Source organism: Megascapheus bottae, chromosome 15 (assembly GCF_031878675.1).
Source record: "Megascapheus bottae isolate mThoBot1 chromosome 15, mThoBot2.hap1, whole genome shotgun sequence".
Taxonomy (NCBI): domain Eukaryota; kingdom Metazoa; phylum Chordata; class Mammalia; order Rodentia; family Geomyidae; genus Megascapheus; species Megascapheus bottae.
The window spans coordinates 57,261,085-57,404,328 of NC_143523.1; the positions used below are offsets into that span (position 1 = coordinate 57,261,085).

The following is a 143,244-nucleotide window of genomic DNA, read 5'->3' on the forward strand; positions in this document are numbered from 1 at the left end:
TTCAGACAAATGGCATATACTGTCTCTCATGTGGAAGTTAAATCTAAATTATAAACATATACAAAAACATCTACAGGGTTATATGTATATATACACAAACTGACTAAAGAATGATATGCTTAGGGGAGGAGTCTTAGGGTATAACTATTTTGAATAAACCATTGAACAAATGAATACCAGGATGTTGAAACATGGCCTTGCTGGGGAGCCCACAGGAGGGGAGAGCACACAATTGGAGGGAGGAGGGGCCAAGAAATATAGTCATTACATTATGTAAAAATTGAACCAGAGGGTAGGGATTGGATGGATAATGATGGAGGAAAAAGATTGAAGGGGTAATGTTAATTGAAATGCCTTGTACTCATAATCTGACTTTTGGAATTGAAACCCCTTTGTACAACTACTTAATAAAAGTAGTTTAAAAAATAGATCACATCATGCTCATTGTTTGAAAGGGATATCTTAGCATGCAAAACATTCTTCTGTGCATTTACATCTATTGTCCTGCTATTCTGAAGCTCCACACCAAGCCTGTAAATTACTTTTTTTTTTTTTTTGCCAATCCTGGGCTTGGGCTCAGGGCCTAAGCACTGTCCTTGGGTTTTCTCAAGTCTAGAGCTCTAGCATTTGAGCCAAGCACCATTTCTGGCTTTTTTCTATGTATGTGGTACTGAGGAATTGAACCCTGGTCTTCGTGCATGCTAGGCAAGCACTCTACCGCTAGGCCAAACTCCCAGCCCATGTAAATTACTTTTTATAGAAATTTGCATTTCAAAAAATGCCAGTGAGTCTTCTTCAACCTTGTCATGAATTAACCCTCCATTAAAAAGTTTAATAGGGGGGCCGGAAGTTTGACCTAGTGGTAGTTTGCTTGCCTAGCATGCACGACGACCCAGGTTTGATTCTTCTGTAACACATACATAGAAAGCAGGAAATGGTGCTGTGGCTCACATGGTAGAATGCTATCCTTGAGAAAGCCCAAGGACAGTGCTCAGGCCCTGAGTTCAAGCCGCAGGACTTGCAAAAAATAGTTTAAAGACGGGCGTGGTGGCTCACACCTGTAATCCTAGTTTTTCAGGAGGCTGAGATCTGAGGATCAAGGTTCAAAGCTAGCCTGGGCCCAAAAGGATCTGAGACTCTTATCTCTAATTAACCTTTAGAAAAGAAAATGGGACTAGGCCCAAGGGTAGGGCAGTAGCCTTGAGTGAAGAGCTCAGGGTCAGCACCCAGGCCTAGTTCAAGCCCTATGAGCCACAAAAAAGGAAGGAAGGAAGGAAGGAAGGAAGAAAGGAAGGGAGGGAGGAAGGGAGGAAGGGAGGAAGGGAGGAAGGGAGGAAGGGAGGAAGGAAGGAAGGAAAAAAAAGAAAAGTTTAATTGACCTAGCAGGAGAATACTTGCCTACTGTGCCTGAAGCCCTGGGTTCAATTCCTCAATACCACATACACAGGAAAGGCTGGAATTGACACTGTTGCTCAAGTGGTAGCTATGGCACTAGCCTTGAAAAAAGCCCAAGGACAATGCCCAGGCCTTGAGTTCTAGCCCCAGGAATGGGGGACAAATAATAGACATTACAGGGCTGCCGGGGCCAGCCGGCAGCAAACCAGGGTTCCCGGATTGGGATTCCTGAAATAGGGGTAAGGACTAGGAAAAAATAGAAGAGAGACAAACAGATGGAGTTCGGGAGGACTACAGCCCAAGTCAGCAGTCCAAGAAGACTGTGAGCTCCAGACTGCCGCCTAAGAGACTCTCTCGTTTATTTTAAGTTCCGACCTTAAATACTCTTCTTAAAACTTGGAGTTGCCAGAGGCTACATTCATACAAAATAGTAAACAAATCACATATAGGATAAATGAGAAAGGATTAACATTGCTTAAAGTCATCCTGATCAGAGTTACTTCCTTGTGTATACAGTTGTGTAGGTCCAAGGTCAGGTCCAAGGTCATTGACCCCACAGTCGGTCCCCAACATCTCCCCCGTCTGTCTTTTAAAAGATGCAGTCTTGCTTGTCTTGGGTTGGGTGGATCGCTGACTCTGCCTTACCCGTCATGGGGAACTTCTTCAGATCAAGCTGAAGGCCCTGTCTTAGGTTGGTCAGAGAGCGTCCCCTCTTATCCCATCCTTGACTGCGATTCCTCTCGGGGGGGAATTCATCCATCTGGGGCTTAGATCTGCGGAGTTGTTCGATTGGTGACTGTTGCAGATGTGACCATTGGACGGCTACTGGCCATAGGTGTTGATTTGTTCCCAACCATAGCTTCAGTTGTCACTTTACTTGGAGTAGAAACAACAGCAGTTGGCTTGATATTGGCTGTTGGTGGATCTGAAGTGCTGGCAATTCCTCATTCTTCAGAAGCTGCAGTCGTTTTCAACGCAATTCCTCATTCTTCAGAAGCTGCAGTCGTTTTCAACGTGATCAGTCTCTGCTGTTCTGGGACCTTACTAGTAGGTTCTTGAGGCTCTTTTCTCTGCTCCAAGTGCCTCCCTTTATGATCTCGGAGTTCTCTCTCCAATCTACTGATTCGACCTTCTTAATGGGACTTAAGAGCTGTCATACAATCATCAAGTACATTTTTTTTTGATCTAACATTCCATTCTCCCCCCTCTTTAAAACAATGCAATAATTCAAACATAAATGATTTTCTTGATTAAACCTTGAACATGTTCACTCACTCATTCACACACATTCATACTCAAAGATTTTAAAGTGCACAAAATTAATATTGGCCATTCATTTTCCGGAAGTTTGTGTCAAGAGAGCTTTGCCAATTTTACTCTTGCAGGTGAGAACCAGGTTCAAAACAAAACTTTAGAAAAAACATAAGGATCCATATTTAAAACTGGTACCAATTTCAAAGACAAAACTGGACAAGAAAAAATATGTAACATGAACAAGACAAAGAAACAGAGACTTTTACACTTAACACAAAAACATGAATTCAGGTCTTTTCTGCATTACTGGATGCATTACTGGAGGGTTGGGGGTGAAGGTCCAGTGGGTCGCTGCTTGGATGACCACTGTCACTCTCCACAATCCGAACATAGCATTCGGGCAGCCAGCGGGCATCATTTTCTTCCACAGGGGGGGTCCTTCACCTTGTCCCAGATTTTCAGGTCCCTGTTCGGGCGCCAGTTGCCGGGGCCAGCCGGCAGCAAACCAGGGTTCGCGGATTGGGATTCCTGAAATATAGGGGTAAGGACTAGGAAAAAATAGAAGAGAGACAAACAGATGGAGTTCGGGAGGACTACAGCCCAAGTCAGCAGTCCAAGAAGACTGTGAGCTCCAGACTGCCGCCTAAGAGACTCTCTCGTTTATTTTAAGTTCCGACCTTAAATACTCTTCTTAAAACTTGGAGTTGCCAGAGGCTACATTCATACAAAATAGTAAACAAATCACATATAGGATAAATGAGAAAGGATTAACATTGCTTAAAGTCATCATGATAAGAACTGATTGACATTGCTTAAAGTCATCATGATAAGAACTGATTGACTTTGCTTAAAGTCATCCTGATCAGAGTTACTTCCTTGTGTATACAGTTGTGTAGGTCCAAGGTCAGGTCCAAGGTCATTGACCCCACAGTCGGTCCCCAACACAGGGCTGGGAACATGGCATAGTGGTAGAGTGTTTGCTAGTATGCATGAAACCCTGGGTTCAATTCCTCCGTAAAACATAGAAAAGGCTGGAAGTGGTGTTGTGGCTAAAGTGGTACAGTTCCAGCCTTGACAAAGCCCAAGATAGTGCCCAGGCTCTGAGTTCAAGCCCTAGGACTGGCAGAAAAAGAAAATCAATCTGTCAGGTGGCTGATGGCTCATCCCTATAATCCTAGCTACTCAGGAGGCTGACATCTGAGGACTGAGGCCTCAAGGCCAGCTCAGGCAGGGAAGTGTGTGAGACTCTTAGCACAAATCAACAAACAAAAAGCTGGAAGTGGAGCTGTGGCTCAAGTGGTAGAGTGTCAGCTTTGACCAGAAAAGCTAAGGTGGTGGGGGGGGGGGTCCTAATCAGTTGCTATTGAGAACATTCAACACATCTAAATCTTTCATTACAAACCAACCCCAGGTAAGCTCCATTTCTATTGGTCTCCTTGTTGCTTTAATTGGAAATTAAAAGGGTTTGTGTGGCAAAGATTCCTTTGAGTACAGTTTGAAGCCAGCTCATGGCAAAGGAAAAATCTCTTTAAACTACATCTCCCAACTAACCAGTAAAGAGCCAGACTGGAAGCCGGGTTGAAGATCTCCAACCAGCCAAATACTGAAAGTGGCACTGTGATTCAAAGTGGTAGGGCCCTGAGCAGAAGTGCTCGAGAACAGTGCTCAGCCTTGAGTTCTAACCCCTGTAAGCGCCAACTGGGACAAACTGTCCCAGCAGTGACCACCTGAACCCCCAGACCAGCCCTGATGCTGAGGAACCATGGAGTGGAGGAAGAAGGTGATGTCACATTCTAAATGGAGTGACTTTACATCTGCCCTTTCAAACTAATCAGAACCGGGAGACCTAGAGAAATAGTTGCTAAGAACTTCAGTCCAAGTCCTAGCCTCTGACTGTTACTGCTAGCCAGTCCACTATAATCTTCCTATCCACTTGCCAAAACCCCAAGCACTTTGAAACACCTCTTCACTTACCTCCTTGGTAAAATCCTTCCCTCTTTCCCCACAAATTATGACCTGACAGATCCTCTTTTATCTCTTGTCTATGTAACTGACAGAGGAATTGCTCTCCTTTCAAAAACCTATTAGCCCAGCTCACCTCTTGGGCCTGGTACAAGAGTCTTGATAGACATCCTTAAAATTCACCTCTTCCTTCACCTTAACTCCCTTCACATACATCCTTTTGACTTAATTCTCACTCCACAGACTTCTCCAGTGAGATCAACACCGATATCTCTCTCCACCTTCTAAATCCTCCACCAAAACCAAGGCCTGCCATATAATGGGCTACTCAGTTCTCCTAACGCTACTTCTACAGCTGTGTAAGTCAATGACCATCCCTACTGGATTTACCCCGGCATGGCCTGACCCAGCCAACATTCTCCGCCTTCTGAAGTCTACCACACTGGACCCCCACCTTCACCAGCTTGGACCCTAACATCCTACCAGCCAGGCCCATCTGCCTCAAATAAGACATCCAATTCATTCCTCCTTGGCTGAGCTTGGGAACAGTAGCCCCACCAGATTAGCCCTTACCTCATCAAATATTGGTAACTTAAATTTACCATACCCTTAATACCTCCTCTTTTACTTCTTGCATTTCCAGCTAGGCAACTCCTTACAATGGCTGTAAAATTTCTACTATCCTAGGCTACAGTTTTCTGCTTACCTTCTCTAAACAACTGTGCTATACAATACAGTTCCTCCTCGTCCTCATCTTTGTCCTTGTTCTCCCCCCCCTCCTCTCCCTCCTCCTCCTCTTCTTCCTCCTTCCTCTTCTCAGAGTCCATTCAGGATCTCATGCAATATAACATCTAGCTTCACCTGGGCATAAGTAACTAATGCCTCTAACTTTCCCCGGAAGCAGGAACTGCAGCCGGCACACATGCTCTGATCCTGCCTGTGTCTGCTGTGCAAGCCTGTGGCAGGGCCCTGCAGAGCATCCACCCACCGACCTGTCAACCAAATGCTCCTAGGATGGCACCCAGTCTGTATCCGCCGCTGACTACTTTTCCATCTTAGCAGAAAGCAGCTCCAGAAGAGATGACCTTCGCCCATACTCCAGATTTGGTGCCCCCATTCCATGTAAAACCAGATTTCTCTGGGGCAGCTGGCCTTCAGGCCTGGGCAGCTGCAGACATTCCTTGTCTACCATTTGGGCAGCAGCCATAAATCCTAGTCCATCATGATAAAGCCCCTAGTTCTCACATCCACCCCAGAGTCTCCACCTCTTATCTCCTAAACCCTACAGATTAGATAGGTCACCCCAGACAATAGTGAGAAGCGGTCTGCTGGTCCCCTTTCCCCCAGAAATAAACTTCCTTAGTTGCCTATACCTGGACATGTGTGTGTTTCTTGGCAAAGTCTGCATATTATGTATAGGGGGTGGGGGAGGGGGTGTCCAGGCCCTGTCCAGGCGCCCTTAGCACCTGAACAATAAGAAAGAAGAAGAAGAAAGAGGAGGAGGAGGAGGAGGAGGAGGAGGAGGAGGAGGAGGAGGAGGAGGAGAAGAAGAAGAAGAAGAAGAAGAAGAAGAAGAAGAAGAAGAAGAAGAAGAAGAAGAAGAAGAAGAAGAAATATGAGAGAGCTAGGGGGCTTCTCTTTCAGGAGAAGAGGCAGGTGGATTTCTGGTTCCAGATGAAACACAGATACTGGGTATTGCTATCTTGTCCTTACTGCCATCTTGGCATCTTAACAGATGATGGGGACTTTTTGAGAATTCTAAAGGTGATACAGGACATTCTTTGAACTGCAGATGTGCCATGAGCCCCTATTATGAGTTGTTAAAACTTCAGGAAAGTTTTGCTCTAGAGAATACTTGCCCTTGGTTGTCCCTGTAGATAGCTTGCCTTGCTTCTGTCAAACATGTTCTGCTAGTCCCCATGCCATAGGTAATCTGCCTTGCTGTGGTTTTTGCCTTGATAAACTTTGAGCTAGCTACATTCCGGGCTGCAAGTTTGCTGGGACCTGGGTCCACTTGTAGTCAGCTGCTCTCTAATGAAGACTCCTGATTTAACCTCTCAAAGTGTGGCTTTGGGCAGGAAAGTGTGGCCTAGTGGTGGAGTGCCCAACGCCCTGCGTTTGATTCTCCCATATCACATACACAAAGCCAGAAGTGCTGGCCAGCCGAGGCTCCATGTTCAAGGCCAGCCTGGAGCACATGCGAAGACTGGAGGACAAAGAAAGTTTTGAAGTGAGATTTTGGTAACTGTTATATTAAATATTCTGTAAGGATAAATATAATGAAATTAATTTTTTCTTTGGAAAAAAACTGACGAGAGACATTTCTCAAATAATTCTAAGTTCTTTATCTCTTCAAAATTAATTTTTTTTTGCCAGTCCTGGGCTTGAGCTCAGGGCCTGAGCACTGTCCTTGAGCTCTCTCAAGGGTAGAGTTCTACCACTTGAGCCTCTGCACCACTTCTGGCTTTTTCTGGGTGTGTGTGTGTGTGTGGTATGGGGAATCGAACCCCGGTCTTCGTGCATGCTAGGCGAGCTCTCTACCACTAGGCCACACTCCCGGTCCTTTTTGTGTTTTAATGCCCGTGGCTGGGCTTGAACCCAGGGCCCGGGGGCTGTCTCTGAGCTTTTTTCTGCTTCTGGCTTTTTGCCGGTGAACTGGAATTAAGAGTCACCGACGTTCCTGCCCAGGCTGACAGGCCTCGGGTTCCCAGGGGCAAGGCGGGCGGGAGTCCCGCGCCTGCGCGTCCAGAGCGCTCCCACGTTCTCCATGCCAGCCAAATCCGGTCTCCGCGGGGCCTTCTGGGAAGCGCGCTCAGAGCCCGGCTGGGGACGCTCTGCGCACGCGCGGCGCCCTCAGCTTTTTTGTCTCGGTTGGAGCCGCTGGTGGTGGACTCCAGGCGGGCCTTGAGCCGTCCGCCAGGGCGCCCGGGCGGGGACGGCGCTCGCGGAGCAGGTGGCCGGCCGGCGGCGACCCCGAGCAGAGGCCGTGACCCCGAAGGTGCGTCCGAAGCGGGGCTCGGTGACCAGGACGCGGTCACGGCCCGGAGGCCGCCGCCCCCCCCCCCAGCCCGAGCGCCCCAGGCTCTGGTTCAGGTAGCGGGGAATCCGGGCGACTCCGGGAATGCTGGGAATGGCGAGCTGCGGACAATAGGGCAGTGGAAGGCTAGGGCGATGCGGTGCAGCGCGTACAGTTGGGGCTCAGGACACGACGTGCAATCGGGGCAGAAGCATGGGTTCTACTAATTAACCCCTTCTTAGCAGCAAGTACGGCGCGCTGAGTTGTTGCACTTTGCAGTGCCGGCCCTGGAGTGCCTTTCCTACCCTCACTTCCAGGCCGCGGCCTGCGCACCCCCAGGTCACAGTGGTCACAGTGGTGTACTGTCCCCGGCCTTACCACGCGGTGTTACTCCAGTGCCAGTCATTCCTGGGGCTAGCTGGGAGCCCGAGAGCCATGTCCAGGGTTACCCAAGAGCTGGGAATTTGATCCAGGCGGAAGGCTAGTTTCTACAGAAGGGAAATGGCTTTTCCGGGGCTTGACCTATGAGCCGCCTTCGCTAGACGAATGCTCTGACAATCGATCCACTTCCCCAGCCTGAAGAGCCTTTTATTTTTGCCAGTATTGGGACTTGCAGCGAAGGTCTTACATTTTTGCTTGGCCTTTTCTGGAGCTACACCTCTACTCCCAGCTCTTTGCTAGGTGATTGGCGGTAAGAGTCCACCCATGTTTCATATTATAAGAGCAATAGAATGCCTCTAATTGGGTAGTATATGGGCTTAAATGAGCATTTTTTTTTTTTTTTTGCCAGTCCTGGGCTTGTGCTAGGCAAGCACTCTACCACTAGGCCAAATTCCCGGCCCCTTAAATGAGCATTTTGTAAGCACCTGTGTTTTGTGGATGTGATTTCTGCTGCTTTTGAGAACGATTTTAGGCTTATTGCATCTGGCTGTCTTTTGCTGTGAACATGAACAGTCTGTTTGCAGATTATGGTGCCAAACTGCTCTTTTAGAAGCTACAGTTGTGTCAATATCAGCAGACTTGAGGCTTATTTTACTGTATCCTCAATCCAAAAGTTGTTGGAGGGCAAAATTCATTCTAGGCACTCCCTGAATTTGTGGTCCTGGATAAGTAAATAGGACTTGAAGGATTATTCAATGTTATCTAATTTTTCCTTATTTTCAAGGTATTAACATTGAAACCAAGGCAATGACTATGTTAATAACAGGGCCTATAGTAGAACAATCATTTATGTGAAGACTTTCTTGGGTTTTATGAGAAAAACTTGGGTTTTATGAGGAAAAACTTGGGTTTTATGAGAAAACTCTTGGGTTTTATGAGAAAATGAAATTAACTTTTGAGCATTTTAATTGACTTTTTGCCTATGAGGAATTTATAATGTTAAAAGTAAAAATTGTTATGCCATTTAACATCATTTACGTATCAAAAACATTTAATTCAACATCATCTATAATAGCAGGCATTGGGAGGGTTCCATACTTGGACATGTTATACACATTTAACTGATCTTCCATTATTCATTATTTAAGTTTTCATTCCTTTGTGTTATCCAGTGAACAGATACATAATTCTCAAAACCACCAATAGAAAAGAAATGTTTAGATTCAGTCAAAAATGTCTCATGTTCATCAGGATTATTGTCAGAGTCATCAGTGACAGGTGGGTACCATTTCATGGTCCTTCTATTCCTTCTCATGGGTCAAAGGGATATATCCTAGAGGCTTAGAGTGTACTTAAATGTGGTATGGAAATTTCTCACAGGTAATCCCTGGAGCTACAAGATAGGATCTGTTACTGCTTCTCCCTTCCGATTTTTCCAACTCTGGCTTCATTTCTACTCTTCCCTGAGAGAAGCATAAAAAATGACAAAGTCCAAGGTGAGTCATTTGTTTAGCTTTCATGTGCATATGTGTGTGTGTGTGTGTGTGTGTGTGTGTGTGTGTGTGTGTGTGATACAGCCCATGTATTAAACTAGAAAAGTGTAACTTTTCTAGTTTATAATTAATTTCAGGGAAAAAATCATTTGAATGAAACAGTAGCTTACAAAGTATGGTCTGCCAAGCTCTATGAGCCTGAAGAGGGGTCGGTAAAATTATCTCAAAATACTGCTATTGCCTGATTACCATGAATTAAGACATTGAGGATAGCAGGAGGGACAAGTAAAGACTCAGCAAACTTAGTAGCAATAAATCATGTTTACATAGAGGATTTATAGCTGTGCAGAGAAAAGTTTTATTGTATGTCCTTATTTGAGTTTTATATCAGATACTCTGGTCTACAAAGAATTTGTAAGTGGGAAACATTCTGCTCTTAACTGAAATTGATTCTTTAGAAGCATAACATGCTTGTCAGTGCCTGTCTGTGATTCATATTTGACTATCAATAAAGCATGAACAGGAACAACTTGGGAAAGAAATAAAGACTGTGACAGTAAATACATAACCATTGTATTTTTCCAAGGGGCTCATAGTGTTAAAAAAAAGAAAAATGCCAAACAATTTACTTAAGGATAACCTTAATAAAATAAAAATACGAACTTAATTTAGATTGATGCCCAAGTGCAGTGCACTTTTCCATGTAATAACATGAGAAGCCCATATATCTCCTTCCTGCTATATCCTAAGGAACAAGGTTCAAAGCCAGACAAGGCAGGAAAGTCTATGAGACTTTTATCTTTAATTAATCACACCCACCCCCGCCCACAAAAAAAGTTAGAGATGGAGCTGTGGCTCAAGTAGTAGAGCACTAGCTTTGAGGAAGAGAAGCAGGCCGAGAGTTTGGCCTAGTGGTGGAGTGCTTGCCTAGCATGCACAAAGACCTGGTTTGATTCCTTGGTACCACATACATATAAAAATTGGAAGTGGTTCTCTGGCCCAAGTGGTGGAGCACTAGCCTTGAGAAAAAAGCCCAAGGACAGTGCTCAGGCCCTGAGTTCAAACCCTAGGACCAACGTGAGAGAGACAGAGAGATACAGAGACAGAGAGATTCAGGGACAGCACCTAGGCCCTGAGTTCAAGACCTAGGAGTGGCACAAAAAAGAGCAAAAGAGAGAAAAGAGCTTTTCTACTCACATACAGTTATTGTTAACCTAAGGATGCCCAGAGTCGTGGGCTGCCTGTCCACCACGGCTGCCAGGGCCGTTCCTGAGATGCCTGGTGGAACAGGCACTCCTGGCTGGAAGAGCTCCTCTGAGTGGTCAACTTTGCATAAATACATGAGCAGAGGACTTCAAAGGGGCTACATGCTACATGGCTTCCTGGAAAATAAAATTTAAATCAAGAGCAATATTGGCACCATCAAATGGCTTCCATTCCCCCTCCCCACACTCCTGCACTCCCCCAAAGAAGAACATTTAAGAAAGGAACATTATCCTAGCACTAATGGCTCAGGCTTGTCATCTGTCTTTGTGTGTGCAGACTGCCTCTGAATGGACACTCCTTTGTCACTTGGGTTATGCACACCTTTGCCTTAGCCTTTTCCTCTGGCTTATGCAGGGATTTTGGTTTGTTTGTTTTGTTGTTGTTGGGTTTTGGTTTTTTTTGTTTTTTTTTGCCAGTCCTAGGCTTGAACTCAGGGCCTGAGAATTGTCCTTGGGCTTTCTTAAGGCTAGCACACCACCACTTAAGACAGTGCCATTTCTGACTTTTTTTTTTTTTTTTTTTGCCAGTCCTGGGACTTGTACTCAGGGCCTGAGTGCTGTTCTTGAGCTTATTTTGCTCAAGGCTAGCACTCTACCACTTGAGCCACAGCGCCACTTATGGCTTTTTCTGAGTATGTAGTATGGAAGAATAGAACCCAGGGTTTTATGCATGCCAGGCAAGCACTCTACCACTAGGCCAAATTCCCAGCCCTACATTACTTCTTAAATATTGTTACCCTTTACCATGTTTTTCTCCCACTTTCCCTCTTCCACCCCTCCTACTCATCTTGTTTTTCCTCTTACCTTCCCATTTTTAAATAAACAGATAGACATATATATTGATATGCCAGGTTCCAAAGTCAGATACAGTAACAACGTAAGATAAACCTTAAGGGGAAAAGAAAAGAAATAGCTTTATGTAGTACATTAAGAACAACAATGACAAAGATAAACCTCTTGTTTCCATCTCCTGGAGTTCATTTCGCTTAGCCTCATCCTATATGGACATATGTACCTAGCTTTTGAGCTACCATGATCCTCTGTTAGGAGAACCCTTAACATATGGTTACAAATGAGGGAAACCATTGTTTAGATTGTTTTCTAGCCCAAGAAATGATGTTTCAGTGACTTCTTTATGAAAGAAGTGATAACTTTATTGATATGTTTATAAGCATATATATAATATCTCTATATAGAGAACAGTATATAGAATAGTCTTTTCCTTCCTGTGGCCTTTTAAAACAATACATTATAATCTTCACTGCTTTCTATTGTGGTTATTTCAGATATGAGCTTTTAGCCTGTTATGCATACTTAGTCATATCTATTGGCTTTTTTTTTGGTAGGTTGTGGGGTTTGAACTCAGGTCCTGGCACTGTTTCTGAGCATTTTCCCTCAAGGCTAGTGCTCTACCGCTTCAAGCTTCAGTGCCACTTCCAGTTTTCTGCTGGTTTTTTGGAGATAAAAAGTCTCAGGGCCTTTCCTGCCCCAGCTGGCTCCAATCTCAATTTTCAGATCTCAGCCTCTTAAATAGCTAGGTTTATGGATATGAGCTACTAGTGCCTGGCTCTACTGACTTTTATATTGGGTTTGTCATGTAGGCTGAAATTTGAGAATCATGGTTTGAAACCAACCAGGAGGAAAAAAAAGTTTGTCAAACGCTTATCTCAGTTAACCAGCAAAAAGCTGGAAGTAGAGCTATGACTTAAGTAGGAAAGTGCTAGGCTTGAACTAAAAAAAGCTCAGGGGCAGCATCCACCCCCTGAGTTCATGCCCCAGGAACAGCACAAATAACCACAAAAAGAAAAAAACCCAAAACACACAGGGGATGAGGTTAGACAGAGAGAGAAAGGTGGACAAATGCAGTTATAATATTCAATGTATATGCCAGGTACCAGTGCCTCAGACCTGTAATCCTAGCTATTGAGAAGGCTGAGATCTGAGGATTGTGGTTCAGATCCAGCCCAGGCACAAAAAGTCCGTGAGACTCTTATCTCCAGTTAATCACCAGAAAAGCAGAAGTGTGCTGTGGCTCAAGCATAGAGGACAGAAGACAGCACCCACGCCCAGAGTTCAAGCCCCACAACTGACCAAAAAAAATATTCAATGTATATATTTTAAAATGCAAATAGGAAAATTGAGGGGATGGGTAGGATAGAGAGGGGAAAATTAGGGAAGGGGGACATTGTTGAAGATGCACTTATAAACTAATGTGCTGAACTCTTGTATAACCACTTAAGGATAATTATATATATATATATATATATATGAGTTATACATATCATGTTATGAGTTAAGAAGTTTATATATTATGCGTTATGTAGAATATATGTGAACTATATGTCAGTGTAATTTTTGTGATGAATTTGTATATTTCTATGATAGTAAAGGTATTTTAAAATTACACAAAAGTATTTCCTTTAGTTCCTTTTATAATTTTTCTATGGCACTTTATAGTTTTCATGGTGGAACTCTTTAATATCATTGTATGTCTATGTTGTTATTTTTTAAGGCTATTGTAAATAGGACTTATTTCTGAGTTCTTTTTCAGTAAGCCTGTTGGTAGTTTATAGAAAAGTTATTTTTAGTGCATTTTAGTGTGCATTTTTAGCATATTTTAGTGTGTGTGTATACACACGTGTTCATGTGTGCTCGTGCCAATGCTTGGACTTGAACTCAGGGCCTGAGTGCTGTTCCTGAGCTTTTGTGCTCAAGGCTAACACTCTATCACTTTGAGCCACAGCTCCGCTTCTGGCTTTTTGGTGGTTGATTGGAGTGTCATAGACTTTTCTGTATAGGCTGGTTTCAAACCATGATCCTCAGATCTCAGCCTCCTGAGTAACTAGGATTACACATGTAAGCCACCAGGGCCTAGCTTTCAGTGGTACTCTTTTTCTGGATCAGCTTAGATTGAATTGAAGTTCTTGTTCTAGGGACCTGTGACATTAAAGGATATTACCATGGAGTTCAGCAAGGAGGAGTGGAAATTATTGACTCAGGCTCAGAAGAACCTTTACAAGGATGTTATGCTAGACAACTATAATCTCCTGGTCTCTGTGGGTAAGAAATACAACATGTATAACTCCATGTAGTTTGGATTACTTTTCCTCATTGCTGGGATATGTGAGGTCCTTTCACAATTGAATGATATCAAGTTGACTTCAGCAGAAAGTCAAAATCAATGAATTTGATCTGGGTACCAGAAAAATATCTGTGTTCTATTTCTTTAAAAGAATCTATGATGATGGTGATGATGATGATAAAAAGCATGGACCCTGAAGGTAAAGTAAAGGATCTATCTCAGGGAGATCATTAAGAGAGGAAAACAGTAGTAGGAAATGAATAAAATAAAATACATTACATAGGGCCGGAGTGTGGCCTACTGATAAAATGCTTGCCTAGCATGCATGAAGTCCTGGGTTTAATTCCTTGTACTGCACATACAGAAAAGGCTGGAAGTAGTACTGTGGCTCAAGTGATAGAGTGCTAGCCTTGAGAAAGCCCTAGGACAGTGCCCAGGCCCTGAGTTGAAACCCCAGGACTAGCAAAAAGAATACATTACATATAAATATTTCTTAAGATAGCATAACAAAACAGGCACTGTGGCTTATGTCCGTAATCCTAGCCACTCAGGAGCCTGAGATCTGAGGATTATCATTTGAAGACAGCCCAGACAGAAAAGTCCATGAGACTCTTACATCTAATTAACCAGCAAAATGTTTGGAATGGAAGTGTGGCTCAAATGATAACGTACCAGCTTTGAGCAAAAAAGCTAAATCACAATGACCAGCTCCTGAATTCAAGCCCCAGTACAGGCACGCATGAAAAAAACAATAGCACAGGGCCAAGAGTTTGGTCTAATGGTAGAGTGCTTACCTAGCATGCTTGAAGAACCAGGTTGGACTCCTTGGTACCACATACATAGGAAAAGCCTGAAGTGGAGTTGGGGCTCAAGTGGTAGAGCTCTAGATTTGGGGAAAGGCTAAGGACAGTGCTTAGGCCCTGTGGTCAAGCCCCAGGACTAGCAAAAATAAATAATAAAGAGATAGCACAAAGAAACACTAAATTATACTTATAAAAGGGGGAAGTGTGGGAATTAACAGTATAATAGAAGGGGTGAATTTGTGCAAAGAACAATGTACACTCTATGAAAATACAATGAAATCCTCTTGTATAAGCAATGGGAAGGAAGAAAAAAGACAAAGAAGGGAGAGAAAAGAGAAGGAAAGAGAAAAGAAAGTTAGGAAGAAAGTTTGGTTTAAATTTGCCAAGGAATATCTTCAGTTTGCCAAAACTATAGTTATTCTCTAAGAAATTTGTATTATTTCCTTTATGTTTCCTATAAAAAAGGTTATTGTGTGAGTAAGCCAACTGTAGTCCTTAAACTGAAGCAAGGAAAAGCACCATGGAGCTTAGAAGTTGACTGTCCACGTCGAAAGCACCCTGGTGAGTCCAAAGAAAATCCCATTTTAAGGGATCGGGAGTTTGGCCTTGTGGTAGAGAGCTTGCCTAGCATGTATGGGTTTGATTCCTCAGTACCGCATACATAGAAAAAAGCAAGAAGTGGTGTATGGCTGAAGTGCTAGAGCTCTAGCCCTGAAGAAAAACCCAAGGATAGTGCTCATGACCTGAGCCAGAACTCAGAGCTGACAGAAAAAAAAAAAAAAAATGGGGCTGGGAGTTTGGCCTAGTGGTAGGGTGCTTGCTTAGCATGCATAAAGACCCGTGTTTGATTCTTTGGTACCACATACATAGAAAATGGTCAGAAGTGATACTACTATGGCTCAAGTGGTAGAATGTTAGCCTTGGGAAAACCCATGGACAGTGCTGAGGCCCTGAGCCCAAGCCCAGGATTGGCAAAAAAAGAAAAAAAGAAAATTCCATTTTACGTTAATTATGAGGCTGTGGATGCCACTTGCCTTTTGACCTACCTTTCAGGAATCTCCCTAAATCCCCTCTACTGAAGCAGTGAGTGATAGACACCACTGGTTCAAGCCTATAATCCTAGCTACTCAAATTGAGATCTGAGGATCCTGGTTTTAAGCCCACTGGGGCAGTAAAGTCATGACACTCTTTTCTTCTAGAGAAATTGTAAAGCAAATAATTGGAAGTGGAGAGCCAGGCACTAGTGATTCACAGCTATAATCCTGGCTACTCAGGCAGCTGAGATCAAGGGACCATGGTTCAAAGCCAGCCCAAGCAGGAAAGCACATGATACTCCAATTATCTAGCAAAAAGTGGGTAAAGGAGCTGTGGCTCCAGTGGTAAAGTTCCAGCCTTGAGCAGAAACACTAAGAAAGAACATGAACCTTGAGGTTAAGCCTCTGTATACACACACACACATATATAAGCACAAGTTCAAACCATGGATTTTAATGGTGAAAACACATCACACTGACCTGTCCAACATCTTTGTGCTATTCGTAATCTGGTCTCATATTTTTACTTTTCCATTCATTCCTTCTCAGTGTCAAAATAGAAGACACAAGATCTACATTGCCATTAAAACAGAAAAGAGCCAGGTCCTGGTGGCTTACATCTATAATCCTACCTATGAGGAGGATGAGAGCTGAGGCTTGAGGTTTGAAGCCAGCCCAAACAGGAAAGTCTGTGTGATTGATATCTCCAGTTAACCATCAAAAGACCCAGAAGTGGAGTGGTGGCTCAAGTGGTAGAGCACTAGCCTTGAGCAGAAATGCTAAGGGACAGATCCCATATCCTGAATTCAAGCCCCAGGAATGGTACCAAATATTAATTAAATAAATAAAAAAAGAGGAAATAAATTACAGGTTTCCAGACTGCTTTCTATAGTAGCAGTCCCTTGACTTTGCAATTTTGCCTTGCATATTTTCAATTACCCATTATCAACAGCAATCTAAAGTGTTAACGGGAAATTTTTAGAAATCAGCAATTAATCAGTTTTGAATTGCATGCTAGTCTGAGGATGATAGAATCCCCTGCTGTCCCACTCTGTCTAGCCTAGGATGTGACTCATCTGTTTGTTTGGTGTATCCATGCTGTATATGCTACACTTATCAATCACTCACTGAGAAGTCTTACTGGTGATCAGGCCTGCTACTGAAGAATTATACTGTTTGTGTTCAAATAGCTCTTATTTTACACAAAGGATAATGCTCAAAAGTGGTGATGCTAGCAATTAAGATATGCCAGAGAGAAGCCTTAAAATACCTCCTTTATAGAGAGAGGGGAAAGTTTCTCCTAGGTATGTATGTATGTATAGGGACAACAAACAGTATATATAGAATACAATACTATGTTTTCTGGAATCCACTGGGGGTATTGGAAAGTATCCCTTCAGGGAAGGGAGGAATACTGTATAAGAATCCAAACACAGCAATCTAAATTTGTTGGGATGAAGACTATTTATAGCTCCATCCAGTTTAATCTTTTTACATTCATCAAATAAAGTTGTTCACCAATTTTTCTCATCTAACTTACTATTCTTTTTTTCTTTTGCCAGTCCTGGGCCTTGAACTTAGGGCCTGAGCCTTATCCTTGGGCTTTCTCAAGGCTAGAGCTCTACCACTTAAGCCACAGCACCACTTCTGGCTTTTTTCTATGTAGTTCTGAAGAATCGAACCCGGGTCTTCGTGCATGCTAGGCAAGCACTCTACTACTAGGCCAAACTCCTGGCCTCTTAACCTCTTTTTAAGGTATTTATAGAAGTGTCAGTGGTACTCAAGTTTATAGTTATGTTCCTCTCTTTGTCTAATAAGATTTGTCTTTATTATATTTTTCCAGTACAATGAGAGCAAATTCCATTTATGAGTTTTTCATTTTGATAAATTGGCCTGACGTCTGTGATTTAACTGTATAACCATAACGATGTGTTAAAATCTTAACTCCTTTGTAGAAAAACTAAAGAATGTCCAGAACCCTGGAGTAAGATCCCAGAAAAACCAAGCTGGAAATTCAAGGCAAGTTCAAGGTTTTATATTTATTGCAGAAAATTTTTTCAAGAAAGCCTTAATGGGGGTTGTATAAAGGGGAATGCCTTTGTTAATATGCTGTAAAAGTCCTGTGGATTAATTAACTTGAGGCTTTATCTCTAGGAATAGAGAACCTGCAAGGCCTCAGAAAACACAGAAGCGACAGGAAAGCTATGACTGCAACGAATGTGGGAAGTCCTTCTGCACAAAGTCTGCACTCACAGTGCATCAGCAGACACACTCCAAGGATGTGTCCTATGAATGTGAGAAGTGCGGCCAGTCCTTCTCTAAAAATGAAGAGCTCACAAAACACCAGAAAGTTCACACCAGAGACAAAACCTACGAATGCAAAGAATGTAAAAGCATTTTCTACCACCTGTCATCGCTCAGTCGACACCTCAGAACTCATGCTGGAGAGAAACCCTATAAATGCAAGCAGTGTGAGAAATCCTTCTACCAGAAACCACACCTCATGGAACATCAGAAAACGCACACTGGGGAGAAGCCCTTCGAGTGCACTGAATGTGGGAAATTCTTCTACATGAAAGCATACCTCCTGGTACACCAGAAAACACACACTGGTGAGAAACCCTTTCAGTGCCAGGAGTGTGGCAACCTCTTTTCCCAGAAGTCACACCTCACAGTGCACCAGAGATCACACACGGGAGAGAAGCCCTACAAATGTGAGGAGTGTGGGAAATTGTTCTCCAGGAATTCCCACCTCAAAATCCATCAGAGAACTCACACAGGAGAGAAGCCGTATGAGTGTAAAGAGTGCAAGAAATGCTTCTACCAGAAGTCAGCCCTCACGGTGCACCAGCGAACTCACACGGGGGAGAAGCCTTTTGAATGTAGTAAGTGTGGGAAGCACTTCCATTATAAGTCAGATCTCACTAAGCATGAGAGGAAACACTCAGGGGAGAAGCCCTATGAATGTGATGAGTGCGGGAAATGCTTCGCTGTGAACTCAGTCCTCACGTTACATCAGAGGACTCACACGGGAGAGAAGCCCTACGAATGTGACGAGTGTGGGAATTGCTTTTCCCAGAGGTCACACTTCATCATACATCAGAGGAAACACACCGGGGAGAAGCCCTATGAGTGTCAAGAGTGTGGGGACACCTTCGTACAAAAGTCTCAGCTCAACTCACATCAGAAGACACATGCACAGAGAAGAAAAGCTGACAAATAGGGTGACTCTGAGTTTCTGTCAGAATTCACCTAGCAAACAGATCAGGTAATTCATGTTAACGAGAATGGTTAATGAGGGATAGTGCTTAGTCATGACTTTTCCTTACAGAATGTAAGTCAATGTAGAGAAGTTGTATAAGGTTATTAAGAAGACTTAACAAAGTATCCAACAACATAGCACACAGGACAGATTTCCCGTTAGTAAAATGATGGCTAAGAAGTTTGTGTGTAAGCATCCAGTGCTAGACATCTAAAAGTGCACATACATGAGAAATTCCTGTGAATACCCCCTGAGGATTCAGAAGCATTGCACACAAGTGGGGCTCATTATAGAAAACTGCAGAGAGGAAGTGGCACTGTGGCTCAAGTAGTAGAGCACTAGCCTTGAACTGAAGAGCTCAGGGACAGTGCCTCGGCAGAGAGTGCAAGCCCCACAACCAAGACAAAAAAGAAAAAAGAAGAAAAACTGCAGAGATTGTGACAGATACAAATGCTTTTTATCAAGCATTTTATTAATATTCTATCATTAATACTTGCATAATATCTTTACAGATATTTTAAATATTTGTAAATTTATAAAACAAATTCAAATTCAAAAATATCTTTATGTTGGGGCCTTATCTCCATCTCTGAAGCCTGTTCATCATTCTGGCTCAGTGGAAAGGGCTTTGGCCAGGCATTCCTTGAGTTCCTTGCATACCTCTCTTATCCCTGTGCACGTGATTCGACTGTGGCCCGCTCCCCGCCCCCTCCCAGGGCAGGTCCCGCTCAGTACCTAAAAGTTTGCCCCGGAACCTTAGTGATAGCACGATGGCTCTCTTCCTATTGGCTAGCTTCCCAGTTCCCACCCTCTCTTTCCCCAACAGTATATAACTAAGTGCCTGACGCAATAAAAGAGATCTGCTGCGCTTTCATGGCCGACACAGCTCCTGGGTCAGTGTGGTTTCTTCCCTGGTAATTGGGGGAGGGCTCGGTCATCAATACTTACCATCTCGCTCGGCTCCAGGGGACTTCAGGCTGGCCCTCCCCAGACCCGTGTTGCTCCACAGTAGCAACATCTTTACAGATATTTTAAATATTTGCAAGATTATAAAACAAATTTTCTACTTGTATGTAGAGAAGTATAAGTTACGTTGCAGATTATAAGATGGGTTTTCTTTCATATGAAAGAAACATGCAGTGATGCATGCCTCCTGGATGCAGGAGGATTGCAAGTTCAAGCCACCCTGGGCAGAGTTAGCAAGACAGTATTTCAAAACAGTAGCCTAGGGGCTAGTGACCTGGTGCTTACCTTACAGGAATGAGGCCCTGGGTTTAATCTTAACTGGAGGAAGGAAGGATGGAAGAAGGAAAAGAGGGAGGGAAGGGGATGGGAAGGGAGGGAGCAAAGCAGGGATATGCCTATAACAAAAGCAGTTGAGAAGCTGAGGTAGGAAAATCATGAGTTTGAAGCTAGAATGGGCTATATAATGAGAGCCTCTGTCAAAAATCCAAGAGATAGAGACCAAAAGAGGAAGGGAGAGAGAGACAGACAGACAGACAGAGTACAAAAAGGAAGGAAAGAAAAAGAGGAAGAGAGGAAGTTTTTGTTGTTTTTTTTTTTTGCCAGTCCTGGGCTTGGGCTCAGGGACTGAGCACTGTCCTTGAGTTTTTTTGAGGCTGGAGCTCTACCACTTGAGCCACAGCACCACTTCTGGCTTTTCTCTATTTATGTGGTACTGAGGAATTGAATCCAGGTCTTTGTGCATGTTGGGCAAGCACTCTACCACTAGGCGAAACTCCCAAGAGAGGAAGTTCTACATATATGAAGCTTTTTGAAAAGCAAAAATATGAGTATTGAGATAACATTATTAAATACACATGAAGAACTTTCTGGTATATGTGCAAATGTGTTATGAAATATAACTTAATATGTGCCATACACATGGAATCCATCTACCATTGTACAAAGGAAAGTATAACCTTAAAGTCAGTAACTTATACATAACAACCTATGTAAAGGTACTCTTTCAAAATTATGTCTTTTCCCCATCCTGTCCCTTATGAATGCATAAAGGCATTGAAAGAAGCTAGAATGTTTTCACAAAACTTTCAACTGTTTTGTGTCCAGGAGAGTTGGGATAAGGAACACATTAATTTATGACAAAAGCTGGAGATGCTTTAAAAGTAGTTGAAAGCTCACATACATACACACACACACACGTACATGCATACATATATACACATATGTATATATATATATATATTGCTCTCTACAAAGTAAGGACAAGTAGTACTATGTAAGAAGTATCATTTATCTTACTGTTGATGTTTTAGCAAGGTGTAGAGTTTATCTGTGTCTGTATTTTGCATGGGAGTCTAAAATGTTCTTTTATCGAGGTTCTTTGCCATGTAGAAACATACAACACACTGGCTAAGAGGTGGGATCCAGAAACAAGATCCTCGTTTGTCCTTAGCTGCCCTGGGCCTCAGTCCTTCTCTAAGAGTAGTAGTAGTCACATCTTGGGATTGCTTGAAGGCTAGAAATGAGTGAATCTTTTTGAAGCACTTAGAACAGTGTCTACGACACAAAACCACTCATTTCATGATATGTCATGCTATTTAATGATCCCTACTGATACAATGAATTAAAATAGAAGAATGGAATTGAAAATCACCTTCCCACTTAGGGCTGCTTTGGTGGTTTTCCTCATAGGAGCTAGGGAATGGATTCCCCATTAAGCCAGGCCACAGGTTGGCTGATTGAAACTCATCACTCCCATCTGATCCACTGCCTATTTATGTACCCTTCATGCAGGGACTAGATTTGTAATAGTAATTAGATGAAAAAACTATTTTGGGACAAATGAAAATTATTAAAATTTCAGTGTTCATACATAAAGCATTCTGAGAATAAGAATACAAACCATTTGTTTGCATTTTGCCTGTGGCTGCCTCCCTCTGTACCCACAGAGTTTGGTGCTGGGACAGACAAAATGACCTATAGCAGTCTTCACTACCTAGCACTTTACCAAACAAGTTTTTTTGTTTTTAGAGATGAAAACATTGTAGCCAATGCACAGGTATACTTTTTATTAATGTTGTTTGTTTCAGAAATGATACATACAGCCCTGATTTGAGTGAATGTTGTGTCGTGTTATTTATTTTTTGCATCATATTTATAGGTCAAAAGGCTAAGCTTAGAAGTATTTTTTCAAAGAAATGTGTTTATTTAAAACTGGTTAAACTGTCATCATATCCAAACAAGAAATGTCCTGATGACATTTGGCAAACATGGAATAAACATTGTCTAAATTAAATTGAATTGTCAATGGATCCTTCTCCACAATATTCTTTTATTTCCTTCCAAATCAACAGGGCAAATATTCTCTGTAGGGTTTTTATAATTTTCTGTATCTTATAACATGCCATCTCTGTATCATATTTAAATAACCCAATCTAATAACAACGAAGTATATCTTCCTGGGCATTAGTGGCTTATGCCTGTAATCCTAGCTAGCTACTCAGGAGGTTGAGTTCTGAAGATCATTATTTGAAGCCAACTGGGCAATCAAATCCAAGAGACTGATTTCCAGTTAATCATTTACACTGGGCAGGAGAGCTGTGGCTCAAGCAGTAGAGCACCAGCTGTGAGGCCTGAGGTCAAACTCTAGTTAAAAAAAAAAAAGGGGGCCGAGAGTTGGCCTAGTGGTTAAAGTGCTTGCCTAGCATGCATGAAGACCCAGGTTCGATTCCTTGGTACCACATACATAGAAAAAAGCTGGAAGTGGTGCTGAGGCTCAAGTGGTAGAGCTCTAGCCTTGAGAAAGTCCAAGGACACTGCTCAGGCCCTGAGCCCAAGCCCAGGACTGGCAGAAAAACAAACAAACAAACAAAAAAACATACTTGGCATTTACATGCTGTAACAACCACTACCTTTTTTTTTTTTTACTCAGCTGTAGCACAAGGAAGTCATCTTAATTAATATATATATATATATATATATATATATATATTTTTTTTTTTTTTTTTTTTTGGCCAGTCCTAGGGCTTGAACTCAGGGCCTAAGCACTGTCCTGGAGCTTTTCTCAAGGTTAGAGTTCTACCACTTGAGGCACAGCACCACTTCCAGCTTTTTCTGCGGAATTGAACCCTGGTCTTCATGCATGGTAGGCAAGCACTCTACCACTATGACAAACTCCCGGCCCCATCTTAATAAAAATTTTAAGATTGTCCCCTTTTCTTGTTGATTATGGCGCTTGGACTCAGGGCTTGAGTGCTGCCTCTGAGATCCTTTGCACAAAGCTAGTGCTTTAAAAAAAAAATTTTTTTTACCAGTCCTGGGGCTTGAACTCAGGGCCTGGGTACTATCCCTGAGCTTCTTTTGCTCAAGGCTAGTAATCTACCACTTGAAGCCCAGCTAGGCTTTTTCTGTTTATGTGGTACTGAAGAATTGAACCCAGGGCTTTATGAATGCTAGGCAAGCACTCTACCACTAAGCCACATTCCCAGCTGCGCTCTCCCATTTTGAGCCACTGTGGTTGATTGGACATAAGAGTCTCACAGACTTCCATCTAATTTGTCAATATTTATTAAAGAGTTGTACTAAGATTTTAAAAAAGTCTCACTCTTTCCTGCCTGAACCACAATCCTCAGATCTCAGAGTAGTGAGGATTATAGGTGTGATCCACCAGTGTCAACTTGTGAGAAAATATTTTTTTTTTTATTTCTCATGTTTTTCAATCAAAACTGAAGACTGGAGTAGGGTGCCTGTGGCTCATGCCTATAATCCTAGCTACTCAGGAGGTTGAGATCGGAGGATACAGGTCCAAGGCCAGAAAACCTGTGAGACTAATTCCAGTTAAGCAGCAAAAATCCAGAAGTGGAGGTGTGGTTCAAGTAAGAGCACCAACACTGAAGGAAAAACCTAAGGGGGCCAGGAATGTGGCCTAGTGGCAGAGTGCTTGCCTAGCATGTACGAAGAGCTGGATTAGAATGCTCAATACCACATACACAGGAAAAGCAGGAAGTGGTGCTGTGGCTCAAGTGGCAGAGTGCTCAAGTCTAGACTTGAGCAAAAATTGTCCCAGGACAGTGCTCAGGCCAAGTTTAAGTACCAAGACTGGGGAAAAAAAAAAAATCAAAAACCCTAAGGGACAGCACCCAGGTTCTGAGTTGAAGCCCTAGAATCAGAACCAAAAATAAAACAGGGTCTAGATTGTTGCTTAGTGGTATCATACTTGCCTGGCATACAATAACATACCAACAAAAACAGACAAGAAGAGAGCAGAGAGGGTAGAATGAATCCTAGTTTAGAGATAGCATATTAATTTTAATTTTTATAAATAGAGATACAGAAATATAGATAGTGATATTTGTGAACCTCACCTTTATTAGCTCTCTATGGAGAGGGTCTAGAAATGCTTACACCCTAGTAGTACTGAGGGCATGTAGAGATTTGCTTTCTCCAATACAAAAGAACTGAGGTAAAAGGAAAAATTTGTAGTACAGATAGAGATAGCAAATCTGAGTCCCCTAATAAAAGAAACTGATGTAAAGAGGAAAAATTAGGCAGATGAAAGACAACACTCTTTCCTGAAGCCAGCACAGGGGACAAGTGTCCCTTCCCTTGGGATCAGGGGGACAGAGTCAGATGCCAGGACAGCTGAAACTGGCTCCAAAGAGCTACAAAATGGGGACGTACTCACGAACCTTTGCCCGGGTCTTCTATTGCGCTGAGAAGCTTGACACCCTCCCGTCCTCACCACAGGACAGCGGGCGGACAAGACTGCATATAGCAGGAAGCGACCATCCCAAGGGAGAGTCCTGACTGGGGGCTTAGAACAGCCCGCCTGGTGCCTAACCCTCACAGTCAAATGGACTTTGCCTGTTTCTGCACCTCCTGCCTCATCTTTCTTTGGTGAACGGAAAGAATACAAGACCCCTAGAGGGAGGGAATCCATCCCAGGGCTTCTTTGACAGATGACTCATCCTCGGGTGAATGCAGTGGAAACACCCCTTGTGGTGATAGACTTGATGGATCTTTTTTGCCCGTCCCTGGGGTTGCGCTGTGGGTCTGGGCTCTGTCCCGCGGAGCTCTGTCTGCTCCAGGCTGGCTCTCTACCTCTTGAGGCACAGCTCCAGATCTGGCTGTTTGCTGGAGATGTCTCCCCGGCTGAACCCTAGATCTCAGCCCCCTGAATGGCTGGGATTTCAGGTGTGAGGCACCTGTCGCTGCCCAGGCACTCTTTAATGCTTTAAATAAACGGATGCTCTGCTTTCGTGAATGAAATTCCAGCACCCTTTCACTGTTTTGATCCACAACCCCCACGACACTCCAGCAGCCAGAGGCCGGAGGCCGGACTCCCCTCGGGGGGCTAGGGCCCTCCACGCGGCCCGCGAACCCCATCCCAGCGCGGGGCCCCAGGCGCCCCTCCCTCTGCGCATGCGCAGACAGCCTTCCTCCCGACTCGTCCTTGCCTGGTCTCAGGTCCCTCGTGGGAGACGATCCCCGGCGTCGGGATCCACCACGAGGAAGCGGCAGGTGAGCCTCGGGGCTCGGCGAGGAATGGGGGGGGGTCGTGACGGTCGGGAGGGGCGGGCAGGAGGCAACCGGCATCCCGATGGGTCTGAGCCCCTCCGAGAAAAAAAAAACAAAACAAAAAAAACCGTGTACAGAGCTGAAGTAAGGCTCGGGCCTCCCTGTCCCGGGAGGGGGCTTGGGTCGCGCCGGGACAAAACGCCAGACTACGGGGGTGCAGACGCGTCCAGGCCCCCAGCGCCCAGCCGGCGGCTCTAAGCTATGGCCGTGGGAAGGAAGTGCGCACGCGCGCCGTGTGCGCTGGCCCCGCCCGCAGCGAACGGGTGGGAGGGGGAGGAGGAGCCGCGGAATGGGCACGCGCTCCTATTTGTGACGGGCCGACGCACGCAGGGCTCGCGCGTGACGTAACGACGCGCGCGTAGCCCTGCGAGGGGAAAGCGGGTAGGACTGCCCGGAAGAGCGCGGCGCGGCGGAGCCAGGTCGGGTGTGAGCGAGGGACCGAGGGAGACGAACGCTCGCGAGATCGGGTCTCCTTTGTTTGAAACGCGGTGCCTTAGGTGGTTTTCCTCGGTCCTCCTTTTCTCAATTTAGCTGCGTGTTACATTGTTTCTGGTGTGTGCCCTAACCTGAGAGGGTCCCAGGAAGGGGACCTTGGAGTGGCCCCGGCGCTGTGTTTGGACGGCTGCGGGCCGAGGCCTGGCCAGACCTCGTGATTCATGGTATAGTCATGACACCGCGTCTGCCCGGAAGCCACCGGAGGCTCTGGGACCCGGCCGAGAAGAGAGAAATAGGCTGGAGCCGAGAGGTGGGCACACCCCGCTGCACCCGTCTCTTCACCTCCCGAAGCCGCTCTCCGTCCCGCCCAGTGGTGGCAGCTAGACATGTTGAAGTTCTTGCTTTGCCCACGAGATGGTAGGACCCGCAGGCCTGCCTTGTGGTGCCTTGGTAGTGCAGCTGTTTTGATTTTATTTAAATTTTTAAAAGTTTTTAGTCAAGATGGGGGCTTACACCTGTAATCCTCGTTGCTCAGGAGGAGATAGGATCATGGTTCTAGGCCATCTGGGGAGGGGGAGGGGAGATCCCCATCCAGCAAAAGCTAGGTGACATGCACTTGTCATCTCAGCTGAGACGAAGAGGAAATGGGGAGGATGGACATCCAGGCAAGCCCAGTTCAAACACACAGACACAGGAAATATAAACAGTTGGCTCACACCTATTCAGGAGGCATAGATGCTGAGGATCATGGTTTGAAGCTGGTCCAAGCAAGAAAGTCCATGAGACTCATAAGATCTCTTCCTCCCACTCCCCCCACAAAAAAAAAAAAAAGCTGGAAGTGAATCTGTGGCTCAAGTGGTAGCCACAGATTGAGAACAAAGCTTATAGACAGTGCCCAGGCACTGAGTTCAAGCCCCAGGACCAGCACAAAAAACTGGAACCCATCTTAAAACCAGAACACAAAGTGTTGGAGGTATGGCTCAAGTACTAAAGTGCCTGCCTAGCTAGGGTGAAGCTCAGTGCAATCAAATAGCGTGGGGGAAAAAAATCAAGTCTCAGAAAGTGACTTACTTCAACCTTTTGTGATTTGTTGGTGCCAGAAGGTTGGAACTCTGGTTTACAAATTGGTCAAAATTAACTCCTTCGCTCCATTGCTTCCTTCCCCTCTCTCCTTCTCCCTTTCTCTCTCTTATTCTCTTTTAATAGTTAATTGGAGATAAGTTTCATGGGCTTTTCTGTCCAGCCTGGCTTCAAACTGCCACCATAAGATCTCAGCTTCCACAGTAGCTAGAATTACAGATGTGAACATCCAGCTTCAAAGTTGCTTTTTTTCTTTTGGTTGGTCAAGGGGCTTGAACTCTGGCCCCAGTGCCTTAGCCTGACTTATCCCTTTTCAGCATCCTTTCCCCTTTCCTTCACACTTTTCTTTTGGTGAGTCACAGGGTTTGAATTCTATGTCTGGGTGCTGTCCCTGAGCTCTTCAGCTAGTGCTCTACTGCTTGAACTGCAGCACCACTTCCACTTCTGGTTTTCTAGTGGTTAATGGGAAATAAGAGTCCCATGGACTTTCATGCCTAGGCTGGCTTTGAACTGCAGTCCTCAGATCTCAGCCTCCTGAGTAGTTAAGATTATAGGCATGAGCCATCAGCACCTGGCTCAAAGTTAGTGTCTCATTAAAAGATTCTTTTGAGAAACTAAACAGGATAAAAGAACATTCGAATTGGCTGTCTAACTCCTGAGCCATTCCATAAGCTTGGATTACCTGACCTCCAGGGATTAGTACAGTATGGCATGAGGTTTTTTTTTTCCCCCTTTATAGCTTCAATAATGACAAATCTATAGTATTTCCACCTTTAGATTGCTGTGATTTGTTAAACTCATTTTTTCATGTTTTTAATTTTTCTGTATCACAGAACCTAAGTTGGTAATAAATAAGAAACAAATGTTTACATTCACTCAGTGAAAAATATGTCTAAACTCAACATATATCGGAGCCACACATGGACATGTAAGTATTGTGTGGACCTCTATAGGCAGATGAATGAATCCAGGAACTGCCAGGCAGGCAAAATCTCTCTTCACATCCTTCTTTTCTTCTCCATCAGCTCTCTATCCTCCACTGAGAACAGAAGATGCAAAGATCCCAGGTAAGTTTTTGTTTTGTTTTTTGGCCAGTTCTGGGGCTTGAGTTCACATCTTGGGCACTGTCCCTGGATTTCTTTTTGCTTAAGGCTAGCACTCCACCACAAGAGCCACAGTGCCACTTCTGGCCTTTTCTGTTTATGTGGTAACCAATGAAATGAACTCAGGGCTTCGTGCATGCTAGGCAAGTGCTCTATCACTAGGCCAAACTCATGGCCTTCCCAGGTGAGTTTTTGATGATTTGCTCCTACTTGAAAGTTTTGGTTTTTGTGTTGGGGAGGAGGGGCAGTACTGGTAGAACACCAGCCTTGAGTGAGAAAGCTAATGGACAGCGTCCAGGCTTTGAATTCAGGCCCTAGCACTGGCATTGGCACCAACACACATACACACCCAAAACCAAAAATTGCTGACCTGTCTTGGGTACTTGGGTAACTTTCTTTTCTGTATATACTGGTGGTTCCTGCAATACAAATTTAATAAGTGTTCCTAAGTTTGTGGCCTCATCAAATCATAATCTGTTTAGATAGGACCTGTTTTTCTGTTTGTACTGTGAGGAACTTGGTCAGTTCCCAACCTTTGGTGGTAACTTAGTTTGTATAAGGTTTTTTTGTTGTTTTTCTTACATAGGAAGCATAAAAGTAGGGGTCCTATCTGCCATTTTCCTGTAAACTTCAAAATGGTTTTTTTGGGTGTTTTTTGGCTAACATCTAATTCTGACAGCTGCATAGAATGAAACTATTCTGTTACAGGGACAAGTGTCATTCAAGGATGTGTGTGTGGACTTCACCAAAGAAGAGTGGTATCTCCTGAACCCTACTCAGAAAATAATGTACAGAGATGTAATTCTGGAAAATTACAGCAACCTTGTTTCAGTGGGTGAGTTCCCCCCTCTCCACTGGACTTCCAGTCCAGTGCATTTCTTAGTTGTTGAAAATGAGTGCCCTGTGGCTTTCTGATTTGAAGCTTGAAATTCAAGACTGATCTCTTTGGTTGTGATAAAGAATGTGTTAACAACAACCTCTGAAGATTGTATATTTGGGCACCTTCTTTGAGTAGCTCCTTCGCCTTCACTAAAGCTGAGCTATTTGTCCTCTACCTCAAAGGTATTTTATTTTACAGGGCACTGTGTTACTAAGCCAGAGGTGATCTACAAGATAGAACAAGGGGAGGAACCCTGGATACTGGAGAAGGGGTCCCCAAGCCAGAGCCATTCAGGTGAGTCAGTGAGTCCACAGGCAGATGAAAGCTAGAGGAAATTAATCTTCAGTCGTTGGTGTAGAGTCTGTTACCTGCGGAGAATTTTTCAGAAATTCTTTTTCACTCCAGATCTTTAGAAATGACCAAGGACACTGAGCCCACATCTTCCTGTCTTTTATCATTCCCTTGTATGGGACTTGTACTCACAGATGTTTTTGTCTTTGACATTTTCGAGTGATTTGTACATGCCATCCAGTCATTACCTTAGGTTTTTGTTTTTCTTTTTCTCAGTTTCTCTTTATCTTTTAAAGTTATTCACCATCTATTTCCTTTACACAGCTAGCATATATTCATATACTTCTTCCATATATTCATATATCATGGTGAACAGCCACTGTGACTCAATTATGTTCCAAGCAATTAACAGAATAGTATCTAGCTGAGTACCTGTAGCTCATGTCTGTAATCCTAGCTATTCAGTACTCTGAGATCTGAGGATTGTGGTTCAAAGCCAGCTTGGACAGAAAGGTCAGTGAGACTCTTTATCTCTGATTAACCAGAGGTGGAACTGTGAGGAAAAAAGCCCAGTGAGAGAACAAGGCTCTGAGTTCAGTTCTAGTACTGTGTATGAAGGGGAACTACTGGCAGGAAAGAAAGGAAGGAGGGGCTAAAAGCGTAGTAGCCTAGTGGTAGCGAGCTCATCTAGCATGCACAAAATCCTGGGTTTGATTCCCCAGAACCACATACACAGAAAAAGCCAGAAATGGTGCTTTGGCTTAAGTGGCCAAGTGCTAATCTTGAGCAAAAAGTGTCCAAGGACAGTGCCCAGGCCCTGAGTTCAAGCCCCAGGACTAGCCAAAAAAAAAAGAAAAAGAAAAAAAGAAAGGAAGGAGGGAGGAAAGAAGGAAGGGGAGACAGAGAAGGGAAAGAAAGGAGTAAGAGAAGGAAGGAAAAGAGAAAGAGAATGTTATAGAGCATCTCATATTTCATCTTGGTATTCCATCTTACTTGGTAGAGGTGGAAGTGATTCACATGGACCTTGATTTTTAGGAATTGTTATTTTGCCGTCTCCTCAGAAGAGTTAAGAGGAAACAGAAAGCATGCCAAGAGGTAGATTGCAACAGAGGTATTTGTTGTATTTAATGGTGAATTATATAAAAAATTTCTTTTGAAGGGCAACACACATGGCATGGATGTTTTAGAGACTTTTTGGCTTTTTTTTTTTTTTGCCAGTCCTGGGCTTGGGCTTCCTCAAGGCTAGAGCTCTACCACTTGAGCCTCAGCACCACTTCTGGCTTTTTTCTATGTATGTGGTACCGAGGAATTGAACCTGGGTCTTTGTGCATGCTAGGCAAGCACTCTACCACTAGGCCAAACTCCTGGTCCCATTATTATTTTTAAATAGCATTTCACTGAAGGATGTCTCGGTTCCAAAGAGAAGCAAGGCTGGAATGCCTTTTTATCTAAAAGATATATTATTGGGAATGAACAGGATACAAAAAGTATGATATCTAGCTGGAACCACACAGATATACTTATAATGGGCTTGTAAATGTTTAATTTGAATACATAAGATGAATCAATTGTTGCAGTGTTTTATTTATTATTTTTTGGCCAGGGTAGTAACTTTTATCTATTGGCATATAAGCACAACACACACATACGTGTAAATCTATGTGTATATATATTAAATATGTGTATATTTATGTATCTATATGTTTTTCTTCTTGCCATTATTGGGGTTTGAACCCACATATACTTGGCTTGCTTGCTCAGCTTGTGGTTTACCTAACTTAAACCAGGTTTCCACCCCAGACTTCTGTAGTTATTTTGGAAATGGATTCTTTTTTTTTTTTTTTTTTTTTGCCAGTCCTGGGCTTGAGCTCAGGGCCTGAGCACTGTCCTTGGACTTTCTCGAGGCTAGAGCTCTACCACTTGAGCCTCAGCACCACTTCAGGCTTTTTTCTTCTATGTTTGTGGTACCGAGGAGTCGAACCTGGGTCTTCATGCATGCTAGGCAAGCACTCTACCACTAGGCCAAACTCCCGGCCCCTCTCATAGACTTTTCTGCTTGGGCTGGCTTTGAACTGTGATCCACCACATCCCAGCTTCCTTAGTAGCGAGGCATACAAGTCACCTGCACCCTGCTCATAGGTAATTTTTGAACATGTGATTAACATTATCATATGGGTAGCACTAGTGAAGTATAGCTAAAAATTTTATGAGTAAGTGTACTGAAGTTCTAGATACCATATATAGAAATACTCTAATGGACCTCATGTGGAAGTAAAAGCTACAGTTAAGGATAGGTGTTAAAGCAGAAAAGCAAGTCATAAATGAGAAAACTAAAAAGAAATGCAGATTTGAATACCTGTGTTGTGACAGATGTATGGGGGGGTGTTACTGCAGTAAGCAGTAGGCCATGGGAAGATGAGGTGTGAACCATGATCTTCCTCAACCAGGCGTAATTCTCTCTCTCTTACATTTCACAACTGCTCTTATTAAAAAGACAATTTATCCCATTCATTGTGAATTTTCTTTCCTTTGAATAACTTTCAGATTATCTCCATCCCCTACTCATCCTATCTTCCATTTATTTCACTTCATCTAACATGTTTTTCCACTGCGTTTTGGAAACTCCATCCTTCCTTGTCAATAAAATGAAAGAAAAGCTCTTCATCCTGGGCTTTCAGACTATTCTTTTGAACTGAGAAGTTACCGTACTTTAGTGTGGTGTTAGTAATATTATAGGAAAGAAGCATGGACTCTGGTGAGACTCTACCCCAGTGATCTGGGTGAGAGCAATTGAGACTTACCCGTCACCACTTAAGCTTGTTCATCTTTTGAAACACTGGGCGCCCCAGTTTGTTCCATATTTATCAGCTCTACTGGGCTCACCTTAAAAAAAAAGTGTTTGCCTTTTTTGATTTCTGGATGAGCCACTTGTGGGTTTTATTATATCATTTTGAAGTTTATATAGAAAGTATTTGTCATTGCTTTTTTTTTCTCAAGAGAGATAGAAGATTCTTCCTGAATTCAATCATGCTAGGAAACTGGGCCTAAAGCAAAAGAATTGACTGGAATCGAGCCTCTATGACCAAATCAAATCCACCAAAAATATGTGATTATTTTTCTCATTTCTAGAAAGGAAGTGGAAAGATGATGACCTATTGGAGAGCAGCCAGGAAAATCAAGATGAACATTTTTGGCAACTCATAGTCACCAACAATAAATCAGTAAGTGTAGAAGGTAGTGATAAACTTAGGAAAACTTTTCACTTGGACCCAGATCCTATGTCTTCAAAAAATTATCCCTTTAAAATATGTGACACATGTGAAATGAGTTTGAAAAATATTTCAGATTTATTTACTAGTAAAAAAAACTATTCCAAAAAGAAGTCTGGTGAGTTTAATGTATGTGAGAAATTACTTCTTAATATTAGATCTGACAAAATGCCTGTTGGAGTAAAATCGTATAAATACAACCAAAAAGGGAATATTCTCAGACATCGCCAGGACCTCATTCAACCAATTTTTGAGCAACCTTTTGAGTATAATAAAAATGGCCAAGGCTTCCATGAGGAAGCCTCCTCTTTTACAAGTCAGAGCTCTCAGATCAGGGAGACACTCTGTAAATACACGGAATGTGGAAGAACTTTCATGGACAGCCTAAAGCTCAATGTATCCCAGAGAACTCATTGGGAAATGGCACCACACGAATGTGGTATTTGTGGGAAGTTCTTTTACGTGGACTTACGAGTTGGACACCAGAGAGCTCCTTCCGAGGACAGCAATTATGAATATAATGAATTTGGGGAAATCATCTATGACAGTTCCGCTTTCATCATCCACCAGGGATCTTATACGAGAAAAACTCCCCAAGAGTATGAACTGAATGACAAAGCCTGGGAAAAGTCAGCCCTTTTTAAACACCAGCCAGTACACCTGGGTGGAAAGCCCTACCCATGCCCTGAAAGTAGGAATCATTTCAGCAAGAAGCCACATCTCCCCCAGTCTCGGAGAGCTCATTTGGGAGAAAAAACCTTCGAGTGTGGTGAGTGTGGTAAAACCTTCTGGGAGAAGTCCAACCTCACTCAGCATCAGAGAACACACACCGGTGAGAAGCCATATGAATGCACTGAGTGTGGGAAAGCCTTCTGCCAGAAACCACATCTCACCAACCACCAGCGAACGCATACAGGGGAGAAACCCTATGAGTGTAAGCAGTGTGGGAAAACATTCTGTGTGAAGTCAAACCTCACTGAGCATCAAAGGACACACACAGGGGAGAAGCCCTATGGATGCAATGCCTGCGGGAAGTCCTTCTGCCACAGGTCAGCCCTGACTGTCCATCAAAGAACACACACAGGGGAGAAGCCCTTTATATGCAATGAGTGTGGGAAGTCCTTTTGTGTGAAGTCCAACCTCATTGTACATCAACGGACACACACAGGGGAGAAACCTTATAAATGTAATGACTGTGGGAAAATGTTCTGTGAAAAATCAGCTCTCACTAAACACCAGAGAACTCACACAGGGGAGAAACCTTACGAGTGTAATGCTTGTGGCAAGACGTTCAGTCAGAGGTCAGTCCTCACTAAACATCAGAGAATTCACATGAGGCTGAAAGCTCTTTCAACATCCTGATGTTCAAAGCCTTCATAACACCTGTCAAGTTTGTTTACAAGTTTTAAAAATGAGACTAGGGAATGTGAAAGGATGCCAGGGAGTACTTGGAAATAGTATCTTATTTCAATAATGGAGTACTTTCAAGAAAAATTTAAAGTTTTCATTAGGAAATTGTACCGAAGAGAAATTATTTAAGTAGAGTGGTTAGAAAAAGTCTTTTGACTTTATATTGCTTAATAACACTTTCCAGTTGTGATACTAAAACTGTATTGTAAATATAATGGGCAGTATTTATTTTACCTGTAGTCATTGTGGCATCTGAAGTGAAAAAAACTGAATCACAGTAGCATTAAACATGCATCTATGTGAAGAACTCCTGATATTTGTAGACTTCATGTAAGTATGCTAATGTAACAGAAGTTTGGGGCAGGCTTGATTTGTATATTAGAGCTAGAGCCCAACGTGGTATGAGAAGAAAATATGAACTCTTAATTATAACAACAAGGCATGTATTAATATCTTCCATACTTAAATACCACAGTGTCTTTGAGGTTAATATGATTGTATATGTATCTATACATGTGTGTGCATGTTATGTATTTATATGTATACATATGTAAATATATTTGATACTCGTACCTGCACACATTTGGTAATGTAGTGTAACTCCTTGGTGAATTTTCAGGAATTGGGTGAGCCAGTTGGGAAACATGGTTATTGAAGTTCATAGATCAGTTGTATTAAGAGCAAAGGAAATACATACATATTACTTCCTGATCCTATTGCTGCTTTTCACTGTCATCTTTGTGGAATGGGTTTCTCTAGTCCCTGGCTCTGCAGGGAGAGGACACTGTGCCATGTTTTGCACTTGCTCACATCTCTTTCTGACATGACACACCATTAAATTGGCAGCTAAGCCTTAATTGCAGTATTTATGCCATGGAAATTGACAAAACTATAAGTCAGTGGTTTTACTTAATCAGGTAACTAGCTGTCTAAGACCAACATTTCTCAGTATATATAAAAATGTAGTTAGCAGATTTAGTGTACAAACAACATACCCAGGGCTGGGAATTTGGTCTTGTAGTAGAGTGTTTGCCAGAGGGGTGCTGCGGCTCAAGTGATAGAGTGCTTGCCTTGAGAAAGCCCAAGGACAGTGCACAGGCCCTGATTTCAAGCTCCAGGTCTGGCAAAAAAAAAAAAAAACCACAAACCAAAAAACAAACACAAATGACATTCCCATTTTTCTGTTTCCTGCAAGAAATAGGTAATGGCCATTGGCCATTACTACTTACCTGCCTCCTTAAGAAGGAAGACAGGAGTGTGAGGTTTTTAATTATCTCTGAATCAGCCCAGTTCTAACTACTACCTGTCTCTACAGCTTGGCCAGGATATAGTTTAAGTGACACAGTATTTCAGGAAGAACCACCTCATCTACTTTTGACTGCTTTCTGGCAAACCTGAATGAATATGGCCAAACTATCTTTTTAATTAAGAAATCAAACTATTTTTCTGAGGTTTTGGGCCAATCATATAAATGCTGTCAGTAACTATGGTATTTTATGAGTACACAAATATATATCAACTCTAAACACTCATACTGCACTCTACAGATTAAAAATGGCAGCATTTAATGAAATTTTACTTTCAGGCTCTTAGCACTTCATTGTGGATTTAGTTAGGCATGATAAATGTAACCCTAGTTGTCTGTACCCAAGAACTATGTATTTTGTATGTACAAGTAGACTATCAGAGTGTCTCACAGCCTTTGTTCTGTTGTTTCTGGTGCTATGAACACATTGATAAGCAGTTCTAAGTTCCACCTACTTCTTCCCTGTTCCTTCTCACAGATGACTTTGGGGGCAAGGGGAACAATGCATCCAGATTAGATTACAATAGAAATTCCATTTGAACCATTTTGTTGGGATGAGTATGTGAGTAATGAGAGGTTTGGAGAGTTCTCTGCAGTACTTCAGGAAATATATCAATGTCAAAGTATTGTCAGGTCATAAGATCTAAGAGACATCTGCTGGACTTTTCATGTCTGTGGTTCTGGTTTATGGTCTGCAGTTATAAGACAAGCATTCCTGAGGGGAGAAAAGCTGGCCCAGACAAGCTGTGAACTGCTCAACTCTGTAACTCTTCTGGGACTTTGGTCCTGACTGTGATAGTAACTGTTCCTTGTTTATTATTAGGATTGTGTGATACTTATGAGCTAGAAGAATTCCAGCTGATACAGAGGAGCACTTTTCTAAGCATAAACACTCTGAATAGTGATTTGGGGGTGAATTTTTTAAGTTCCTTTCAGGATGATTAAAAAAATAAGCCATGGGTTTCTCTGGTGAAAACAATACAAAAATTTGAATGGCAGACAGATGTATTACAGTGGTATAGACCAGTAAGAAATAATAGGAAAATATTGACCAGAAAAAAATACCTCAAAAAGGTACCTATAGGAAACCATTTCCATGTTGAATCCTCAAAGGATGAAGATGGGGATGCATTATCAGATTCTAGCAAGAAAGAGCTGATGTCCTGATATTGTCACCTAGCAGAATTATGGCACACTTTGCCAGTGCCCTTTCTTAGAAGAACCCAAGCTAGAAATCTCTACAGGAGAGCCCAGGTGTGCCTAGAAGGGCAGAGGGGAATATGCACAGAGAAAAATGTAGACTAAGCCAGTATGGTGCTTTTCTGTAAATTACCCATGTAAAAGACACAGCATTAGAAATAAAGCTATTATTATCATTAACAGTTGGAAGTTAAATGTTCCCATTCCCTTTGGAACTTGGTTGGTAGCCAGCCACATCTGTCCTTTGGCATGTATGAAACAGAGGTTATGATAAATCTCAGTATTTATCTGTAGCTATATGGTGGGGGCAAGCAGCTTTATGGTCTTGAAATAAACTGCCAGGTAACAATGCAGTGCTGAATTTACTTTTTGTCCTTTTCCTTTTTTTTTTTTTTTTGTGCCAGTCTTGGGGCTTGAACTCAGGGTAGAGCACTGGCTCTGAACTTTTTTTGCTCAAGGCTAGTGCTCTACTACTTGAGCCACAGCTCTTTTTGGTGAGTAATTGGAGGTAAGAGTCTCATACTTTCTTGCCTGGGCTGGTTTCAAATGGTGATCCTAAGCTCTCAGCCTCCTAAGTAGCTAGGATTACACCTAGGATTGCCGGTGTGAGCCACCAGCAACCTGGCTAATTTACCCTATATTACCATGTACTTAGAAAATGTTATGGCTACTACTCCTGTTCCTGTTTGTTCAGTGCAATTTTTCAGCATTTTTCTAACAGTGGACTTTGTCTCTGTGATCAAGAAGAGTTGTTTGTTTTTTTTTAATATTGGTTGTAGGGCTTCAAGTCTGAGCCTGGGTACTGTCCCTGAGTTCTTCAGGTCACTGCTCTACCGTGTTGAGCCACAGTCCCACTTTTTTTTTTTTTTTTTTTTTTTAATGCTGGCCAGTCTTAGTATTGATACAGGTAAGCACTCCAAGTTAGGCCAGTAAGAACTCATTCTACAGTACTTTGATTAGGTGGTCATCTTCATCTACTTGGTGCATTTTTTTTTTGCCAGTCCTGGGGCTTGAACTCAGGGCCTGGACACTGTCCTGGGTCATTTGCTCAAGGCTGGTGCTTTACCATTGAATCACAGTGCTACCTTTGGACTTTTCTGTGTACGTGGTACTGAGCAATTGAACTCAGAGCTTCATGCATGCTAGACAAGCACTCTACCACTAGGCCAAACTCCTGGTCTAGTTGGTGTATTTTTTTGTGCCATCTCTTATATCCTGAAAATATACTCACACTATAATCTTCTAACCCAGGGTCTCCTGGGCACCAAGCCCATAATCCTACAGCTCAAGCCTATAATCCTAACTACTCAGGAGGCTGAGATCTGGGAATCACAGTTTGAAGCTAGCCTGGGTAGGAAAGTCTGTGAGACTCTTACCTCCAATTAACCAACAAAAAGCTCGAAGTGAAGTTGTGGCTCAAGTGGTAAAACACTAGCCTTGCACAAAAAAGCTAAGGGAAAGAATTCAGGTCTTGAGTTCAAACCTCAGTATTGGAAGTTATTAGCAAGTAGATGGTAGTAAATGCTACTAGGACCATTTACAATAGGCAGAGTTGTCAGAGGGATAAAGGAAAGGAAAGGACCTCAAGGAGAAGACTACACTGAGAGAAGAGTCAAGTGGCTGTTTGGAGGAAGAGTGTGTATATACACGTGTGTGTGTGTATGAAAGAAGCAAAGAAATAAGTGTGTCACCAAAACTTTTACATAATTTTCTGTTGCATAAGCACGCTAATTATCTTTAATGTACATCAGTACTTTGTGTTGGTCTATATTCTATTAAATTCTTTTTTGGCTGGGTACAGTGGCTCATGCCTGTAATCCTAGCTACTCAAGAGGCTGAGATCTGAGGATCAAGGTTCAAATCCAGCCGGGGCAGTAAAGAATGTGAGACTCTTAGCTCCAATTAACCACTAGAAAACAGGAAGTAAGGCTGTGGCTCCAGGGGGGTAGGTCAGTATCCTTGAGCTGAAGAGCTCAGGGACAGCGCCCAGGCCGAGTTCAAGCCCCATGACTCACCAAAAAAAAAAAAGGAAAAAAAAAGTTAAGAAAAAAGAAATTCCTTTTCCCACATACTAAACTACACACAAGCCAAGGGCCAGGTCATCCTCCAATATATCAGTGTACAAAACCAGAATGGGAACTGTTGGGTTAGAGTTATACCTAGAAATTTTCTTCAATTCCCCAGCAGCATGGTCTTGGAATTGGGGGCCTCTTTTCTGTGTTGAACATGCCCTCCCTTTTTCTGATGCACCCTAGCACTTTCCAACCAGAATGTCCCTGACCTAGAACCCTAACCTCTGTGAAGTTCATCCACGGTATCCCCAGTCAGGTATCTCTGCTTTCTCTTCCTCATTTGTAGACTGCAACTGTGTCCATCCTACACCTTCCTTACTATCTCTTTCTCAAGACTTGATTATCACACTATTTATTCTATTTCTTCATCATCTGCGCTGTCCCTGGGCTCTCATACCCAGCCTCCCCTTTCATCTGTGAATGCCCCCTTTTTTCCCTGTCTGACTTCTGCAACTTTACATTCTCAGGACCTCATACTGGAGAGGACTTATGCCAAGGAGCTGTACCTCCAGCCCTCAGGGAACACTTTTTTTTTTTTTTTTTTTTTTGGAGGGAGGGGTCATGGGGCTTGAACTGGCCTGGGTGCTGTCCCTGAGCTCTTCAGCTCAACTGAGCCTGGGCATTGTCCCTGAGCCCTTGAGCCAAGCCTTCCTTCCCTTTTCTAGAGGTTAACTGGAGATAAAGGTCTGGCCAGGCTTTGAACCTTGATCATCAGATCTCAGCCTCCTAAGTAGCTGGGATTTACATGCGTGAGCCACCACACCGGCTTCAGAGAACACTTTTTAAAGGTGGATTCCTCAAGCTTTCCATGTGTGGCTCATGCCTATAATCCTAGATACTCAAGAGGCTGAGATCTGAAGATCGTGGATCAAAGCCAGCCCACGCAGGAAAGTCTCTGAGACTCTTACCTCCAATTAACCACAACAAAACAAAACACCCTGAAGTGGAGCTATTGCTCAAGTGGTAAAGCACTAGCCTGAGCAAAAAAGCCCAGGGACAGTGCCTAGGCCCTGAGTTCAATCCCCACCTCCCCACCCCAAAAGAAATCCAAAAGCCCCTTCCAGTATCTAAAGAGGTTAGAAATGGTATTTATTATTAGCCCTCCCACATCTGGAGTCTACACTTGCAACATATGAGGATCTCTTGGAGCTTGTTTTCCACATCTACAATAAATTATCTGAAAGAGCAGGCCTTACCCATAAGCTTGCTCTGAGGTCAAAATTCTCATTTTATCCACCTTTTTTTTTTGGCCAGTCCCGGGGCTTGAACTCAGGGCCTGGGCACCGTCCTTGGACACTTTTTGCTCAAGGCTAGCACCCCACCACTTGAGCCATTTCCAGCTTTTTCTGAGTATGTGGTACTGAAGAATCAAACCCTGGGGCTTTGTGTATGCTAGGTGAGCACTTTATCATTGGGCTACACTCCCGCCGCCACCCATCCCCCATTTTGTTGGTTGTTGGGCTTGAACTCTGGCCCTGGGCCCTGTCCCTGAGCTCTTCTGCCCGAGGCTACCGCCCTACACCTTGTGCCACAGTACCATTTCCTATCCACCTTGCTAAGAAAGCCCAAATCTTCATAGGAGGATATTCAGCATCTCCTATACTCAAGACCCAAAGAAAGGGAACACCTCCAAAAAGAAAAAAGAAAAAAAAAAAAGCAAAGCAGTAAGTGGAACTATGGTTCAAGTGGTCAAACTCTAGCCCTAAGTAAAAAAGTAAGGACCCAGACCCTAAGTTCAGGCCCAAGGATGGGCACACCCACAAAAAGACTTTATCATTTAATCATTACAGCTGAACACCACTGGATGATGCCTGTAATAGCTACATAGGAAGCTGAAATTTGAGTATCCTAGTGAAAAGCAAGCCCAAGACAAATCCAAGAGACTCTTATCTCCAATTAACCAACCAAAAGTGGCACCCAAAAGTTGCTCAAGTGATACTGTTCCAGCTTTGAATGAAACCAGGAGTCCAAGACTTAATACTGGCATGTGCACACATGATAAAAATCTAATTTATTCTTTGGAACATAGAACTATGTTAAATGATACAAGAATAGAGTCCAGTGAGACAATACATGGGGTAGGTGCCAAAGTTAAAGCCAGGGCCATTAGAAACCAAAGATTCAAGGCCAGCCGGTTCCCTAAGGCTTAGGAGAGTGGCCAGGGTGAACCGTCTTGTCTGTAAAGCCCCACCTGAAACACACCTGGAAAGCAGCCCTCCAGGCTTTTAGATTGCAGGGCAAAATGACTCACTAGAATAACATTTTGAAGGACAGCCCTGTCCTAGGGAGAACGGGAACACAGCTCTGGCCATTTCTGCCAATTCCTCCTTTACCTCAGGATCTTACACTCCAGAACATTTTATAGAACTAGCCAGCACAGAGCTTGGCCGGTTTCTACTACAAAGAATAGCCCTTACTGACTCGTGGTCTGAGTCATGCCACATAGAAGGATTTGGCGAGCTGCAATGTTAGAGACCCAGACCCCGAGATGAATCAGATGGGCACCCTGCTCACAAGGACTGAACCACTGGAACCTTAAAACCTGGAACACCCCAGAGCGTTCCTGCATTGACCCCAAGCATTACTTATAAACTCGGGTCAAGTTGGCTACAGGTGGGGTGTCCCACACCCGAAATTCTAGCTACTCTAAGAGGCGGAGATCTGAGGGGCCAAGTCAGCCCCTGTCGGAAAGTCCGCGAGACTCTTACGTCTGGCAAAAGGCCAGAAGTGGAGCAGCGGCTTCAATGGCAGAGCCCTGGCCGGGGGGCCAGGACGGCGCACGCACGCGCGCACACGGCACGAGAACACCGAGGGCCCAGGAGGCTCCCCGCTCCGCCACCGGCGAAGACCGGCCTTCCAGAGGAGACAGGCACGACGACTCCGGCGTGACTAGAACTAAATGCACTCACAAGCGGCGACAGGACGAACCGACAACGTGGCTTTCGGCGGGGACCGGCAGGGTGCCCGCTGGCAGCCCAGGAGTCCCAGGGGTTTAGTGGCAGGGTGCCGGCCCCGAATTCAGGAAGGGGACGGGGCGGGGCTTCCGCCGCAAAGGCGGGGCTTCCGGGGGCGGGGCTTCCCCGGCAGCTCGACGCCAGCGCCGCCTTCCTTCCGGTTCTTCCCTCAAAGTCATTCCTCCGGAAATCTTTCTCTTCTGCCTCTTGTTTCCCACCGGCGGGCCGCATGTGCGGCAGGCTTCCGTTTCCGGTGGTGTCCATGCGGGCTTGACGGGTAGCAGTTGTGAACTGAGTAACCGCCGCGGATTCGGGGGGCGGGGGACGACGGCAGGCCGTGGAGGCTCCGAGGGGCCGGTGTGCGTGGTAAGGTCCTCCCGCCGTCCTCCCGCTCAGCTTGAACTCCCATTGGCTGTGCGGACGCGCTCGGTACCTGAGGGGGGAGTGGCAGAGTGCAGCCCGGCCTGGCGCCGCGGCCGGGAGGCCAGGGGCGGGCGACCTGGGTCCTCCACGGAGCTGTCCACTCCGGGTTGTGTGTGTCTGTGCGCGCGCTTTCCGGGCCGGAAGGGAGAGCAAGAGGAGGATGAAATACACTTCTCTGTTGGGGAATAGCTCTGTCGAAGCACAGGAGTTTGATGGAATTTCAGTTCAGGTTTAATTTCGGAGACCCCTTCATTCCTTTGGTAGAGTAGGCATAAATCATTCTCAGTTTAAAAATTAGTATTTAAAAACGCATCTTTACGCCGCTTACCGGTGGCTCACGCCTGGAATCAGGACGCTGTAATTAATCGGAGAGTCGTGGGAAGCCATCCGGGACAGGTAATTTTGTGAGTCTTATGAACAGCAAGAAGCAGAGAGTGGAGATGTGGCTCAAGGGATAGAGAGCCAGTTTCCCTAAGTATATATCAGCTTCTCCGTAGCCAGTGGCTCCAGAATTAAATAGTACTGAATTAAATAGTCCCCCTTAATTGTTAAACACTTCCCTCACCTTCCCACTCTATTCCATGTAGATTGGAATATTTGTGAGTTGATAAACAGTCACCATGGAGACCAAAGATCAGAAGAAACATAGGAAGAAGCACAGTGGACCCAAGGCTGAGAAGAAAAAGAAACGCCATCTGCAGGATCTCCAGCTTGGAGGTGAAGAAGATGCCCGTAAAAGGAACCCTAAAGCTTTTGCAGTTCAGTCTGCTGTGCGAATGGCTCGATCCTTTCACAGGTATGAATGGCTAGACTGATGGTTCTTGCATTTTATTTTGCATAATATGGTAGAAACCACTTACTGTTGACATGGAACTTTGTGGATAATTCATGATATCAAGTCCTTATGGCTTTTACAACTGTCTCAGAAGCCTTTCTCACAGAAGCTATTTTGCCTCCGGCATCTGCCTATTGGTTGCTCTATTCCTGAACTTTAAATAGTCTCTATGACAATAACTGCTTTCCTTTTTTTCCTGTATGTCTTTCCTACCAGTATAATATGAAATGTTGAAACTAATAATTAATACTAAAAATAGTCATATTTAGAGGATCTGCTGTATAGCCGCAGAACACTTAAATTTTATTGAATTGAATTCTCCCAGTAATCTTAGAAAAGAAGGGAATATTCTTGTGCTCATTTTGTGAATAAGAAATCTGGTCCAAAGCCATTTGTTCAAACTGTCATCCTAGCTACTCTGGAGGCTGAGATAGGATATGAGAATCACAGTTTAAACTCAAGCCAGGGTATTCTTCAAGGAACGAGCAAAAAGCCAGAAGAGGTAGAGCACTAACCTTGAGCAAATAAATCAAGATTCAGAACCCAGGCCCTGAGTTAAAAAAGTTCAGTGCTGGCACACATTCTCTGATTCTTGCTCTCAGAGCAAGTCATCCTCAACCATTTATCTCCAAAGAGTTTACTCTTACTTCCCTTTTTTTTCTTCTAAACTATTAAAATCAATTCAGAGTAGTCAGATTTGTTGAGTATTAGCTCTCATCTGTTATTTCATTATTGAAGAATAGTTACTAGGTTTGGGGGTCAGAAACTCATGTTAATAATTCACCATTTACTTGTATCTGTATATTGGCTATTCTTTGTTTTGAAAGTGATCTTATTTATTTAAAATAGGACTCAAGATTTAAAGACAAAAAAACATCACATTCCAGTGGTTGATCGAACACCCCTGGAGCCCCCACCCATTGTGGTAGTGGTGATGGGGCCCCCAAAAGTTGGAAAGAGTACTTTGATACAGTGCCTCATCCGAAATTTCACCAGGCAGAAGCTGACAGAGATCAGAGGCCCTGTGACAATTGTGTCAGGTGAGTGCTGACATGTAGCTCTCTTGATGTTGCCTAAAGAACATTTGTGTCTTTGTTGTTTTATTTGAATAGAAACTTACAGTAATAATGTATATCACTCTGGTTTTACTGAGTTGTCTGCCTTAGCCAACTGAGCAGAAGTGAAAAGTATTTAGCTATAGAAAGGAAAGGCATTAGTGGCGCACGCCTGTAATCCTAACTCCTTAATGAGGCTGAGATTTGAGGATCCCAGTTTATAGTCAGCCTTGGCAGGAAAATCCATAAGACTCTTATCTCCAATAAACTACTCAAAAAAAGCCGTAAACCAGGCAGGTGGCTCAAGCCTGTAATCCTAACTACTCAGGAGGCTGAGATCTGAGAGATCTGAGGATCAAGGTTCAAAGCCAGCCCAGCCCTGTTCAAAGCCCAGGCAATAAAGTCTAAAAAGTCCATGAGACTCATATCTCCAATTAACCACCAGAAAACAGGAAATGGAGCTGTGGCTAAAAAGGTAGGTTGGTGGCCTTGAGCTGAAGAGCTCAGAGACAGCACCCAGGCCCAGAGTTCAAGTTCCATGACCGGACAAACACGACAACAACAATAAAAGATGTAAGTGGTACTAGTAGAGCCCTTGCCCTGAGCAAAAGAAGTTCAAGGACAGCACCTAGGCTCAGAGTTCAGGTTCTAGGACTGGTAAAAAACCAAAAAAATGGCTTACGTAGGGCTTAGCATCCTGAGCATTTGCATTTAAAAGTAAACGTGTGCGTGCATACCTGTCTTCTTAAGGCCACATTTTTTTTTTCTTTTGTGCAGCACTGGGGTTTGACTTCAGATACTCCCACCACTGCAGATACTCCCACCACTGAGCCATACTCTGGCCACTTTTGAGATAGGGTCTTCCTGCCCACGTGAGCATCTAGACCTCATGATTATAACCAGGATGACAGATGTATGCTACCATGTCCAGCTAGAGTTTTAAACTTTTTTCCAAGCTGGCCTTTGACTTCAGTTCTTCCTATCTCAGCCTCTCAAGTTGCTAGGATTATAGATGGGACCCACTTAGTGCCTGACTTCAAAGCCACATTCTTAGGGCTCTTTTTCCTGTGAGAACTTGTTTGCTTTTGGTGATAATTGCTTTTCTGAATTTGAGGGAAAAATTAAAATATTCTACCTGTAATTTATTGTTACAATAAAAAAATAATATAGCTGGACTGAGGCCTTTATCTTTAGGATGCCTTTATTGATTATTGTAATTGAGAAATAATTATTCTGTGAAGATTCTTTTTTCCCTCACAAAGCTAGCACTCTACCACATGAACCACAGATCCACTTAAGCTTTGTGTTTCAGTGGAAATAAAAATGTTGACTCGCTGCTGAGCAGCAAGGCTATGTCACTATCAGATTTTACCTATTTGAATACTTTCTTGTTTTTTTTTTTTTTTGCGCCAGTCCTGGGCTAGAGCTCAGGGCCTGAGCACTGTCCTTGGACTTTCTCAAGGCTAGAGCTCTACCACTTGAGCCTCAGCACCACTTCTGGCTTTTTTTTTTTCTATGTATGCGGTACCAAGGAATCGAACCCGGGTCTTTATGCATGCTAGGCAAGCACTTTAACCACTAGGCCAAACTCCCGGCCCCTATTTGAATACTTTCATTTATCAGGATAGAGTTTGGTATTAATGAAAAAACCACAAAGGAAACCCAAGATGAAATTTGTGTTAGTTTTTCTGTTTTCTCCTGTAAAAACTTAACTTCTAGTAAACTATAGTGTTCTAATGGTTTTACTTCAAAAACAATCACTTAATTGAAGGTCTTGTCAGGTTTTATTTTTTATTTATTTATTTTATTGTCAGTCATGGAACTTGAACTCTGGGCCTGGGCACTGTCCCTAAGCTCTTTAGGTCAAGGCTACTGCCCTAGTCCTTGAGCCACAGCGCCACTTCCAGTTTTCTGGTTGTTAATTGGGGATAAGAGTCTCATGGACTTCATGCCCAGGCTGGCTTTGAACCCATGATCCTCAGCTCTCAGCCTCCTGAGTAGAGTAGCTAGGATTACAGGCGTGAGCCACCGTACCCAGCTTGTCAGGTTCTTTTAAAAATCAGAATATTTATCTTTTCATTTGTAGGTAAAAAGCGCAGACTCACCTTTATTGAATGTGGGTGTGACATTAATATGATGATTGATCTGGCTAAAGTAGCAGATTTGGTAAGTCAGTAGGGTCATGTGGGTTTCTAATGGAGATTATAACAATGTAATGGGTTGTTTAATTCTATTCTGAAGCGATTTTGATGATTGTCCAGCAATGAGAAGCCAGGTGCTGGTAGCTAATAATGCCTATAATCCTAGATACTCAGGAGGCTGAGAATCTAGTACTCCCAGCCACCCTATGCAGGAAAGTCCATGAGACTCTTTCCTCCTATTAACTATCAAAAAGCTGGAAGTATATCTGGCTCAAGTGGTAGAACACTAACCTTGAGCAAAAATGCTAAGGAACAATGGGCCTAAGACCAGCATAAAAACAAGGAAAGAAATGAGAAATATAATGAAAAGAAAGATACATTAGGTATGGTTGGATTGATTATAATAATTAGTGTTGCCATAATAAAAATTGGATGTACATGATGATGAAGTGTATTCTAAAATCTAAGCACTCAGATGGAGAAGATCAATGAACTTATGTCCATTAATCACTTATTGGTAAACATACAAATATATAATAACAGAAATTATTATTATTTGGGCCCTCCTTAGGCACTGAAATTAACAGCTTTTTAAATATATAAGTTATGCTTAGTAAACATAATGGCTTTATGTGTGTATGTTTATGTACACAAAAACTAGGCATTTTTGTTCTTTTTGACTAATGAAATTGAGCCACCGCCACCCAGCAGTTTGAGAATGGGTTGGGTTTTTTTTGTTTTTTTTTTTTTGCTCTGTGAGCGCGCACACACATATGTGCAAGAGAACGCAGTGGGTTTGAAAGGATCAGCCCCTTGTCTTGCTAGGTGTACTCTACCATTTAGCTACTTGGTCACCTTTCTTATACTGGCTATTTTTAGCTAGTGTCTTGCTTTATGTCTGGGCTAACCTAGACTATGGTCCTTCTATTGTGTGTCTCCTCTCCCCACCTAGGGATGATAGATGTGGATTCCTGCCCTTAATGGTTCCAGACCTTCCATTCGTAATAATGGTAAAATTAAGTACATACCATGTCCTAGTGAAGTATTCAGATTATCAATAGAAAATCTAAGTAGTATTCTGCATATGGAAGATGTGTAGACTCAAATGCATTTTGTAATTATTTCTGGTATTCTTTTACCTGTCTTTAACATTGGCATGATAGGGTGGCAGATACTTTGGTTGCTTGTTTTATATATGTATTATTTAGCCAATACTGGGGCTTGAAATCAGGGTCTTGTGCTGTTGCTTGACTTTTTTGCTCACACCTGGCAATCTATCACTTGAGCCAGGCCTCCACTCCCAGGTTTTTTTTTTTTTCATGGTTAGTTGAGAGAGAGTCTCACAGACTTGTTTGTCTGGGCTTCGTGATCCTAAGATCTCAGCCCTCTGAGGATTACAGGTGTGAGCCTGCAATGCCTAGCTGAGAGTTTTACTTCATTCATAATGGAGATTAGCACTCTTCTCTGTGTTGCCTGCCTTAATTTTGTTACATCTGATAATAGTTTTTGAAGTTAAAGAATGTCATTGAATGAATTAACAATCATTGACTCAAACCATTTTTGACTATTATGTGAAGAATGAGACATAGCTTCTCAGAAACAGAAACTCTAGTAAATTGCATACACTGTTAAGATAAACCCACCTAACTCTGTATTATGAATCTTGTATACAAATTCAAAAAATACTCCTGCTGTGGTTTTGTTTTGTTTTTCTGGTTAAAAAGTAAAAAGTGGGACTGATTTATTATTGAGTTTTTTTTTCTTTCATTTTTACTGAGTTGTTTTTCCTCGGTGATTCAGATTTTTGATCTGGAAATTTATGTTCTGGTAGACATTATCCAGCCAGAAAGTAGTGCTTTCACTGTCAAGGCAATCCCCAAGAGTCACTTGGCTGAGTCTAGAGCAGGAGTCAGCAAATTTTAAAAGGCTGGAGAGAAGCCATGCATACCTTGTGGATCAAGGACTTTCTGATGCTAATGCTTAACCCTGCACTTGAAGTGCAAAAGCACTATAGATATATGTGACTTAATGTGACTTTTGCCCATGGAGCTTTAGTTTGACCCCTGAGCCACTCTTTGTTGACCCTTGGTGTAGATGGTCTATTTGAGTAACCTTCTTGAGAAATTGTGTTCTGTTTTTAGGTGTTGATGCTCATAGATGCCAGCTTTGGGTTTGAAATGGAAACATTTGAGTTTCTAAATATCTGTCAAGTACATGGCTTTCCGAAAATCATGGGAGTTCTCACTCACCTGGACTCTTTCAAGCACAATAAACAACTGAAGAAGACAAAGAAACGGTTAAAACACCGATTTTGGACGGAAGTATACCCGGTAAGAAAAGAATGTTTTTTGTTTTTGTTTTTGTTTTTGCCAGTCCTGGGGCATGAACTCAGTGCCTGCGTACTATCCTTGGGCTTTCTCAAAGCTAGAGTTCTAACACTTGAGCCATAGCACCATTTCTGGCTTTTTCTGTGTATGTAGTACCAAGGAATTGAACCCCGGGTCTTTGCATGCTAGGCAAGCACTCTATCACTAGGCCAAACTCCCAACTCAAGAAAAGAAATTATTATCACTAGATAGTAACATTTAAAATCCTCTAGGAGACTAGAGGTGTGGCTCAAAAGGCAGAGTGCCAGCCTTGAGTGAAAAAGCCAAGTGAGAGTGGCAAGGCCCTTTGTTCAAGCCCCAGTCCCAGCATGAAAGGAGGAAAAAAAAGCAGGGGGAGGGAGGGGAGAGTTGAGCCAGAATGAAGAAACATTAATAAAGGTCTTTATTATCTATGGAATTTCTTGTATTTATCTACCCCTGGTTCTCGAAGTATTTCCCTTAAGATCCTCTTTCCCAATCTGATTTGCCTGTGTACCACTCATGGGAAACATGACTTCATAGAGTACACCAGAAGTTTCTCCTAGTTCAGAACCAAGATATGTCACACCTTTCTCTTTTCCCTTTGTCCTCCTTGAGCTGCAGAGTCCTATGTCCTGAAACCCCTTCGTGTGGTCTAAGAAACTGTTTCTATAAGGCTTTCACCTGGAAGTCCTAAAGAAGGTGACAGGCCATGTTAGGTGGCAGGTTCCCTAGTGGATTCTCTTAGGATTGCTTCTTAGGGCCTTCGTTTTGCTATAGTATTGTCATTAATCTTTTTTTTTTTTTTTCCTGTGTATGTTTAGGGTGCCAAGTTGTTTTATCTTTCTGGAATGGTCCATGGAGAGTATCAGAATCAAGAGATTCACAATCTGGGTCGCTTTATTACAGTTATGAAGTTCAGGCCTCTCACATGGCAAACTTCTCACCCTTACGTCTTGGCAGACAGGTAAAAAGATGAATGTAAATGTTTTCTTCCTGACTCATTTATATTTCAAAGCTAAAAGGATCAGGAAAAAAAAGTGAAATTAAGAAAGCACAGTGATAGCTGGGTGCTGGTGGCTGATGCCTGTAATCCTAACTACTCAGGAGGCAAAGATCTTAGGATTGCAGTTCAAAGCAAAGTCTGTGAGACTCTTATCTTCAATTAACTACCAAGAAGCCAGAAATGGTGCTGAGGCTCAACTAGTAGAGTACTATCCTTGAACTGAAGAGCTCAGGGACCACACCAAGGCCCAGAGTTCAAGCCCCAAGGCACAAAAAAGGAAGGAAGAACAGTGATAATACTCTGTGTCATCAATAGAAAAAATGCTGTGCCCTCAGGGCTTAGGAGATGTGTACAGAAACCTAGGAGCTGGGGCTAGAGGTGGAGCTCAGTGGTGGTGAGCTTTCCTCTGTTCTGTGAAAAAAGAGAGAGCAGGATGGAGGAGAGGATTTTGGAGGAGGAGAATTTTGTGGTAGTCTCATTTTCCAGTGAATTTCATCCTTGTTTGCTTCAGTCACCGATTATGCCTTTACTCTATATCCTTTTGCTTACTGGAAATATTTTTCTCAGCCTTGGAATAGTCTTCATCCTCTGCCACAATAAACTACCCAGAACATCGGTTAATGTTCTCCCATGGATGGTTATTCTGAACACGTTCTCAGCTCTCACCCTGTATGACCCTTTCTGGTGTCAGGTAGAAGATGTTATCACAGCCCACCTTAGAGAAATGGAGCTGTTTATCCTCTGGTAGATAATGAGCCCTACTTTCTGATGTGTTTTCTGACCATGCTGAATGAATGAGGTTGAATTTGTCTTTGTTTCTTGTTCTAGGGATCAAACCTGACCTTGCACATGCTACAAATAGCATCTAATACTGACCTTCACCCCAGCCCTTGAAGGAAAATGTGAAAAGTTTTCAACCCTTGAAGAAAAGCAGAAGAAATATTTACATTTATTGCTACCATATAATCATGTTTTATTTCTGTAGGATGGAAGACTTGACAAACCCTGAGGATATCCGGAAAAACATGAAATGTGATCGAAAAGTGTCTATTTATGGTTATTTAAGAGGAGCACACTTGAAAAATAAAAGCCAGATTCACATGCCAGGTATTCTTCTATTCTTATCAAAATACTCTCTGTAGAACTCTTGGGATCACTTCTTAGGGAAACTGACCACATAATCACCTTGTTGAATGAAGATATTGTTTTATTTGTCTATCTGTCCATCTATATCTATCTATCTCCATCCACTACCTATTTTTTGTACTAATGCAGGGGCTTGAATTTAGGCCTGAGCACTGTTCCTTACCTTTTTCCTCTCAAGGATGATGCCACACTTTCACTTCCAGCTTTTTTGTGGGTAATTGAAAATACAGAGTCTCAAGGATTTTTTTTTTTTTTTTTGTGGGTCATGGGGTTGAACTTGGCCTGGGTGCTGTTCCTGAGCTCTTCGGCTCAAGGGTAGAGTGTCCTGCCCTTGAGCCAAGCGCCACTTCTCATTTTCTAGAGGTTAATTGGAGATGAGAGTCTCAGGTTCTTTTGTGCTCTGACTGGCTTTGAGCCTTGATCCTCAGTTCTCAGCCTCCTAAGTAGCTAGGATTTACAGGCATGAGCCACCGCGCCCAGCTTCAAGGATTTTTCTGCCCAGACTGGGTTCATAGTCCTTAGTGCTTATCCTCTTGAGTTGCTTGGATTACATTTGTGAGCCACTTGTGCCTGGCTTATTGGAAGTTTCTGAAATAGCCCAGCTGTGTGTTGAGTAAACATTTGTGCCATTTAGCAGGAGAAGCATGGTTCTACTGTTGAGTGGTACCTGTTTAGAGTCATGATTTATTTTCCTTGGGGCTGTGGGGCATTTTTGCCAACAGTTGGCACTTGTTGATTTCTTCTCGGTTGACATAGCTTTCTGGGTTTGATCTTAGGTGTAGGAGATTTTACTGTGAGTGACGTCAGTTTCCTCCCAGATCCCTGTGCTCTTCCTGAACAGCAAAAGAAGCGTTGTTTAAATGAGAAGGAGAAGTTGGTTTATGCACCTCTTTCTGGAGTTGGGGGTGTGCTGTATGACAAAGATGCTGTCTATGTCGACCTTGGTGGCAGCCACGGTTTCCAGGGATTGGTAAGAGGAGAGTCTTGGCTGTGAATTGCTTTTCTCTATTTCTACTATTTATACACTCTGTAAAAATACAGACTTGTTATCAGGATAGTGTCCTGCCCGTCATAACCACCCTTCTCAGTTGGTGAGTCTGTGATGCCTACATGGTTCCCTGGACATGGACCAATGTTTGCCAGCCCTCTTTGGTCTTGCCCTTTTTAAAAATTCAAAATGGGGCCAGGAGTTTGGCCTAGAGGTAGAGTGCTTGCCTGGCATGCCCAAGGACCCGGGTTCAATTCCTCAGTACCACAGACATAGAAAAAGCCGGAAGTGGTGTTGAGGTTCAAGTGTTAGAGCTCTAGCCTTAAGAAAGCCCAAGGACAGTGTGCAGGCCCTGAGCTCAAGCCCAGGACTGGCAAAAAAAAAAAAAAAAATCAAAATGGTCTCCTCATTTTGCTTTTCAATATGGACTAACTGGGTTTTGTTTTTGTGCAGGTCCTGGGGCTCGAACTCAGGGCCTGTACACTATCCTTAAGCTTCAGTACTGAAGGTTAGTTCTCTACAACTGGAGCCAATGCTTTGACCTCCACCTTTTGGTTGGTTAATTGGAGATAAGAGTCTCATGAACTTTCTTGAACAGGCTGACTTTAGACTGCGATCTTCAGATCTCAGCTTCTGCGTTGATTACAGGTGTGAAGGAGACCAGTGCCTGGCTATAATTGTTTTTATTTTAATTGTTTTTCAGTTTTGAAATTTGTGACAAGATAATTTTTGTATTATAACCATATAAAAACTGAATTTAATACATTATCAGTTGTTAACTTTGGAATAGCATAATGAGGGTAGCAATTAATTTTTAGCTTTGCTAAAAGAATTTTTTCTTTCTGAGACAGTAAGGTTTACAGACATAATGCTTTAGGGTGATTTTGGTAAACTGTTGAAACAAGTGTGTCACACCAGGAACCTAGTGCTTCCCTCATTTGCCCTTTCTTGGTGTTCTTGATTGACAGGAGGAGGCAGGGCCTACACATGAACTGGTCCAGAGTCTCATTTCCACCCATGCCACCATTGATGCCAAGATGGCTTCCAGCAGAGTGGCACTTTTTACTGATTCTAAACCTCTAGAGTCAGAAGATGTAGATAACCAAGGGTAAGTCTGTTTGTTTTCTATTTTTAATTAAGAGAAGTATAGAACATTGTGAATTATTTTGCATCACTATGTGTTTTTGGTTTGTTTTGGTTTGCATGTATTTCTCAGGGATTTTTTTTGTTTGTTTGTTTGCTTGTTTTAGTCGTGAGGCTTGAACTCTGGGTCTGGGCACTGTCCCTGAGCCTCTTTGGACTCAAGGCTAGTGCTCTCCCACTTGAGCCACAGTGCTGCTTTCAGTTTCTGGTGGTTAATTGGAGATAAGAGTCTCACACACTTTTGTGCCTGGGCTGGCTTTGAACCGTGATCCTCAGATCTCGGTCTCCTGAGTAGCTAGGATTACAAGTGTGAGCCACCTACACCTGGCTGTTATCTGTGTGACTTGTATGTTACTTGCTAGTATTTTCTCAAAATAAGATAGCATGGTTTGTATTCAATAGAAGTATTCAAAATATTCCTTAAATATTACAAAGTCTTTTCCATATGCTGCTTTTAGTTTCCAAGCAGAACAATAGCCTTTTGACCTATATTTTGGTTGGCAAAGGTCTAGAGCAGTCAGGGAACTCATTGTATTGTTCAGAGCGACTCACCTAGTCTCTGAAAGTAGGTTTACTTTAGGTTGCATTGTTTACCTTTATACGTAGTGGATACATAGTAAACATTGGTTGTGCTGTTGTATTGTGCTGATTTTGTGCCTCATAATCAATCTAGAAAGATGGAGTTTTTTGTGTATGTGTACAGTTTGGGCGCAGTACCTGAGCTTCTTTTGCTCAAGGCTAGCCATCTACCACTTTAGCCACAACTTCACTTCTGGCTTTTGGTGGTTAATTTTAGATAGAGATTTACAGACTCTTCTACCTGGGCTGGCTTTGAACCACAGTCCTCAGATCTCAGCCTCTTGAGTAGTACAGGTGTGAGCCACTGGTGCCAACCAATGATAGAGATTTATCATGGCATGCATAATAACATAGCTGTAAGGACTTTACTGCGACACTGCTTTTGTATATTTTGGTTGACCTTGTCTATGCTGATACTTCCTTTTCTAACATACTTACGTGCAGAGATTTTATTTCTATGAGTGAACATACACATACACACACACCATTTATGTGTTTGAGCCTATATTTATATACTGTCTTCATGTCTGAGATATATACACTATCTGTATATTTGAACATGCATATATACCATCTTTATGTGTATCTGAGCATATATACTTACATATAACCATTATGTATAACTGAGTAATGCATATATATAATTAATGACAGGCATGCACTACTGCATCCAGCTATGAATTATGAATTGAGGGTCTCTTAAACATTGAACTGCAATCCTCCAAAATATTGTGTCATCTTAAATTATTTCTTGATGTTTTCTACTTTGCATTTGTATTGACTATTTCCATTTCTGGAGGAGCTCATGCCTGCACAAGTTGAATTTTTTTTTTTTGTCTTTATTTGGTAATTTAGGCTGTGGATGCCAAAAGAGGAGAAGCAAATGGATATGAAAACGGGCCGAGTCCGTCGGAAAGCTGTTTTTGGAGATGAGAAGGATGAGTCTGGAGACAGTGATGAAGATGATGAAGAGATGTCTGAAGATAACAGGTCAGAAAATGGCTCAAGTGATGATGAAGCAGAAGAGGAGGAGGAAGATGCTGAAACAGCCCGAGACACACATGTGACAATGAAGGGCATCAAGCGGCAGAAGCTGGAAGAAGACAGCGAGGTGGATTTGCCGGCATTTGCTGACAGTGACGATGATCTTGAGCAGAGCTCAGGGACTGAAGGGGAAGCGGAGGAAGCTGATGAAAGCAGTGAAGAAGATTCTGTAGCAGAAGGAGAGAAGGGCATTGTGGAATCGAAGGCAGTTGGAGAAGGTAGTAAGGAAGGACTGTCTGCAGCTAATCACCAAAATGGCGATCTGAATTTGGGGAAAAAGGCAGCCATTACAACCTCTGATTCTGGCCACTGCACAGCAGAAGAGGCACTGGCATCTGAAGATGAATCAGAAGAAGACTCTTCTTTCAGTTCCGATGATGAGGATGCAGAAAGCTCAGAGGGTGGTAGGGGAAAGCTTGCAAAGCCTTCTCATGGGGCCAGTGTGCAAGAACTGGGGTTGGAGAACTTAGTTGATCAGACCAGTGATATTGAAGATTTACTCAAAGAGGAAGAAGATTACAAGGAAGAAAACACTGGTCCCACAGAAACTTCTGGTGAGTACCTGCTGCTTCTGGAAACCTGGCACTTGAGGGTTGTGCCAGTAGGATATGCATATTTGCATTCTGCTCTGGGATTTTGTTGACTCTCCAGATGCTGATAGGGAATGGATTGGATTTTAGGCTGAACAGAAGCTATGAGCCTGAAGAAGGGAGGGGGACCAGCAGGTGGGTGTAACTGATGGGATGTTGGCATGGTCTTTCAGGTGCCCTCAAGTGGAAGGAAGACCTTTCCAGGAAGGCAGCGGAGGCCTTCCTGAGGCAGCAGCAGGCCACTCCAAACCTCCGAAAGCTTGTGTACGGAACAGGTAAAGAACAGATCAGAAGTGGAAGTGAGTTCCACTTTTAGTTTTAGGGTCTTTTCTGAACAGGAGATAGAGATTTTGGTCAGAAGCTTAATTTTATGCTTAGCAGATTTTTGTTATTTTTGTATACTTTTTTGGGGTTTTTTTGGGTGCCAGTATGGACTTTGGACTTAGGGCCTGAGTACTGTCTCTTAGCTTTTTTCACTGAAAGCTGGCATTCTACCACTTAAGCCTCACCTCCACTTCAGTTTCTTTGGTGGTTAGTTAGAGATAAGACTCTCACAGACTTTTCTGCCATCTTCAAATCATAATCCTCAGAGCTCAGCTTCCTGAGTAGTTAGGATTTCAGACATGAGCCACCAGCACTTGGCTTTGGCAGATTTTTTTTTTTAACTTGCCATATCTTAAGGACTGCAGACTGTGCATATTAAATAGATTTATAAGTTTGGCATGAAAATTTTGATAATTCTGTTGATTGTGTCATCTCGTAGTCCTTATGTCGTAAAGTCCTTTATGAGAATTTTTTTTGTAGAGTTGAATGCCAGGAAATTATTTTTGCCTATGAAAAAGCCATGTTTCCATTTCTGAGAATGAGAACCGGTGTTACACAATCTGTTTTCCAATTTTATAGTTTATTAAACTTATCTGTGTGTTCTTTTGGAAAGAACAGACACAACAGAATAAGGCAGAAGTAATTATCAACTGGAAAGTTTCATATGAGGCTTCCTGCTTTTCACAAGAAAAGACAAGCGTCTGATTGGAAGATTGATGTATACTGATTTTGCCTTAGATTTTACTTAATGAGTAGAAATTATCAACACTCTTCACAGAAACTATTCTAGATGTTTTTTCTGTAATAGAACTTGAGCTAAGGGCCTTATACTTGTGCCCTGGACTCCAGTCCTTTTTACATTATTTTTGGAATTTGCACTTATGCTTAGGCCACCTTGGACTATAATCTCCCATTACTACTTCCTAGGTAGCTGGCATGATGGGCACATGCCGACATGCCTAGTTTTGTTGGTTGAGATGACATTTTGTGAATTTTTTTTTTTGCCTGGACCAGCCTCAAAACATAATCCTCCCATCTGTTTTTCCTGAATAACTGGAATAGACTTGAGTACCATACCCAGTTTTCTCCATGCTAATTTAAAACTCTGCCTCCCCTTCTCCAGACCCCAGTGTTGGGATTTCCTTTATGTTTTCTTGGCTGGTGCCTTGCAGAAAGGTAAATCCTGTGGACATAACCTTGGCCTTTCTTGTTAGAGGCTGAGCTGCTCATGGCATCTCTGACTCAAGGCCATCAATAAATTGATCACAAAGGGAGAATCTCATCCCCTGAGTTCTAGGGTTTATGATCTGATAGGTTGGAGATGCTGAGCTCTGATAGAATTGTTTTAATTAATTTTTTTTTTTTCCTGCCAGTCCTGGGGCTTGAACTCAGGGCTTTAGCACTGTCTCTGAGTTTATTTACTCAAGGACAGTAATCTACCACTTGAGCTACAGCACCACTTCTGGCTTTTTCTGCATGCTAGGCAGGCACTCTACCAGTAAGCCACATTCCCAGACCTCTGATAGAATTTTTATCTTCACCTTTTTTTCATGGTGGTGTGTTTAGTGACAGAGAACAGTGAAGAGGAAGATGGAGATACAGGAGAAGAACTTGGAGGGCTCTTTCGTGTCAGCCAGCCTGACAAGGGTTGTAAGCATAAGGCCAACTCTTTGGACTGCTCCAAATTTCTTGTGGAAGCGCCACATGATTGGGACTTAGAGGAGGTAAGTTGTGTGGTATGTTGACTGTCTTATAGTGTAAAGAGGCTCAGTGGTAGGGAGCTTGTCTCAGGGCCTATGTGAGGCCCTAAGTTCCATTTCTAGCACTACAAAAAGATTTTTTTTTTTTTTTTAGTGTTGGCCTGGGGATTGAACTCAGGGTCTGGGCAGTGTCTCTGAGCTTTTCTTCTCAAGGTTGGCACTCTACCACTTGAGTCACAGCTCCATTTTTGACTTTTGGGTATTTAATTGAAGATAATATCACAAACTTTCCTGTCCAGGCTGGCTTTGATCCTCAGTCTTCAGATCTCAGCCTCTCAAGTAGCCAAGTAGCTAGGATTACAGGTGTGAGCCTCTGGCACGGGGCCAGGGATTGTATTAGAAGAACATAATCTGATTTCAGTATTACTTAACCTGTCATTGGCTTAGTTTCAAATATCAGAGTATCTCACGCATCCTGAATTAGTAATGTGTTCTGAGTGTCATGGAACCCTGGGAAAATGTCATGGAACAGAGGAATGTGTTGGATGTTGTTAACATGGATAACAGTATTTCTCTTGAAATACTGAGCAGAAGTTCTTAATCATAGGAAAGATTTTGTCTTCTAAGTGGGGTGCACCCAGTGTTCTGAAATTCACTTGTAATTTCTTCTCCCTGACACCTGCCAGGGTTATACTCCAAGCTTGTAACTTTCTAGTGACACTGAAATTCAGTCACTTCTTAAGTTTACCAAAGCTTAATCCTTTCCTAAATCTGCATATACACCTCCCACCAGACATTTTCTCTTTTGGAATGTTTTGTCTGATCTTTATGATCTCACCATAACAATAGTAATTTACTGTATATACTTTGACCTGTATGAAATCTTGTGTGTGTGTCTGTGTGTGAGTGTGTGTGTGAGAGAGAGAGAGAGAGAGAGAGAGAGAGAGAGAGAGAGAGAGAGAGAGAGAGAGAGAGGGAGAGGGAGAGAGAGGGAAATAGTATTTGGATTCGAGGTCTAACCACTTGCTAGGCTGATGTTCTACCACTTAAGTCTTGCCTCCTACCTGTTTTTTGTTGTTGTTTGGGGAAGGAGAGGCACCAGTCTTGGGGCTTGAACTCTGGTCCTGGATGCTGCCCCTGAGCTCTTCAGCTCAAGGCTACCGCCCTACCACTTGACCATAGCATCATTTCCAGTTTTCTAGGGGTTAATCAGAAATAAGAGTCTCATGATCTTTAGTGCCTGGGCTGCCTTTGAACCATGATCCTCAGATCTGAGCCTCATGAGTAGCTAGGATTATAGGCGTGAGCCACCGTGCTCGGCAATTTTATTTTATTTTCCCCCCAAAAGAAAAACGTTGAGAATGGTTTTCCAAAAGTGACTTGTTCAGGAGAGTGATCCCATGACTATCACAGGAGTTTGTTCCATAAACCTCTGTGATAGGTAAAAATCTGCAAAGGAGCAGCATTAGCCAGTCCTGTGGCTTGAATTCAGGGCCTGAGCACTGTCCTTGGGCTTTCCTCGAGGCTAGTGCTTTACCACTTGAACCACAGCACCACTTCGGTTTTTTCGATGTATGTGGTACCAGGGAATTGAACCCAGCCAGATCTTCGTGCATGCTAGGCAAGCACTCTACCACTAAGCCAAACATCTGGCCCTATATTTGTTTTATTATTTATGTGTGTGTGTGGCTTTATAAATCCTCTCCTTCTTATTAACCTTTCCAATACTTTTTTTTTTTTTTAATTTTTTTCACCAGTCCTGGGACTTGAACTCAGAGGCCTGACCTCTGTCCTTGGTCTTTTTCCTCAAGACTAGAGCTCTACCACTTGAGCCACAGCACCACTTCGGGCTTTTCTATGTATGTGGTATGTCTTTGTCCATGCTAGGCACTTTATCACTAGGCCAAAGCCCCAGCCCCAACACTATAAACACTTCATAGCTCCCGAACCCCTTTCTATACTCTTAAACCTATGTAATGTTAACAATTTACAAAATTCTATATGGGGACTCACCAGTGAAGTGTGCTACAACATAAATGATGAAGATCATAAATTATGTAGTTGTGCAATGCTGTTGGCAATAAAGGTAAAGATGATGAGATGAATGTACTGCAAAGCCAAGAAGAGCACTGCAGCTCTGCTAAAGGCATCACTGCATCAGGCACTTGCTTCATCAAGATGGTGCGGTATCTTCACGCTGGGCTGTAACTTCTGTCTCCACTAAAGGTATATGAGGCCTTTGTCCGTTGTATGGTTGGTGAAGATCTTCTCCCATTCTGTAGGCTTCCTAATTAATTTACTAGCTATGTCCTTTGCCAAACAAAAGCTCTGCAGTTTAATGCAGTCCTACTTATCCAGCCTTTCTCTGATTTGTTGTGATTCTTGGTCCTTATTAAAAAAGTTTCGACCTGTGCCAAGGAGGCCTAGTGTATCTCCTATTCCTTCTTGTAAAGTTTTCAGTGTGTCAGCTTTTACCTCGAGGTCTTTGATCCATTTGGAGTTGATTCTAGTGCAGGGTGACAAAGAAGGTTCCAACTTTAGTTTTCTGCAGGTGCTTAACCAGTTTTGCCAGCACCACTTGTTGAAGAGGCTGTCTTTCTTCCATTCTATTTTTTTTGGCTCCCTTGTCAAAGATTAGGTGGCCATAGGTCTGTGGTTTAATATCTCGGTCCTCATTTCTATTCCATTGGTCTTCAGGCCTGTTCTTGTGCCAATACCAAGCTGTTTTGAAAATTATAGAGTCTAAAGTTTGGTATTGAAATTCCTTCTGTGCTGTTCTTCCTGCTAAGAAGTGTTTTTGCTATACGGGGTCTTTTATTATTCCATATGAAATTTTGGATTGCCTCTTCTATTTCTTTAAAGAATGACATTGGGGTATTGGTGGGTATTGTAACTGTTGTCTTCAAGTGATAAATGCAGTCATGGATAGTTGCAGGCCCTACTTTTTCTTCTGAATGAGAAAATTTTTATAAACTGACATGCCACTCTCAACTGTATTTACGAAGTACAGCATCTGGAGGTCCCATTCTTCAGCTACTCACCGAAGTTCTTTGGCCATTCTGACCATGGTTACAAGAAAATCTAGTGTTAGGCCAAGTTCCTTTTCTTCTCTTCTCTACCCATAGTACATCTTGTTCCTTATCCTCTTGTTCTGCTGACATCATCTCATGTTAAAAACCTATTCAGAGCTGGGCGTGGTGGCTCACGCCTGTAATCCTAGCTACTTGTGGCTCACGCTTGTAATCCTAGCTACTTAGGAGGCTGAGATCTGAGGATCAAGGTTCAAAGCCAGCCCAGGCACAAAAGGACTTGAACTTCTTATCTCCAATTAACCTCTAGAAAATGGCTCAGGGCAGGCAACAGCTTTGAGCTAAAGAGCTCAAGGACAATGCCCAGGCCCAAGGGTAGGGTGGTAGCCTTGAGCTGAAGAGCTCAGGGACAGTGCCCAGGCCACGTTCAAGCCCCATAACCCACATAAAAACAAACAAGAAACCCTATTCACACTTACAGCCCTCTTCCTCTATGATGGATTTGAAAATGTTCACATACTTCTCAACTCCAGCTTTATCCACAGAGACATCCTCTCCATGCAGAGAAATGTTCTTGAGTCCAAAGCCTCTCTTGAAATTTGTTAAGCCAGTCTTGGCTGAATGGGGTTGGTCTTGTGGGAGAAGCACTTGATGGTGCTGCTTCTGCATTGTCCTCCTTGACTTCATCCTCTTTACTGTTGTGAACGTCCATGCTTTCCGCAAATTGATCCTAAAGTTTCTTGGCCTTCATCCACATGGAGTTAGTATGCAGTGAGAGTGTATCCAGAGGGCTAGTGAACATTCCATTCTCACAACGGCCCTATTGCAGGAAGTGACAGCCTTCTTTCTATTCATGTTAAAGTCATGAAATAAATGAAAACTATGAAAATTTTACAAAAATTCACCACCACACAGCAACATTGTGGGCGCAATGTTCAGATGTCAATGTGAAATGGACAAAGAGAGAGGCTGAACATACATGGGCACAGTGCAGGAGTGCAAACAGACCGTTGCTAGGGTCGCCGAGCCAGTCAGCGCCCAGGTTACAGAACACTGTGCTATGGTTGGTCGCCTTCTATTCCATCATTCAGTGGTGTACTGTGTACAGTCTGACACTGGCAAACTTCCACAAGTGGTAGTGGCAAACTGCATTTCCATTGTGTATAGTATGATATTCATCAGCTGATGAATACATACTGTATTTTAGTTCAGTTTACTATTTTATTTGAATTAACATTTTTATATTGTTTTGAATTTTTAAAAATAATTAAAATAAATATATACCACAAAATCCTGCGATATAAAGAAAACTCCATGATACAGAATTAGATACAGTTTTTTAAAACCCCTGATTCAGTGAAGCTGCAGTAAGTGAACCAGAATTCCTTTCCTTCCTTTCTCCTTTTTTCCTCCCTATCCCTTTCTTTCTTATCCCCCTCCCCCTCCCTATCTTTCTCCCTTCCCTTCTGTTTCCTTTCCTTTCCCCGTCCTCTCCCCTTCCCTTTGTGGATCTGGGGTTTACTAAGCAGGTACTGTATCACTTGAGCCTTACACCTATCTTTTTGTTTTGTTTTGTTCTTGTTTTCAGATAAAATCTTGGCTTTCGTTTGTGGAAGCCTCAGATTTCAATCCTCCCATTTATGCTATCTCTTATAACAGATTACTGGCACACACTACCATGCCTAATTTGTTAACATGGATTTTTTGTTTGTTTGTTTTGGATGGATCATGGAACTTGAACTCTGGGCCTGGGTGTTGTCCCAGAGCTCTTCAGCTAAAGGCTAATTTTATACAACTCGAGCCCCAGTGCCACTTGACACTTACCGTTTTCTGGCAGGTTAATTGGAGTTTCATGACTTTCTTGCTCAAGTTGGCTTTGAACCACGATCCTCAGATCTCAGCCTCCTGAGTAGCTAGGATTGCAGGTGTGAGCAACCACTGTGGTGCCAGCAACATAGAGAGTCTTTTTGCCCTGGCTGGCCTTGACATTTGGTCTTCCTGATTTCAGCCTCATGATGAGCTGGGATTACAAATATGAACCACCACTCTCAACAAAAAACACTGATTTGTTTTACTAGCAGATGCTTTTAGCATCATGATCTTCATGCATTGCTGCAAATTATGGTTTCTGGGGTTTTCCAGAGGTGAAGATAGGACTTGATTTTCAGTTTATAATCAGCACTAAATCTTACATCTGTATCAATTTTCCCTCTGTAAAGTTAAGTTATTCCCTGGTTTATCTTTTTTTTGGGGGGGGGGGGCAGTCCTGGGCTTAAGCTCAGGGCCTGAGCACTGTCCTTGGATTTTTCTCAAGGCTAGAACTCTACCACTTGAGCCTCAGCACCACTTCTGGCTTCTTCTAAGTATGTGGTACCAAGGAATCGAACCCGGGTCTTCATGCATGCTAGGCAAGCACTCTACCACTAGGCCAAACTCCCTGCCTCCCTGATTTATCTTAAAGATAAAAAGAAATTAGAAAGTCATAGAACATCTCATTTGATTTCTCCCATATTACTCACACTTTATTCACATTACAGTAGTATTATACCATATTACAAATGTTTCCCTATTTATTTATTTATTTAATTTTGCCAGTCCTGGGCTTGAGCTCAGCGCCTGAGCACTGTCCTTGGACTTTCTCAAGGCTAGAGCTCTACCACTTGAGCCTCAGCACCACTTCTGGCTTTTTTCTATGTATGTGGTATTGAGGAATCCAACCTGGGTCTTCGTGCATGCTAGGCAAGCACTCAACCACTAGGCCAAACTCCTGGCCCCTTCCCTAATATTTATGTCTCTCTTTTTCTTATTTTCTTAATTTCTCTCTTTATTTCTTTCTGAGCTTGAACTCAGGGCCTGGGTGCTATCTCTGAGCTTTTTGCTCAAGGTTAGTGCTCTACCACTGAAGAACCATTACTCTGGTATTTTGGTGGTTAATTGGAGATGAGAGTCTCATTGACTTTGCTGTGCAGGTTGTGCTTCAGACCACAGTCTCTAAATCTCAGCCTCCTGAGTAGCTAGGATTACAGGCAGGAGCTACCACTTTTCATAGGTGGCTGTATGTTTCACATTTCTGCCAGTAGAGTTTGTCACCCTGCCTTTGCTTATATCTTGTAATCTATTTGATTACATTTAGTTACTTAGTTTATATATTACTTATATTAGTCATAAATTAGCATTTAGTTACTTAGTTTATATATTCTGATTACCTTATCAGGTACACGATCTATTTGGAAATATTTTTTTGCTATTCTCTAGGCATTATGTTGTCTTGTACACATGATAGCTGTGGGTTAACAATAGAGAGAACACTTTGTAAAATCCTTTCTTCCTGCATTGCCTTAGACATGTTGAAACTTTACAAATTAGTGTATTAATAAAATCAGAGTTTTGCAAGGTCCATGAGCTCAAAAGTGTTTTTCTAAATTTCACTAGTGTGACTTTTTTGTTTTATATTAATGGTTATGTTGTCACTGTCACAGGTAAGTGCTGTCAAGGTCATGCAGAATGAGACTGCTCAGGAAAGGGCAGTAAGCACAACTGGAGGACAAGCTTTCTTAAGGTACTAACTTAAGGCAGGAAGCAGTTCTTAGATGCAAGTCAGCTATGTGCTGTTCTTTCTGTGTAAGGTCATGAACAGTATCAGAGATTGCTTTGTCACTGGGAAGTGGGAAGATGATAAAGATGCAGCCAAGATCCTAGCAGAAGATGGTAAGTAAGGGGCTTTTCTCTTGTATCTTATAATTAAGTACAGGGGAACTCTGACTGGTCTTCATATCTTCAGCAAAGTACCTTCCCTCTTAATGGTCTTGTTTCTCCCCTTATTTGGCTTACTTATTAGATAATTTCTTCTAAAGAAAAGTGAAAGGCTTTCTGTAAATTTTGTTTAAAATAGTATTTGTATGTATTAGAATTATGTACTCAATTTTTCTTTTGATAAGTATATTCATTTGAGAATATTTAGGGTTAAAAAGCCCATACCAGATTCCCAGCATTGTTTAAAAAAAAAAAAAAAAAACCAAGGAGATCCCCCTTGCCTCGCCCCCTTCTAGTCACTTAAGAATTGTTTGCATAGCTGGGTGTACGATTGCTGGGTTCAGCCCCACAAGTCTAGCCACTTGGATATAGAAATTGGGAGGATCATAGATGAGGCCAGGTCAGACATATACGTGAAGCCCTTTTTCAACCAAAACCTGGGTACAGTGACCACACCTGTCCACTCAGAAAAAGAAGAGTCTAACAGAGAGAGAATCATAATGCTAGGTGGGCTAACTTAGGCAGAAAAGCTGGATGTGGTGGCACACAACTGTCATCTCAGTTACCTAAGATAAGTGGATCCAGGTCCAAGTACATGCCCAGTCAGGAAGTAAGAATCCCTGTCTTAAAAAAAAAAAAATAGCCCATGAGGCATGGCTCACAGGTAGAATACCTGCCTAATAAGCACCAAGCTGTGAGTTCAGTCAGACTCCAGCCCTGCAGTGCCTTACACCTGTAATACCAGCTGCTCAGGAGTTAGAGATTTAATAGAGTAGCGATTTTAGGCCAGCCAGGACACACAGTTAGTGAGACTTCATTTCAACCAATAAAGTTGATCATGCCTGGTGGCACATGCTTGTGATTCTAGCTATGTGAGAAGCATGAATAGGGTTGCGATCTAGGTTGGTCTGGACAGAAACTAGAGATCCTGTTTGAGAGCTAAAGCCTTAGTGATGATTTTGTATGGTAACTGCATTAGAAGGATAATTGGCATCTGTGTGACATTTTGTCCTTTCTGAACCAAACTATGTTAATAGATAATCCTAGCAGTCCCTCCTTCCTTGGGTTGTGTAGAGAAGGTAGCAGAGGCAAAGGTGTACTGAAATCACTGGCTGCAATAGAAGGCACTGGAAGGAATTGCTGGTTGATATTACTGCGTGTATTTAAGTTTACAGTTGTTTACCCTGTTTTTGTTACAAATAGGGACTTCTGTTACACCTTCTTAGGCTCTTAAGTGAAAAAATGTAAATATTGCCTTCCTAGAGTTGTTTTCACTTCCAGCTTTTTGATGATTAATTAGAGATAAAGTCTCATGGACTTCCCTACTCCAGCTGACTTCTGTGATCCTCAGTTCTCAACCTCCAAAGTAGCTAAGATTACAGGTGTAAGCCTGACCACCAGTCTTCCTAGAGTTTTCAAGATCTAGAACTGGACCCAGTGCTCCATAGAGGTTAGAGCACTGTTTAGGCTCTGCTTTTCCTTCAAGTTGTGTGTATACTTCATACATATAAGCTAACGTTTTCTCTAGGTGTGTGACACTGTTGTGCTGGGTAGATTACTGTCAGGACCCTTTCATATCAGCTTTTACCAAGCCATGGCTATTATTCACTCTTTGAAATGTTGGTTTGGGGCCCTCTTCTTCAGGGCCATGACCGCATCTCATAGTGTCCATTGCTGCACTGGAAAAGTAGCGTCTGGAAACGTGGAAGTATGAGTTCAGTGATGAGATGCAATTATAAAAACATGTGTACGTGCAGGATTTGTGTCCTAAGGGACTGGGAGGCAGATCACATGTCTGCATGTAGATGGTCTGCATGGGGCCATGTGTGGTTCACACATAAGGCCAGTCACAGCCTAGTCATTCACTGTGCCTTTCCTAGAGGAGCTCTACGGTGACTTTGAAGACCTAGAGACAGGGCACGTGCACAAAGGAAAACCAGACCTGGATTCTCAGGTGAGAGTTTGCTATAGCTGTTCCCAACTTAATCTGCAGTCACCATGTTTTGAGGGAGAACTATTTTGAGAAATGCAAATCTGTGTAACTTGTAGACCAGTTGTACATACTACCTGGGATGTTGATATTGTTTATCATCCTTCCTTACTGTAGTCATATACCAAATTCTTTCTTTCTTTCTTTCTTTTTTTTTTTTTTTTTTTTTGTCTGTCAGTCATGGGGCTTGAACTCTATGCCTGGGTGCTATTCCTGAGCTCTTCAGCTCAAGGCTACCACCCTACTCCTGGGCCTGGGTGTTGACCCTGAGCTCTTCAGCTCAAGGCTACTGCCCTACCCCTGGAGCCACAGCCCCACTTCCAGTTTTCTTGTAGTTAATTGGAGATAAGAGTCTCATGGTCTTTAGTGCCCCCAGCTGGCTTTGAACCATAATCCTCGGTCTCAGCCTCCTGAGTAGCTAGCATTACAGGCATGAGTCACTGTGCCCAGCTTACGAAATTCTGTATGATTCTTCACTAGTGGAACTGTAAGCCATATGTTCCTCTCTGCCATTTCCGTTACCATCATTTTTTTCTCAAATTTTAAGTGTCATTTAAAAACAAAAAAAGCAAGTTTTCTGTTTTCTTTAATACGGCTTTAGAACCATATCTCGATTGAGAAGGTTGGTTGATTTCTCATTCATGTTTGGTATGTCCTACCAGACTGGGAGAAGCAGTCCAGACCACTGTCTCCTACGAGGTTATTTGCCATCAACATTTGTATATTGTTTTGTTCTGTTCCTGATGCTCATAACAAAAAGTTTTGTGGCTCAAATAGAACTTTGTAAATCTGCCCAAGAAAAGGTTACCGTAAATGTGTACATTTTCTCTTGGGAAAATGTTAAGAGTGAAGATGGAGAGGAGGAAGAAGTTAAAGAAGAAACCAACCCAAATGAGGAAAGTGCCAAGAAAAAACACTTGGATAAGAAGAGAAAGTTAAAGGAGATGTTTGATGCAGAATATGATGAAGGAGAGAGCACGTACTTTGACGATCTCAAAGGAGAAATGCAGAAACAAGCACAGGTGAGAAAACTCAGGTCCTGTCAGCCTTTTCCCAAAGCCTCACCAGTGTGATGAATCCTTGGCTTTGTTTGGCCTTGTTCCAAACTGTCATAATCTGCTGATGGCTTTAGTCAGAAGTACGCCAGAAAAATACCAGTATAGCTCTTTTGCACCTTGGTGCTGAGGAAGCAGAAATGACAGACTTGGTGGTTACTTCTAGGACTTCATTTAGTGAGTTGAGGTTGTGCCTTTAAATGCAGCCATTGATCTCACATTCCCAGTACTCTTCCCCTGACTTTAACTAGGAGATTTGTGGCCCCTGTGGCTGTGTACCCATAGTTCCCTCTAGGGGAGAGAGAGTTTTGTGCATTTACTCAGAATTCAGAAGGATATTTCATGTAAGGTCCCAGGCAGAGACTCTGTGAAACACACACACACACACACACACACACACACACACACACACACATGAAATTGTGGAGCTATTGAGGCTTTGTTGCATCTCACTCAGAAGCAGACACAAAGATGTATACACTGTGGTTGTCTGACTTGGGTGGTGTTAGTGGGAATACCAGAGATCCACTTTAGCTTGAGGAAAACAAGTGTATGTAACTGGGGACAAGAAAGCTGGTCTTGAAGTTTTTACTTCAGGCCACTTACCAGAATCCTATGTGCCACTATTAAGGACTTTGAATTGTCCTTCTGAGAGGAATGAGACCTGGCAGGAGGAAGGGATTTGTGTAGAGGTGGTAGTCCCTCGTCCCTTAAGTCAGAAGCTAAGGTCCTGTCTCTAGGAGTAGCTGTAGAGGAGAGAGGAGTCAGGGCTGGATATTCTTTATTGGGAAGATGGACCATTGAGAAAGTAAAGTGTCAACACCTGGAAGTTTCTGGAAGGATGAGTTGTCATAGGCAAGAAGCCCTCCTTGAGTTGGATAGGTTTGAGATTATTGAGACAAGTGGAGTAATGAGTCTAGCCAGGACCTTCAATGGACAGGCCTCATCATGGAGATGTTGCTTTAAGTCTGGGGAATGACTGGCCCTGTGTGTAGTGAGACTGAGGATGTGGTAGGTGGGGCTAAGCAGGGGCCAACAGAGCCACCTCAGAGAGCAGGTGGTTTACTGGATACCTCCAGACTTTACTACAGTAGACAGGATTGGCAAGAGGATTACCACTGTGGAGGTCTCGGTGACCAGCAAACACTTCATGGAGTTATAGGTAAAGATTTGGTTTTAGTGGTTTCAAGAGAGTGGGGGCTGCAGGGCTAGAGCATGGCTGTGGGAAACTTAAGAAGGTTTGTACAGACAGCTGGCAAGGAATGGGGAAATTGTTGGCAGAGGAAGTGGAATGAAAAGGTCTGGAGAGAGATAAGTGACAGAGGGAACGCCTGTGGAGTTAGAGCCAACAAGATTAGGCACCACATTTGTTATCTGTGCTGCCTATATAATAACCACTAGCTCTCATGTGATGAACATTGACCAGTTACAGTGTGGCTAGTATGACAAGGAACTGGATTTTATTTTTAAAAAATTACTATTAAGTGGTTGTATAAAGATGTTCCAGAAATCAGTTGTGAGTACAATGCATCTTGATCTAGTGTTACCCTTTCCAGCAGGATTTGGATGTGTGTGTGTCTGTCTGTCTGTGTCTGTGTGTCTGTGTCTGAGAGACAGAGACAGCCCTGGGGCTTGAACTCGGAGCCTAGCTGCCATCCATAAGGTTTTTTGCTCAAAGTTAGTGCTCTACTACTTACACCACAGCTCCACTTCTAGTTTTCTTTTGGTGGTTAATTGGAAGTAAGAGTCCCATGGACTTTCCTGCTTGGGCTGGCTTTGAATTGTGATTCTCAGATCTCAGCTGCGATTATAGTTATGAACCACCAGTACCTGGTTAATAACTTGATTTTAAATGTTTTTAATGTAAATTGCCACACATAGATAGCTGACAAGATAGTACAGAGGCAGTATATGGATATAAACCATGGGAGAGAGTTGACCAAAGTTCATTGAAATCGGAAACATCTGTCAGTAGTGAGGAAGAAGGAAGAAGGTTGGGAAAGTGATGACAGGAAGGATTGAGTCATTGTTTGAGACAGAAAAAAGGAGAGATGTAGCCTAAGAAAGCTGGCAACATTTCCTGACAGTATTTGAGGCTCATTTAGGAATTCCTTGCTAAAGCAGCAGAGAACACACCGGGGACATACCTGAGTGAACTATAGAGGTGAAAATGCATTTCATTTCTGGTTAGGAGAAAGCTTGAGTTGTTTTGTCCATCTTTGTGTGTGTCTATGCATGTGCACATGGGTGTTTGAATTTTAATGTTATGTTCATAGAAGATCATGGTGTGATAGTAGAGTTTTATTGTTTGTTTGTTTTCCTCTCTCACATACAGCTTAACCGGGCAGAATTTGAGGATCAGGATGATGAAGCTAGAGTCCAGTATGAGGGCTTTCGACCTGGGATGTATGTCCGAATTGAGATTGACAACGTTCCCTGTGAATTCGTGTTGAACTTTGACCCCCACTACCCGATGATTCTGGGTGGTTTGGGCAATAGCGAGGGCAATGTGGGGTATGTGCAGGTAGGTGCCCTTCCTGTGTGCTTGACCACTGAGCTTGTTTGGACACACACTGTTTTATCTAACTCTTCTCTCCTCAGATGCGTCTGAAGAAGCATCGTTGGTATAAAAAAATCCTCAAGTCCCGAGATCCAATCATTTTCTCTGTGGGCTGGCGGAGGTTTCAGACCATCCCACTGTACTATATTGAAGACCACAATGGAAGGCAAAGGCTTCTAAAATACACCCCACAGCACATGCACTGTGGAGCAACCTTTTGGGGTAAAACATTATTGCAATGACTAGTTATTAGATTAATCTATACCTTCTAGCTTTATTATTTCACTTTGCTCTTTTCATGAAATCCTTATTCATAAGATTTGTCTCTCGAGAGAAACTGCTTGGAGTGGAATATATAAAATAGAATCTCAGTTTTGTGGTTTACTGTGTGATTTTTTTCTTGTTTCCTTTAAGGTCCTATCACCCCACAGGGAACTGGATTCTTAGCAATACAGTCTGTCAGTGGCATAATGGTAAATATCTGAGGTTTTTACAGATTATGTTTGAGAATTCTTTAACATGAGTTATATAGCAAGTTGAAAAACTACTTAATTGTAGGCCGGAATTTTGGCCTAGTGGTAGAATGCTTGTCTAGCATTCACGAAGACCCGGGTTTGATTCCTTGGTACCACATATAGAGAAAAGGCCAGAAGTGGTGCTGTGGCTCAAGTGGTAGAGCTCTAGCCTTGAGAAAACCCAAGGACAGTGCTCAGGCCCTGAGTTCAAGTGCCAGGACTGGCAAACAAAACAAAACAAAACAAAAAAACCTTCTTGTCTTTTCTTTTGGGGAGAGGGGTTTGACGAACACAGGGTTTGCTGTATTATGCCCTTGAACTCTATAGAGCCCAAGCAGGCCTAGAATTTGATTACTGGGATTATAGGCATGTGGCACCAAGGCCAGCTTTTCTAGTTCTTTTAAGTAAAATGTGAGAAGAGGGAGATGGAAGGATTTTGTTCTTTTTTAAGTTCTAACATTATAAGTGTCTAGACATGATTATGCCTTACTAATGTGGGCAAAGTATATTCACAATCTTAGACCAGTCAGAGCAAGTTTTATTGGCCCCATTTAATAGAGGAGAAAGCAATAATTGGCAGATGTAATCCATCTCGATGGTCTAAAATGTAATTTCTTAAATTAACCTCCATTCCAAATTGATTCTTATTGAAAAACAGTGTTAGTATGAAATTACTCTCAGGCGAGTATTGAGGGACCATCATTAATATGCAACATAGTACAACAATTTTAGGTTGCTTTTGTTAAGATTCTATTTTCCATGTTCAAAAATTCTCTCTCATTCTTTCTTAGCTAGTTATATAAACAAAATAAATTTTGTTAATTTATTGCATCACAGAGATAGTTTTTCTCTAGCTGATTTAAACCTATATTCAGATTTTGGTTTATTTTTTCTGTTTGTTTTAGCCTGATTTCCGGATTGCTGCCACTGGAGTTGTCCTTGATCTGGATAAATCTATAAAAATTGTGAAGAAATTAAAGCTCACTGGTTTTCCTTACAAAATTTTCAAGAACACTTCATTTATTAAGGTATATATTCACAAATGGGTTTGTGGTTAAAAGCATACTTGTCAGTGGAGAATGGATACATGGCCAACAGGAAGAGCACAGTGTGTGTTGAGGATCCCCTGTCTGAAATGTTTGTAACCAGAACAGTTTCATACTCCAGACTTAAGATTTCTGAACCTTCTTTTGTGCTTGGGACTATAGTCTAAATTATTTATACATCATTTGCAATTAATCAACATAGTCTAAAGGCTATTTTGTACACTATTTTTGATGTTGGGTTTTGACTAAAACTCATGAGGGGGGTTACATTTTCTGTGTCTAGAGTATATGTCTATATTTTTCTAATGTTTAAGATAACATTCTTCATTGCCAGGCTCATGTATAACCCTAGCTACCAAGGAGGGTGAGATCTGAGGATCACATTTGAAGCCAGCCTGGGCAGGAAAAGTCAGTAAGACGCTTATCTCCAGTTAAGTTCAGAAAAAGCCAATTGAGCTGTGGCTCAAAGTGGTAGAGTGTTAGCCTTGAGAAAAAGAAGCTCAGGGAAACAAACCAAAGACCCAGTGTATGTTATCCTTAACTTTTGTGCACCATACTTTATGGAAAACCTTTTGGTTTCCCCAAAGGGCTGGTACAGTTCAACATTTTGAAAACATCAGTGTTAACTTTGAGTTGGCAGATGTAACCTGAGCAACTCATGTTTGGTACCTTTCAATAAAATTATTGAAATGCCCCCCACCCCCAAAAAAAGAAGCTCAGGGACAGTGCTTAGGTCCTGAGTTCAAGCCCCAGGATGAGCACAAGAAGTAAAAAACTATGCTTAAATCTCTGAAGGTGAGGTCAAACATAGTTGAGGCTGAAACTTCTATGTGAGGCAGAACAAATGCTAAAAATCCATAACTTGATGTACTGGTTTTGTTTCTTGCCTGTTAGATTTGTGATAAGAAAGGAGAAAAAAATCAGGCCAATTTGCAGGCCAGTTTGCTGTAATCCTAGCTACTGGAGAGGTGGAGGCAGGATCATGGTTTGACGTCAGCTTGGGGAAAGACCTCATTTCAGAAAACACAGAAGTGTAGAAAGCATAACTTCAGTGATGGAGTACTTGGCCTAATAAGCTTGAGACCTTGGGGTCAAGCCTCAGTAAGATAATTAATAATATAGTAATAATAGGAGAGAAAAAGAAAGAAGAAAAGTTAGGCTTGCATAACAGTTCAGTAGGAAATTAAAAAACAAAACAGTTTATCTGAGAAATGGATAGTGCTTTGCAATGTGAAGAGAGGATGGTTTGAGAAGAATTCAGTGAAAGGTTTATGGGTGGAAAAGAATGTTTCCATTAAAACCAGAGTTTTGGGCTGGGAGCATCACCTAGTGGTACATTGCTTACTGTGCATGCATGAAGCCTTGGGTTCCATTCCTCCGTACCACATACCCAGAAAAAGCTGGAAGTGGCACAGTGGCTCAAGTGACAGAGTACTAGCCTTGAGCAAAATTGTCCAAGGACAGTACCCAGGCCCTGATTTCAAGTCCCTCCCCCCCCCAAAAAAACCAACAACAACAAAATGAATATTAAAATCCTAAGGGCTGGGAATATAGCAGAGGGCTTGCCAGCAGGCCTGCATTTGATCTAGAGCATTGAAGGAGGTATGGGGAAACCCCAAAGAAATGGTATCCAATAAGGAAATACCTTTTACCTGTTTATTTTTGTCAATTGTGGGGCTTGAATTCAGGACCTAGGTGCTGTCCCTGAGCCTCTTTGTGTTCAAGGCTAGTGTTCTACTACCACTTGAGCCATAGCATTACTTCTGTCTGGTTAGTTTATTGGAGATAAAAGTCTCATGGGGATTTTTCTGCCTGGCCTGCTTTCAAACCTTGATCCTCAGATCTCAGCCTCCTGGGCCACTGGTGCCCAACCTCATTTTTATTTTTATTTTTTTACCACTCCGGGGGCTTGAACTCAGGGCCTGGGCACTGCCTTGGACACATTTTGCTCATGGGTAGTGCTCTACCACTTGAACCACAATATCACTTCCAGCTTTTTCTATGTATGTGATACCAAGGAATTGAACCCAGGGCTTCATGCATGCTAGGCAAGCACTTTACCACTAGGCCAAACTCCTGGCCCTCATTTTAATTTTTAAGTGCATGCATTGAAGCAATATTATGTCAGCTGCAGTCCAACCACAAGGTGTCAGCAAAGGCTGCCTAGGCCAGTTCAGTCAGTAAATGTGACCCTTCAATGAGCTCATTTTTGTTAGGTGTTACTGAAGTTTGTGTTCAGGGGCTTTTGCTTACTAGCCAGGTGCTTTACCACTTGAAACACCCCTTTTCACTTTAGTTGTTTTTTTCAGATAGAGTTTCATAGGTTTTTTGTTTTGTTTTTTGTTTGTTTTATTTTTATCAGTTGTAGGACTTGAGCTCTGGGCGTGGGTACTGTCCCCAAGCTCTTCATCTCAAGGCCACAGCACCACTTCCAGAGATAAGAGTTGCACTGTCTTTAGTACCTGGGCTGCCTCTGAACTGTGATCCTCACATCTCAGCCTCCTGAGTAACTAGGATTACAGGCATGAACCACCGCACCCAGCTAATCTCATAGTTTTTTCCAGAGCAGGCCTCAGAATGTAATCTTTCTACATGTGGTTTCCCACATGGATAGGCTTGCAGGTGCACACACACCTCCCAAGGAGCCTGTATGATAAGCATGAAAATACTCCACCCAGCCTGGCTTTTGTGTTGTTGTTGTTAAAAAAACAAACAAACAAAAAACAGAAACTATGTTTATAAATGAATGGGTAAAATTTATATTTCTGTATTATTTTTGTTTTTCTGTAGGGAATGTTTAATTCTGCCTTAGAAGTTGCCAAATTTGAAGGTGCTGTAATTCGAACTGTCAGTGGAATAAGGGGGCAGATCAAGAAAGCACTCCGGACTCCTGAAGGAGCTTTCCGGGCCACATTTGAGGACAAATTGCTGATGAGTGGTAAGAACCTTACTAGTGTTGTCAAGACATTGTGATGCATTGCCACACTCAGTTTACAAAATAAACATTACTGGACATAAAGGTCCAGATAGGGCCTTTACAGAATAATAGTGGGTGACTTGAACAACCCATTGTCACCAATGTACATAGGTCAAACCAGACCAAAAAAACCCAAAACCCAAACAACTAACTTTGAAATTAAATGACACTATATAGATTCATTTCTCTCTCCAACTTTTTGCAGTTTAATTGGAGCTAGGTGTCAGTGATTTTTCTTTCCAGGCTGGCTGCAAATCTCAGTCCTCAGATTTCATCCTTCTGAGTAGCTAGGATTACAAGTGGGAGCCACCTGGTACCAAACATAAAGCATATTTTGAGAAATACAAGAAAATCAAAATAACCTCCTATATTTTGCCAGGTCACAATGGGATAAAATTAGAAACTAAAAAAACAAAAACTAGAAAATAATATTCATCACAGAGAATAAACAGTACACTTCTGAATGATCATTGGGTCACTGAAGAAATAAGGAAGAAAAAAATTTCCTAGATTCAAATAAAAATGAAACCCTAGATTACTAGAATTTTGAGGAAATGGCAAAAATAATACAAAAGTTTAGAGTTAATGCACACGTACATTAAAAATAAATTATGATACTCTCAAGCTCATAGAAAAATAAGAACAAAGCAATATATAGCAAGAAATGTTGAAGATCAGGGCACAAGTTAAAGATTACAAAACAGCATAATCAATGAAATAAGTTCTTTGAAAAGATAAATAGATTGACCAACACTTAGCGAAACTAACCAAAAAAAAGGAAAGAAAATCCAAACTAATAAAATTAGAGATGAGAAAGTAAATATAACAAATAGCAATGAAATTCAGAGGCTCTTTAGAGACTATTTTAAAAAATTGTACAAATCTAGAAGTGAGTAACTTTCTAGACACGTGCCTAACTGAAACTGAACCAAGAGGATATAAACCAGTTCTTCAGGTCTTTAATGATTAGTGATAACTGAGAGAGTGATAGAGTCTGCCAATGGAGAAAAACCCAACCATCAGGATATGCTGTATGTGCACTATAAGGTATTATTCAACTGTAAAAATGGAAATGGATAGAACTGGAGATGAGTATGTTAAAATAAGCCGGATGCAAAGACATGCTGTATTGTCTACCAGTTACAAAGAAAATAAAATATAATGGGAGCATTGTATGTAGTTATGAGGATGTCATAAACCCCTCCCCCCCCAAATTTGCAGGAGGCCTTAGGTGTGCTGGTTCACATTTGTGATCCCAGCTGCTTTGAAGATAATAGGTCTGGAGGACTGTGATTCAAGGTTAGCCAAGGCAAAAAAAAGTCAGCAGGATTCCTGTCTCAGCTGGTAAGCCACCCGTGGTGAGGTGCGCCTATGATTGCAGCTCCCTAAGTATGAGTAGGAAGACTGTATCCAGAGTCAGCTCCAGGTGAAAATAGGTCTGCAGCAACAAGGTCTAGAAGCATGGCATAAGTGATAGAGCACCTGCCTAGCAGAAGCAGAAGGCAGTGAGTTCCAGCCTCCAAAAAAGGTTTATTTTGCATGCATGAAAGATTGAGTGGGTAGGGTGAAGAGAAGGGGGAATAAGTCATAAAGATAATGTGACCAAAGCATATTATATGTTTGTATGTACAGAAAGTCCCAAACCTCACATTGTGTAATTAATAGGAAGTGAAAAGCCTGGTGCTGGTGGCTTATGCCTGTAATACTAACTGCCCAGGCAGGGAGGTCTTGAGACTTTTCTGCGATTATCTAGCATAAAAACAGAAGGATGCCGAGGCTCAAGAGGGTAGAGCATTAGCTTTGAGTACAAAAGCTAAAGGACAGCGCCCAGGCTTAGAGTTCAAGGTCCAGGACTGGCACCACAAAAAAAAGTTATGAGAAAGACTATGTATATATTATACATAAAGAGATATATATATCTATATATATAGAGAGAGAGAGATAGATATATCTGGTTAGTGGTAGGAGTTCAAGTCTTTAGAAAGCCAGGGGGAGCTCAGTTCACTCGAGGTGGCATTCTCTCACTGTAAGCAGTTCGTGCTGTCTGCAGCCTCCTGGTTCATACCAACACTTCTGCCATACAGTTTACATGGTGGAGCTTTCCTCTTCAGGGCCTCTGCAGCCAGCTGGAGACACTTGGGGTGATTGTGGATGTGTGGTGGCTGTGGGTTTTTGGGAAATAAATGTTCAAGTTCGTCTTGCCCTGTAGATATTGTCTTCATGCGAACGTGGTATCCGGTCTCCATCCCTGCCTTCTATAACCCAGTAACATCCTTGTTGAAACCCGTGGGTGAGAAAGACACCTGGTCTGGAATGCGAACAACCGGCCAGCTCAGGCTCGACCATGGCATCAAACTGAAGCCCAACAAGGACTCGCTGTATAAGGTACAGATCCCACGCATGTGTCAGTGAGATGGCACATATGTTCACACGATGCACACCTGTGCCTTCATACATAACATATGCTGTGAAGCCAACATTAAATCAGATACAACAATTGTATATGCATAGACTACTTTGGAAAAGAACAAAGGCAAGTAATAGTGTGTTTCTCTGGATTGGGAAGAATAAGTCAGTTTTGTTGTATATTTGAGTTTATAGTCATAATGTGGAATGTGTAGAAATAGCAAAGTTGTCACTGTAGTGAAGCAGGGTAGGGTTTCTGCCATCTCTCTCACAATTTGTGACCAGCAGTTAGAATGTATTCAGCAGGAATCCCACATTTAATTCATGTTGTAATTCTTATACAGTATCTCTAGCCCTAGCCATCCTGTGTCTTAGCCATTAAAAAATGTGTGTGTGTGTGTAATGTATTTCATTTAATTATGCAGAGGGTTTTCAGTTTTTTTGATTTTTTATTTTTTTGTGGGCCATGGTGCTTGAACTGGGCCTGGACACTGTCCCTGTGTCCCTGAGCTCTTCAGCTCAAGGCTACCACCCTGCCCTTGAGACAAGCCCTACTTCCCATTTTCTAGAGGTAAATTGGAGATAAGAGTCTCAGGTCCTTTTGTGCCTGAGCTGGCTTTGAACCTTGATCCTCAGATCTCAGCCTCCTGAGTAGCTAAGATTACAGGTGTGAGCCACTGCGCCTGGCCAGGATTTTCAGATTATGAGTACAATGCATCTCGATTGATGTCACCCCTTCCCTGGGGCTCCCACATTTCTTGGTCATTTCTATGTCTTCCTTGGCAAAATGTTTATTCAGGTCCTTTGCTCACTTTTTAATGAGATTAGTTTACATGTGTGTATGGTAGTTTACATGTGTGTATGGTGGGGAACGGTTTTGAGGATTGTACCCAGGGCCTCATTACGAGGTTGAATACTAGCATTCCACTTACCTCCTTCCCTGGGTACTTCTCTTCCTGTTTTTCTGTTATTGTAAATGTTTATAAATATTGGTTATCCCTTACAGAAAATGGTTTACAAGTAATTTTGCCCAGTCAGTAGGTTGCCTTTTCATTTTCTTGGTGGTTTCCTTTGTGATGCAGGAGATTTTTAGTTACTGTACTCCCTTGTGTGTAGTTTTGCTTCTTGAATCCTAGGTTTTGGTGGTGACATTCTAAAATCATTCTCAAATCTAGGGAATTAAGGTTTTGTTGTTTTTTTTTCAGTCTTGTAGCCATCTTGAGTTGGTGTATGCTGTAAGTTAAGGGGGGTTGGTTTCTTTCTTTTACATACAGAGATGTAGCCTTCTAGTGTTGTTTGGGGATGTCTGGTGAGGTGCATCTGAATGAGGGCTCAAGCTCAGGTCCTGGGTGCTATCCCTTAGCATATCTACTCAAGGCTGGCACTCTGCCACTTGAGCCCCAAGTGCATTTCTGCCTTTTTGCTTTAATGGACTTTGTAGCCACGCTGGCTTCAACCCACATTCCTCAGCTCTCAGGCCCCAGAGCTAGGACTGTAGGTGTGCACCCACCCCCTTTTGTGATCCACAATGTGCTCTCCTGGTGACTGCTGTCAGGCTTCTTGACAGTTTGTGTTTAGTTATTTCTGATCTCTCCCCTTTTCCTGGTAGTTTATATTTCTAGTTTTATTGCTATACCAGAACTGGCTTATTATTAGAACTTTGTCTTCTAGTTTTAAATCAGGAAATGTGATGCTGCTTTCAATTTCATTTTTTCCTTTTTAGTAGCTTTGAGTATTTGCTTTTTTGGTTTATGTGTATGTGTGTGTTTCCATACAAACTTTAAGACCTTTATCTTTATTTTTCATTTATTTATTTTTGCCAGTCCTGGGGCTTGAACTCAGGGCTTGAGCACTGTCCTTGGGCTTTCTCAAGGCTAGAGCTCTACCACTTGAGGCACAGCATCACTTCCAGCGTTTTTGTATTTATGTCATACTAAGGAATTGAACCAGGTCTTCGCGCATGCAAGGCAAGCACTCTACTGTTGCTTCTCTGGGGAGCAACTCAGAAACTGGGGAGGGACACACAGGGCCAGTCTGTAGTCCCTCAGAGCCAAGCGAGATGGTAAGTATCAGTGACCCAGCCCTCCCCCAATTACCGGGGAAGGAAAAACCACACTGAGTCAGGAGCTGTGTCAGGTATGAAAGTGCATCAGGTCTCTCCGCTGATCTCTGCTGATCTGCTGTTCTCTTTTCTTTATTGCGTCAGGCAATTAGTTATATACTGTTGGGGTAGGAGAAGGTGGGAACTGGGAAGCTAGCCAATAGGAAGAGGGCCACTGTGCTACCTACCACTAAGGGTCTGGGTAGGGCTTTCAGGTACTGGGCAGGACAGGTGCAGGAAAGCGCGCGAGACCTGCGCTGCTTCTTCGAGACCCGTGAAGCTGTGGGGGGGCTCAATCGAGTCACGTACACAGAGATGCCTTAAGAGAGGTGCAAGGAGAGAATGCCTGGCCAAAGCCCTTTAATTGCAGCTGAGCCGGAATCAGGCCTCAGAGATGGAGGTCAGGCCCCAGCACTCTACCACTAGGCCAAACTCCTGACCCCTTTAAGACTTTTTTGTGTTTCTGTGAACAGTGCCATTGAGCTTATTTTTGCCAATATTAGGGGTTGGCCTCAGGACCTCATGCTCGCTCACTTGTGCTCTACCACTTGAAGCACCCCTTCATCCTGGCTTTTTTGCTGGTTATTTAAGGGATGGAGTCTTATAGACCTTCCTGCCTGAGCTGGCTTGAAACCCTGATCCTTAGAGCTCATCCTCCTGAGTAGCTAGGATTATGGGCGTGAGCCACGGTGGCTCTGCTTGAGTGGCAGAATACTGGAATACTAGGAATAGACACGGATGGTCATCATTGTTAATCTTTTCAATGTGTCGTGGCACTCAGTTTGCTAATACTTCACTCAGGTGCTTGTTTTGGAATTCATCAGAAATATCCTGTATATTATTTCCCTGTCATATTTTTGGGTTAAGTAGTAGGTGACACTGGCCTCATAAAATCTGAAAGTATTACTTCTACTGTAGTTATGTTTTTTAGAAGAGTTTGAAGGGTATTGGTGATAGTTACTTGAATGTTTGGTATGATCCATTTATGAAGCTGTCCAGTCCTAGGTTTTTTTTGTTAGAAAGTTCTTGATTAGGAAGTGGTGCTGTGGCTCAAGTGGTAGAGCACTAGCCTTGAGCTGAAAAACTCAGGGACAGTGCCCAGGCCCAGAGTTGTTATTGGTCTGCAAACTTTCTATTTCTTCTTGATTCTGTCTTCGTAGGTTATATTTTTCTAGGAATGTATCATATTTGCATAAAATTGTTCATACAATTTTTTTTGCTTGTTTTTCTTTTGTTTTAGTCCTGGGGCTTGAACTCAGGGCCTAGGTGCTGTCCCTGAGCTTTTTTGCATAAGGCTAGTGCTCTATCACTTGAACTGCTGCTCTACTTCTGTTTTTTGCTGGTCAGTTGAAAACTAGAGTCTCATTTTCCTGTCGTGGCTAGATCTTAGCCTCCTGAGTAACTAGGATTTACAGCATGAGCCACCAGCACCCAGCTGTTACACTCTTTAATTGGGTCAGAAATAGCAACACTTGGGCTGCTGAGTAAGAACTGTACCCTTCATCCAGAGAGGATAATACAACGAGAAAGGACTGTCTCTGGGGAGATGAGAAGATCACCTCAGTGCCCCAGAGAGGCCTGAGTTGTCCATTGAAAGAAAATTGGGACTGGGAGTTTGGCCTAGTGGTACAGTGCTTGCCTTGTATGCATGAAGACCCAGGTTTGATTCCTCGGTACCACATATAGAGAAAAAAGCCACAAGTGGTATTGAGGCTCTACTGGTAGAGCTCTAGTTTTGAGAAAGTCTGAGGACAGTGCTCAGGCCCTGAACTCAAGCCCAGGACTGGCAAAAAAAAAAAAAAGAGAAAAAGAAAAGAAAGTTGGAATCTGTTTGCTTTGATACATAGGTACTGCTGTCTTCAAATTTGTAATCCTCAACATTCCAAGTGCTGAGATTACAGGCATACAGCACCGTACCTGGTTCTCAGTCTCTTTTTATGCTCTGTGAACATAGTTTCAGTACATAAAAATGAGCACGGTTGGTGTTTCTTGAAGGATTGTAGATATGATTTGCATGTTCCTCTGTTTGCCTAGACACAAGGATGTCCCTCAAAATGGTCTAGTGGGATGGTGATTGAATTCTGATGTGCTGTGGTCAGCAGATGAGTGTTACTACTAATTCTATGGAAAAAGTGATCCACTGAAAGTTGATCCATTAAAATGGTACAGGTTGTCAGGTGTAGTGGCTCACACCTGTAATCCTAGCTACTTGGGAGGCTCAGATCTGAGGAGCAAGGTACAAAGCCAGCCCAGACACAAAAGGACCTGAGACTCTTATCTCCAGTAAACTTCTAGAAAACAGAAAGTGGGGCTTGGCTCAATGGTAGGATGGTAGCCTTGAGCTAAAGAGCTCAGGGACAGCACCCAGGCCAAGATCAAGCCCCATGACCCTAATAATAATAATAATAATAATAATAACAATAATAATAATAAAAGTGTATGAGTTAATTCAGATATTTCATTGTCTTTGTTTTGTCTTTCTAGCCAGTCCTAAGGCAAAAGAAGCATTTTAATTCACTACACATTCCGAAAGCTTTGCAGAAGGCTCTACCATTTAAGAACAAGCCCAAGACCCAAGCGAAGGCCAGCAAGGTGCCACGGGACAGGCAGAGGCCAGCCGTCATACGCGAACCACACGAGAGGAAGGTATGTCAGCACAATGCCGGCTGCCTAGTTTTCATTTGGATGTGACAGTAGTGATTGCTTTTTGTTGGTATTCCCGCCTCCCCCCCCCACACACACACACACAACATTTTGTTTGTTGGTTTGGTGCCAGTCCCGGGGCTTGAACTTAGGGCGTGAGTGCTGTTTCTTAGCTTTTTTCGCCAACACTAGCACTCTGTCACTTCAGCCATACCTCCACTTCTGGCTTTTTGCTGCTTAATTGAAATAAGAGGCCCATAGACTTTTTGGCCTTGTCTGGGTTTGAACTGCAGTCCTCAGATTTTAGCCTCCTGAGTAGTTAGGACTGCGGGCATGAGACACCAATGCCTGGCTCACTGGGCTTGATTTTTTTTTTTTGTTTTGCTGGGGGGGGGGGGTTGATTCTTTGGTTCTTTTGAGGTAGAGTCTTATGTATAGCCCAGGCTGGCCTGGCATTGGTATTCCTCCTGCCTCTACTTCCAGAGTGCTGCAGTGGATGGCATGTGCCAGCAGGCCTGGCCCACAGTTGGCCATTTCACTGCAATATCAAGTCTTCCTCATTAAAAGATGAAACCCACACTTATGCAAGGCTCTAGAATTGCAAATTGGAGGGCTAGAGTTTGCATCCTCTGAGCACAGTCCTGCCCCTCTCATAGTTGATAGAATGGGAGAACCAGGCACATTCTGGTGAACCTTTGCCTGGTGAGGCCACATGCCTACAGAGCGGGGCACATGAGTGGTTTCATAACACAGGTGCAGTACACTCTGTACCATCTCCATGCAAACTGATTCAGAACTATCTACTTTTGCTACCATTCATTGGCCCTGGAATGTCTCCCACCTGGGCTGTGGCTGAGAATGGCCAGGTGCTCACTGCTTTTTATCCTTGTCAGATCCTGGCTTTGCTGGATGCCCTGAGCACTGTGCACAATCAGAAGATGAAGAAGGCCAAGGCGCAGAGGCATGTGCACAACCAGGAGCACGCAAAGCTAAAGCAGAAGGAGGAAGAAGAGAAGCTCAAGCGGCAGAAGGACCTCAGGAAGAAGCTCTTCCGGATGCAAGGGCAGAAGGAGAGAAGAAATCAGAAGTCCAGTCTGAAGGGAGCAGAGAGCAACTAATCTAAGTGAGCCCTTAGGCCTCTGTAACCATCCGGTGGACCTGATAGGTGGGTGGTCTTGAGTGTCACGATGCCGGTGGTGTCTGCCACGCTGGGACGAGAGCCTGGGAACGACCTCAGCTGGGTCCTTCACCCAGACTGCACCAAGGAAGCAGCCCTGGAGAAGTGGAGCGGGCAGCACTGCTAGCTTCAGAGCAGTGCAACTTTGAGTCGTGTGAATTGTCTCATTTTCTTCCCTGTCTGTGGAATTATTTTGTGCTATAAAAATGTTATTAAAATATTTTTCTGTTAATTTTGATATAGTTTTCAATGGCAGCTAGTACCTGATAGTTGCTTTTTAAAGAAGTGCTTACCACCTTTGACTTTCCAAGGAGAGGAAAGCAAATTTTAGTGTAAATTTCAGAGGAGGGTGAGTGGTTGGTTCTGCTCACTGTCACTAATGGACATTTTATATCTTACTGCATAGGAATGGAGGAGTGGGTAACAGTAAATGTATTTAAAACCAGGGGATGCTGTCTCAGGTATACAGAGACTGAGGGTTTCAGTATGCCAGTGACTAAATACGGTTTCCAGCTCTATCCACTCAGATACAAATGACATAACTTTTGTTAGCTGCGTATTTTTAATGGCTGAGTAATATTCTGTGGTATATATGTATGATATTTCCTCTATTCTTCATTGGGTTGTTGGCACCTTGCTTGGTTGTGAACAGAGCTGTGGTAAGCATGGGTTTGCAGGCGTCATTCAGACTCTTGCCAGTAGTAGTATGCTGGGTTCAAAAGGAAGATCTGTTTTGTAATGTTTTGAGGACTTCATATTGAATTCTATAGTGTTGCACTGTTGCATTCTTGCCAACAGTGGATGAGAGTTCTTTTTCCCCCACTTATCTCCAGCATTAATGGTTTGTTTTCTTGATGGCTGCCCTTCTGACTGGGGTGAGAAGGAACTAATATGGTTTTGATTTGCATTTCCTTTATGGCTAAGGATACTGAACATTTCTTCATGTATCAGCCATTTATACTTGAGAGCTGTTTAATTCATTTGCCCATTTAGTAATTTTTTATTCTTGGCTTTGATTTTTTTTTTTTTAACTCTCTGTATGTTCTGGATATTCGCTTCTTGAGTTTGCTGCATGCTGGGCTCTAGGGGGCTCCATGCTGGATTGATGGGGTTTACAGCCTGAGCTGTTAGTGGATTCTATCTGGGCTAGTAAGACCTCCAGTCTGCAATATTAAATGTAGAAGTTTTGTTAAATTAGATTTTTTTCTTATTATAAATTTTATTTTATTGTAAAGGTGATGTACAGAAAGATTACAGTTATACATAAGTAAGGTAGTGAGTACATTTCTTGTTGAACAGTTTTACTCCCTCCCTCATTTCCTTCCACTTTCCTTCCCATTCAGCTCCCCTCGCCCCCAAGTTGTAGTGTCTTGTGAGAATAGCTGTTGCATTGGTTCACCCTTTGTCCTTTCTCTCACCATTTTGTTCTTCCTCTTCCCTTCCCTAAATCAAATAAAAGTGTATATGGGACATGGTACCAGAATCAAAAACAGTGACAACAGGGGATAAGCCAAAGGGGGGAAAAAAAGGAATGAAAAGGGAAAGAACTTCACACAATACATTTAAAAAACAAACGAAAACATCCTCTTTAAAAAAAAAAATCCTCTTTCCATTTCTTGGAGTTCATTCCTGTTAGTATCACCAAGTACTCTACACGATCAGTGGTGTTTTTCTAGTAACAAACTATAAAAATGATCCCTGAGAGTATAGTCTTTGGAGTAGGTTTCTCATTATTGTTGCTGTGACCAAAGACCTGAGAGAAACAGAAAGAAATACTTACTTTGACTCATAGGTTAGAGGTTTCAATCCAGTCAGTTGGCCTTGTTTCTGAGTTGAGGTAAGACAGAATGTCATGGCAAAGGATAAGGTGGAACAAAAGTTGCTCACCTCATTGTGGCTAGGATGCAGGAGACAGAATGGGAATCAGAGACAGAGGTGGGAAGGTCTCCGGACTGAGGTGCTTCTTTCCAGGGCACCTCCAGTGACTTGGCTCTTTGGCTAGCCTGATTCCTAATTTCCACCACTTCCCATAAAGTTTTCATTCATGAGTCCAACAGATCGAGAGCCTTCATGAGCCCAATCGTTCCATGCATGAGCAATTGAGGGGCCTTGCTTGTGCCATACTGTGAACATAAATGTGACCTAGATTCACTGTATGTTCTTTTCGCCCTTACACATTCCCTGACTTTCCATCTTATGTAAATTAGAACTCAAACATTCCTTTTAGCTTGTAGGATACCTTCCTTATAGTTATGCTTCCTCGACTTCTAAGACCTGCTGGAACTTGAATTTATTTATAGAAGCAAATAGGGATTGTGGAGGTCCTGAGGAGACTCAGCATTGGGTTGTGTAACACCTGCCTCAAGGGAAACAATTGTAGCTCTTCTTGCAATTTAGGATTAATCCCCCCCAACCCCAGATGGGGGCAAGGAAACATTCACTTGGAAAGAGTTCTCAGTGTGTCTACAGGGTCTTCCCAAAACACATCTTCAAGACCCTACTCCTCCCCAATCAATACCTTATTTTAACACCAGACTACCAGACTCTACACTTAACCTTGCATTGTGATTCAGCTAGTCATGGAATGAGATTCTGCATTTGATTTTCAGCAGTCTCAGCCCTACAGTTACAGAAGTTGAGAATCTGCGAGAGGGCAACAGGAATTTTCAGATTATTCATAAAAATTTGGGTTCCCAAGCTTTTCCTTTTCCACTTTGCCCAATAATGATAGTCATCTAATATTATATTTTTGATTATAGCCTGCCAGTGGTATTAATGAGAAAATCCCATTAGATCAGAGAACCAATTCTAGAAACTAGAACCAATGCAGAAAACACATCCTCAAAATTCTATTTCTCTAGGCCCATTCTCTTGCATCACAAATTTGTTGAGGGTTCTTGAGAGAAACAGAACCAATTGGTCAATTTGGTCACTTGATAATGGAAACAACTCTGAAGTTTCTGCACAGACAAAGACATAGCTACTAAATAGAAAGACAGCCAACCAAGTGGGAAAATATACTTACCAGCAATACATCAAAGGCTTAATATCAACTATTTACAGGAAATGTAAGAAACTAATCCCCTCCCCCTCCCAAACCCAATAAACCAATCATTAAATGGGCAAGAGAACTAAAGAGACTTATCAGAGGAAGAGGTAAAAATGGCAAAGAAACATGAGAAAATGTTCATCATCCTTGGCCATAAAAGAAATGCAAATAAAAACAACCCTTAGATACCACCTTACCCCAATCAGAATGGCCAATATTCTGAACTCAGACAGCAACAAATGCTGGCACAGATGTGGAGAAAGAGGAACCCTACTGCACTGTTGGTGGGAATGTAAACTAGTTCAGCCACACTGGAAGGCAGTTTGGAGGTTCCTCAAAAGATTAAACATAGACTTTCCCTATGACCCAGCCATGCCATTCTTCGGCATTAACCTGAACAACATGACCCAGGATATGGAAAGGACACCTACACAGCCATGTTCTTCTGCACTATTCACAATAGCCAAGCAATGGAAACAACCCAGATGCCCCATTACTGATGAATGGATACAAAAAAATGTACATATAGACAATGGGATTCCACATAGCCAACAGACAAGATAAATAATGGCATTTGCTGGGAAGTGAATGAAACTAAAGCAAATCATGTTGAGATATGCTAAGACCAAAGAAACAAAAGGCATGTGGTCTCCCTGATATATGGGTATTAGATCTAAATGCAAGGGCAATGATGGAACAAAGAGAATGAGAGATCTAGCAAGGAGAAGAAATAGATGTAGATAACGTCCAACCTGGAAGTATTCAAAGAGTTAAACCTTTTGTTCTATGTAAGTCTAGAGATATTTTGTGTATTTCGATATTTACACATTTTGTAGACCAGAACAATTATGCTTAGTATTATGAAAGCAAAATAAGTGATTGTGATGATTTCTAGGAATAACTCCCTGTACTGTAAAATATATGTAACCACTTAATTGTAACAATCAAAACCAAAAAGATTGGCCTGTGGAGCCTGTAGCTCATCCTAGCTACTCAGGAGGCTGAAATTTGAGAATAGCAGTTCAAAACCAGCCTGGGCAGAGAAGTCCCTAAGACTCTTACCTCCAGTTAATCAGCAAAAGTGGGAGTGGAGCTGTGGTTCAAGTGGTAGAATACTGCCCTTGTACACAAAGAGGATCAGGGACAGTGCCCGTGCCCCAAGTTCAAGCCCCGGAACTGGCAAAAAAAAAAAAAAAGTTGCCATCCAGGTTGCCAAGTCCTTTCCAATGCAGGTGGAATTACCCAAACACCTCAAGACCCAAACAGAGCAAAAAAACATGTGAAGGGAGCTCACCTGATCTGACTGCTTGAACTAGGACTTTGACTCCACCCCAGCGCTGCCCAAGAGTAAATAGAAATCACACAAGCGTTTCTGTTGTTTACGGGTCCTTATGCTTTCCCTGCCTCAATCTACAAATCTTTATTGTTGTTTTTTTTCCCCTAGTACTGGGGCCTTAACTCAGGAGCCTGATACTCTCCCCCAGCCTTCTTGCTCACAGGTGGTGATCTACCACTTAGGCCATGCCACTAGTCTAGTTTCTTGCTGGTCCATGACATCTTTCTAGCTGACTTCACTGATCCTTCCTCTATGAGACTCCTGATTAGCTAGGATAACAGGTGAGTCCTGAGTGCCTAGTCTCCTTTCTTTCCTCTTTGGACTTGTTTTGGTGGCATTGACTAGGAGTTTGAATTCAGGATCTTGGCATCGGGACATGTTGAAATGTAACCTATGCCTTTTTGCTTTGGTTTATTCTTCAGATAGACTCTCACTCTTGAGAGCCTGAGACTGAAATTCTCTTGCATGGTTAGGATCACAGACAGGTACTGCTATACCTAGGTGGTTGGTTGAGAAGGGAGCCTCATTAACTTTTTGCCTGGCCTGGCCTTGAACCATGATCCTCCCAACTCCTATCTTCTACATAGCTGGGATTCCAGATGTAATGGTGATAGCCATTAATTAGCCTTTCAACATTGCCAGGGCCAAAGAGCCAGGCTCATGCTGGTGTACACATCCCTAGTATACACTGTGTAAGGCGAGGTTGTTGGTCAGAGACAAGCCCCTTTTCACCTCATGCTCCTCCAAGTGTCTAATGCCTGCTGCTGGAGGATAAAACACTCCAGGAGTTTTCCTCCCTATCGGTCTTCAAAGCACACTTGATAATTGTTTTATGTGTTTATTAGATAATCTGTTTTTCTTGGGGTGGCCATGGGGCTTGGACTCTGGGGCTGGGTGTTGTCCCTGAGCTCTTCAGCTCAAGACTACCACCCTACTCCTTGAGCCTCGGTGCCACTTCCAGTTTTCTAGTGATTAATTGGAGATAAGAGTCTCACAGTCTTTAGTGCCTGGGCTGGCTTTGAACCTCGATCCGAAGATCTCAGCCTCCTGAGTAGCTAGGATTACAGGCGTGAGCCACCACGCCCAGCTAGATAACCTGGTTTTATACTAGTTAATTGGACTTTCTGCAAGGACTGGCTTTGAAGTATGATCCTCAGATCTCTATTCTCAGATCTCAGCCTCCTGAGTAGCTAGAATTACAAGTATGAGCCACCAGTGTCAGGCAACATATTAATTTTTGTTGCACCTTGTTATATATCTATATATGAATCCTGTTGCCATTTATAAGTGTTAGAAATAATCTCTCCTTAATAAAATGCAGCTATTAACATGACTGTGCGACCTGCCTATGTAGGGGTTAAAATGTTCATTTAGGAAAACCTGGTATTTTATGTCTTTTTTTTTTTTTTTATTTTTTAGCCAGTCCTGGGCTTGAACTCAGGGCCTGAGCACTGCCCTTAGGCTTTCTCCAAGCTAGAACTCTACCATGTAAGCCACAGCATCACTTTTTTTTGTTGTTGTTTATTGCTTTGAGTATACAATAAATATGTAGAAATGTCACAGTGAATTCCCTTGCTCCTTGTACCAATAATGTATGCCAAAAAACAAACAAAAACAGGACTAAGAGATATTCAGCAGAAGGGCCAGCCTAGCAAGTACAAGTGCAAGAGCGTGAGTTCAAATTCCAGGAAAGCAAAAAAAAAAAAAAAAGTGTTTGCAGAATTGGAGATACAGCGGTGCTGGAGACAAAACCCAGGTCCAGTAATGAAAGGCTGATGATGATGTACCACTGAGCTACACTCCAGTTCTCTATTTTTATTCATTTGTTTATTTAGTCAATATAAATTCTAGGATTCAGGGTCTTCTACTCATTCAGCTTTCTTGCTCATGGCTGCAGCCAGCTTTCTTTCTTTCCTTTTTTTTTGGTGGGGGGGGGTGCTGGTACTAGGGCATGAACTCAGAGCCTAGGTGCTCAAGATAGGTAAAGCCTGACAATCTATTTTTGAGCCACAGCTCCATTTCTGGCTTTTTGGTCTCATGAACCTTCCTGCCAGGACTGTCTTCAAACCATGATCCTCAGATCTCAGTCTCCTTAGTAGTTAGGATTACAGGTTTGCACCACCACATCCAGCTCCAGTTGGACCTAATTAAAGATGGAGTCTCATGAACCTTTCTATCCTAGATGGCTTTTAACCATGATCCCTGTAGGTTTCAGTCTCCTGAGTTGCTACAAGGGATCACAGGAGTGAGCCACCAGTGTCTGGCTTCTGCTTTTATTTATTTATTTATTCGTTTGTTTGTTTATTTGTCTGGCGTGAGGCTTGAACTCTGGGCTTGGGCAGTGTCCTTGGGTTTTTCAACTCAAGGCTAGCACTCTACCAATTGAACCACAGTATCACTTCTGATTTTCTGTTGTTTAACTGGAGGTAAGAGTCTCATGGAGTTTTGTGTCTAGGCTGGCTATGAACCGTGATTCTCAGATCTCAGTCTTCTGAAGTAACTAGGATTATAGGTATGAGCCACTGGCTCCCAGCTTCTGCTTTTCTTTTGTTTCTTCTTTCTCTCTTTCTTTCTTTCTTTCTCTCTCTCTCTCTTCCTTCCTTCCTTTCTTTCTTTCTTTCTTTCTTTCTTTCTTTCTTTCTTTCTTTCTTTCTTTCTTTCTTTCTTTCTTTCTTTCTTTCTTTCTTTCTTTCTTTTTCTTGTCAATTCTGGTGCTTGAACTCACAGCCTGAGCACTGTCCTTGGGCTTTCTCAAGGCTAGAGCTCTACTACTTGCGTTAGAGCACCACTTCCGGCTTTTTCTATGTATGTGGTACTGAGGAATCGAACCCTGTCTTCATGTATGCTAGGCAAGCATTCTACCACTAGGCCATGCTCCCCAATCTGATTTTAATTTTTATGACAGTATGAGGGTCAGGTATATTATTTGGAGTTAATATATGTACTTAGTTTTAGGACACTTTTAAAATTTTCAAGTTTTCTAGATGCTCATCAAAATGAAATTCATCATTCTAGTATGCTTTTCATTTTCCTGGTATCTCCAAGGCCAGATATTTGGGGGGGGGAGGAGGATGGGGAGCACATCAGTCCTGGAGCTTGAACTCAGAGCCTGTTCATTGTTCCTGAGCCTTTGTACTCAAGGCTAGCACTTTCACTTGAGCCACATCTCTACTTCCAACTTTTTTTTCCATATATTTTTTATTGTAATTAATAGAAGGGTTACATGATATTTGCCAGATAGATGGTGCATTAATTCCCATACATTGATACCCTTTCACATGTCTTGGTCCCCGTTTCCCTCCCCCCACCCTCATCCCCCATCTTGTGCCACAGCATCACTTTTTAAAAATGTATCTATGTAGAATCAAACCCAGGTCTTCGTAGGTGCTAGGCAAGCAGTCTACCACTAGGCCAAACTCCCAGCCTTCTTTTTTTTTTTTTTTTTGCCAGTCCTGGGCTTGAGCTCAGGGCCTGAGCACTGTCCTTGGACTTTCTCAAGGCTAGAGCTCTACCACTTGAGCCTCAGCACCACTTCCGGCTTTTTTCTATGTATGTGGTACCGAGGAATCGAACCTGGGTCTTCATGCATGCTAGGCAAGCACTTTAACCACTAGGCCAAACTCCCGGCCCCTTCTTTTTTTTTTTTTAATGGCCTTTAAGGATTTCTGCCTTGAGTGATTCTAACCTTTTTTTCTCTACTCTTTTAATTATAAAAATGCTCTTCTCTTTTAAATATCCTCCTACCATAAAATATCTTTACAGGACTTGGGGTTTTTTATCTTGTGTCAGAACTGGGGCTTGAACTTAGGGCCTTAGTGCTGTCCTGTAGCTTTTCCATCACCTGAACCACACTTCTGCTTCCGGCTTTTGGGTGGTTAGTTGAAGATAAGAGTCTCACAGACTGGACTTGAACTACGATCCTCAGATCTCAGCCTCCTGAGAGCTAGATGACAGGCGTGAATCCACATACACGGGGCTTTCTCCACCCCCTCTCACACCTCCTCCTAAAATTTACATGGGCTTGCTGAACCTTCCCAGGAGCCCGGCCAGCACCGCCCACCCGGGCCAGTCCCCACCCCGCCTCCCAGGTCCTGCGGGCCTGGGGTCAGCCCCACACCTGTGAGCCTGCACCTGCTGGAGCGCTGGCCCAGCCCCCGTCCCGCGGCGCGTCCTCACCGGCGGTTCCAGCGGCCGCCGCCAGGGGGCGCCGCAGCCCAGCGCAGGCACCTGAGCTAGGAGGCTGCTCAGGCTCCGGGGCCTGGGGCGGGGCTAGGGCAGGGGCGGGGCTAGGGGAGGGGCCCGGGCGGGTCCGGACCCCTACATGACCCCGACTGGGGCAATTAGACCTAGACGGAGATCTCTGCATTTACTGCTGACCTACTGCTGTGTTCTAGGGAAGATCTCACACCAGGCCTTCTCCCATCTAATTTCTCCACTGTGTAGAATCTTTGTGTTTATATGTATTTTTTCATCCTTTAGTTCTTTATGAGCAGCGCTGGTGGTTCACACCTATAATCCTTTCTACTCAGGAGGCTGAGATCTGAGGATCGTGATTCAAAGCCAGCCTGGGCAGTCAAGTCCATGAGAATCTTATCTCCAATTAACCATAAAAAGCCAGGAGTGGAGAGGTAGGTCAAGTGATAGAGTGCGAGCCTTGCCTTGAACCAAAGAAACTCAGGACAGTATATTTTTATTATTTTCTGTGACAAATCTGGGGCTTGAACTCAAGACATGGGTGCTATCTTTTAGCTTTTTCACCCAAGGCTGGCTCTCCACCACTTGAGCCACACCTCTATCTCTGGTTAATTGGAGACAAGAGTCTCATAAACCTTCCTTTTCCCCAGCTGGCTTTGAACACTGGTCCTCAGATCTCAGCCTCCTGAGTAGCTAGGCTTACAGGCTTGAGCCATGGGTACCTAGCTTATATGTAGTTCTTTTTTCTTTTTCTTTTTTGTGGGTCATGGGACTTGAACTCGTCCTGGGCACTGTCCCTGAGCTCTTCAGCTCCACCCTTGAGCCAAGCTCCACTTCCCATTTTCTAGAGGTTAATTGGAGATAAGAGTCTCAGGTCCTTTTGTGCCTCGGGCTGGCTTTGAACCTTGATCCTTAGATCTCAGCCTCCTGAATAGGTAGGATTACTGGCATGAGTCACCTCACCTGGCTTATATTTAGTTCTTTATGCATCTTCTCTTATTTTGTATTGCAAGGTAATTCCATTGCTATACCCATTTCACGCATGATGAAATGGAGGCACAGAGAAGTCCCTTAGCCAAGAGGTGGCAGAACCAAGGTTGGGCCTAATTTGCAGAAACCAAAGCTTATACCTAAACACCTTCTCTCTATGGCTGTGCCATCGTGTTGTGTGGGTGTGGATGGGCTGGGGTGGGGACAAGGTGGCAGGAGTTTTCCCTGACAGTGGTGCCCAGGGCTTTGCCCATAGTACTGGGCACTAGTGTGAAAATCTCTCTTTTGTTTTCTTTTCTGCAGTTTTGTAACTTCCAAGGCATCTTCTGGACCTGTAAACCCAGGGCAACTGGTAGGGGGCTGGGGGCTGGGGGCACCAGCGAGTGCCAGGCAAAAGCCTGCAGGTGACTTACTCCAGAGAGGGGCCCGTGCTGAGCCTTGCAGACCTGCGCCCCCTGCTGGCTCATGTGGCCTCCTACAAGGGCTGCTGCTGCGGGCTTCCCTCCTTCCGCAGAGGCTGGCCCTGGTGGCCCGAATTCTGCCATGTCCGGAAGCCATAGCTTCCAGGGAGATTTGATTATGTCCTGGTGGTATGACCTCGATAATGCAATCAGGAAGTTTTCTCAGACTTCAGCTGCCTTGCTGGCAGCCAGACAGCTCCCTCCTGGGCGTCCACACTGCTCTGTGCTTAGTGCTCACAGCTTCTCCTCAAGCAGCACCCTCCAGAGTCCAGCTGGTCCCCACAGGAGAAGCCAACTCCAGGCCAGTGCTACCATAGCTCTTCCTGCTTCTCTCTCCCCTCCCCCTCCTCCTTCTCCCTTTCCTCCTCCTCCTCCTCCTCCTCCTCCTCCTCCTCCTCCTCCTTCTAGCCACAAGGAATTAGCAGTTTTAAGAATATTCCGGGTTGGGGGTAGGGAGTCATTTCCCATCAAGTTTAAGCCCTTCATCAAAAATGTTACTTAAGAGGAAGCTGAGTGCCTTAGCTCATACCTATAATCTAGCTACTCCGGAGGCTGAGATATGAGGGTTGTCATTTGAAACCAGCCAGGACAGCAAAGTCTGTGAGACTCTTATCTGCAATTGACCAGCAAAAAGCCAGAAGTGGAGGTGTGGTTCAAGTGGTAGAGTGCTAGCCTTGAGCACAAAAAGCTCAGGGACAGTAGCCAGGCCCTATGTTCAAGTCCTAGGATAAGAGACAGGCAGGCAGGCAGGAAGACAGACAGACAGACAGAGGGACAGAGAATAAGAGAGACAGATAAATTGAGGAAGAGATTAGAAATTCTCTCCATTATGGTGATGAGCTGGAGCTCTCCTGACTGGTGAAGTCCTGCTCCAGGGGCTCCCCGACCCCTCCTTCCCCTCCCCATCCCCCCTCAGCCCCAGCCTGACCTCAGCAGTGACTTGGCTTGAAGAAGTTAGAAAATGCAGGGATAGGATCTTTGGGCCAGACAGACAGCCAACGGCTATCTGGATGTAAGTTCTCCCCAGCCAGGCAGGGGTAATCTGAGCAAGTAGACGGGGAGGAAGAAGGCAGGGGTGCTGGGGTCCTTAGAGGACATGCCTCAAGAGATAAAAAGAAAATCCACATCAGTGTCCCCTGTCCCTTCCCTGCCTGAGCTCTAGAGATGTCTAGCTATCTCACTGGCTTAGGGGGCTGGGATTGGCTCAAGTGATAAAGTGCTTCCCTAGCAGGCACAACCCTCGAGTTCCTTGTCCAGCCCTAAAAAAAGGGGGGCGGGGAATGATGCACCCCAGTGATGGAGCGCCTGCCTAACACATGCAAGGCCTTGGGTTCAAATCTTCAAAATCACAAAAAGACAACTTGGTGCTGGAAACAGGGGCTCACACCTGTAATCTAACTACTTAGGAGGCTGAGATCTGAGGGTCGAGGTTGGAAGTCAACTCAGGCAGGAAAGTCCATGAGAAGCTAGGGACCACTGGAGTCTAGGAAACTTTATACCTGACTTTTGTATGTGCCAGCCTGGTCCAGAATTAGGAAAAGACTGGTCTTGTTTACCACCTCCGGTCCTCAGTTTCACTTTCACTCTGGCTTCCAGGAAGCTCAAAGTTTTTAGTAATATGAATTTACTTGCTATTATGTTACTGTTATGATGAGTCAGGTAATGAACACATTTCCTTTCGCAGTGTCTTCTGTCCCCTCACTCTCTTCCAGTCCCTCGCTGCCTCCGCCATTGAGCTGTATTTCAGCAGTGTTCAGTGAGTTCCACGGCTGGATTTCTTCATCCTTTTTTCCCTTGAGTTCTACAAGTTTTCTTTTTGTGTTCATATTCTGTGCTGGAACCAGAGCTTGAACTCAGAACCTCTTACTCTTGCTTGGCTTCTCTCCCCCCGCCCATCCTGGCTAGTACTCTTACCACCTGAGCCATACCTCCATTTCCAGATTTTTGCTGGTTAATTGGAAATGAGAATTTTTTGGATTTATCTGTCCAGGCTGGCTTCGAATTGCAGTCCTCAGATCTTAGCCTCCCCAGTAGCTAGGATTACAGGTATGAGCCACCCACATCCAGCTGAGTGCCAAGTTTTAGGCTCTGGTGAAGGCTGATTTTCGAATACAGCCCCTGGCTGGTTGGATTTTCCCATACCCATGTGGCAGGTGTGGTTAGGGTGGCTAGGAAGGAAGAGCTGCATACTGGGGCTGGGGGACCCCGCTGGCACTGCAGAAGCAGGGGGCTTTAGGTAGTGCAGAGGCAGGGAGAGGATACTGGGCTTGCAGCAGGTCTGGCAAAGGCTATAATAGAGGTAAGGCAGGTAATGGAGAAAAGCCCCCCCCCTCCTTCAGGACCCCTCTGCCCAGTGTCTGCTCAGCCTCCCCTATGCTTTACCTGGAAAGTGTCCTGTCTTCTGTTACAATCCCTCTGTCCCTATATACATCTCTTCCTCCTCTCCCCCAGCCTCCCCTTCCTTCCTGCTGCTGGCAGGGTCCCAGAGCACCGTGGAAATCCTGGTGGGCTTCCTGGAGAGGTGTTTGGCAAGTGACAGCTTGATAGGAGCCCGGCATGCAGTTTGAAGCCCACCTCTGTGAGAGGTACAGGGTGAAGCCTTTGGAACCCCCCTTTGGAACACACCCTGGATGTGAGTTAGGGTTGCCCTCTTCCCACCCATCTGACTGCCAGGCCTGGGCATAGCTCTGGAAAGCTGCCGGCTGGCCATTCATCTCGCCTCTGGCCTCCTTTGTGTGTGAGTCACCAGCTGGAAGTAGCTTGCATTTATTTTAATTTAATGGGACTCCCTCATCCTCAGAGTGCCAGGCAGGCTCAGATCCCCGACCCCCTTCCCCACCCCCTGCAGTCAGGGAAGGGACTTTGCTTTGTAATAAAGCACTTTCCCCTTGATCAGCCTTAAAAGAAAAAAAAAAAGTCTTAGCAAAAGCAATGGGGGGAAATTTACTGGCCTGTCAGAAGGGCCATTTCTCATTAGATAAGAGAAAGGAAAAGCAAAGGTCATCAATTCGTGGGCAGTGTCTCGGGAAGGGATTAAATCATTTAGAAACTTGTCCTTAAGATATCATTGAAGAGTCACCCTACACTTGCCTCTGCCTGCCAAATGCAGAGTCAGATGCCCACGACACAGCCTGGCTGCTGGAAGCCTCTGTGGGTACATGTCAGCTAGAAGGCTGAGCAAACCTGTGCGTGTGTGTGTGTGTGTGTGTGTGTGTGTGTGTGTGTGTGTGTGTGTGTGTGTGTGCAATTGCATGCCTCCAATTTGTGTGATAAGATTATCCAGCTATAACCACGTTCCATTTTGCTCTTTCTTTCTCTTTCTTTCTTTCTTTCTTTGCTTCTTTTTCAGTTATGGGCTTGAACTCTGGGGTTGAGTGCTATCCCTGAGCTCTTCAGCTTTAGGCTAGTACTCTACCACTTTGTGCTGCAGAGACATTTCTGGTTTTCTGGTAGATAAATGAAGATAAGAGTTTCATGGACTTTCATGTCTGGGATTTTTTTTTTTTTTTGCCAGTCCTGGGGCTTGAACTCAGGTCTGGGCATTGTCCCTGGGCTTTCTCAAGTTTAGTGCTCTACCACTTGACCCCCAGCACCACTTCTGGCTTTTTCCGTGTATGTGGTATCAAGGAATTGAACCCAGGGCTTCATGTATGCGAGACACACACTCTACCACTAGGCCAAACTCCCAGCCCTGGGCTGGCTTTGAACCCTGATCCTCAGATCTGAGCCTCCTGAGTAGCTACGATTGCAGGCATGAGTCACCGGTGCCAGGCTTCCATTTCCTTTTCTTCTTCCTTGTTCCAGCCCCTGTCCTCATCCTTATCTCCATCCTTGTCCTCTTCCTCCTCCTCCTCCTCCTCCTGCTCCTCCTCCTCCTCTTTCTTCTTCATGCTAATACTGGGGCTTGAACTCAGGGCCTGGATACTGTCCTTGAGCTTTTCCACTCAAGTATAGTGCTCTATCACTTGATCACACAGCTCCTTCTGGCTTTTTGCTGGTTAATTGGAGATTAGAGTCTCCCTGATTTAGCTGTCCAGGCTGCCTTCAAACAATGCACATGTTTCTTCCCCGTGGATACATACTTACTGTCTTTAGTAGAATGGTGATAGGTTAGCCAGGCACTATTGGCTCATAGCTGTAATCCTAGCTCATAAGGAGACTGAGATCTTAGGAGCACGCTTCAAAGCCAGCCCTGGCAGAAAAGTCCATGAGACATGTCTCCAGGGAACCACCAGGGACCGGAAGTGATGCTGTGGCTCAAAGTACAGAACTAACCTTGAGCGGAAAAGCTCAGGGACAGTGCCCAGGCCCTGTGTTCAAGCCCCATGACAAAAAAAAAAAAAAAGAAAATTGTTGGTCAGATGTTAGGGCAAGTCCAGTACTTCAGCTGCCACTTTGGTGTGACAAAACATGTAGTGTTTAAGAGAGAAATTTGTTCTTTCTCCTGTCTGTGCCATTGGTAGTTTGGGCGAGGCTTTTCCTTATAACCTGACCTACTCAGCCCATGTTGGGCTAGGCTGGAAGGGCCAAGAACATTCTACAAACATGGCCAGTACTGCGGGAATTTCCACATGGTTGATCTAGCTCCACACGGATCTCGGGCTTCCTCAAAATATACCTGTTTCCCTGTTAGTCCTAGCTATTGGGCTGAGATCAGAGGATTGCAGTTCAAAGCCATCCTGGGCTGAAAAGTCTGTGTGACTCTTACTTCCATTTTTTCATCACAAAAGCTGAATGTGGAGTTATGACTCAAGTGGTAGAGCACTAGCCTTAAGTGACAAAATTAAAGGACAGTATCTAGGCCCTGAGTTCAAGCCCCAGGATCAGCACATAAATAGATTAATTAGTTACAAGGCACATATGCATCTGTTTCAGGTCACTCAGATTCCTTACACTTCCTGGATTCTAGAATAAGAAACGCCTCAACCTTTCTCCTAGGATACACATGATAAAGGCCACAGCATTGCTTCTAGAATGTTCTACCACTGCAGGTGAAGCCTGAGGTCTGTGACGTGCTCAGAGAGGAAGGAAGAGGAGCAGATTCCATTCCTGGGCCCATGGTGTGGCTGAGGCCACTTTCGGAGATGACCCTCCCTTCTTGTCACCACAGCTCAGGGCCAGCTCCAGGGCCCAGGAGTTCTGCTCCAGGTGCTCATGGGTCACAAAGGCTCAGATAATGGCTTCCACACTGTTCTTCAGTCCCATGAAGAAACATGGTCTGTTGGCCTGCCTGCCTCCATGCTGGGACAGTGCTTTCTCCAGCCTGTGAACGTGGACTTGAGATCCATCCAGTTTACACCATTGGCTCATTGAGGCTGCATTTCTGAGCATCTACCACCTTCTGCTCATGAACCCCATCTCTCTGTTTCTGTTCCTCTGTCTGTCTGCCTGTCTGTACCTCTCTTTGTGTGTGTGTCTTTCTGACTCTGTCACTTTGCCTCTGTCTCTTTCTGTTTCTACTTTTCGCTGTGTCCCTCTGTCTCTCTTGTTTTTTTGTTTGTTTATTTGTTTTTGTTTTTTGCCAGCCCTGGGGCTTGAACTCAGGGCCTGGGCACTGTCCTTGGACACTTTTTGCTCAAGGCTAGCACTCTGACATCTGAGCCACACTTCGACTTCTGGCTTTTTCTGTGTATAGGGTACCAAGGAAGCAAACCCAGGGCTTCATGCATGCAAAGTGAATACTCTAGCAGAAGGCTATGCTCCCAGCCCATCTGTCTCTCTTTCTCTGTCTTCCCTTTTCTCTATTTCTGTCTCCCTGTCTCTGTCTCTTTGTCTCTGTATATCTTTGTCTCTCTGTATGTCCTGTCTCTGTCCTCCTTTTTTGTTTTCCAGTCCTGGGTTTGGACTAAGGGCCGGAGCACTGTTCTTGAGCTTTCTCAAGGCCAGTGTTCTACCACATGAGCCACAGAACCACTTTCAGCTTTTTCTGTGTATGTGGTACCAAGGAATCAAACCTGGGTCTTCGTGCATGCTAGGCAAGCACTCTACCACTAGGCCACACTCCCGGCCCTGTCTATCTGTCTTCCTGTCTCTCTGTCTCTGTGTCCAGAGCACGACTTATCTGAGATGTCTGGGATCATGGTTCCGTGTTGAGATACACTACAGACAGACCCCACTGTAAGCATGGGATTCACAGTGCTTCCCAGAGTCCTTTATAAACAAACATGTCACATTTTTACACAATGTTTTAAAGATGGTTGTGTATGAAATAGAATTTGTGGATAGCAGCTAGGGCTCGGAGTCTTTTTCCCCCTTGAGGTCATTGAGCATATTGCATGGTGTGGGTAGTTTTTTGTTTTTGTTTATTGTTGGTTCTGGTTGCTGGGCTTGAACTCAGGGTCTGGATGGTCACTCTGAGCTTTGTTGTTCAAGACTAACGCTCTACCACTTGAGCAAAGCTTCAGTTTGGTTTTCTTGCTGAGAGTCTCGGGGATTTTTCTGCCCAGGCTGGCTTGACCCATGATCCTCAGACCTCAGCCTCCTGAATAGCTAGGATCACAGGTGTGAGCCACCAGTGCCTGGCTAGTTCTAGGCTTCACTGTGACTGTCAGTCTTGGGGTGGGTCCTCCAGTGTGCTGACATATTGCTCCCTCCCCTCCACCCCACCAAATCAGACTTTGGAGCCTTTTGAATTTAGATTTCCTGGTTAGGATTTTCAAAGAATGTGTGTGTGTGTGTGTGTGTGTGTGTGTGTGTGTGTGTGTGTGTGTGTGTGTGTGTGAGAGAGAGAGAGAGAGAGAGAGCGAGAGCGAGAGAGAGAGAGAGAGAGAGAGAGAGAGAGAGAGAGAGAGAGAGAGAGAGAGAGAGAGAGAGAGAGAGAGAGAGAAAGTGGGGAGGAAAGGGGGGGAGGAAGGAAAGAGGAAGAATGTAATTGGTGCTCTTTATTTACAGAACCCCCAAACCTCTGCCCTTTAGTCAGAAGGCTGCAAGGTGAGTAACACCTGGACATTTTGTTGGTTTGAAACCATCATTTGTGTCTCTGCAGATGTATCTTACACTTACTACTCCACCTCTTCTTTAAGAAGGTTTGATGATTTTCCTACTTTGTTGTTGGAACAAGACTGTAGTTCACAACCTCACGCTCAGTCATCTGACGCTGAGAAACATCTATTTGTGGACCAACAAATAGAATTGATGGGTTTCAGAGCAGGAAAGGGTGACTGGGGATTTAACTTCGTAGTAGAGCATCTGCCTTGCATGTGCAGGGTGCCTCAGTACTGTAACAGACAAACATCAGAAATCCCAATGTGTGTGTGTGTGTGTGTGTGTGTGTGTGTGTGTGTGTGTGTGTGTGATTAACTTTGAATATGTTAGCAGATCACTGACTGCAATTTACAAACACTGCCATGTGCTCCCCAGCCCCCTTCGACTTCATGGACAGGAACTACTCACAGAGCTTTGGAATTTTCCCAATCTGACACTGGAAAATATAATTATGTTATCATCACATTGTATTCATTAGAATAATTTTTAAATTGGGAATCAAGTACAGCATCTTTTATGCGTTCATAACCCTGATTTTCTGTGTGCCCCAGTACTAATCTATGTATAAAGCTGTTACATATATGACTACATATAATGTATAATTCTACTTATATATGTGTGTGTCATATATACACACATGTACATTATGAGTTATAAACATACATATATGTAACAATGCTATAATATACTATAAAATGCATAACAGAATGTGTATTATAGGCATTTATAGACATATTTACACATATATACACACATACCTACCTAAATATACATTATATATGTGTGTATTTACTTATAAATGTATATTACATCCATGCCATACAGAAATGTGCACACATTACATACATGTATATACATATATACATAAATATATGGGTATGACTGTATTACATATATGTACATAGATATGTATAATCTATGTCTGTTATGTTGGCATATATACCTATATGGGTATGACTGTGTATTATATACACATGTACATGGATGTGTATTATATACTCGTGTACATGGATATGTACATATAATGTGTCTGTTATGTTAGAAATAGCTCAGGACATTTGAGTGTCATGTGGAAAGGAATTCCAATGAGACCAAGTTTACTTCTGCAGAAGGATACACCATTAGCCAAAAATGGCAAGCAAAAGCTGGGCGCTGGTGGCTCACGCCTGTCATCCTAGCCACTCAGCAGGCTGAGATCTGAGGATCTCAGTTTGAAGCCAACCCAGGCAGGAAAGTTATGAGACTCTTTTCTCCAAAAAGTACTCAGAAAATGCCAGAAGTGGTGCTGTGGCTCAAGTGGTAGAGCAATAGCCTTGAGCACAAAAGAGGTTTGGGACAATTCCCAGGTTCAGTGTTCAAACAAGCCCCAAGAAAGGGGGTGGAGAGGCAAGCACGCACACAGCATACAGAGCAGGCAGGCTGCCTTCTTTTTATCCCTAACGCAGTAGGACCCACCCCTATGTTCCCATTGGCTGATCTCAGGTTCATAAGCTGCAAACGGATGTAGCTTAATTAACAGGATGCAAATAAAATTCAAGGAGCTGCTAACAGGGTGTCTTAAAGTGCTCAGGCAAAAGAAGTATGTAAAAGGATGTATGTAACTAAAATGTCATTAACAAGCCACCTGGCCCAAGAAGGAACCCTTCAGAAAAAGAATTCCCTCAAGATTAACAGAAAGAAAACAAACTACTTTGATAGAAAAGACATTTCATTCACAATTACATATGCTATAGACAATTACATATGCTATATGTGTGTACATATATACGTATAAGTGTGTGTAAACATCATATATGCAAAAACAACACACTTCACCTGCGTGATATCACTTTCTAATTGTTTCTATTTCTTCTCAATTATAATGCATAGGGAATACAGGGAAAAAAACACACTTTGCTTGGTCTTGTTTCTTCGTGGTCTAAGAATTTGATCTATTGTGATATAAAAGATGCATCAAGCTAATTACTGGTAGCTCAGGCCGTCATCCTAACTGCTCAGGAGGCTGAGATCTGAGCATCATGGTTCAAAGCCAAAGTAGGCAGAAAAGTTCATGAGACTCTTCAATTAAACAGCAAAAAGCCAGAAGTGAAGCTCTGGCTCAAGTGGTAGGTACAGTACTAACCTTGAGCCAAAAAAAAGATCAGGGACAGTGCCCAGGCTTTGAGTTCAAACCTCAGTACCCATATCAAACATTGTAAAATCTTAAATAAAAAAATGTTCTTTCAAGCCAGGCGTGGTGACTCAGGCCTGTCATCCTAGCTACTCAGGAGGCTGAGATCTGAGGATCATTAACCTTGACCCCATTTTGTGGAAAAGCAGCTACACTGGGACCTGGCAAAAGCAGCAAAGCATCACACACAGGCGCTGTTCCCTGCCCTCGCCCCCACCGCATTGCGTCCTATGCCACTGGGGGCTGGCTGGCCCTTGGAGACAGCATGTGGCTTTGCTAAGCAGGGAAACTAGTTTGGACTGCAGCAGGGTGGGTGGTGGTTTTTCCAGTGGCAGGCAGAGGCTGTGAACTTGTGGTAGAAGATTTTAATTTAATTTTTTTTTATTGTGCCAGTCCTGGGGCTTGAACTCAGGGCCTGGACACTGTCCCTGAGCTCTTTTACTCAAGGCTAACGCTCTACCACTCAAATCATAGCTCCATTTTCAGCTTTTTAGTAGGGAACTAGAGAGTCTCATGGACTTTTCTGCCCAGGCTGGCTTTGAACCTTGATCATCAGAACTCAGTCTCCTGAGTAGCTAGGATGACAGACATCTACTTAAGCCACCTCCTGCCTTCCTCCTTCCCTTCTATTCATCAGTCCCTTCCTTTCTCTCCATGTCTCTAACTTTCTTTACCTCCTGCCCCTCTCTCTCTCTCTCTCTCTCTCTCTCTCTCTCTCACACACACACACACACACACACACACACACACACACACACACACTCACGCAAGACACGCAAGAATAAATTGCAGTTACCACTAAAACGAGGTCATTCCTAGAACAAGGACACTCTTTTAGAAAACGTAATCTAATGATCTCATTTAGCACCCAGGTGCCTGGACGCAGAGCAGTGTCCCAGCAGCTTGTTTCAAATGCATTCAGTGTTTGAGTTTGATGGTTGTTCCTCATTCAGTGCAAGTGATGCTTTTCTTTTTGGCAGGAATGCTAGTATCTTTCTTCCGTACCATACTGTTACTTTAACCTTGAGTCAAGAGAAGGTGCCAGACGTCCATCGTAAGGGAGCTCTTTTCTCAAAATGTATAAGCAACCCAGATGAAGATGCCATGCCCCAATTAATTCCAGTCACTGGTAATGCTGGTCTGAAGTGATTCCATTGCTGGCTGTGAAACGACGTGGTGTTCTTCGGAAAGAAGAATGATCATTCGTTCACTTAGTCATCTCATTACTCATATGAACACTGTGATATCATTCTATAAGAACAGAATACATTTAGCTGGGCACTCAGGGCTCATGCCTGTAATCCTAGCTACACAGGAGGCTGAGGTCTGAGGATTGTAGTGTGAAGCCAACTCCCGTAGGAAAGTCCATGAAACTCTTATCTCCAATTAACCAGAAAAAAATCCAGAAATGGCTCTAGTGGTAGAGGATCAGCTTTGCATGAAAAAGCTAAAGGACAGTGCCCAGGCCTTGGACACACACACACACACACACACTCAAAGATACACTGATTGTCTCCATGTTGAAATGATCTCAAAGATGGAGCTTGTCCTTCTATGCCCTCATGAGGCTTCGGGTGCTCACTTCCTGTCTTAAAAAAATGTCCCTGGCTCATAAGGTGTGTGATCAACTGAGGCAGCACGGAATGTGCACATGCAGGCACACATGTGTATGCGTAGATATGCAATGCATAGTGTGAAGAAGAGAACACACCAGACAGAGAGAGACCAGAAACAGACAGACAGACAGACAGACAGACAGACAGACAGACAGACAGAGTGCTAGGAGAGCAGCACTGTTTTCTTTTCCTGACGACACTGGGAAACAGAGGTCCCTGATGAAAGCAAAAGTCCCTGAGCAGACCCCATAGGGGACAGGCGCCCCTCCCCTGGGGTGGGGGACAGTGACCCAACCAGATGAGACCAAACAGCTCAGACCAAAGCGATGTGAACGTAGAACCCCACCAGCCCCCTGGCAAACTAGCGATTTCTAAGTCTCCTTGCCTTGTTGTACTGAGAATTTTCCTCCTCCTCCTGCTCCTCCTGTTCCCTCCTCCTCCTCCTCCTCCTCCTCCTCCTCCTCCTCCTCCTCCTCCTCCTCCTCCTCCTCTTCCTTCTCCTCCTCCTTCTCCTCCTCCTCCTTCTCCTCCTCTTCCTTCTCACCCAAGAAGCCAGTAGACAAGATCTCATGCTACGTGAGATGGCCCTCCCAGCTGGGGGACCCAATTGGAGCGTTTCTATTAACCCATTAGTAACTAAAAGGCTTGCCTCAGTTTCCCCTGGTATCTCACTCTCACTTCCAAATCGACTTTGCCTCTGCTCCCATTTTTCCTGCCTTGTCTTTATCTGGTGGAGCTAAATAAATAAATAAATAAAACCCCTCGATGGTATCACATATATTTATTTTGATTATATTTTTTATTAGCATACATGATACATGAACTGAACAAGGGAGGGCTTTATTGTGACATCTCCATACATGTATGCAACATATTCAAACCAATCTCACTCCCTCATTCACTCTCCCTCCCCACTGTTCTAATACAATTATGAGAGATTTCATTGTTCTAGTTTCCTTTTTGCCACTAACCCATCTTAGTAATATCCATCTTTCACTCTGAGTACCTCAGCTCTGTCTGCCATAGCCCCAAACGATCAACAGTTTTTATCAAGGCTATTTTCTTTTACAACTTATTTGTATTGTTATTTAAAAAGTGATGGGCAGAGAGAGGGGTGACTTTACATAAGTCAGGTGATCAGTACATTTCTTTTGGGACAGTGTCACTCCTTCCCTCGCTCTTTCCCAGTTTTCCCCTCCCATCCCCTCCACAAGTTGTACAGTACATTTTCCACACAGGGTCCAATGAGGATCACTGCTGCATTTTTCACCCTTTGTCCCTCCATTTCTCTGTCCCCCTTTCCCTCCCAAAGGCAGTTAAACAAACAAGACAAAGAGAAAAGAAAATTAAAAGTGCAACAACAAAAAAAAATGAAACCTTTGGTTTTCATTTCCTGTGATTCATTTTGATAAATAGTGTTTTATATGACTTAAAAATTTTTAAGGGTCAGGAGCATAGCTTAGTGGTAGAGTGCTCCCCTAGAATGCACGAAACCCTGGGTTCGATTCCTTGGTACCACACACCTAGGAAAAGCTGGAAGAGAAGCTGGGGCTCAAGCGGCAGAGCAAAACGTGTCCAAGGACAGTGCTCAGGCCACCAGGACTGGCAAAAAATTTTTTTAAAGAATTTGATGTTGGGCCGGGAGTTTGGCCTAGTGGTAGAGTGCTTACCTAGCTTGCATGAAGACCCGGGTTCCATTCCTCAGTACCACATACATAGAAAAAAAAAAGCCAGAAATGGTGCTGTGGCTCAAGTGGTAGAGCTCTAGCCTTGAGAAAGTCCAAGGACAGTGCTCAGGACTGGAAGAAAAAAAAAAATTTGATGCATAAACAACTGATTTGTCTATTTCTATTTTCCAGGGATCTTTCTGCCCATGTTTAGTGCATTTCCTGTGGTAGTATCAACTTGGGTTTTACCACTGGCACATCAGATCCACATCCTCCACGTTTACAGATTCAATCAACACACACAGAAATCATTCTTGGGGGGAAGCAAGATGGCACCTCAACAATAGGGACCCACCCTAGCTCTCTCCCACAGAAATCATTCTTAAATTGTGTCTTGGCTGAACCCGTGTAGATTTTTTTCCCTTGGCATCATTCCCTAAATACTAGCCTCTAACACCTATTTCCATAGGGTTCACAATCGGTAGAACATATAACCAAAAGATGACTTAAAACTCAGGAGAGCCTGATGCAAGTCGCATGCAGATTCTTTGTCAGCTTCTGGAAGACTTAATTTGACTATCTGAGCATCGCCTACAGGCCTCCTCTCAACTATCTGAGGTACAAATGCATTTTGTGATACAACCAGCAGATCTTTTCCTAGAAAACCAGATGAAGCCAGGCACTGGTGCTTTATGCTTGTATTCTTGGTGGCGTCAGGAGGCAGAGGCTTGGGGGATCACAGTTAGAGGTCCGCCTGGGCAGACTTCAGCCAAGACACCATTCCCAATAGACCAGCAAAATACCAGGCTCAAGTGGTAGAACAGCCACAGTGAGCAACAAGCCCAGCAGAGCACTGGGTCTTGTGCTGAAGGCCTTGTACTGGAATAAAATTTAAAAATCAAAACCAGAGCCAGATCCTGGTATCTCACACCTGCAATCCTAGCTACTCAGGGGGCCAAGATGTAAGGATCCTAGTGCAAAGCCAGCCTGGGCAGAAAAATAGGAGATTATTTCCAATTAACCACTAAAAAGTCAGAATTGGACCTGTGGCTCAACTGGTAAACCACTGAGTGAAATAGCTAAGGCTCAGTACTCAGACCCTGAGTTCAGACTCTAGGACTAGCAACCCCCCCCCCCACCACCACACACTAAATCAAAACCATCCTTTGGGCTGCATTTCCTTGCAAGAGACGACTGCTGTGGTATGCTTGCTGGTGCGGGCTCTGTTCTCAGCCACCTCTGAGAGATGCATCCTTTTTTTTTCCTAGATGTTTCTACAGCCTCTCATCCCATATAGTGGTCTCCTATTAACCACAGCAACCATGTTCCAGGACCTACCATGCATTCCTGAAACCACAGATTATTCCAGACTCCTCCAGATTGGTTTTTCACGTACATACATACATGGGAGAAAGTTTAAGTTATAAATTAAACACTACCGTACAGATGACTTAATTAATACCATAATAGTGCATCTGTAACAATAGACTGCAATAACAGATTTGCTTTCGGGCCTGTCATTAAGTGAAGCAAGTACTGAGTGCAAGTACTACACCAGGCCAGTCCACCGTGCAGTGACAAAGGGGGTCGTCGTGACCAGGGGTGAGCCATGTCCCGAGGGCAGCGCTAGATAGTTTTGAATCTCATTGCATCCCTCAGAAGAGTGTGCAAAATAAAACCTAGGACCATTTCTTTATGGGAATTCTCTATTTAACATTGTAAGCCATAGATGACTTCTGGTAACGGCCATTTTTTTTGTTTACTTTTGTGCCACTACGCAGGCTTGAACTCAGAGCCTGGGCACTGTCCCTGAGCTTTATTTTGCTCAGAGCTAGTGCTCTACCACTTGAGTCACAGCTCCACTTTTGGCTTTTGTGTGGTTAATTAGAGATAAATCTCTCATGGACCTTCTGTTCAGGCTGGCTTTGAACTTCAATCCTTAGATCTCAGCCTCCTGAGTAACTAGAATTACAGGCATGAGCCACCAACCCCAAAGATGACTTCTTTCTTTCTTTCTTTCAAGTGAATGGAAGTCTACTTTATTCTCCCTAGTAGCAGAGTTCTCTAAGGTGTTGATTAATAGCTCCACTAATGAATTTGAGTCCATTCATTCAGTAAACAAATGGTTTCAGGAAATACCACCTCATGCCAGGTGCTGCTTTTAAGCTCTGGGTTTGTCTCCAAATGTCCTTTCTTCCAGAAAATGAAAATATTTGTGTAAGTGATTTTTTTTGGAGGACAGCTTCTTGGAGATGGAATTGTGGGTCAGAGGGAAATTGCATTTCCAGTTTTAATGGATTTTTTTAAGAGAAATGTCCTGGCTTTAGCTGAGCCCATCTCCTTTTTCTGTGTCTCTAGAGAAAATCTGGAAGAACAGGCTAATTTCGCTTTGTGCTGGCACTGAGATTTTTAAACAAAGGGTCTGGGCATTGTCCTTTAGTTTTATTTGCTCAAGGCTGGTGCTCTACCACTTGAGCCACAGCTCCATTTCTGGCTTTTTGTTGGTTAATTGGGAAAAAAAAAAACATGACCTATGAACCTCAGATCTCAGCTCCCTGAGTAGCTAGGGTTACAGGCATGATTTCAGAGTGCCTGGTTTAGAGCAGACCATTGTTAACTGGTGTTTGTTTTTTTTCTGCACATTGATTGTATAAGGTTTATCCAATTGTCTCTGGATATTCACGACAGAGCCTCCTTCCACGGGAGGTGGTGAGAAAATCAATGCTCAGTAATGGAGGAAATAGAACCTATACTTTTGCATTAGGAAAACGTATAATGGTCCTGGCTTGGTAATGACATTTGGTTTCACTTGCCTGGAGAAGTTTTGGAAAGAGAAGTGTGCGTGTGTGTGTGTGTGTGTGTGTGTGTCCCTGTCTTGAAACTTGAACTCAAGGCCTGAGTGTTTTCTTTGAGCATTTGTGCTCAAAGCTAGAGTTGTACCACTTGAAGAGCTTCACTCTGGGCTTTTTGGTGATTAATAGGTGATAAGTGTCTCGTGGGCCTTCCTGCCTGGGCTAGCTTTGAACCAGGATCCTCAGATCTCATCTCCTGAGCTAGATTTGCTTGCTTGCTTCCTTGCCAGTGGCTATGTGATCTGGGGATGTTTTTGGAGGGGAGGGTTCATATGGAACGCCCTAAATGTAGGCATGTCTTTAATTTTACTTTTTGAAATTCTAAAGAGAACATTAAAGGGGCGTAAGATTGAATTCCCCATGGGCTATTTGCAAAGGAAAAAAATTAAAATCAACTTACGATGGTTGTTTTCTAAAATTCTAGAACTCACATACAATGACATTATATATAATGAGATTATATAAATTATATATAATATGATGTATTGTATAATACTATTGTTATGTGTTATATAATATCTGCATTATTACATGCACAATAATTCTAATATAAAATATCATGTAATATATATAATTACTACAATTGTAACATAATATGTAACATAATGTATATGTAACTATAAAATATTTAAGTGTATGATATTGCATTATACTACCAAATTATCATATGTAACATATTATGCTATGTAATATGACATAAAATATAATATGTTAATGTGTACTATGCTCTATATGCTCTATACTATATTATACATTTTACACACACACACACACACACACACACACACACACACACACACACACACACACTGGGATTTGAACTCAAGTTCTCACTCTAGTTAGGCAGGTGCTTTATTGTTGAATCACATTTCCAGATCTTTTTCTTTTGTTGGTTGAGGCTTGAACTCTGGGCCTGGGCACTGTCTCTGAGCTCTTCAGCTCAAGGCTAGCGCTCTAGACTTGAGCCACAGTGCTACTTTCGGTTTTCTGGTAGTCTATTGGAGATAAGGGTCTCACAGAGTTTAGTGCCTGGGGCTGGCTTTGAACCATGATCCTCAGATCTCAGTCTCCTGCATAGCTAGGATTACAGGTGTGAGCCACTGTGTCCGGCTTGCAGTTATTTTTTAACTGATAGATGTATTTACACATATAAAAAGTCTTGGAAGAAGTTTGAGCAAAAGGATTTCATCACCATGTCAGTTCGGGAGCATCCTGCATCTGGATCCGTGCCATCCTTCCATCATTCTCCCCCATTGCTCCCGCCTCTGCCCCTCCCCTTTGTCCCCTGGCTCCATTTTCATAGGTACATTGAACATTATGACTGCATTCACCCACCCTTCCTCTCTCCACTCGCCTCTACCACCTTTTCTTGGCCCTCTCCCCCAAAATGTTTTAGCTTCCTAGTGTTCAGTTTGCACTGGTTGTTTTTGAGATGAAGTCTTACTTCCCGCCCTATTTAATGCTTCCTATCATAGCTGACATCCTAGTCACTCACCACCAAACCCAGCTTCTTCTGCTGAGATGGTGAACTTTTCAGATTGGATTGCCCTGGAATTGTGAGCCTCTTGATCTCAGCCTTCCAAGTAGCTGAAACGACATGTTTACCACTGCACTCAGCTGTTAGTTGAGAAGAGACTATAGGCGTGGGCTGGCCTGCAGCCATGCTCCCTCCATATCTCCCTCCATATCTGCTCTACTGCTGGAGGTTTATCGAGATCTCTTTGTGTGTGTACATGCCCATACTGAAGTTTGAATTCAGGGCCTGGACCTTGCCCTTAGCGTTTTGCTTATGGCTCGTGCTCTACCGCTTGAGCCACAGCTATACTTCTGGCTTTTTGCTGGCTAATTGGAAATAAAAGTTTCACAGACTTTCCTGCCTGCACGGTTTCAGTGATCCTCAGATCTCAGTCTCCCAAATAGCTGGGATAACAGACTCAAGATTTACTCCTTGTGTCACCTTTTCTTCTTATAAGGTGGCTGTTGGCTTCAAGAGTGACACATTCAAACCAGGAACCTCACGCCTGTGATCCTAGCTACTCAGGAGGCTGAGATCTATGGACTGTGGTTCAAAGCTAACTCAGGCAGACAAATCATGAGTCTAATCTCCAGTTAACCACTCCAAAACCAGAAGTAGAGGTGTGGTTCAAGTGGTAGAACACCAGCCTGGAACAGAAAAAGAATAACCTTTCCCAGAGACCTACTGCTTTCAAAGGGGCTCTGCTTCTCCCGAGGCTGAGCAGGAAGCAGATAGCCACCAAGATGTGCCAGGCCCACCCTGGGCACAGAGCAGGCCTCTCCCCACCCTGCTGCATAGGCTTTCCATTAGCATTCAGGCTGGCCTTAGGAGATTAGCTCATTTCTTTTCCAGTAAGTGAGTTGGCTACTTATGTATTCTGCAGCATCAACGCCAGGCTCATTTCTCAATCCTCCTGTGCTTGTAGGACAAGTTCAGGAACAGAGCGTGTCCACCTTCCTCTCGTCAATCTGTCAGGACAGCATGGCAGGTGGCTCCACCCTTCAGCTCTGGCTGTCCAGGAGCCTGGCAGCCTCCAGATCCTGTGACGTCAGACAGATGTTCTCCTGGCAGAAACAGCTGTGTCCACACTGCTCTTCTGCCCTCAACCCTGCCCCCCCCATGTCCACAGTGAGAGCTGGCAGAAGTGCGGGGGGGCCTGTTTACATGTGGCAGATTCTTCTTCTCCTTCCTCTTCCTCCTCCTCCTCCTCCTTCTTGATTCTTTCTTTCTTTCTCTCTCTCTCTTCCTTTCTCTCTCTCTTTTTTTGCCAGTCCTGGGGCTTGAACTCAGGTCCTGAGCACTGTCCTTGGGCTTTCTCAAGGCTAGAGCTCTACCACTTGAGTCACAGCACCACTTCTGGATTTTTCTATGTATGTGGTACCAAGGAATCGAACCAGGGTCTCTGTGCAGTTAGGCAAGCATTCTACCACTCGTCCAAATTCCTGGCCCTTTTTTTCCTCTCTTTTGGCTGGTACTGAGGCTTGAAGTCAAAGCCTGAATACTCACTATCCCTTGACTTTTTCACTCAAAGTTGGCACCCTACCACTTGAGTCACACCTCTACCTCCAGCCTTTTGCTGGTTTATTAGTGATAAGAAAGAGTCTCTTCTGATCTCAGCTTCCTGAGTAGTTAGGAAAACAAGTGAGTCACCAGTACCCTTCGTTCTTTCTTTCTTTGTGGTGTGTGTGTGTGTGTGTGTGTGTGTGTGTGTGTGTATACATGTGCACCAGTCCTGGAGCCTGAACTCACTCAGGACCCAGGCACTGTCCCTTAGCTTTTTCTCTCAAAGATGGTGTTCTACCACTTGAACCACAGCTCCACTTCCAGCTTTTTGCTGATCAACAGTCTTCTTTCTTTAGCAAATAGAAAAGTCTTCCCCGTGTCCAGTATTTCTGTGGAAATGTGTGACGAGGTGAGGTTCTACTCTGAATGCACTCCTGCCAGCCAGACCCAGCTAGACCCAGCCAGGATGCAGCAGGGACAACAGTGTGCAGGACAGATACTTCCTGATGACAGAGCTGGGGTCACAGCTCAGACAGTGGAATCAGGAGACCCCCCCCCTTTCCTCCTGGGCTATCCAGATTTCAGCATAATGCTTCCTGGCAAGGAGCTCGGTGGTGACTCCATCCATTCTCCCACCCTCCATGAGCCATCTGAACTTGTCCCGCCCTCCACCTCTGGGGTCTGATGATGTCACTGGCTGACATCACCAGCTGGAGAGTGGTAGAGACCCTTCCAGAGTCCCCTCCCTGCTCCTGGCTGACCAGGCCAGCAGCACCCTCTCCTCTGTCCCTGTGGGGAATCTGTGGGTGGGGGGAGACCCCAATCAGGCTGCGGGGAGCCAGCTGGAAAGTGAAGACAGGGGCCACCCCTCCCCCCCAAATACCTAGGACCGTAGAGCTGCACTCAAGAGACAGCCAGGTGCTGGGGGCTCAGACCTGTCATTCTAACTACTCAGGAGGCTGAGATCTGAGGATCACAGTTCAAAGCCAGCCCAAGTAGGGAAAGTCCATGAGATTCTTATCTCACACTTTTTTTTTTTTTTTTTTGCCAGTCCTGGGCTTGAGCTCAGGGCCTGAGCACTGTCCTTGGACTTTTCTCAAGGCTAGAGCTCTACCACTCGAGCCTCAGCACCACTTCTGGCTTTTTTCTATGTATGTGGTACTGAGGAATCGAACCCGGGTCTTCATGCATGCTAGGCAAGCACTTTAACCAAACTCCAGGCCCCTCTTATCTCACACTTAATCACCCAAAAAGCCAAAAGTGGAGCTGTGGTTCAAGTAGTAGAATGCCAGTTGCCCAAGCCCTGAGTTCAAGTCTCTGCATCAATACACACAAAACCGAAGGCAGCCAGGGAGTGGTAGAATGACAGACATGGTCCCTGTAGATCCCTACAGATGGGGGGGGGCAGTGTACCCCCACTGGTTCTGTCCTGGGAAGAGGGAGCCAGTGTCTGAACATGACAAACTTCGACCCGTGGGAAGGAGCAGCTAGTGTGTGCCAAGGGGGAGCCTGGGTGCTGTGGTTGGGTCAGTAATACCAGTCATTAGATGGATGGGGGTGCGCGGTGCTCGGTCCCCCTCTATGTGTCTGAGAGTGATCTGGACCCATGCTCCCGTGTTACCCCTGCTCTGCTCCGGCCAGGACTTGCAGGGTGGTGGGGGAAGGGGAGAGCTCTCAGATTGTTTACAATCCCCTTTGGCAACCCTGGCCGCAGGCCCCGCCTTTCCTCTGGTTGCCTGATGATGGCCATTTAGCCCCAGGCCATTTGCCTGGACCTTTCCTGAACCACAGTAGGTGCTCAGGGAGCATGTTTCACAGGGAAGAAACCTGAGGCTTCGGGTGATGGATTTGGTGGGCAGGCGTGCTGTTGAAGGGGTCCTCAGAGAGCCCCTGGGCCGTGGAAAGCGGTCTGGGTCCCTCCAGAGACCTAGCAATTACAGCTGGTGATAAACCTGCTGTTTGTCCTAATTAGCAACCTTAATACCTCATACAAGCCATTAACAGGCTGGTACTGAGGATACACATCTTTAGATGTAATTAGTAATGTTGTTAGCCTAATCTATAATCAATACCTGGGTAATTGCTTCCTCGGGTTTATATTTAGTCCTTGGGGTCCTGATGCTAGGAGGAAGAGCCATATGCAAGATGTGCTAATGGTGTGTGATTATCAATACAGCCCACCTCACCTGCCCCCTCCCCCAAAGCTGCAGCCTTGGCTCAGCTGTAAACACTACTGGGGGGGGGGGAGGGCGCCTCTGCGGACCTGGTCACCTGTAGCTCTGGCAGTACTCTCTCTGCATGTCTCCTCCCTTCCAAGAGTTCACAGAGGGTATGGGAGATGAGTCCCCAAATCGAACGTTTATAACCAGTTCTGGGTGTCCCCTGCATGTTCATGTCCCACCCTCTCGCCGGGTCCAGTCACCAGCTCAGCTTCTGGGAAGGCCCTAGTTTATTTCCCTCCCTCTCTGGGACCAGCAACAGTCCTAGTGGCTCAAGGTCAGGCTCCAGTGGCAGGAGATGAGTCTGTCCAAGGCTGTCCTGACAAACGGGGCTCCTATCTGACTGTGATTGGAATTAATATCTAGCTTCTGCTTCCAGGAACTTCTCCGGCAAATGAGTCTGGGCTGTGAAAGTCTGGGCTGGAATGCTCTAAGACTCAGTCATAAATCTCTCCCCCAAAATGATGATACACAAGCTAATTGCTCCGGAGGCACCCAGCTCACCCCTCAGAGCCAACATGTCATTGTGTATCTTCCCTCTCCAGCTCTGCCACTCGCCGGGAACAGTGCCAAAGAGAGGTGGATGGGAGTTGGCAAAGTCACCGTGAAGGAAAATATTTTAATTCATTTCATTATGAGCCTCTCAGAAATCCAAGCTCTGTTTCTTCTTGAACTGGTTAAAGGAAATGAGAAGTGATGGATTCCCACCCCCACCTTCTCCTTGGCCGAGGATGCTCTAAGTGGAAGGGTGATGTACAGGCATCATGGACTGCGCTCTCTCTCTCTCTCTCTCTCTCTCTCTCTCTCTCTCTCTCTCTCTCTCTCTCTCTCTCTCTCGCCCTCCCCCGACCTGTGGCTTGAACACTTATTTGCTCAAGGCTAACACTTTACCTCTTGAGCCACATCTCAACTTCCAGCTTTTGGGTGGTTAATTGGCGATCAGAGTCTGCCTGGGCTGGCTTTGAACCGTGATCCTCAGATCTCAGCCTCCTAAGGAGTGAAGATTGTAAGTGTGAACCATGGGCACCCAGCCTGGTTGATATTCTTACAGTTGGTCTGGAAAGAGCCCTTAATGCCAGGCTAAGAGGAAGAAGGATTTTCTCATTGGAAACTCAGGAGTTGCAGCAGAAAACTGCATGGTTGTTCTTTTTCATCTCTGACCCTCTTGCTCTGCACAATGCAAATCTCTGTGTGCCTCCACATGACAGTCTTAAGCACTGACCCTGCTTCTTCTAGTCCTGAGACCCCAGGCAAAGTCTTCCTTCTTCAATGCTCTTGGTTTCTCCTCTATGAAATTTAAAATGACATTTAAGACAATAGACAGCTACTCTAGTCACACAGAAAATGCTGGCTCATCTCTCTCTACATCATCAATGGCCATGTACCCTGAACTGGAGAGGTTATAATGAGGTACCCCAATTTCTTTACTGAGGTGGTGTCAGAGGGTCAAGGAGAGAGCCAGGATCTCTATTCCCACAGGACAGCGGCAGTCCCTTCCCCCGCGTGATGTCAGAAAGGTCACACAGGAAGTGACAGCGAGGTACTCCCAGTAGAGGGTTCCCATCAAGGTCCTGAGGGAGGGTGGAGGGCTTGATCCATCAAGGAGTCATGGATGGAAGCCAAGCAGGGAACCTGGGCTCCGAACTCCTCCTTGAAACAGCAAGGTGATGCCTTCTTCTCAGCCCTGTCTCTTCAACAGGGAATCGAAAGAAACTAGTTATTTAAACTTCCTACTCCAAGTCTTAGGACATGTATCATAACTAGTACAGGTCTCAAGCATCAGTGACTCGTAGCTACTCTGGAAGCTGAGGTCTGAGGATCATGGTTTGAAGCCAGCCTGGGCAACTAACCACCAAATAACTAGAAGTAAAGTTATGGCTCAAGTGGCAGAGACAGTGAGTGGCCTTGAGGGAAAAAAAAACACTCAGGGACAGAGACCAGTCCCTGAGCTCAAGCCCCAGGACTGGAATGTGCACACATGTGCACGTGCGCGCGCGCGCACACACACACACACACACACACACACACACACACCACAGAGTCATTTATCACATCAAGATCCAAGAAAAGCTCAACTTGAATGAAAAATACAACCCCCTGAATGCCAACATGCAGACAATAATAAACATCTGCCAGGCACAAAGCCTCACACCTGTAATCTTAGCCTCTCAGGTGGCTGAGATCTGAGGATTAAAGTTCAAAACCAGCTCGGGCACTGACGTTTGTGAGACTCTTACCTCCAATTAACCACTGAAAGTGGTGCTGTGGCTCAAGTGATAGAGCGCTAGCCTGGAGCTAAAGAGCTCAAGGACAGTGTCCAGGCCCAGAGTTCAAGCGCCATGACTGACAAAAAAAAAAAAACAAAAAAACAAAAAAAAAAAAACCACAACATCTTTTCTTTCTTCTTTTTTCTCTTCTCCCTCCCTGCCTTTTATCCTTCCTTCCTCCTTCCTTCCTCCCTCCTCCCTCCCTTCCTCCTTTCATTCCTTCCTTCCTTTCCTTTAAGTAGTTGAACAAATGAGCTTTCAACTCGACAGGTCAGACTAGGAGTACATCGACTGCACTTGATTGATGTTACTGCTTTTATCATTCTCCCAATCTCCCCAAACTCCACCAGCCCATCTGCAGATATGTACACTGAATATTTGACTTCTCCCTTCTCCCTTTGTCTACCTCCTCTTCTCTTGATCCCATCCCATTCCTCAACCTCTCACATTCCAGCTTCCTGGTGTTCATTATGTTAGGTTATAAATTAGTTGCTCCAAGAAGTTTTACCATTGGGATTCTCCTCTGCAGAGGCCATACTTTGGTATACATACTTATGCATGTATACATCCAACCCTGTGCTTATACATCTGCTTACAAATTAGACCTCATTTCCACATAGGAGAGAAACAATGCATCCTTCATGATTCCACGCCCGGCTTTCTCCACTTGCCATAATTTGCACAGGTCCATCCATTTCCCTGTCCATCACATGGCATTATTCTTTCTGGTAGCTGAGCAAAATTCCATTGTGTATCTATGCCACATTGTTTGGATCCATTTGGTCCACTGAAGGGCATCTGGGCTGTTTCCATAACCTGTCTATGGCGATCAGCGCAGCAATGAACATGGTTGTACAAGTGTCTTTACTGTATCCTCACTTAGGATCTTTTGGATAAAGACAACAATGTTCTCAGAGCCATAACAAAAATACTCCAATGAGCAATTACAACAGTCTTTTTTATTTTTATTTTTTGCCTTGGGTTTTCTCAAGGCTAGAGCTCTACCACTTGAGCCTCACCACTTCCAGCTTTTTTCTACGTATATGGTACTGAGGAATCGAACCCAGGTCTCCCGGCCCCACAACACTCTTAAAAGAAACAAAAAGTCTCAGGAAAGAAACAAAAAATTAGGTAAATAAAATGTAAGCAGTGCAATAGGTGAGCTTAATTGTATAATGATAAGGATGAAAAAGCAAATCTTGTGTGTGTGTGTGTGTGTGTGTGTGTGTGTGTGTGTGTGCGCGCGCGCGCACCACTACTGGGACTTGAACTCAAGGCTTCATGTTATTATTTGGACTTTTCACTCAAGGTTGGTGCTTTACCACTTGAACCACACCTCTACTTTGGAATTTGTGTTGGTTATTATAGTAGATAAGAATTTCAGGGCCAGGTCTAGGAATGTGGTCTAGTGGCCTAATGGTAGAGTGCTTGCCTAGTATGCACGAAGCCCTAGATTCAATCCCTTGGTACCACATACACAGGAAAAAAATAAAAGCTGGAAGTAGTGCTGAGGCTCAAGTGGCAGAACTCTCTAGCTTTGAGAAAACTCAAGGACAGTGCCCAGGCCCTGAGTTCAAGCCCCAGGATTGGCAAAAACAAATAAAACAAACAAGAATTTCAGGGCCAGGAGCATGGTCTAGTGGTAGAGTGTTTGCCTAGCATGCAAGAAGGCCTGGGTTTGGTTCCTCAGTACCACATACACAGAAAAAGCCAGAGTGGCGCTGTGGCTCAAGTGATAGAGCACTAGCCTTGAGAAAGCCCAAAGTCAGTGCCCAGACCCTGAGTTCAAGCCCCAGGATTGGAAAAAAAAATTCATAGACTCCCTACTTGTTACAAATAACAGTCCTCTTATCTCACACTGCTAGGTAACTAGGGCTATAAGCATGAGTCTCTGTGCCAAACGTGCACATCCTTTTCTTTTCTTTCTTCTCCTCTTTCTTTTTTTTCTTTCTGTTTTTTTGTTTCTTTTTTTCTTTTTGGGGAACTGATCCTGGGGCTTGAACTCTGGGCCTGAAATCTGTCCCTGAGCTTATTTGCTCAAGGCCAGCCCTTTACTACTTGAGCCACAGCTCCATTGGAGATAAGAGTCTCAGAGACTTTCCTGGCCAGTCTGACTGAACTGTGAGCCTCAGATCTCAGCCTGCTGAATAACTAGGATTACAGGCATGAGCCTGGTTTTTACTCATGATCTAAGACTATACCCTTGATCTTAAGACTCAAAAAAGTTAAAATAATTAAATATATGCAAAGCATGTTCTCTGATCTCAAAGATATTCAAATTAAAAATCAATCAAAGAAACTTAACAGCAAAATCTTCCAAGCTTATTTTCAGATCTAACACAATTCTCGGCAACATTTTTTTTCTGTAGCTATAGACAATATCGTTCTACTTTTTACACGGAACTAGAAGGTACTGAAATAGCAAACATGACTTTTAAAAAGCATCACAGTGGGAGTAATTAATCCTCAGCATTTTGAGAATTATCTACCTATACTGTGCCATATTGGTTGGATGTTAGTTACACAGATGAATAAAACCAAATAGAGAACCCAGAAATAAACCTACATGAATACATTCAATTGATAAATATATCTGACTGATTTTTAATTTTCTTTCTAACTTTGAGTATGAATGTTCTTTTAAGTATGTGTATGTGTGTCTGTGGGGGGGTGTCTTATAACTTGAACTCAGGACCTGGATGCTGTCTCTGAGCTTTTCTGCTCAAGGCTAGCATGCTACCACTTGAGCACAGCTCTATTTCCGCCTTTTTGCTGGTTAATTGGAGATAAAAGTCTCACACACTCTCCTGTCCAGGCTGGCTTTTGAACCATGATCCTCGTATCTCGGCCTCCTGAGTCACTAGGTGTGAGTCACCAGTGGCCTGGTTTGTATTGGTTATTTTCAAGCTAGGACCCTGTTTTCTTTTATGCCTGGCTGAATGGAACTGCAATCTTCCTATCTGTGCTTCCCTCATAATTGGCATGATAGGGCCCTACTAGGGTTCCCAGCCACTAGGTCAAAATGAAGTCTGGCAAACTTAAAAAAAAAAAATCTACCCCAGATTTGCTGCATACCACAATCCTCTAATCTTGGCCTCCCAAGTAGCTGTAGGCTTGAATCATTATAATGAGCAAAACCATTAAAAACAATAGTCTTGGAGCCGAATAAGAAGCCAATAGCCTCAGATTTCCCCAGATGCTAAGTGTTATGGAGAAGCCCAAATAAGATTCGATGAACTGGCATGCCTAGAGAGGCACATTTGAAAAGAAGATACACAGGGGCCAGCAGTTTGGCCTAGTGGTAGAGTGCTTGCCTGGCATGCACAAAGACCCCGGTTTGATTCCTCGGTACCCCACACACATAGCACAAAGCTGAAAGTGGTGCTGAGGCTCAAGTGGTAGAGCGCTAGCCTTGAGAAAGTCCAAGGACAGTGCTCAGGCCCTGAGCTCAAGCCCCAGGGCTGATACACACACACACACACACACACACACACACACACACACACACCCCACACACACAAGACTTGGAGAGACAGCTTGTGTGACCTCTCCTGGGACATGGAGCAGGAACTTAATTGGAATAGGCAGGAGGAGGTGGGAATGTTGCCTGCTCAACCGCTGACCACACTCCCTGTCTTCTCCCTCACTCCCCATCTTCTCCCTCGCCCTGACTTTCCCAGCCTCTGTTCTGGGTCAGGCTTTGGGACCCAGCTGTTGTATCAGCAGGAGGGTGGGTGGTGGCTTACCCACCCCCTCCAGCTGGGCAAGGCTGGCATGGAACCAAGCCAGACTGAGCTGGGGATCTGCAGGGAGTCCTTTAAAGAGCCAAGAATCGTGGCTCTGAAGGAGAAAGGCCTGATTAACCCCAGTGTCCGAGGACTTCAGGTTGGGGTAGTGGCTCATAGGTACTAAGCAAACACCTTGGGAGTTAGGATCTAATATAAGAATTGAGGGCAGATTATACTGATCGTTAGGCATTCACCCCAGTGAGACCAAAGGAGGATACCCTTAAGGGAGGAACACAAAGGCACAAAGCCTCTGTGCCTCTGATCACACAGAGCGATATTGAACTTGTGGATAGGAATGAAATGGAAAAACTGGGAGAGAGCAAGGGAAGGAGTGACATTGTCGCCAGAAAAAAAATGTACTCCTGATCAGACTTACACAACTCTAATGACTCTGCACATCGTCTTAATAACAATGAAGAAGAAGAAGAAGAAGAAGAAGAAGAAGAAGAAGAAGAAGGAGGAGGAGGAGGAGGAGGAGGAGGAGGAGGAGGAGGAGGAGGAGGAGGAGGAGGAGGAGGAGGAGGAGGAATTGGGGGTAGTTGGGCACTAGTTCAAAGCCAGCTGGGGGCAGAAATTTCCTTGAGACTTTTTTTTAGGAAAGTGGAGAAGAAAGGAAGGAATCAGGCTGGACTCGATCTTCCACAGGCTAGTTCTGTTCACTGAGAAACAGCAAGAGGCACAGTTTTCCCATGGGCTTGGCGATTGTGCAAAGAGCTGGGATAGGAGTTGGGTTTTTATGAGGTCTGAGGAAGGAAGCAGTGGTTAATGAAAAAGCCATTCGATCTAGGAAGATGGGGGCTTTTCGGCTAGACCCACAATGAAATGTTTCCAGCCAGGCTTAGTGGACCGCCTGTGGCAAGCGTGTCTGAGCACACCTGGGATTTCACCTGATGTCTGTATGCACCTGGGATAATAGGATGGGGGGATCTCCTTCATGTTCCATCTTTAGATACAGAAGAAAATTGGGCCAAGCAGGGAGAGGTGAATTACCTACCCCCCAAAATACAAAAAAAGAGACCAGAAGTGGAGCTGTAGCCCAAGTGGTAGAGTGCTGGCCTTGGGCAAAAAAGAACTCAGGGTATCCAGGCCCTGAGTTCAAGCCCCAGGACTGGCACAAGAAAAGAAAGAAAGAAGAAGAAAGAAGAGGGAGAGAAAGAAAGAGAGAGAGGGAGGGAGAGAGGGAGGGAGGAAGGAAGGAAGGAAGGAAGGAAGGAAGGAAGGAAGGAAGGAAGGAAAAAAATTGTGGGTCCATAACCCAAATCCTTGGCAAGTTCAAAACCCCAGCTGGAAACTGGCAGCTGGGCGGCATGTGTGAGCCAGGCACCTGCAGCCGTGCTCCCCTGTGTGCCCTCCAGCAGCGCTTCCATGGCGATGCCCTCTCCTAGCACAGGGAAGGGAGGAGGGCTCAGTTTAGCAGTGAGGCACCAGGAGTCAGGCCAGGGAGCCAGCCAGTCTCTGATCCCTGACCCACTTCCTCCCCAGACCCAGCAGCACCGTCCTTTCCCGGGGAAGGCTGGCCATGGTTTGGAACACCTCAGGAACTGGAGGTTTGTCCTGACTGCTTCCAAAGCCGGGGTATGGATGAAGGACAGGTGCCTACCCAGGGTCTGATGGCAACAGATGAGACACAGGGACGAGGAGGAGCTGCTGGGGTGAGCAGGTGAGCCTGTGGGTAGGAGGGTGAAGAGGCATTAAAAACAAAAACAAAGCCTCAGAAGCTGGGCCCTGGAGCTCACGCCTGTGATCCTAGCTGCTCAGGAGGCTGAGATCTGAGGACTGTGGTTCAAACTGGTCCGGGCAGGAAAGTCTGTGAGACTCTTCTCTCCAATGTACCAGGAAAAAGGCAGATGTAGAGTACAGCTCGAGTGGTAGAGTGCCAGCCTTGAGTAAAACTGCCTCAAAGACCTGAGCTCACATCCCCAGTACAGGTGTACCCCCACAAAAAGACTTATTGCTTGCAGGGGAGGGACACAGGAAGGTGGATGACCAGGAACTTAGGGGTTCAGTACAGTATGGCAAACTGTAGAGGATTCGGCAATGGGCTTTGATCTGGACACAGACTCCCAAGTCCAAAGGCAGAAAGGGAAATAGATGACTTATTTATTTTTAGTTATTTGGAGCTTGAACTCAGGGCCTGGATATTGTTTCTGAGCTTCTTTTGCTGAAGGCTAATGCTCTACCACTTGAGCCACAGCACCACTTCTGGTATTCTAGTGAAGTCTCATAGACTTTCTTGCCTGGGCTGGCTTTGAACTGTGATCCTCAGATCTCAGACTTCTGAGGAGCTAGGATGACAGGTGTGAGCCATGGGCACCTGGCTGCCCTTAGTTTTTATGCATTAGCTCTACAAGGTGGGCTGCAAATGACCTTGAGCAGTCCTGACTTTTACAGAGACTTTTTATTGGGGGCGAGGTAGGAATTGAGAAGAAGCAGACATCCCTGAGTTGGGGTGCTTTGGGGACTCATGCAAGGGCCAGAACCCCATTCTCCCTGTGGTTACCCATGTCCTGTCTCAGGAGCATTGAGTGCCATGAGTCCCTGCAAGGTTGTGGCTCACAGATCTGCTCCCACATGCAAATAGTGGAAGATAGATGCAGACAGGGCCCAAAGCCTTGCAAATCCTTGGGCCTGGGCTCCGCCTCTCATCCCAGACATCCATGCCAGCACCTTGAACAGCACCAGCGCTGGGCTGGGCTGAGGCCGGCGCGGGTGGCAGCTGTCCCCAGTCCCCTCATGGAGCCCACAGTGTCCTCGCCCTGCTGATTAATTGCATAATTAACCGGAAGCCACATGTTGCCACTCACAAGAAATTTGCTCTAAAAATATTTGCATACTCCCCTTCCCCCCAAAACACAACAAGAACTAAAAATACCCACCTCCACATTGCCCAGGGGAAATCTCCTGCAAACCCCAGTACCCAAGATCTCCCATTTCTTGGTGGAGGAGGGGCAGGGAAGCGTTGGGGATCCTGAGACAGAAAACTCCCAAGGCATCACTCCTGTCTGGAGAGGGGAAGGCTGGGGTGTCATTTTTGTCCCCAGTACTTGGCTAGGATCCTGCAGGCATGTCCATGCACAGACAGGCTTGCTGACAGCCTGGTGTCAGGAGGCTGTGGCAGTGTCAAGGGAGACATGCAGAATTTGTGATTTGGGGGCCTCCTCACCCGTACCCCAAGGAGTGAGATTCACACCCATATGCAACAAGAACTTGTCCTTCCCCTCCATCCACCACGGTGGTTGCCTTCAGGGACGGTCACTGTATGGAATAGTGTAGGGCAGAGTTGTGATGGAAAATTGAAAAACAGTAAAATGGTAGCCCTCAAAAGCAAAATGGGCTGAGCGCTGATGGGCACACTTGCGGTCCTAGCTGCTAGGGAGGTTGAGATGTGACGACCAGAACAAGCAGACAAAGTGGCGTTTTGGTTCAAGAGATAGTAGACCAGCCTTGAGCTTTAAAAAGGCTCAGCAAGAGTGTGGGGCCTTAAGTTCAAGCCAGTATCACACACACACGTTGTGTACACACACACACACACAGCAAGAAGAAATCCAACAATAGGTACCATTCTAGGGTTTGTAGCTGGGACATTCTTTGGGATTTTATTTTATTTTTATTTTGTTTGTGTGCCAGTTTGGGGGTTTGAATTCAAGGCCTGGGTACTGTCCCTGAGCTTCTTTTGCTCAAGGCCGGCATGCTATCACTTGAGCCATAGCTCTACTTCTGGTTTTTGGGTAGTTAATGAGTTTCACAGACGTTCCTGCCCAGGCTGGCTTTGAACCATGATCCTCAGAGCTCAACCTCCTGAGTAGCTGGGATTACAGGTGTGAGCCACTGGCGCCCAGCTGTAGCTGGGCTATTTTCCAGTACCTCCTTCTAGGCCTGGCTTTGGTCTGTGCCCTGGGTCCCCTTCATGGTATTCCTGGCACAGGGGGCAAAACCTTGGCACTTCCACTGGCTCTTCTGGCATCTAAGCACATATCCAGACCTCCCTTCTGGTCCCAGTCAGGCTCTAAGCCTGGCTGTAATCGCAAAGGCAGGTGTGGCTATAACCTGGTGAGCCCTGCTTTTCCTGAGCTAGCCCAGGTACATGATCATGTCAGGTGAAGGCTCCTGGCCATACTGCCAGCCCTAAGTCTCCCCAGACCTAGGAAAGCACTGTAGACATAGGAAGAGTGTGGCCTGTAGGAGACATGCAAGCTCAGAAATCCCACACATCTTAATTTGCTAACCCCTGCCTTATACAATGAACACACAGTCCAACCACAAGAGATATGTGGAGGCAGGTAGCTTTGTTTCCGTTTTGCTAACTCTATATGTTCTTTCCCTTTCCTTGTGCTTCCAAGATGGCTGCCATGTTCCAGCCATCACACCTAAGAAGAAGGAAAGAGGCGCTATCTTTATCCACTCCTGTCTCCCCCCGACACACACCCAGGAAATCAAAGCCCCATGGTCAATAGCTGCTTTATCTTGACAACAACAGATACCATGAGGTATTGAAAGTCTGGCAAAGGAAACTTTAAATTGTTATGACTGGGTTGGATCCAATAGAATGGCAACCTTTGACAGTAAGCACACTAGAGTCCCAAACAAAAGCAGGTACCAGTGGCTCCTGCCTGTAATCCTAGCTATTCAGGATGCTAAGATCTCAGGATTGTGGTTCAAACCTAGCTCAGATAGGAAAGTCTGTGAGACTCTTAATCTCCAGTTAATCAGCAATAAGCCAGAAGTGGTAGAGTTACTAGCCACAAACCAAAAAACTCAGGGACAGTGTTCAGGCCCTGAGTTCAAGCCCTAGAACCAGCACAAAAAATATTTTGGGGAGTAGAAAGAGGGAAAGGGGGAGAAAACCATGGGAAGGGGTATCAATGTTCAAGAAGTAATGTATCTGACGAATGTAACTGTAACCCTTTTATACATCACCCTAACAATAAAATACAATCAAAATAGAAATATGTTAAAATATTTTTATCTTTTGCCAGTCCTGGGCTTTGGCTCAGGGCCTGAGCACTGTCCTTGGACTTTCTCAAGGCTAGAGCTCTACCACTTGAGCCTCAGCACCACTTCTGGCTTTTTTCTATGTATGTGGTACCGAGGAATCGAACCCGGGTCTTCATGCATGCTAGGCAAGCACTTTAACCACTAGGCCAAACTCCCGGCCCAAATATTTTTATCTTTAAGGAATTGTACAATGGGGTTCCAATTCAATATGTTAGTTTCTGTGAATTTTTCACAACAAAAAGTTAAGCTGGGTGCTAGTGGCTCATGTGTGGCTGCTCAGGAGGCTGAGATCTGAACATTATGGTTCAGAGTTAGCTTAAGCAGGAAAGCCCAAGAGTGCATTATTTCTAGGAAAAATCTGAAAATGGAGCTGTGGCTCAAGTGGTAGAGCACTATCCTTGAGTAAAAATGCTAAGGGATAGCACCCAGGCTCTGAGTTTAAGCCCTAGGTTCCAGTACACACACACACACACACACACACACACACACACACACACAGATATAAATGTAGCTCTTAGAGCTAATGCTGAAATAGGAAACAAAGGGCTATAGCAGATAGAGCCAAAAATAGGGGATACAATGTAATCACAACACATACTTGATTAATGCAGAAGGGAGGCAAAAAAAAAAAGTAGAGGCAGAAAGGAGAAAACACAGATGTGTCTCCACTTCTGGAACATTCCGTGAGGCACTCTATTGACTCACTCCCAACAACAGAAGCATGACAGGTCAAAATTATTTTTAAAAACCTAAACATTTCAAGTTGCTAGAAATTATTCAGAGGAATATAGGAAAGGAATGAACATTTTTCTAAGAAAACAGACTAAGTCTTACCCAGAGCAAAAGGAGTCTGTAGCATTTAAACAGGAACTGGTCCTTCTCTCTAGCATCTGCCCCAAGTGTGTGTGTGTGTGTGTGTGTGTGTGTGTGTGTGTGTGTGTGTGTGTGTGTGTATGTGTATGTGTGTGCGCGTGTGCGCTAGTCCTGGGGTTTGAACTCAGGGCCTGGGTGCTATCCCTCAGCTTTTCTTTTCTCAAGGCTAGTGCTTTACCATTTGAGCCCCAGCTCTACTTCTGGCTTTTTGCTCTTTAATTGGAGTCTCGCAGACTTTCCTGCCTGGACTGGCTTCAAACTATGATCCTCAGATCTCAGCCTCCTGAGTAGCTGGGATTAGAAGCCTGAGCTACCAGCACTCTGCCAAATACCTTTGGATGGATGAGTGTGGCCAAGAACATGAGGCTTCTTGATCTCTTCATATTCAAAGCCCAATTCTGGTGGGCTCCCACCTCCTCGGAAGGCTGACAATGTGAGCCTCACACTTGGGAGCTGATCTGGGAACAACAGTTCATGAGGCCAAGGGCAATGACACAGTGTGGCACCACAAGCTACATGGGTAGCAGAGACTGGGAGAATCCCGGTTTCAGACCAGGAAAGTTAGACATGGTGATGCATACATAGGATCTCAGAAAGTATGAGAAGCTTAAAAGTAGGCAGATCAAGGTTCCAACAGGTGCACATTAGACCCCGTTCTTGAAAATCATCAGGGAGGCTGGCCACTGATAGATCATGCCTGTAATGCTATGTACTCTGAGCCTCAGGGTTCAAAGTCACCTCAGGCAGGAAAGTCCATGAAACTCTTATCACCAATTAATCACCAGAAAACCAGAACTGGCACTGCAGCTGAAAGTGACAGAGCACCAGTCTTGAGTGAACAAGTTTAGGAATAGCACCCAGGCACTGAGTTCAAGCCCCAGGGCTGGCCACAACAAACAAAGAAAAGGCAGGGGCGGGGGGAGGAAAACAGGGCTAGAGGGCTCCAGTTCAAATCCCCACCAGGGCAATGAATCGTGAAGCAGAGTACCTGGTAAATAGAATGTACTCTATCTCCACCTCACAGATTCTAATCCCTGGATCGAACAAATCCTACCTTGAAGGAAAAAGAATCTCTGCAGATGTGATTGAAGAGTCACTCGCTTTATCCTCAAGATGAGATTATCTTGGATCAATTGGATGGGTCTTAAACACCCAGGGGGAACAGGACAGGTAACTGAGAAGTCTCACCACACAGGCCAAGGAATGCATGTTGGCAGCTACCAGGAGCTGGGAGAGGCGCAGAGCAGACTGCTTTCATCTAAGGATTATGGTGTTTCCAACAACTTGATCTGGGATCAGACCCTGATTCTGACTTCTGACTCTCAGGACTATGCAGGATAAATTGCTGTCACCAGATCTGTGATAATTCATTGTAGTATTCATTTAAAAAAAACATTCATGGTATTTCACTTAGAGAGGCAGGTCACCATTTATTTTTTATCTGTGTGCCAGTATTGGGATTTGAATTCAGGGCCTTGAATTCTCACCCAGCTTTTTCACTCAAGGCACTACTACTTAAACCATAGCCCCTCTTCTGGATTTTTAGTCTCACAGATATTTCTGACTAGGCTGGCTTTGAACCACTACCTTCAGGTCTTAGTCTCTTGAATAGCTAGGTTTACAGGTGTGAGCCATTGGCTCCTGGCTCAGGTCATCAATAGTTATTAGCTCCTTCAACTGAGTTTTAGAGTAAATTCTAGACAAGTTCTTCAGAAAAGTTGAAGACTCTACTTTTTTAAAAAAAGAATTTATTAACATTGATTTTTATATCATTTTTCAAATGACGTATTTAACAAACAAGTATTCAAGAAGGGACTCTCTATACAATCACTGCCACTTAGATTTTAGAACATAATTAAAATTAGGCTGAGAGTTTGTATGTCATAGATACAGATTAATCTATGTAATAAAACATTATGTCTATAGAGTCATAAATTTCATGTCTATATAGTTGGGTTTATATTTCCAATACCATGTCCATAGCATTGGGTACATAAAGGCTGAGGGTTTGCATGTCATATATACATATTAATCTATGTAATAAAACATTATGTCTACAGAGTCATAAATTTTTATGTCTATGTAGTTGTGTTTATATTTCCAATACCATGTCCATAGCATTGGGTACGTAAATTTTGAGTCATTGTTTTTGTACTGTTTGGATCTAATAGCCACATATTAAGGATACCGTGTGCCTTTTGTTCCTTTGGTGAAGAATCTACTTTTATGAAGACACTTCTAAAGATTCCATTAAAAAGAAGTTATTAGGGGCCAGGAGTTTGGCCTAGTGGTTAAAGTGCTTGCCTAGCATGCATGAAGATCCGGGTTCAATTCCTCGGTACCACATATAGAAAAAAAAAGCCGGAAGTGGTGCTGAGGCTCAAGTGGTAGAGCTCTAGCCTTGAGAAAATCCAAGGACAGGGCTCAGGCCCTGAGCTCAAGCCCAGGACTGGCAAGAAAAAAAAAAAAAAGAAGTTATTAGACTTTATAAATCAAGGTTTCAGAATATAAAATTAATAGATGAAAACCAATTGTAACTTCCTTATCTAAATGAAGAAATTGAACAAGTGGCCGAGAGCAGTGATTCACGCCTGTAATCTATTCTGGAGGCTGAGATCTGAGGATCACAGTTCAAAGCCAGCACGGCACTAAAGAATGTGAGACTCTTATCTTCAATTAATCACTAGAAAATGGGGAGTGGGGCTGTGGCTCAGGGGTAGTAGCCTAGAGCTGAAGAGCTCAGGGACAATGCCCAGACCCAGAGCTCAAGCCCCAAGACTCCCCCAACACACACACACACACAAAGAAAAAAAGAAAGAAATGGAACATGTCGGCACATGTTCAAGGCACATGGTCCTTGACAAAAACACAAGTCTTTTTCTGAAGGATCCCCTCAATCAAAAATGGCTGAAAACAGAGCTTAAGTATGAAGCATTTGCTAAGGAAGTATAGGTCCTGAGTTCAAACCTGAGTAACACCACAAAGATAAAACAAATATGAGGGTTTGTAAACTACAGACATATATATGTATATAACATACACACAGACTTTTCTCGTGTGTGCCAGCCCTGGGACTTGAACTCAGAGCCAGGGCCCTGTCCCTGAGCTTTTATTCTCAAGTCCTTGGTGCAAAGACAGACACTTAGATATTACTCTTACTTTAGCTTACCCTTTTCCCCCTTATTTTATTTTAGATATACCCAATACGGACCTCATCTTCATGGAGATCTCCTGAAGATATATGGTCCAGTCAGTCCCAGGCTTTGGTTCTGACCAGTATTCACCAAAGAGTCCTGAAGCTCAGAGTTCAAGTTCAACTCTTCCGGAAGATTCTCTCTGGCCAGATGCTAACAGTTCTTGGCTTGCCTTTCTGGATTTCCATGGTCTCTACATGTTGCATTTGAAAATGTTCTTACTTTCTGGCTAATTTCTTTCTTTTTCTACTTTCTGGCTAAATGTTAATACATTTGATTTTAAAAATAAACAACAACATTTTGTCCAGACTTTCTGTTGTTCTCTAGGGAAGATCTCTCATCCAGGTGCCTAGCCTACTGTATCATCAAAGGCAACTTTCCAAATTATATAACTTAAAAATAATTCAAGCTGAGTGGTCTGGAAGTTATGCCTAGTGGTGGAGTGCTAGCCGACCATGCACAAAGCCCTGAGTTCGATTCCTCGGTACCACAAACATAGAACAAAAGCCAGGAGTGGTGCTGTGGCTCATGTAGTAGAGCTCTAGCTTTGAGACAGCACAAGGACAGTGCTCAGGCCCTGAGCTCAAGACCGGGACTGACAAAATAATAATAATAATAATAATAATAATAATAATAATAATAATTTAAACTGGGTGCCAGCGGCTCAAGCCTATAATCATAGCTTCTCAGGAGGCTGAGATCTGAAGATCATTGTTCAAAGCTAGCCAGAAGCTAGCCAGAGCAGGAAAGTTTGTGAGACTCTTATCTCCAATAAACAGGAAAACAGAAAGTGGAGCTTGTGCCCGGTGTAGGGAGAGAATACAGGGACTGGCTGGCTTTGTGGGGACCCCTTCACCTCCACAGTATCCTGGTGTGTGTGTGGGGGGGAGAGCAAAGAGAATTCTGGAACCCTCTATGTCCTAGGCTCCTCTCTGACCTTCTTCTTAGACTCTGATGAAAGCTAGCATTCAGAGTAGAACATGGTAAATGAAGACAGTCTCTGTGGGGTACGCCTTTTGGGGGAGTCAGTAGGATCCTCTGATTCTGAAGACATTGGATCCAAGGACAGAATTAAAGGTGTGCATGGGGTTACCCCCATTTACCAACACATCTTGGGTTTGCTGTGAGAAGCACGGGTGCCGCAGGGGCTCAAACCCCTTGGCTGTGAACCAGCTGGGCGTGGGTGTCACTCACAAAGGTCATGATTGAGGCAGAGGTGGTGCATCACGGGTTCCCAATTCCTCCAGGAATTCTCTGAGCCTCTGCAGAGACACTGGCCAATGGATGAGGTCTCTACGAGCCATCTGGCCCTAAAATCCATCCAAAGTGCTGTCCCTGCCAGTGATGACACAGCCAGGTCAGTGCTGCTGTCCTATGGCTCTCTCTGGGCTTTACTTGCTGTGCAGGCAACAGACCCTGACAGCGTGTCCCACAAACAAGGATGGAGCCATCGACCACAGCTGTCCATGTGGGAAACTCCTTCCTGCCCTGGGCTGGCCTTTGGGTTTTGATGAGATCACACAGAAGGGGAGTGGGAGAGGAGCTTTCTATTCTTGGCACCTCAGGACAGAAACCCAAGAGGAGAATCCTTCTCATTTGACAGGAAACAACCTCAACTATCAGAGGAGAAGAGGGGACCCAACAAGGGTAAGGCCTTTGTGAACCTGGTCCAATAGCAACCAGTACTAGCCCCCCCAAAGAAGACCCCCCAAGACGCAACCGCTAGCATTTTCTCAGGGCTGACAGCAGTTGTTGGCTGTCTCAGCCGCACATTCAGCTGTCCTTGGGACCTGGCCAGCCCCCCACCCACCCCCCAACACCAGAGGGACAAAACCCAGAGGCAGTGGCTCAGCTGCGCAGCTCAGAGATCTGTCCTGGGGCCTCCCAAACATTTTTATTTTTTATTAAGCATGCCTTTCTGTTTATGCACTCTTCACTTTTTGAGTGTTTATAGCCAAAATCCACCCTAACCATCTATTAAAACCCACACAGGGGTTTCCAAAGTTAGACCACTTAGAGGCAAGTTCTACATCCCAGATGACATTTTTAGAACTGTTACCTGGAAAGTTCAGTGAAGACCCTGAAAACTCACCCTGATGGAGTCTTTATCAAAAATAAAGATAGTTTCCTGGGGGAAACCCAGGGCCTGAAGACACAGTGGGCCCCCCACCCAACTTCTGGCTGGCTTCAGTAATGCGATCTGGACCTCTGTTTTCTCATCTGGAACCAGAGGAAATGATCCTTGCCTCGCTTGTAATAATCATCACGCTTATACCAGATTGTTGTTATTTCTAGGATGTCCCCAAACCGCCCTCAGACCAGCTGTGTCTGACTCCACAGCCCAGCCACCCCTCCTCAACATGGCACTGGTTCTTGTGGCTCCTCTGCCCACTTAACAGCCTGTGATGGCACGGCCAGGAGTCTAGCTTGTTGTAGATTCTTGAGAGGCCTGGGAAAAAGGGGTTCTCAGCTCCCCATTCTTCCTGGGGTCCCACACACATATCATACACCAAACACGCATGCATGAGCATACACGCGCATGCATATATATATATGTATACACATGCATGTACACATACATGCACTCATGTACACACCTTGTCCTGGTCCTATCCTTGGTTTTGCCTGCAGCACAGGCCTGGCTACCCAGCTGGTGGGAGCCCCAAGAGAGGAGAGCAGTTTAGGTACAGTCTGCATTCGCCAGGCCTTTCCTGGCCTGATTTACCAATCTGTGTCGAGTCAGCCTGGAGCCTGAAAGCTAAGCCCTGTCTCCTCTGGTGAGAAGCCCAGTCATTTCCTGAAGCCCTTAGGGAAGGCACCCTTCAAAACTTGTGCCTGGTCACCAGTGCTCCAGACCTGGGGTGGGGGTGCATCTCCCCATGAACCCCAGGTTCTAAGGCACAGTATCTCCCTTCTTGTCTAGGACTCTGCAGGGACTCCCTCTGAATCTGGTCCTTTGTTAGGGCATGTGTGTCTCTTCTCTTGAGGCAGCACAGGGCCTGAGAGGCCAGGAGGGGAATGGGAGGAAGAAGAAGAACCAGATGCCATTTCTGAGTCTGGATGGAAACCTAGAGTCTCCAAGGGAAGGTCCAAGAGGCAAAGAAAGTTCCAGCAGGGCAGTGGACAGATGGTGAGGCCTATGCCATGTTCCAAAGCAAATGGGGGGAGGGGCGGTGTTTCCCTGGGGACAGCAGCAATAGGGGATACCTGCTGTGCTGGGGAAATAACCTCAGCCCACTGCGTACCCTGCCTTGAGCACCCCCTGAATCTGTGGTTTGCCCTCTCATGCCACACAAAGCCAGGACCCCAGAGTCTCCAGAAGCAAAGACTTTCTTCTCTCTGTACCCTCTTCCTGGCTACCCAGAAGCCATCGTGGCTGCTACTCAGGCATCATCTTGGCACATAGCTCAGGTGTGAGGGGTGGAGGGGAGACCTCAGGCCATCTACAACAGAATTTAAAGAGTCTTTGGCCTTCACTGGCCTCTAGCATGGACACTCACCTGCTGGAAGGTCCTGCCCCCACACCTGGAAGAGCAGAGCAGGCTGAAGGCCGCTGCTTCACTGGACTGGAGAAAGGAATCCACTGGGAAGCATGAGATGGGGAAGGATTGGCCAGTCCAGCCAGCACATGCCTTGGACATCTGGAATTTCTCCAACCAAAAGGGACAAAAGTTAGCTGCAGCACCGGCAGTGACTGAAGAGAGATACGGAGACTCGAACCCACACAGTAGGAGCTCTGTAAGGCATGAGCCACAGGTAGACTAGAGAAAAGATACTCCAGGGTGGGTGTGAGATCACATAAAGGATTTCTCGCCAGTGTTAGTGATTTCAAGGTCCATCTATCCAGTCCCCAAACTAAGTTCTTGAGTCATGTCACTTGGCAGTACAAAACAAACAAACAAACAAACAAAAACCCAGACAAGCAAAAAAAATTAGCCATGTGCCACTGCTTATCATTGTAATCTCAAGAGGCTGAGCTATGAGAATTTCAGTTCAAAGCCAGCCCAGACAGGAAAATCTGGAAAAATCCTTATCTTTAACAACCAAAAGCCAGAATGGAAGATGTGGCTCAAGTGGTAGGGTGCCAACCTTGAGTACAAAAGCTAAGTAAGAGTACAAGGCCATGAGTTTAAGCCCCAGAAACAACACCAATGCCTTAAAAAAACAAATATGAGTATAACTGATTTAAGAAATGGGCTGGAGCTATCTCTGGCACAAATTTTCCCCTGTGGTAACCTCTTGAAAATACCAAAGTGGAAGCCTTAAACAAAAGAAGCTCATGGGTAGTACCCAGGCTCTGAATTCAAGCACTGGGACTTACAGACAGACAGACAGACAGATACACACACACACACACACACACACACACACCAGCCATATGCAATTTTCTTAATTCTTCAATATGTGAAACTTCAGCCAAGTCAGCTACAGAATCTCTAAGACATTTAATTGAGCACATATGTGTGACAGACAGAAGTATATAGCCATTCTACAGAAGAAGTTATAAGTAATAGTTTCTTGAAATAGAGTGTATGTAGACAGTTATACATAAAGTAACATAAATTAATACTATCAATGTCAAAATTTCTAGAAAACAGTTCTATGAAAAGTTTCTATGAAAAACAGTTTATAGTAACTTATTTTGCTAATAATATTGATGTGTACAGCATGCTACGAATTAAAAATATTGAGGTAGGTTCATGCCTGTAATCCTAGCTACCCAGGAGGCTCAGGGTTCAAAGCCAGCCCAAGCAGGAAAGCTCATGAGACTCATCACCACCAAAGGCAGAAGTAGAGCTGTGGCTCAAGTAGTAGAGCACCAGCCTTGAGCAAAAGAAGCTCAGGAATAGTGCCTAGGCCCTGAGTTCAAGCCCAAGGACTAAAAAAATAATAATAATGCAAATAAAATCTATATGACTAAAAACAAAACACTACAGTGGAGACTCATGTTCAGCTTTCAGGCACTGATGTAGTTGGCACACAGCATGTGCCCAAATCTCTCCCCTGGTACAGTGTTGTCTGCTGCTCCACCACCCTCCTCACAACCCCTGGAACCCAATGACACCCTTCATCTGAGCACTGCGGGCATTTGGAGATCTTTATACGAAGGAAATAATTAGATCATGAAACCTGGAGGTCCATCCAAGTGGTTCTGGCATCTTTAATGGTGATCTGATTCTGTGGATTATGCTAGCTGCTTTCACCCACTTAAGAGCATCTGCAATGGTCCCTGATGTTTTGTTGTTGTTGTTCTTTTACTATTGTGGGAAAAAAGCTCCTGTGAATTGCATTCTCTCTCTCCCCCTTCCTCCTCAACCCCCACTCTGTACTGTGCTGGTATTATGACTTGAACTCAAAAACCTGGATGTTTTTGATCTTTTTCCCTCAAGTCTGGTGACTCTACCACTTGAGCCACATCTCCACTTCTGGCTTTTTATTGGTTAATTGGAGATAAGTCTCACAGACTTTCCTGCCTAAGATGGCTTCAAACTGTGGGTCTCAGATCGCAGCCTCCTGAGTAGTTAGGATTACAGGTGTGAGCTACCTGAGCCTGGCTTGTACAGGTTTCTAGGTACATATGAACCTTTATTTCTTTGAGATAAATGTCAACCAGGGCAATTGCTGGGCCATATAATAGTATATTTTGCTGTGTGAAAAATCAACAGCCCGAGATTGGTAGTTCACACCTGTAATCCTAGCTGTTCAGAAATCTGAGACATAAATATATCAGTGGAAAGTCAACCTAGGCAGGGATGGGGTTGATTTGAGAGAAAAATAACATTATTCTATCAAATATAGTTTTACATTACTTTCTATATAGTTGATTTATCACATCTCTGTTTCCTGAATGATCTATCATTTCCCTGTTGCCAGAATGCCAATCTGTTTCACACTTAGTTTCATTTTGGCATCTAATTGTGGGGCTCTGTCTTGTTAATTTTTATGCAGCACCAAACCACTGCAATCAGAGTTATAGGTGTTTTGCTATTCAAATAAAACTCACTCTTTCTTTTCTTTCTTTCTTTTCTTTCTTTCTCTCTCTCTCTCTCTCTCTCTCTCTCTCTCTCTCTCTCTCTCTCTCTCTCTCTCTCTCTCTTTTCTTTTCTTTCTTTCTTTCTTCCAGTACTGGAAATTGAACTCATGGTCTGGTATTCTTGCCTGGATCGTTTTACTTAAGGCTATTCTACTACATAAATCACTCCTCCACTCTGCCTTTTTACTAGTTAATTGGAGAGTGTTTTTAGAGTTTGATCAAATTCACATCATGACAATCAAGTCTATTTTTTTTTAATTTTGTTTGTTTGTTTTGCTAGTCCTGGGGCTTGAACTCAGGGAGGCTGGGCACTTTTTGCTCAAGGCTAGCGATCTGCCACTTGAGCCACAGTGCCACTTCCTGCTTTTTCTGTGTATGTGGTACCAAGGAATGGAATCCAGAGCTTCAGGCATGCTGGCTGAGCACTCAACCACTAGGCCACATTTTTGGCCTCAATTAAGTCTGTTTCTAGTCATGATGTCATACTACCTATACCCCCCTATCTCCTCAAACAGGAAAGTTATATGACTTTTTCTGTAAAGGTGCAAAAGCATTACATGTTGTATATAATCTCTACCCTCCTTGATAGACCATAACATCCTGTCTTGAGAGGATCCCACAACAGTGATACGCACTGTTGGAAATGAACTTTACAATTGGGGGAGGGAGTCAGCAGGGCAAAAAGTGGGAGAAAATGAGGGAGAGGGTGACACTCTTCAAAAAGAAATGTACTCTGGGCCAGGAGTGTGGCCTAGTGGTAGAGTGCTTGCCTAGAATGCACGAAGACCTGGGTTCAATTCCTTGGTACCAAAACATAGAAAAAGCTGGAAGTGATGCTGTGGCTCAAGTGGTAGAGCTCTAGCCTTGAGAAAGCCCAACGACAGTGCTCAGGCCCTGAGTTCAAGGGGAGTCTGGCCAAAAAAAGAAAAAAGAAAAGAAAATGAAAAAGAAAAAAAATACATGTACTCATTACCTTACTTATGTAACTGTATCCATTCTGTACATCACCTGTACAACAAAATTAAATTGAAAAAAGAAAAAGAATCTCATTGACTTTTCTGCCCAGGTTGGCTTCAAATTGCAATCTTCAGATCTTAGCCTCCTGAGTAGTTAGAATTACAGACATGAATTACCTGTACCCAACTCAAACAAAAGCCTTTATCCTTCAATAACAGTTTAACTTTTTATTTATGTAATTCTAGTATATTTATAGATATTCTATATGTTTATTTGGTCCTAGTTTATATACTGGAAACCCTTAATCCTGTGTAATTATTATTATTATTATTATTATTATTATTATTATTACTATTATTTGTGCTGGTACTAGGAATTGAACTCAGAGCCTGGACGCTGTCTCTGAGCTATGTTCACTCAAGACTGACATTTTACCACTTGAGCCACAGCTCCACTTCTGGCTTTTTGCTGGCTAATTGGAGTCTTCCCAGCATAGCTAGCCAGGCTGCCCGTCCACCACACTCCTGGGATCTCAGCCTCCCGAGTAGCTGGGATTACAGGTGTGAGCCAATGCCCCGGCTTTGTGTATTATTTGTTTGTTCATAGCAACCCCAAAGAGCTCTCTTCCTTTTCGTAAGAGTGATGGGATGCCATTGAATGGGGGTGGGAATGGCAGAGGACGACTCAGAGGACGCCATCTTTCCAGGAATGTTCTGGTGAACGGATGTGATCCTTCTTCAGATGTCATTCAAGGGTCCTAAGTCAATTAGAAGGGCCTTTCAGTCCTGCAATTAGAGAGGACAATGAGACAGCAAGGATCCGTAGCCCGATGGAGTTTGTCAATGACCTGCGCTGTGCAGCAGTCACCTCCCCCAGCACTGGGGTGACAAAGCTTGCCTTCTTGCTCCCCCCCACCCCAACCCTGTCAGAGCCCTCCTTCTGGGGCCGGGTCCCTCAGCTGAAGAGGTTTCCTAGGGGAAAGAATGGGGGTTGGGCCCTCAAACACCAGCAAAGAAGAAGCCGTTATCTTGTGTCTGGCATCTGAACAAGATGGAGAGATCCATCAAACACAATTAGGCGAACAGCTTCTTCCTGTTCTGCTTAGTCAAGTAATTCAATAGGAACCAAACCAGAGGCCAGGGCTGGAATTGTGGCTCCCAAATCGAATGAAGGCCTCACTTTCTGCCTTCTGCACACCCTTACATGGACATAGCTGCTTCCGCTGGAGCCCAGGCTGAGTCAGGCCGGGGGCCACTCCCTTCCCCCCTCGGCCCCACACCCTCTCCAGATGCCCCCTTCAGACCTAGGGAGGCATGCCCAGGAGGTAAGGGGTCTTCTTCTTCTTCTTCTTTCCCCCTGTACTTGTCCTAGGACTTGAACTCAGGGCCTGGTGCTATCCCTAAGCTTTTCTGCCTTTGTGCTTGAGCCACAGTTCCACTGCTGGTTTTCTGGTGGTTCATTGGAGATAAAAATCTCATAGATTTTCCTGCCCTGGCTGGCTTGGAACTGTGATTCTCATGTCTCAGCCTCTGGAGTGGTGAGGATTACAGGCCTGAGTCACCAGCTTGTCTCTTAATGTCACTGAGAAACCTCAGCCCCAGTTTAAATCTGACTTAATAAAAGAATACCTAAAGGCAGTTGAGGGGCCCGTGAAAATTAGTCAGTACACTTAGTTTAGGAAGGGATTCCAGAGGGCACACTTGGATTTAGGCCCAGGCAATCTTGCAACGAGAGCACCCGTGGCCTTATGGGAGATTATGTTCCACACCCAGCCTGGACTCATTCCTTTGATTGAACAGACAGGTATGAAGGCCAGGAAATGACAAGCCCCAATTCCCAACTCACCCAGTGCAGTGAGGCCCTAAGGGGAAAATTTGGCTAAGGGATTAAAAATACACATAATTTTAGCTCTTAAGGTTTTTACAGAGAGGTTACCATTTCATAAGTGAACTCAAGCCAAAGTACCTGCCCAGAGAAGAAGAAGGAAAACAGAAGGAAGTAGAGGAAGAGGAGGAAATGAGTACATTTCATTTTGGGACAATGTCATCCTGTGCCTGCCCACAAGTTACGTAGTTTATTTTCCAGTAGTATATACTGAATACCAGGATTGCATTTGTTCACCTTTCCTGCCTCCCTTTCTGCGCCCGCTCCTTCCCACCCCCCCCCTGCAAATGCAAAAATACACACCAAAACCAATAACAACAACAACAAGAAAAATTCATGTTTCCATTTCTTGGAATTTATTTAATAAATAATATTTTAAATGTTCAGGCGAGTTACATCTTTGGGTTCTTCCTCTCAGGGTTTCCTCCTTTAATCTGTGTGTGATTGCCTAAAATCACGTACCAAGGGATATTTTTATGGATGTGCCAGTCCTGGGACTTGAGCTTAGGTGCTGTTCCTTAGCATTTTTGCTACATGAGCCTACTTCCGGCTTCTGGGTGGTTAATTGGACACAGAAGTCTCACAGACTTTCCTCCCCAGGCTGACTTCAGACTACAGTCATCAGATCTCAGCCTCCTAAGTAGCCAGGATTACAGGTATGAGCCAGAACATTCTATTCCCCCCCCCCAGTTGTGGGACTTGAACTCAGGGCCTGAGCGTTGTTCTTGACTCCTTTTGCTCAAGGATAGTGCTCTACGACTTTGAGCTACAGTGCCATTTCCAGTTTTCTGGTGGTGAATTGGAGATATGAACTTTTCTACCCAGGATAGCTCCTTCCCCCCCTCCTAAGTTGTGGGGCTTAAACTCAAAGCCTGAGCACTGTCCTTGGACTTTTCTCAAGGCTAGAGCTCTACCCTTGAACCACAGCACCACTTCAGCTTTTTTCTATGGATGTGGTGCCAAGGAATCAAACCCAGGTCTTCGTGCATGCTAGGCAAGCACTCTACCACTAAGCCAAACTTCAAGCCCCCAGGTGAGCTTTGAACCATGATCCTCAGATCTCAGCCTCTTGAGTAGCTAGGATTACAGGCATGAGCCACTGGCACCCAGAGTACATTCAGAATTTTTGCTTGGAAACTTCTGTAGTGAATCCTCAGAATAAATTTCTGGAAATAATCCTCAAAAGAATCAGTCCAAAACAACATAGGCCAAAGGGTTGCAAATTAATTCTGAAAGCCATGTTGCCAAAACTGTTTTGGAAAAAATTTCCAAATCTGTCAATTGAAGATGAAATGAGCAACACTTTCAAAGGGAGGAAAAGGGTATTATATGCAATTTGAAATTCACTATATTTAGGCATAAACAAAGTTGAAATTCATTATATTTAGGCATAAGCAAAGTTGAATATTTTTAAAAAGACTTTTTTTTTTTTTTGTGGATCATGAGGCCTGAACTTGGCCTGGGAGCTGTCCCTGAGCTCTTCAGCTCAAGGCTACCGCCCTATCCTTGAGCCAAGCCCACTTCCTGTTTTCTAGAGGTTAATTGGAGATGAGTCTCAGGTCCTTTTGTTCCCGGGCTGGCTTTGAACCTTGACCCTCAGAACTCAGCTTCCTGAGTAGCTAGGATTCTACCACTAGGCCAAACTCCCAGCCCAGGTTATTATCCATTTTTTTGTATTAAGTTACCTTTCTCTCAGTGCATGAAAACTCTTATTCAACTTAAAAAATTAAGGTCATTGTAGGTATTACAAATATTTTGTTTGATCAATCCAAAGCTTTTAAAGTGTTTACTTAAGTAAAGTTTTTAAAGAAAAAAAAAAGAAATGAAAGAAGAAAATTTACTTAAATAAATGAATCACCCTAGTACTGGTACCTGTGATACTGCTCAGCTGGCTGAGATCTAAGGATCATGGTTCAAAGCCAGCCCAGACAGGAAAGCCAGTGAGACGCTTTATCTATAACCACCAAAAAGCTGTGGATCAAGTGGTAGAATTCTAGCTAGCCTAGAGCAAAAGAGTTCAGGATAGCACCTAGGCCATAAGTTTAAGCCCGAAAACTGGCACACATGCATGCACGTATGCACGTGTGCATACATACGCAATCATTTAAAATCAATCATTTCTGATGTTACTTTTAAGAGAACCTATGATTTACTTCTAATAATTTTATTTATTTATTTTGGCATTGGTACTGGTGCTTGAACTTGGCAGTGTGCTTCCACCTAATTTTTTAATTCAGTTCTAGCACTTTACCACTTGTGGTGTTTTGCTGTGTTAATTGGAGATAAGAATATTACAGAGTGCATTCAGTCCATAGTGAGTGTCCTGGTATCATATCATCATCATCCTCATTATTATTATTATTTTTGCTTTAGTTGTCACCAATATGTTTCCCCTTCTTACTATTACATTGAATTAGGTGTCTTTGCAGCATATATTAAAGTTTGTTTTCTATTCAGGGATAAATATCAGCCATTTATGTGTTTCTAGAAACTCCAAGGTCTTACCTAGAGACAGCTGTGTTTGCTTAACAGCAGGATGTCACAGCACAGTGGATCACGTGTGACTCTGTGTGACTTTCATAAAGTGTAGAGGCTGGAAACCCATTCCCATGCCATCAGAATGAGGCTGGCATCACACAGCTTGTTGGTTATGGTAAGTAGAAGGCATTTGTTATAAAATGTATTTTGTTTTGTTTTAGGGGGTAAGAGGTGTTGATGGGGCTTGAACTCTGGGCCTGGGCACTATCCTTGAGCCCTTCAGCTCAAGGCTACCGCCCTGTCCTTGAGCCACAGCCCCACTTCCCATTTTCTAGTGATTAATTGGAGATAAAGTATCTTGGCTTCGTATTGCCTGGGGTGACTTGATCCTCAGATCTCAGCCTTCTGAGTAGCTAGGATTATAGACATGAGCCACCTCACCCAGCTAAAATAATGGTTTTTAAAAAAAGTTGATATGGGACCAGGAGTTTGGCCTAGTGGTAGAGTGCTCGCCTAACATGCACCAAGACCCAGGTTCTATTCCTTGGTACCATATACATAGAAAAAAAGCAAGAAGTGGTGCTGTGGCTCAAATGGTAGAGCTCTAGCCTTGAGAAAAAAAAGCCCAAGGACAGTGCGTAGGCCCTGAGTTCAAGCCACAGGACTGGCCAAAAAAAAAAAAAAAGATGATATGGGGCTGGGAGTTTGGCCTAGTGGTAGAGTGCTTGCCTCGCATGCACAAAGACCTGGGTTCGATTCCTCCGTACCACATGCATAGAAAAAAGCTGGATGTGGTGCTGAGGCTCAAGTGGTAGAGTGCTAGCCTTGAGGGAAAAGGCCAACGACAGTGCTAAGGTTCTGAGTTCAAGGCCCAGGACTGGCAAAAAAAGATAATATATTAAGTGCATAAACCAGTATTTTAGGAACAGATTATCATTATCAAGATCTGAGGATCCTTGTTTGAAGCCAGCCCAAATAGGAAAGTGCAGGAGACTCATCTCCAATGAACCACTAACACAACTGGAAAAGGCGCTGTGGCTCGAGTGATAGAGCCATAGCCTTGAGCCAAAAAAGCTCAGGTGACAGAGCCCTGACCCTGAGCTCGTAACATCAGCAGATGAAAAATTACCAGTGGCTTGATGGTTGGGTCTCTCTCAGTTCTCAGGTATGACATAGGCAGGAAGACAGATTTTTCCCTATCCACTGCCTGCTCTCCATCTCCTGTCAACAGTCACTGCTGAAAGACCATTGATGAAGCATGTGATTATTCCTGCAACCACTTCCTAAGGTAGCCAGAAAGCACAGGCAGAAAATGGATTGGGGTTAATGCAGCTCCACCGGGAGAGGAACTGTTCTGTAATTCAGCAGCTGGCTCTCCTTCAGGCAGGCAATGGGATTAATGGAGCCAGGAAGGAGCCCTGCAGAAACAGAGTGGGAAAGGTGGAGCTCTGAAAAGTAGGCAACTTCTTGTTTACCAAGCAAGACACAGGTACTGCCTCTCTGTAGGAAGAAAACCAGGAATCATCACTCCATCTGCTGCTTTGGGTCTTGGCTATGGTATTTAAAATCCTTGTGCCTTAACTTCTGTCATGTGTGAAGTGGGAAAGACATTGGGCAAGGAAGATATGCTCCCCTGAAACGAAAGTATATGAAAAGTGCTGTGTGTTGGAGTGTCCCTCCAAAAGCCACGTATTAAAGGCTTGGTCAGCAGCCTGTGGTACTGGGTGGTGGTGGAATATTTAGGAAGTAAGGGAAGAAGTTAGGTCATTGGGGGTGTGTCCTTGCGAGGATATGGAGACCCTACACTTTCCTTTCTCTCTTGGTCTGTGTCTCTGCCATCTGTGTTTCTGTCTCTATGTGTCTAGTGAGGTTATCTCTCTTTGTCTGCCTGTCTCCGCTTCCCAGCCACTAAGGTAAAATGGGCCAGCCTCCTGTGGCACCTGTTCCCATCACAATGTACTGTGTTACCTCAGACCAAGTGACAGATGCATGTACTGTGAACTAAAACCCTTCTTCCTTTTGTTTTATTTTTTTGGCCATCGTGGGGCTTGAACTTGACCTGGGTACTTGTTCCTGAGTTTTTCAGCTCAAGGCTACCACCCTACCCTTGGAGCCCCAGCGCCACTTCCCGTTTTCTGGTGATTAATTGGAGATAAAAATCTCATGGATTTTAGTGCTCTTTTCTTCCTTTTTAAGTTGTCTACAACAGATTTTTTGTTACAGTACCAGAAATAACTAGCACTAGCAGCTTGAGATAGGGTAAGATTTTACAGACATTTGAATTGCTAGGGAAACAGGTTATTTGTTTGTTCCTACCTCAAAATAAATACCCCAAATTCCAGCACTAGGGGGATTCTCCCTGGCTGCGTCCTTTGGCAGAAGTCGGAGGTTAGGGATCTGCCTCCCCAGAGCCAGTGCACTTGGATGGGCTCTGAGAACAGAGAGGAGAGGAGTGTGGATTGGCATGCACTTGGGCTTTGAATGCAGTGTGGTCCTGTCCTCTGCTCCTCAGGGCACCCTTGGTCCTGAAGCACTGAAGGAGCACTCCTGATCACGGAGTCCCCTCCTCAACATTTTGTGGGGCTCTACCCCTTCCTGCTTGTGGCAGGCGTTCTCTCAACTGCTGGGAGGAATGAGCAGCTGGATGGTGCATTAGCCACACCGGATCTCACAGAGCCCCGAGGCCCGCCAGGAACGTGGTCATCCTCATATGCAGTGGACACTGTGTGGAAAATGAGCTGTGCCACTGATGGGCAGAGATGAGAAGGGCAGCTGAGGGGAAGCAAAGGAAGGGGGGGCATTGCCCCGCAGAAAAAACGTACTCATGTGTGTGTCTTGTGGAATAGTAACTCCTCTGTACAACAAATACCTTAATAATAACAATGAAATTATACTTAAAAAATAATTTGCACCAGTGGCTCATGCCTGTAATCCTGGCTACTCAGAAGGCTGAGATCTGAAGATTGTAGTTCAAAGCCAGCCTAGACACAAAAGTCTATGAGACTCTTATCTCCAATTAACCTCCAGAAAATGGAAAGTGGCTCTGTGCCTCAGGGGTAAGGTGGTAGCCTTGAGCTGAAAAGCTCAGAGACAATGCCCAGGCCCAGAGTTCAAGCCCCGTGACTGGAAAAACAAAATAATAACATGCTTATCCTTAACTCTCTACTTGGACTGTATTTTTGTGAGGAATGAAGGGAAAGGTAGCAGGATGGATGTCTGTTTGGCAGAAGTCAGGCTGTCCAAAATGGAGGGGAGGGTTTTGATCATAAAGGTGATACAGGAGGTATCAAGGGACCCAGGTTCTCAGAACAAGATTCCTTCCTTCCTTCCTTCCTTCCTTCCTTCCTTCCTTCCTTCCTTCCTTCCTTCCTTCCTTCCTTCTTTCCTTCCTTCCTTCCTCTCTTCTTATTAGCATTAAAGGGTGTGTGTGTGTGTGTGTGTGTGTGTGTGTGTGTGTGTGTGTGTCCTGGGGCTTGAACTCAGGGCCTGGGACTGTCCCTTAGCTTTTTTGCTCAGGGCTGGTGTTCTACCACTTGAGCCACAGCTCTACTTCTAGCTTTTGGATGCTTAATTGGAGATAAGAGTCTCACAGACTTTTTTGTCCATCCTCAGATCTCAGCCTATTATATAGCTCAGATTTACAGGAGTGAGCCCTCAGTGCCTGGCTTTGGAAGCAATTTTTGTTGGTAAGAAATTTCATTTTGAAAATAGCCTCCATTCTTTTTTTCTTCCCAGTTTATTTTTTTTTATTTCATTGTGAAGGTGATGTACAAAGAGGTTACAGTTACATAAGTAAGGTGATGAGTCCATTTCTTGAACAGTGTCACATGCTCCCTCATTTTCTCATATATATATATATATATATCACATTTTCTTGATCCATTCATCTACTGAGGGGCATACTGGTGCTGGTAGCTTTAGTATGGCCTTGTTTGTGGGCATTTGGGTAAATGCCCAGGAGTGGGATTACTGGATCACAGGAGAGCTCTATGTTTAGTCTTTTTTTTTTTTTTTTGGCCAGTCCTGGGGCTTGAACTCAGGGCCTAAGCACTATCCTTGGGCTTTCTCAAGGCCAGAGCTCTACCACTTGAGCCACAGTATCACTTCTGGCTTTTTCTATGTATGTGATACCAAGGAATCAAACCCAGGTCTTCATGCA

General features: G+C 43.9%; 3 protein-coding genes and 1 pseudogene across 6 annotated transcripts; 3 read left to right on the forward strand and 1 right to left on the reverse strand.

The window, feature by feature from the left end:
* The first annotated feature begins 8,963 nt into the window (after positions 1–8,963).
* Positions 8,964–20,222, forward strand: Znf25 (zinc finger protein 25). Its single transcript, XM_090346771.1, has 6 exons — positions 8,964–9,286; positions 9,389–9,504; positions 13,700–13,826; positions 15,117–15,212; positions 17,641–17,704; positions 17,840–20,222. The coding sequence occupies exons 2-6, from the start codon at positions 9,490–9,492 to the stop codon at positions 18,906–18,908; spliced, it is 1,371 nt and encodes a 456-aa protein (XP_090202897.1). The 5' UTR covers positions 8,964–9,286; positions 9,389–9,489; the 3' UTR covers positions 18,909–20,222.
* Positions 20,223–25,835: 5,613 nt separating this feature from the next.
* On the forward strand, positions 25,836–36,510 carry LOC150054423 (zinc finger protein 248-like). Of its 4 annotated transcripts, XM_090346775.1 has the most exons (6): positions 25,865–26,232; positions 27,836–28,069; positions 28,814–28,940; positions 29,184–29,279; positions 32,406–32,497; positions 36,375–36,510. In XM_090346775.1, exons 2-6 carry the CDS (start codon positions 28,055–28,057, stop codon positions 36,426–36,428), a joined length of 384 nt encoding a protein of 127 aa, XP_090202901.1. In that variant the 5' UTR covers positions 25,865–26,232; positions 27,836–28,054; the 3' UTR covers positions 36,429–36,510. The 4 variants fall into 4 exon arrangements, with proteins under 4 accessions (XP_090202900.1, XP_090202901.1, XP_090202898.1 ...); XM_090346774.1 differs by lacking the exon at positions 36,375–36,510 and having other exon boundaries at positions 25,836–25,906; positions 32,406–34,671; XM_090346772.1 differs by lacking the exon at positions 36,375–36,510 and having other exon boundaries at positions 32,406–34,671.
* A 5,147-nt stretch (positions 36,511–41,657) lies between these two features.
* Bms1 (BMS1 ribosome biogenesis factor) lies at positions 41,658–83,570 on the forward strand. The gene is made up of 23 exons (XM_090346793.1): positions 41,658–41,853; positions 42,498–42,706; positions 43,595–43,785; positions 45,887–45,966; positions 48,083–48,271; positions 49,111–49,253; positions 50,278–50,399; positions 51,215–51,408; positions 52,395–52,534; positions 54,004–54,746; positions 54,956–55,057; positions 56,673–56,830; positions 63,462–63,543; positions 65,469–65,542; positions 66,424–66,600; positions 68,969–69,157; positions 69,235–69,415; positions 69,608–69,666; positions 70,614–70,736; positions 73,545–73,692; positions 75,941–76,116; positions 80,723–80,884; positions 81,775–83,570. The coding sequence occupies exons 2-23, from the start codon at positions 42,531–42,533 to the stop codon at positions 81,997–81,999; spliced, it is 3,834 nt and encodes a 1,277-aa protein (XP_090202919.1). The 5' UTR covers positions 41,658–41,853; positions 42,498–42,530; the 3' UTR covers positions 82,000–83,570.
* Positions 83,571–83,590: 20 nt separating this feature from the next.
* LOC150054425 (small nucleolar RNA U3) lies at positions 83,591–83,772 on the reverse strand (annotated as a pseudogene).
* Between the last annotated feature and the right edge of the window lie 59,472 nt (positions 83,773–143,244).

Bases quoted from the DNA above. Each gene is read 5' to 3' on its own strand.
- Znf25 (XM_090346771.1), top strand. The intron at 13,827-15,116 runs GTAAGAAATACA...CCTATAAAAAAG, and splicing joins TAATCTCCTGGTCTCTGTGG to GTTATTGTGTGAGTAAGCCA. The intron at 15,213-17,640 runs GTGAGTCCAAAG...ACTCCTTTGTAG, and splicing joins TCCACGTCGAAAGCACCCTG to AAAAACTAAAGAATGTCCAG.
- LOC150054423 (XM_090346774.1), top strand. The intron at 28,941-29,183 runs GTGAGTTCCCCC...TTTATTTTACAG, and splicing joins CAGCAACCTTGTTTCAGTGG to GGCACTGTGTTACTAAGCCA. The intron at 29,280-32,405 runs GTGAGTCAGTGA...TCTCATTTCTAG, and splicing joins CCCAAGCCAGAGCCATTCAG to AAAGGAAGTGGAAAGATGAT.
- Bms1 (XM_090346793.1), top strand. From the start codon at position 42,531: ATGGAGACCAAAGATCAGAAGAAACATAGGAAGAAGCACAGTGGACCC. The intron at 55,058-56,672 runs GTAAAGAACAGA...TGGTGTGTTTAG, and splicing joins AAAGCTTGTGTACGGAACAG to TGACAGAGAACAGTGAAGAG. The intron at 76,117-80,722 runs GTACAGATCCCA...TTGTCTTTCTAG, and splicing joins ACAAGGACTCGCTGTATAAG to CCAGTCCTAAGGCAAAAGAA.